At 36.8% G+C, this 113,378-nt stretch overlaps 1 protein-coding gene across 3 annotated transcripts; it reads left to right on the forward strand.

Moving 5' to 3' along the window:
- The first annotated feature begins 5,641 nt into the window (after window positions 1-5,641).
- Window positions 5,642-73,222, forward strand: LOC128864548 (protein timeless). Of its 3 annotated transcripts, none has more exons than XM_054104254.1 (18): window positions 5,645-6,029; window positions 9,471-9,664; window positions 30,968-31,231; window positions 31,338-32,114; window positions 32,247-33,075; window positions 33,151-33,292; window positions 33,356-33,643; window positions 35,094-35,314; window positions 35,405-35,603; window positions 35,670-35,797; window positions 35,861-36,014; window positions 36,095-36,250; window positions 36,317-36,485; window positions 39,576-39,776; window positions 40,256-40,583; window positions 42,883-43,029; window positions 63,574-64,563; window positions 72,772-73,222. In XM_054104254.1, the coding sequence occupies exons 3-18, from the start codon at window positions 31,135-31,137 to the stop codon at window positions 72,863-72,865; spliced, it is 4,920 nt and encodes a 1,639-aa protein (XP_053960229.1). In that variant the 5' UTR covers window positions 5,645-6,029; window positions 9,471-9,664; window positions 30,968-31,134; the 3' UTR covers window positions 72,866-73,222. The 3 variants fall into 3 exon arrangements, with proteins under 3 accessions (XP_053960232.1, XP_053960229.1, XP_053960230.1); XM_054104255.1 differs by having other exon boundaries at window positions 9,474-9,664; XM_054104257.1 differs by lacking the exons at window positions 63,574-64,563; window positions 72,772-73,222 and adding an exon at window positions 45,470-45,692 and having other exon boundaries at window positions 5,642-6,029.
- Window positions 73,223-113,378: the final 40,156 nt, after the last annotated feature.

Raw genomic sequence — 113,378 nt, forward strand, 5'->3', positions numbered from 1 at the left:
TCCATTGACTGTAACATTATGCCCGGCTTCATTTTTAAAGAAATATGGACCAATGATTCCCTCTGCCCATAGAGCACACCAAACAGTGACTTTTTGAGGATGTAACGGCGTCTCAGCAATGGCTTGTGGATTATGTTCACTCCAAATGCAACAATTTTGCTTATTGACATACCCATTCAACCAAAAGTGAGCTTCATCGCTGAACAAAATTTTCTTGTGAAAATCGGGATCGGTGGCCATCTCGTTTTGGGCCCATTCACCGAACGTGCGACGCGCTTGATGGTCGTTCGGCTTCAATTCTTGCACGAGTTGGATTTTGTAAGCCCGCAAACCAAGATCCTTCCGCAAAATCTTCCATAAAGTGGATGGGCACATCTTCAATTGCTGCGCGCGATGGCGGATGGACTCATTCGGGTCTTCTTCGATACTCTGCTCCACAGCAGCAATAGCGTCTTCGGTGCGCACTGTACGACGTCTCTGAGGATGCGTATTATCCACTAGAGTAAACGTGGTGCGAAACCGATCCATGGTTAATCGAATTAGTGACTCTGATGGACGATTATGTCGACCGAATATTGGACGCAGCGCGCGAACCGAACCATTATTTTCGTAATAAATTTGCACGATTTGCAAACGTTGTTCAGGTGTAAGTCTATTCATTATGAAATGGCAAACCAAACTGAGCATAAATCAAGTGACAGCTGTCAAAAAGACCATCTACGAAAAAAGTAGTGCCAACTTGAAAACCTAACCTCTAAAAAAACACCCTTTACTTATTTTTTATTTATTTATTTATTAGAAATATAAGTATGAATAGTTCATTAAATTACGAAAGGCGCTGCTAGCAGCTAAGGCTATCGGCCTACGAAATACATATATTATATTTTTATACATTTAAATATATGAACAGGTACGAGAAGACAAAAGTTTTGTATCTTCTTGGCAGTATACCAATTTTGCTCGTTTGCTAATATGCCTATACGAAAGGGAAATAGGTAGAGACAGCTCTACATAACATTATTTACACGGCAGAGAGTTTATTGGGCAAACAGGAATTTACTTTAGCAGCTTTTCTTGATATTGAAGGAGCCTTAACAATGTTGAAGGGGAGGCAATCACTGCAGCACTCACTGGTCTTGGGGTAGAATTGGGATTGGTTGGCTTCATTGACAAAATGCTAAATAGCAGAATCATTGAAGCGATTCTAGGAGAATCGGTACTCAGGAGCTTGGTGAGTAGAGGTACACCGCAAGGTGGAGTTCTCTCACCGTTTTTATGTGACGTAGTTGTAAATAAACTTCTGTTAATACTGGAATCGGTGGATTGCAAGGTGATAGCTTACGCTTACGATGATGTTGTTATTGCTGTCTCTGGTAAATTTGTATCTACATTAAGAGAACTAATAGAAAATGCTCTATATATATGAGACTTTCTAGGTGGGTCTGAAGTCAACCCAGGCAAAAAACAACTAATCACAGACAGAATCCTTCAGCTAAGTCCAATTATGCTCAAGGGGGAAGCTCTTGTGATTTCGAAAGAAACCAAGTACTTGCGACTAAACATAGAAAGGAAACTGACTTCGAAGTCAAACATCTTAGAAAGAGTTAAGAAAGCGAACCTAGCTTTTTATGCCTGCAAGGAATTAAACCTAAGGTTGCTCATTGGCTTTATACTGCTGTCGTCAGACCCATGCTTCAATACGGAAATGTGGTCTGGTGGTGTGTTATGCAGAAAAAACCTATTGTAATTTATTAAATAAGGTGCATAAATCAGCGGAATTAGCAATATGTGGCGTGGATATCATATTACATCTGCCAACCTCAGATCTCTTCTGCAAATACTCAGCGAATGGAATGACTTGAAGAATATCCATCACGAAACACACTCGTTAAGATCTACACGGACGGATCTAACACCAGTGTAGGATCAGGGTTATATTGCGAAGAACTTTCTATCAGTGCATCCTTTAAGCTACCGGATCACTGTAGTGTCTTTCAAGCGAAAATAAATGCTATTCATGAAGCCTTAAAATGGTTAGAGATAAACAGAATATCATCGACAGAAAATCATCCACAGATATCTGCATTCTATCAGACAGCCAAGCTGTCCTACGGGCCCTGGATTCATTCCAAATAACATAAAGGAGTGTCTTAGATTGTCGCCAATCTCTTAATGAGATGACCAAACAATATCTTATTATCTTATGCTGGGTTCTAGGTCATAGAGATATAACAGGGTACTGTAGGGCTGACCAACTTGCAAGAGGAGCCATCTGTATGCCAAGCATAAGTAATTTTATCGGGGTACCTCTCGCAACTTGTAAGATTCTTGTTATGAACGCACAAATCAGTTCTGTAAATCAAAGATGGATTAGTGCCAAAACCTGTGAAATTGCTTGGCAAACATGGCCAAGGCTAAATCTACGTCTGTCCAAGAATATTATTGAGTAGAAATATATTGAGTAGACTTCAAATTAGGACCTTAGTAGGGGACCTCACACGACATCATCTCATAGGAAATCATGCAAGGAGATTAGGCGATATTTAGGATTATACTTCTTAATGAATATAGATAACCTATACACTTTAGGTATCAACAACCTTATACGCATTGTCAAAAGCTCAGGATGGTTCAATATGGAAAGGGAAATATAGCCCAGCGTCTGCGGCTCACAACGGACGCATTTCGTGGTTTAAGTGGTACCGCAGTCTCTATGTGCGATGCGGCTGCCAAACCTAACCTAACCTTGCCGTTTGCTGTGAAAGTTTAAAAGTGATTAAAAATTTTATTTAAAGACGAATTTGATGATTGATTCTATAACCGACATAATTATTATTCATATAGGATAAAAACCACGCCTACTCTTTATATGTTAAATCTAAATTTCCATTCGACCCTTTGATGTTTTTAATTATGTATTAAGAACTTCAAATCGTTTTTTCATGTGCCCAAAATAATAACCTTTTCTCGTTCTGGACTCTCCGCAATTTGATCTGTAAAAATCTTTCAAGCTCCCTAATTACTGTTGTATATTTCAAGCACAGATCTATGCCGCAACAAAAGCAGCTTAATTAGCTTTGGAATTAACCCCTTTTAATACACGGACAAACATTTTCATTGCTAGCCAAGGAGCTATTAGATGTAAAATGAATGAACTCTGCGAAAATGGGCAGGTCACTATTTACTGTATACCAGAACACAAAGGAATGGAAGAAAATGAGAGAGCCGTTGCGCTTGCCATGGACGTTATTTGCTTGCCGAGGTTGAGCAGGTCAGAAATGTACCCCTTACTCGCCTTTCTGAAATCGGAACTATAAGTAAATGAGGAAATCGCCTTTGAATCGCAGCAATCGATATGGAAAACTCAACCTCGTACAAAACTTGCGGAAAATTATGCTAAGAACTTGGAATGCGAAAGCTACAAATTTTATGTTATCACTCTCTAGAAAGGACTGCAAAATATTGGTTGAAGTACTGACGGGACACTGTCTCACCCCATATCACGCATCCAAAATGGAATTAGTCCAGAACGATGCGTGTAACCAGGAATACTGTGGAAGACCAACTTTGCCACTGCCCTACTCTTTGACTCAGTGGCAGGGACTCAACAAATGTGACTCGCGAAGAGGTTCATGAAGAATTACATAAAGTAATAATTCGACTCCAAATCCATAGCACTGGTAACACAATGGTGCCTAGAGGCCTGAGTGAGACCTTTTTACAGATCAGCCACCACTACCTAACCTAACCTAGACTGGTGTGACCCCATAAATTATAGTCAATAGTCAATTATAGAATTTCCTAAAAGCTGCAATAAATTAAAATGTGAACGGAAATTAAAAATCTTTCCCATAGAAAGCTTTGAACAGCTTTTAATTTCTTCTCACATCTACAACTTCTATCGAATCGAGGGTGACAATGTCGCCAATAGTCCAGTAGTCAGTTCGTGTTAGCGGGGCAAGTCGTACATTAATTGTTGAGAGCCTCAGTGATCTTCATGTTCTTTGAGGTAGAAAAACACAATACTCTACAGGTATTCAGATTAGTTCAGCTCCTGCTGTTAGCAGCAGCTCTGGCTTTTACACAACTTTTAAAAACTAGAAACTGAGCCAGGCTTTTTAGGCTTTAAGGACTACCTCAGACTTTTTCCTAGCGATCTCGTCTGATTTATCACTTCCCGAAACACCAATATGTCCTAGGATGCAGTAAATATGGATATTATGCTGTCGAAGAGATTTTATGCAACTTCGACACTCTTGAACACATTTCGAGTTGGTCGTTACCAATTGAACGCCTTTGCTGCTGTCATGGAAGTCAACATAGAAGTTATGAGCAAAGTGAATTAGCGTGATTTGAGATATAATTCTTCTAGAGATGCTCCTCCCTTTCTCTGTTTAAGATAGAGGCAAGATCCTTGTCCACCAAACGTAACCTGTTAGGTCCGCTTAGCCTTGGGTTACTCTTGGCAGCGAAATAACTCAAATACCTGTGCTATAAATGGATAGAGTGTCCAAGAAAATCTTTAGCACACAGTATCTGTCAATTTAGCCGGCCCGTTAAATGCAGATTGCAGCAATCGATAAGAATTTTCTCATGATCAGCCCTTGTTATATCACCTGCGTACGCAACAACTTCGGCATTGTGTGAAACAAAAATTTGTTCAGCACGAGGTTCCATAGTATAGTGGATAAAATCCCACGCAGAGGAGGCTCCGTGGAAGTTTAGTGATACTACTTTCGTTTAATTTTCGAAGCTATAGTGGACTCAGTGATAGAGTTGATGATGACGATGATTCTAAATAAGTCAAAATATAACACTTATTTACTTCAATCAATCGACTATTGTAGCTTACTGCCATGCGATGCTATGCATTTATTTAGAAAGTGATAGCTGAGAGCACCCTACAACATTCTCATTCACACATACATACGTATGTATGTAGCAAGAGCGCTTGTGTGCCAATCTCTAACTGACCACCCTCACCCATTGACGAAGCCATTACAACTTCGGCTATCGCTTTGCATCGTTAACGGCACAACGACGAATTCCTATTGATATTGTGTATTGAATAAACACCTTTTGTTAAGCGCACTGTGCTAGCAATCAATGTCAATTTCGTCTGCCGTCCGCCCAGCGGCCGAGCTCCACCAGTAATTGAAAACAAACAAAAAATTATCACATTACAACAACACATAAAGCAACAAAGTAATAGCCAGCTTTGTTAGTACGAGTATGTATATGATTTGCTGCTGCCGCTGTAGCCAGTTTACTTAGCTACCCAAACGTGCGCACGTGTTCGGTACACGTGAGCCGAGCAGGCGCAACGCCAGCATCACAGAACGTTTTCCATAACGTGCCGCAAGTCGAAGTGGGATAGAAAATCAACACACTCAGTACTCAGTACGATTGATTGTGCGGACCGCAAAAAGCTTTGCCATACTCATTGTTATGACAATTTTTGCGTAGCTCTTGTGCATCAGGGTGTGTGTGTATGTGTATGAGTCTGTTAGGTAGGAAACAATTCTACTTGCAAAAGTAAAAGCTTTGCAATGCACAACGAAGAACGTTGAGTCTACAATGGTACTGGCTCATGTAATTGCATGTGAGCTCGAGAGATAATGCAAATTTGTGGCGCCGTAATAGCTCTGAACGCTGCGACGTTAATTCACTACTACGCGAACTATCGCCGTGGACGGAAGTACGTGCGCGTACAAAAGTTGAAAATATTGAATATAAATTTATCAAATATTGAAAAAAAAAAACAAGAGAAAAACAGATTCAATTGAAGAGAGCGGTGTATTTTAACTGCGACCTTACTAAGCTTGAATCGGAAGTGAAATTAATACTCCAGTTTCTTAAGATAAAAAAAGAAGTTTGATTAATTTTGAAATTACATGGACATTCGAAAACATTACAAATACACTTCGGATTTAACGTTCTAATTGATTGCGTGTAACGAGTGAGAACATTTCACGACTTCGTGTGCGACAGTGAATTCATAATAGGATCGTTAGCTCGTAAATTGTTGTGTAAGTGCTGAGAGAAGGTGGCGGAGGTGAAGGCGGTGGCAGAGGTAGAGGCAGAGAGTGTGTAGAGAGACTATACGGCAATGTGACCGATGTTATGAAGTGGAAAAGTATATTCTGGTATTCACATACATATACACACATACTCACATACATATACTGTACATATGTATGCATTGTAGAATTGTTTATATGTGAATGACGTCGTAGAAACAATAAATAAACCAGATTTAACAACAAATAGAAAAATAAACATTCCGGATATTAAAAAAAATGTGCAACTAAAAAACAACAAACATTAGAAATAGCTTTGGAAAATGCAAATCTCGCTTTAAGCCCCAATTATAGCAGTCGACTTAGTAAGAAAAATAAAAATAAAAACAATTCGGTAAGGAACTGGAACTACAACTTAAAAGCTTAAGAATAAATGCATAAAAAAGACGAAAGCAAATGCAAGATAATTAAGTGTTCCAAGAACAGTTATATAAATAAATATGCATTAGCATCTGACCGAAACCGATTTTTGCTTTAAAAAGATCATATTTTATTACTTTCGATCAAAATCGGATTTGAGAACTTGCAACATATAAGAATGTGGAATGGAATATATATTTACATACTCCTTAGTATATGCCAGTACATACACACATTTATATATATCGAGTTTAAAGTTCCTCGTCAATTTGGCTGAATGATGTTCCTTGGTTAAGTTAAACCACTCTGTTCACGAATCACAACTAATTTAGTGGGTCTGTTCCCAGTCAAACTTAAATGAGTTAAGCTACATAGGTCTACAAAAATACTTTTTTACTGGTTTGTTGTTCTAAGCTACGCATCGAAAAGCAACAAATTATTCATTCTTAACTTTTGATGGTTTAATACGAGAAAGTCCATACAAATAAAAGAAAATCACTAATTTATTATATTGTATTTTTAGGTTTGTTTTTTAAATAACTTTTATACTAAAAAAGAAAACATGATTTTGAGTGATATAAATATCTATTTTGACCTTTACGCGCTCCATTGCTTGTCTGTTTGTGTACTGCAGCTGTCTACTTCACAAGTGCCATATGCTTATATGATTTACGTACGACGCCATTTGCAAAAGTTATAAGACTTTCGATAGGGTGATTAATTTTGCGCCGTCTTGTTTTATAAACTATTGTTTCTGAAATAAAAACACTTCCATGTCTGATTGTATTTTAAAATAGAGCTTTGATATGTATAATAAGTAAATTTTCTTAAAAATTGTTCTGGCTTCGACAAAATCAAATTTTGACCAAACAAAATATTTTTCCATTTATTGGTAACGTAACCAAGAAAGACCGGTATTATTTTTTCCATTACCCACGATATCATTGCTGAGAACAGATGAAACGTCAGAATGAAGTTCAGCGTTAGAAAGAGGTGGAGGAATAAGACGACGGAGGCCGTTATGGTAATAGAAACTGAATACAACATTTTGTGATTTATACTGACCATTCGACCACTACCTCCTTATGCTTAATTCAGTTTCAATTAACCTGCCTTTAGCGGTAGAGTGAACATTTTAAGGTAACTAAATTCTTCTCACTTCAAAGTGACACCTTTGAGAATCAATCAATCGAGTTTACCAATAGAGCAACGCTGCAATTGGTTCAATTTCTGAATTGAAAAACTTGACTCGTAGATGCTTGGAAAAAGGTTGATCAAACCCGAAGGAGCATCTGCAATCAATAAATATACAATTGAACAGAAGCTCGCATTCTCGTTTCTAATGTCAAAATAAAGTAGTAAATTGCACAAAACGAAATTAACCGTCGGATATCTTTCCTAATGTCAAGCTAATTTCTCTACCATATTTACTTTATTTTAGTCATTTAACACAAGATGGCTCCCCATTTTGTGGAACAACATCAAGACGCACATCATAAATAGGAGGAAAAGCCAAAAACCTAACAGAAGCATACGTGCCAATTATTTCTTTTTTATTTTTAATACTAGATGGCGCAAAATTAATCATCCTATCGGAAGATCTATAATTTTTCTAAATGGCGTCGTATGTCAATCAAATTTGAAACTTGTTAACTAGACAATTGCAATATACGAACAGATAAGCAATTAAATAATGATTTCCATTACTCAAAATCATTTTTTTTTCATTTAGTAAAAAGTTATTAAAAAAAATGGATGATTAATTTTGCGTCATATAAGATAAACTCGATCGACACCTTGTGTGTTTTGGCTACATCACTGTGAATTTTGCTATTATCACTATTTGCGAAATTCACTTCCACACTCTGCCATAGGTTGTATGAATTGTGATCCCTAGTTTTGAAACTTCCAGTTCGATACTAAACTTTCTGGTGGAACTTTTTTGAGCTTTTTTTATTAGCTAGTTGAATGCTGACGATTCATGAGATTCGCCCATTCTCTACTTTGTTGGAAAAGCTTCTCTCCTTCGTTGTTCAACTCCGATAATGGGCCTTTCGGCGGCGCTTTGCAGTGTCGGTAAGCAAAATTTTATGATCGGTTTGCATAAGTAGGTCGCTGCGTCGTGTTGAAAAACGTGCTCTGTGAGCACTAGTTAGTACCAAACATCGCGAATTCCCTGAAACTCCTGAAACATTTGATATTTGCTAAGAAAAATATATAATAATTATCGGTCCTTTTCGAAGGTAGCTTTATTATTGATTCCAAGGTTTCATAATTCTTACAACTAAGTTAACAAATATGAACGTAAAAACTAACAATGAGAGTCAAAATGTAAATTGTTGTTATTGTTATGTAGCAAAAAGAAATAGATCGGTTCAGTTAGTAAGGGAGTAAATTAAGAAACGTGAAGAAGATATGTGAGAATATAAACAGGAGTGGTAAGGAGAGAATAAGTAAGGAAAAGTGTGTTGTTGGTAGTGGGAGCATGGGTATGTGACTATATATAAATTAGGGAATGAAAACTGCTATAGACTTATGCAGTTAAAAATTTAAACAGTTGAACGTTGCACAACCGAACGTTCAAATGGAAAATACGAAGAAATTTAAACAGTTACAAAAGAAAAAACAAATAAAAAAATTAACTTATCCAGAATCAAAAGAAAATAGTAATAATAGCAGTTGTGAAAAGCTTTTGCAACCACTTTGACACTATTAACGATATTTATTTAATACGATTGCTTGCAGCAGACTAATTTATTTATAAGAAAGCAGACTAATATAAAAATGCAAATCGTATTGAGTAAAAATACAAAAAAAAAGGCACTAACGATTGCCAAACACTTACACACTCTGTGCTTCTCTGAGCGCCGCAGAGCTTTTTACCCTCGCCACCTCAACACCACGAACACAAATCAAAGCAGTTTGGTTGCAATTTCTGAATCGATCCATTTCGGAAATAATATCAAACATATGCACATACATAAGTCCGCGTATGCTAATCATAATTTCAATTTACATATTTCTGAATAGAAGTTTTTGACTGAATGAACGTTTGGCTTCACGTTTACGCGTAAAAAGAAGCACTTAATAAAAAAAAAAAATAGAAATTAAAAAACAATAGACATTGATTGTACACAAAAAATAACCTTTGAATAACCAAATCAACAAGTGACGAGAAGAGGAAAATAAGGCTATTTGAGAGCTTATACATATTTACATAAAAGGTAAGTTGTACAGTAATTGGAATTCAGTTTTTGAATGCATTTCTGCTTTAAATTATATAAAATTCATTCACACCTGTCATATATATAGCCGTGAACATAAAAATACGGTACTGCTTAAATAATTATTTTGAATGAAAAAAAAAACCGGATGATTCATTTTGCGCCACCTTGTATGGGGTGTTTTTTTAGAGCATGAGAACTTTCCATCACTTAAAATATTGCTTTTTTACTTAGTAGACAATTAATTCAAAACCAAAATAGGATGATTAATTTTGCGCCACATTCTATCAGGTGTTCTTTCAAGAGCTTTAGAACTTAAAATGATAATACGAATCAAAAATATTGTTTGAATCAATTTTTGTTTATTATTAGGTTGAGGAAAAAGAAATCCATTATTTTCGCGTAAAATTTTTGAGAATTTGAGAATTTGTTTTATAGCTCCTGGGTGATGCTACGACTACTAACATGCTGGTAAACTTCGATTATTTGTGTGATTTTATCGATATTTTCTGTAACGTAAAAAATGCCCGAACGGAACCCACGAAACCAAAATTACATGTAATTAGCCGTCACAGCAGCGGCACCATAAACACCACTCACAATTTCAGCGGTTTGACTTTCATTTTCGCCTTTATAAAACAAAAACTGTAAAATGTACATAATTTTCTCTTTGTTGCAGTTTAAAATAAAACAGCCTGTAACTCACCACTGAATGAAACAAATAAAAAACAACAAAGAACTTTTTTTTTTAATGTGAAACGTCTCCTTGACATCGATATAAACTTTAAATTATTTGATCGATACTTTACAAGATCATATCACTATCGACTATCTATCCTGAAAATAATGGATTTCTTTTTCCCCAGACTTCTATAATCTGGTAGATAATTTCATGGCATTTATTTTTTGAATATATCCGGCATATGTTTTGAAACAAAAACTCAGTCAGCTTGGCTCGTTAGCGCGCGCTATTCGCCACAACGCCAGTTCCTTCCTCGTTTCAAAGGAAACAAGGACAGACGAAGCCGCCAGTGCTCTATGAACGTCGAGGCCAGATTTATTTTTTTTCTTCACAGTAAATTTTTGACAATTCGGAAGCGTTTTTCTTAATGCCAGAAACGTTTCATGATGATTTGCCAAATCGTACTGTACAGAAATGTTAACACAGTTAAAGAAACATGGTTTTGAATGGTCCAAAAGCTTCGCAATTTTTGTAAAGCTCAAAAATTAGAAATTCAGAGTTTTTTGAGTCTCTATTAGTAATGAATGTAACCAAGAAAAGCCGGTGTTATCAATATGAACATTTTTCCATTACCCAAGGTATCATTGCTGAACACAGATGAAACGTCAGAATGAAGTTCAGCGTCAGAAAGAGGTGGAGGAATAAGACGACGGAGGCCGTTATGGTAATAGAAACTGAATACTACATTTTGTGATTCATGTTGACCATTCGACCACTGCCACCTGATTCTTGACTCAGATTCAATTAACATCAGCGGTAGAGTGAACTAAACTAAATTTTTCTTTTCTTTCCAACTTTTGAAAAATTAAAATTGTGTTACCAAAAATTATCACTTAGATTTTCAGTATTATCGGCAATATTCGGATATACATTATTTTGGCTCAAAATTGATTTTATCTATTCGTATTCACTGAATTTAGTTTTGCACGTTGGCATTCCATTTACAATTCCTATCTATGTGTGACAGCTGCTGAAATGTTCTTATCCTCACTTCTGGATGTGCGATATGACTGTATTTTATGTAATTCATCAATAAACTCTTACTTGTTTTTACAAAAAGTGTACTCGAACCTCTAAAGAAAATATACATTTCAACGTAACTGGCTATCATAATATTCCGTCGTAATAAATGTATTAGCCGCACGTAAGTCGAAATAACGTAAATTTCCACGAACAAATTGCATTTGTGAATGTATGTATGTTTATTCATTTGCATGTAATTGTGAAGCTATCCACATTTCCACGTGACTGTTAATGATCTATTCTATAGTTTACGTAAGCGTATTTGTAGTTGAGCTGTTTAGCTAATGAATATACATAGGTAAGAGTGGAACATTAGCCCAACATGGCTACATGATAACTCGTAAAATGGTATACATACATATGGATCCAAAACGCTCCAGGGGGTAGGAGCAGGAATAGTGGGGCCTAGAGCACACAAATATTTAACAGATACCACAATTTTCCATGCGTAGCTTTTCGCCGTAATGGAAACAGTGCAAATCGTATCCAAAGGAGGGTTCGAAAAAAGTAAAAAAATAAAATACTTTCGGCCAGTCAATCAGTCTTTAAAGCCTTAAATAGGTTTCGGCTTTAACAAAATTAACCTAACGCAAAAAACGAAAAAAATGGACCCAAATAAAAACCAAAGAATACTGGAATGGCACAAACGGCCTTAAACACTCCAAAAAGTTCCTGAACTTTAATACCAACAGAGCAAAATCTGCTCCAACCCTAAACAAAAAGAACCTTAGATTACTCTATGGAGCACTTACAAGCCACTTTGCCGGCAATAACATTTCAATAACATAGAACTATCTACCACTAGTTTATGCAGGTTCTGGTCACAGAAAAACATTAGGTTACAGACGTTACAAAATCCTGGGTTCGTACCTACTACAGGGTGCGCCATCTTTTATGTCGGTCTGTAAACGCTGAATAACTTTGTTATTTACCAACCGATCTACTTCAATAAACATGGACCGCTTTACACCGAAACAAAGCGCTGAAATAATGACGCTACACATCGAAAATAGTCGTTCTATTCTTCTAACTCAACGCGCATATCGCAAAAGGTATCGCGGCAAATAGGCACCGTCTGACTATTCGTCGTTTGGTGTTGAGGTTTTTTGAGCACGGGACAGTAGGAGATCGTCAACATGCCGCTCATCAACGACCAAGACATGGAACGTCTTCAAGATGAATTTCTTGAAGCAGTGAGGGAGAGCGTTGTCCAGGCGCTAACAGTGTCGTATCGTCGTCGCGGTCAGCATTTTGGCGTTAGTGAAACCACAATGCGGCGCATTTTAAAGGATGATTTAAATTTTTTTCCGTATAAAGTGACACAAAGAATATTGCCGACAGACCATTCACGTCGCATGAAATACAGCCAAACAGTAGCTCGAATGGCTGACACTGAACCCAATTTTTGGAAGCAAATTTTAATGACTGACGAGGCACATTTTAATCTCTCTGGCAGAGTGAATAAACAAAATTGCCGCGTTTGGGGAACTGAGAATCTACACGAGATCCATGAAACGCCATTGCATGACCGGAAAGTAACTGTTTTGGGCCGGCATTCGCGCCAAACCATCATTGGAGCGTATTTGTATCGAGAAAACGAAACGGTCGGTGGAAACCGATATCGCTGGATGTTCAGAAAGGCTTAGACGGTTACTGGTTTCAACAAGACGGTGCGCCAGGCGATGACAAACACAGAAAAAAGATCGCAGTTTGTGATTGCTAATAAAGGTGGCCACTTGATTGATATTGTATTCAAAAAATAGTTTTAATAAGTTGTAAATAACAAAAAACCAAATAAAAATACTTCACTTATAAAAATCAGTTGTTTGTTTTTTCAAAGTTATTCAATGCTTTCATAGCGACATAAAAGATGGCGCACCCTGTAGAAGATTAAGATTTACAAATGCTCCCTCCCTGCTAAGGAGCTGGGTCGATTCCTCCCAATACTAAATAATTCAAATTAAGCACTTAGGGGTGCACAATAGCCCAATCTGGTCGCAGTGCATAAAGGCCTTAGGCTGACCCGTACAACCATTACCACGGTCGAGAAGTGAAAATGAGCCGGTGTCGGGACTGGGATTAATAACTGAATCGAATATTTTTTTTATAAAATAATTATATGAGAAGGTTTTAATAGTTAGGCGTTTGCTGAAAGGCTGGTAACAAAATAAGGATCGGGATCGTGGATTGGTAACGGGTTCGCACATTTTCCCAAAAAATATTGCGCGTAAAACTTTAAATGGTTTCTAGCAGAAAACTTACGTAAAGATAAGCGTGTACATATTAATGTATATAGATTTTAAATTTACTTATTCTGGTGCACTCGTACGGCACAAATCTATCTCTCTCACCAATGCAAAATCATCAGAATTTCAAATTATTCCAAACTTATCTAAAGCGATTAGAAACATTTACTTCGACATACATACATAAATGTGCAAGCAAGGGTATTTATTGAATTGAAAGCCGAAAGTATGTGTGCATGGGTGCACGCATATATGGATATGTAATATGCCAGAAAATGCATGAATGAAAAATACATATTTGTAGTAGTAACTCACCTAGATATTCTACAAACATCCTTAGTCCAATGTGTGGCAGAAAACGCTTTGATTTGTAAATGACTTGGTTTGCTATATTCAAGGTATTACTTTGTTCCTTAGATTTGAGCTGGAGCGGTAGAGAATTTGCTATTCAAATACAGGCATACATACATATACGCACACGCATATGAGAGATGGCGGCACAGTTATACGAATACCAGCAGAGAGAAGCTTTTCGATAGATGAGAATATGAGAATACATAGTAACGGTTAATTGAAATTTGAGTCGCTCTATCGCTGATTTTATATGTACATATTTGTGCCTATACTCGCCTGCACACATACACATACATATATTTCTATAAAGTTGTAGTATCGCAACGCTACCATTTACCGTATTTCAGAATGACACACGACTGTTCATATGCTGCCGTGTCTTAGAACGAAAATTTAGCCGCCTAAACAAATTTCCCCCAAAACAGAGTGACACAAATTACTGAATAAAAAGACTAAGAAGACTACTAAAAATTTAATAGATGCCAATCGATTTTATTACATTGTCCTAATTTCACATATGTCTAACATTTATTACGACCATATGGCAATTGGATTGTCTGTTATTTTGCGTAACTTTTCTGACTACTGCAGACACCCACTCACATTGCATTGGCGTGCATTTTTCTGACATTGATTGATGGGAGTATGGATTTCGCAGTCAGCGCAGGCATACAAACAAACTGTGATTGACAGGTAGAAATATGCCGATTTTCTGGTATTGTATAAGTCGTCTAGGACATGCATGTGTAGTAGCGGCTGCATTTAATGTGAGTAAAATACGAGGCACGTGCTCAGGATTTGTGTTACTACTTACGAGAGTATATCAAAAACAGATGTAAAATACGTTTGCTGATCCCTGAAAAAGGGGCGTGTTTTGTTTATCATCAGCGGAAGTTATGCCTATGTAGGCGCAATCGAAAGCAGGTGGATATTTTGACAGGCATACATACTTTGGGATTTTTTTGTGAATGCAAATTCTTAATGATTTTGGCATAGAAATATGTGCATGAATATTGGATGTATGTATAGGTTTTGTTTAAATTTTTCTAATTCTTTATTAGTTAAATAAATTTAAAGAGTTTAAAGGGAAAATATATAAGAAAACATTAAAAAAAAAAAAAAAATGGCGCGTGTGTTTGGCCGAGCTTTTATATTTACATTAACGTCGGTATTTATGAAAATAAAAATTTTCCTTTTAACATTTTACCGCATATGGGCCAATGGTATTGACTAATGGGTCACGGTATTGCAGTTTTGTTTGAATTTTATTTCCAATTTATTATGTACCCTTCGCTGGGCACACTAAAATAGAATAGATATAGTTTAGAACAGAAAATATATGATTTTCATATTATTTATTTCTTTATTCTTTATTCAAGCGCTTTGGCATAAACAATATTTTTTGTTTTTCTATTTGTTTTTGAGTAAATATAAAATATAAATTGAAAATCAGGAAAAAAGAAAATTGTTTTTAAATTTCAAATCAACGCATATGAATAAACAATCGTTTTTTTTCCTGATCATCCATGAATTTTTCGTTTCAATTTATATGTTTTATTAAGCATTGGAGCTTTTTTAACCATTATTCATTTATATTTTTCAAAAAAAAAAACGAAAAAAATTTGTTTTCCACGAACACATAATTTCATTCGGATTTCACATTAAATTCTCAAATTTCGTAAGAAATTATTCACTGTTCCAAAATCCACTCCAAAAAAATTTACAAACAATTTTTACATGTTGCACTTACGTTTTTTCCTTATGGCATCTAAATCAGAAAGAAATATTGACACATTGTAACTCACACTGTCAATTTGACAGTTCAGTTCCGCCCCAAGCGTTAAAAAAGTAAGCGACATTATGGCTGGTTCAAAAGAACGCTGTACCCGTTGCCAGTGCTCCGAATTACAACCAAACTTTACGAAACCCATTTTCAATACTTACTTAACAATGTGCGTAAGTTTGGTTTAATTCGGTGCAAAGACACGGCGGGTCCACGTTTTGGCATATATTTCGAGACCCTAGTCATCAATAGGTATGAAAATTACCCCGTATTAAAGCACTTATCAACAGCTTTCATTTGATACCCATATTGTACATACACAACCAAAGGTTACCCGGGTCCACGTTTTGACCTATATCTCGAGACCCCAGTCACGGAGCGGCATGAAAAATACTATGTACTAAAGCATTCACCAACAGCTTTCATTTGATACCCATATTGTACATACACGTCCGAAGGTTACCCGGGTCCACGTTTTGACCTATATCTCGAGACTCTATCTACCAATAAGTATTCAAACTATACAGAAATCATCTTCAATACCTACTTAACAATGTGTGTAAGTTTGGTTTAATTCGGTTCAAAGACACGGCGGGTCCATGTTTTGGCATATATTTCGAGACCCTAGTCATCAATAGGTATGAAAATTACCCCGTATTAAAGCACATATTAACAGCTGTCATTTGATATCCATATTGTACAAACACATTCTAGGTCTCATTTGCTCTCTATCTCGAGACCCTAGTCACGGAGCGGATGGAAATACTCTGAGCTAAAGCATTCACTAACAGCTTCCATTTGATACCCATATTGTACATACACATCCGAAGGTTACCCGGGTCCACGTTTTGACCCTATCTACCAATAGGTATCCAAACTATACGGAAACCATCTTCAATACCTCCTTAACAATGTGTGTAAGTTTGGTTTAATTCGGTGCAAAGACACGGCGGGTCCACGTTTTGGCATATATTTCCAGACCCTAGTCATCAATAGGTATGAAAATTTCCCCGTATTAAAGCACTTATCAACAGCTTTCATTTGATACCCATATTGTATATTACATACACAACCAAAGGTTACCCGGGTCCACGTTTTGACCTATATCTCGAGCCCTATTTCCAAAATAAAATATAATCCATGTTACTCGTGGATGATGTAGCTTTCGAATGGTGAAAGAATTTTTAAAATCGGTCCAGTAGTTTTTGAGCCTATTCATTACAACCAAACAAACAAACAAACAAACAAAGTTTTCCTCTTTATAATATTAGTATAGATGACGTGAAATAGCGCAATATGTTGAGAATTGCATACTTATAGGTGAATGATTTCAAACGCCAACCAAGAGGAAAGTCAAGCAATTTTCAGTTTATTTTGAGTGCACTAAACATTAGTAATATTATATTATAATTTGTTTTTTATTTTATATTTTTTTTATTGTTTTTTTATTTATTTATTTGTTTTTTTTTTTTTTACATAAATACACCTCTCGTTAGCCAATAAGTAATTTTGTTTACAAAGAGATGGAATGAGAGTGATATTGAGGCCAATGCCCTCAAGCTCATTAAGAAGAAATATACACAAATAAAACTTAAAAAAAAAAAATGAAGAAGAGAAATATAATTAGTTGACAATTAACTACATAGATTTTGCAAGATCTGCTGGTGATTGACGGTTAAGCCGACTTTGGATAGATTCATCTTTACTTGGCAGCCTTCTCATCATAAGATTTGTGTGCATCAATAGTCTACGTACATATGTATGTGTCTTCGACTAGCGCTTTGTATTGTCTCGTTAATAGTAACATGAAGAAAACATATTTATCTCCTCAAAGTCTATAACCAATTAACTGCGGCCTGTGTTAGGTGATGGGAATGTTGGCGGCAAAATACAGCTCCAGCCTTTTTTCTAACTTTGTGTCAATAATGCATAAAATAAAGAATGCTCGTCTGAAACTTCCAAAAAAATTTGATAGCAGTTTGTAAAACTTTTTTTTCATAAAAAATTATAAAATGAAATTCCTCGACAATATCTACCTTTTTTGTGCTTCTGGAAAATTGACAGCAGAATTGAAAATAAGCTTTGAGCAGCTCATTACAAAAGAGGTCCAATATACCTATATCTGTATGTGCTTTGGACAGTTAAAAGGGACTTATCACACGAATATTTCACATTTTCAGCAGTTCTTATACATAGAATGATGTGCCCTTTGCAATGAGACAAACTGATAATATCATAATTTTTCATAATTTTTTTAATTCACTTTATACTCAAAGTTGGCCTGGAAAAAAAGTAAATAAAATCAGTGCAAAAGAAAAGTATAAACATTTTTCAGATTCTCATGAAATTGGTCACTAGGGGGTATGCTGGGTTGGTAATTAGGAATCTGGCATCAAATTTCCCAACTAATTAGACAATTAAAAATAATAAGACAAATAAAATATAAAATTAGATTTAACATTTAAAAAATTAAATATTAATACTATTTTGCACTATTTTTTTTTTTTTTAATTTGTCGGCTATATTAAATTCACTATTTTCAATTTTAAGAAAGTGAATACATATCATAATCTGCGACTCTAAAAACCCCAGAGCACCGAGTTGTGTGCGAATCCGATAAATTTTTTCTCAATATTAGGTATTGTGTTTTGAAAATCTATAAGAAAAATAAACGCCTCCAAACATCGCCGATAACCGAAAATCAAGCACCGCAACAACTTCGGTGCCAACTGTTTAGTTAACTTGCTTACGGACATTAGGTCGCTCTTATCTCTACAAGGCACATACGATATATGTAAATACATATTTGTATAAATACACTGTGACATTTTTTTTGAAAAATGAAGTTTTACGTTTCCAAGTACTTACCAGTTGCAATTAAATAAATAAATTAAAGTAATTTAATATAAATAATAATTCTTAATTAATTAATTAAAAATTATAGAAAGCTCAAATTACTGCATATGTACACAGTAGGGTTAGGTGGGGTAAATATGAACATGGGGAAATTCCGAACAAACGCTCTTAGCGCACCTATGGTCAGTGTAGAAAAACTAAAAAGTATTAAAATGTGTTGGTTCGTCTCTCGGATGAAAACTAACAGTTATTTTCCGCCAGTTTAAAAACATCCCAATTATTATCAAAGTTCATATCTTCGGAAAGTAAACATCGTTTTGTTATGTGTTCAATTTTGTGACTGCCTCATCGCAGGAAAACCAAATAAAATGTCACTATTCACTACTCTCTCTCTCTGTCTACATTCTCAACTACTCTCACGTGCAGTTATTAATGACCCAGCAGGATTTCGTTGAATTTATACAGATCTCACTCTCACTGATACACAGAAGAGTGTTCATATTTACGCCATATTTTTTTTGTTATGGGGTGATTATGCACATTTGCTTCAAAGCATTTCCTCACGGACATGCGAGCCACTTGAGTATTCGAATCATTGAACAAGCAATATTGAACAATGTGGAGCTCATCAACTTCTCTTGTCTCATTACCGATCAACTCCAACCACTGGATAAGTGTGTTTTTGGCCAATCAGAACAGAGTGGGGCAAACTCTTGGTTCCCCATGCTAAAACGAAAATGGAATTGGGGCCTTCATCATCATATTAAGTTCGAATAAGAAAAATTTTATGTGTATGTATTAGTAGTAGGTATGCGCATGCATGCAGTATGCTTGTGCATATGTAAGTTTTGTACAGCGGTAAGAGTTTGCAATTATTTTATAACATCTGGTGCCTAAGTATGCACATATTTTTAATTGGACTGCTGCGCATGAAAACGGACAGTCAATGGGGCGGGTGAAGGTCAAAATAAAGATTTCAAAATCATTTGTTTTTTTATATAATAAAAAAGTTATTTAAAAAAAAAGGGGACGATTAAATCTACGCCACATTTTATAATGCTTATACAGGGGACTTTAGGGATTTCAGTGATTTCAATATTTATTTATTGTATTTTTTTATTTAAGCAAAGCAATGTGTTAGTCTATTATTGCGACAAACTCAGTTAATCTCGGTGAGAACTAACTACATCGTCCCGACGGTAACTGTCAATAGGAATTTTGCCACTCTCTTTCCATCTAAGGAAGAATGGAATAAGGGACTCTCTCTAAACAATTTCGACACTACAGTCTATACAGATGGCAGTAAAATGGGCTGCGGTGTTGGAGCTGGTATATATTCTCACATACTTAAAATGGAGAAATCTGTGCGTCTCCCTAATACCAGCAGTGTCTTCCAGGCGGAAGTACTGGCAATTGGGGAAGCCTGTAGGCTACTAATCAGAGATTTCTCTTTTAAGGGCAATATCGCTATTCTTTCGGATAGCCAAGCTGCAATTCAGGCACTGGGTTCGGCTACTACAACTTTTAAAGTGGTGGAACAAAGTAGGAATAGCCTCACCATCTTGAGCGTAAACCATAAAGTTAATTTAATCTGGGTCTCGGGACAGCGGAGCACTGAAGGTAATGAAAAATCAGATAAATTGGCAAGAACAACGTTCTTGCAGAATCGGTATTCACACCATTAGGTACAGTCAAGAATGCAATTTCCCAAAAATACCTTCGAATCGCGGATTGTAGGTGGAAAGCCCAGACGAAATGCAAAATTAGCAGAATGTTATGGCCCACCTACAACCTCAAGCAATCGTCGACATTAATAAGCATGAAACGACGGGACGCCTGGAGACTAACGGCAGTCATAACTGGCTTTTGGTCTATCGGAGAACAGGCAACCAAAATGGGTATCCCTCACAACACATACTTTCATAGTTGTAAACAACCGGAGAAAAAGGAGTCAATCTTCCATTTCCTCTGGAAATGCCCTGCCCTATGTAAGGACAGAATGTTAACCCTGGGCCGACCGCTGTTCGAGAATCTCGAACAACTGTCTGGCTTAGACGTCAACAACCTAATAAGGTTCCTAAACCGCACAGACTGGATATAGTCATGCTGTAAATAACCGTTAAACAAGTTGGTAACGAGGATGTGGCAACAAAATGGTGCGGAACCGCTAGTTGGATTTTGGAAGAATCACCACTTTAACCAACCAACCAACCAACCATAGCAATGTGTTTCAATTTTTTTGCGAAATCTTTAGAAAATAAATATTAACACTTGAGCCTTAAATGCAAACGACACCTAAGTCCCTAACAATCCTTAAAATTAATTTCCTTTAAATTTTAAATTTCATTCTTATTATCTTATTGCGCTGCGAAAATTATTTTCCCATAAGGAATCCACTTTCGTAATAAATTCCTATTCTAATTAAATTTTTTCTTCACCAATTTTATGTAGACGAATATTTGCATCATCATTTTCGTCAACATTGTTTCAAGTAAATGCCACTGAAACCGGATATACATATCTTCTTTTACGAAAAACTGCTACCAAAGCAATATCCGCCTTCATGAAAGTTATTACAGCGCATCACTCATACACTCGTAACTATATTGCGTGCTTAATTGTACCTATTTTTTTTCTATTCCATATTCTATATTTCTATTCATGGGCAAACAAAACTCGTGCAGTTCGTTATCATTTAATGAACCCAAATACTTTCGACTAAATAACAAGATAAGTAAATTCACTCACTTTTATTTACATGTATGAATATTTATAAATTATTTAAACTGGTTCACAAACAATTAACCTTTTCCGGAAACTTCCTTTTTAATTTTTTTTTTTATATTTATATTTAAGACCGTAAGAAACTCCGAAAACCCTCGAGTGGCCAGTTCCATAAGATTTTCATACATTTTTATACTTCTCTTTTGTACTGAGTGTATTTACCTTTTGCCAATCTAATTTGGCCTAACTTTGACGAGTGAAGTGAAGTAAGAAAAAAAATTATGCAGCTGAAAACCAATTGCAAATGGCTCATTTTGTATAAGAATTGCTAAAAATGTGAAATATTCGTGTGATAAGTCCCTTTTAACTGTCCAAAGCACATACAGATATGTACTGAACAATAGATGGCCTCTTTTGTAATGAATTGTTGATAGATTATTTTCCATGCTACTGCCAATTTCCACAAAATACTTACCTTAAAAGCGGTATTATTGAGCAATTTCGCTTTATCAATTTTTATGAAAAAAATTGTTTTCATCAAAAGTCATCGAATTTTTGTGGCAATTTCCTACGAGCAAACTTTATTTTATTTATTCTTCATTCATTCTTATTCTTTAGTGATTCAAAGTTATATAGGAAGGCTGTATGTAGGAGGTGTATTTTGCCACTAACTCTCCCTCAACTTAACACAGGCAAAAGTTGAGGGCAGTCGATGGATTATTCACTAGTCTAATACCCTTTGAGGAGAAAAATATTTATTCGTTATGATTAGTGCGCTCCAAATAAGCTGGGGAATACCAAGGATAGTAGATTTACCAGGTTTGCTCTTTAACTATGGGTAAAAAAGAAAACTATAAGAGGATCTTTGGCTGTCACGTCACGTTACTTGGGTATTCGGCAGCCGAGTTCTGCACGATCATTTCACATGCATTCACACACTCGTCCAATCAGTCGTTGTTCAGACGGCAACGGAATGCCATTGGTTGATTTTTTTCGTATATCCTTAACAGTCTCAGTTTTTGTTTTTTTGAAATACTGAGAGCCGAATAACGGTATGCTAAATGGCACACCTCTAAAAATTGTTTCACCATGGGCGAATACTTGGCTCTCCTCTTGCTCGCTTTTGAAATTATTCGAAGCATTATGTGTATGCCTCGCCTATAAGTATGCAATTCTCAACAAATTGCGCTATTTACATGCGATGCTTATTTGATCTAATAGCAACACTCTCCCCGTTGAGTCGCTGAGCGACAACACTCAATACTGTTGAGACGAGACTTTTGTGTCATACTGAGGCTACGCAAGTAAGAAATCTTGAAGAGCTAGAATGTTGTTATCTGAGAAGAAGTTGTTTTGTAAAAAAACTGTTTCAAAAGAGTACCAGTACTATTAAAATATAAACAACAACTTTATCAAAACGTGCTTAGAGTTCTCATTTAAATAAGGGACTAAGAGAAATCCATTGAGAGTAACCTTTAACATTGACACTTCTAAGCTTCATCTTCTTTTTTTTTTTTGCTGGTTTGTTAGATATTTTAAAAATAAAATTTTTTTAATAAAAAATTAAAAATTGAAAATTATTTCGTAAGTAATTTTGGGGCATTCAGAGTGAAAATCTCAACTTCCAAGTTACAGAAATGCCCCTTTCGCTCAACGCGAGGCAGTTAACTACTTCTAGCAACCATTTTTTCGTTACAATTCCTCGCGCTTTTCCTTCATCTTTCTCTTTGAATCGATTTTGAAAATAGTATGTATAACGCAAACACACACACACTCAATCATATATTTAAGTGACTGTTATATTCGTGTAGCCTGCGTTACATTTTGAAAAATTTCCATCAGAATATATTACCGTCTTTTTTGTATACAGTTGCTGTGCGCAATAATAGAAACAGTCTATTTTATTTTATTTAAACGGAAATATAGACATACACACGAATATGTGCCAATTTGGCACCCATAAAAGTCATGCACTCTCCACACACACACACACACATACATGCATATGCACTTAGTAAGTCTTCTTGCACTTCTCCTTTTCATTGTTGCTTATTCGCTCAAAATCTAAAAATATCAACGCTTGGTTCATCGGCGGCCAATGCCCAGCTAACCCAACTACTCTCCACTCACACAAACGCACACGCGCAGCACACACACCTGCATCCCCAACACATCCGCTGCCTTGGGTGGTACAACACGATGCTAAGCGCGAGTGACCTGCAAAGCTTCACATTTTTACGAATGTGAAAGCCAATGTGAGCAAGCACGTCCAAGTTGATGTTCCTTTTCTGTTTTGTTGAGCGCGTGTAAGTGTGTGCGTGTATAAGGGTTTATGCAATCAATAGTGATTAGATACAAAACTGAGTGGCAGCGTTGCAATGGTCACATGCGGTTGACACATGCATCGTTCATGGTCGAGCTGATTGTGTTGCATGATGCTTTGGGGGCGGGGGAAATTAGCTGTAAAATACGAATACAATGTGGAGTTCTGAGGAATTCTTTTATGAAAGTGCTTATATGTTTGTATGTGTATGTACTGGAAAATAATTGTGAAACTAAATATAAGAAAATGTTAGTGATTTGGTTATCACTGCTGACTACTTACAGATCTAACACTTGGGCTGCAAAGTTCTGAGCCTTACAAAGAAAATAGGCTTATTTTTTTGTTTAAAACTAACTTTATTCATCAACGCAATTTCCATCAGGAATAACGCAATCATTTCAGCGCTGCTCTAACATTTCAATACCATTTTTGTAGAACGATTTATCTTTTGTCTCAAAGTAGGAAAGTCGGCCTCAGTTTGAGCGATAACCTCTTCAGTGAGCAATTTTCGGCAGCCAGTTCGATTCAAGTAGTTTTGCCATTGCTTTGCCATCATCAACATCTTCTTGTTTTTGGTCAACACTGAGCAAACACGGCATCCATTTTGAACAGAGCTTTCTCATAGTGAAATGTTCCCGCAATAAAAATTCACGAACTAATGAATAGAATATCATGAAATTTTAACAGTTGTTTTTTTGAGGTTAGCACTAACTGAGGTGAACACATTAAAACTAGTGCCATCTATGTGTTAGGCCCGGGACTTTTCAGCCCATGTGTTCTGTCAAGATCGAGACGACATGACGCGTTTACTATGCTTTTGCAGACGTTGGATAAAGGTGATGTACTTTTAACTATCATATTCTCAGAGCTGTATACCGTAAGTCCTAACCGGTCTTAGTGTTTGTTTGCAAATAAGTAATTGATTGCGAATTGATAGCTCAATCTTATTTAATGAGAAAATATATGAGCAAATATATAAAATAACTAACTTGTTTTATCTTGACGTGAGTTTTCCAGCGCAGTTTGGCATTAAGTGTTCTGCTTAGATTTTAGGCCTGGTTGACGTATGAGATTATCGACGCATAGATGAAGATTGACTTGGAAGCAGCGTTTCTTATGTGCTGACTTACTTTTGCTTAGATGTATTCTCCATTTATTAGCCTATTTGTAGTAATATTCTCAGTTTCTTGTAGGTTATTCGTTGCGTTTTCGGTAGTGTTAACGGCTGCAAGGATGCAGTGTCATCCGCAAATGTCGAAGTTCTTCCTGATTTGCCGGTGGTAGATCGTGGGAATACAGGAGATATAGCAAAGTACCCAAAATGCGTCCCTGTAGAAGGCCTGCGTCTTTATTTTTTAGATAAGAATATGCATTTTCGTTGTTTTACACGAAAGTACCTATCATTAAATATGACGAGAGTACCTTGCAGTATTCGTTATATATAAAATCAAATAATCAAAGAAACAAGAAAAAGAATGGCCAAACCTTTGCCATTTGGTGGACTGGTTTTATTTTGAACACAGGTGTATGTAAATGTACTTCTATTTGTGCATAAGCAGACATAAGCACTGTAACCAGAGAATATTAAAGAAACGAGAAGGCGCAAATGTTACTACTAAGTATTTTTAGTACAATTGAGTTTTGAAAGCTTTGCTAGAAGGGATTTTAGGACATCGACAATATCGACACCACAGTGAGTTTTGCCCACATAAAAATAGAAAATACCACACATCCCATTCGTATTTATTCGCACTAAGATCCATTCACATTAACATTCATTCGCACTAACATTCATTCGCACTAACATTCATTCACATTAACATTCGCTAGTGACACATTGGCATTTATACTCTTTTTCAACGGCACTTCGACGCATACTGCATAACATACTTCTAGGGGCGTGCCTGTTATTTTTTAGCTGCTATTGTTATCATTATTTGTATTGCTGATTGCGTAATTGCCAAAGTCGAAGTCAGAGCAACGTAAATATTTATTTACGAAAACATCTCCTTATCTAAGATTCTAGTGGGTGCATGTGCACGCAAGTATGCCTGGGCTTTTGTATACATATATACATACATACACTCATGCTTATCATCACGTTTTACTGCAGCCGCTACTTTGCCTACATGCTTTCTTTCTTGCTGCTATTTTTCGGTTGAGTAGATTTCATTTGTTTTTGCAAATACTTTCGTTTGATTGTGTAGGTGAAATCCGTACAGTGTGAAATCTGAACTAGTGAAATGTGTAGGTGCTTCGGAACTAGTACGGTATGCAGTATACTGTTTCTTCTTGTCATCAAGAGAGTCAAGTGTGCTGCTTTCTGTAATGAATATCGCAATCTGCAGTGGTCTGTGAGAATGCATTCAATTTGTACTTGGGAGGGAGGGTTATGAGTTACCACTTTGATTATTAATACATTTTTGAAATAAATATTAGCTATGAAAAACTAAAAAATTTCCTATTTTTAGTAGTCTCTAAGAAATCATGCATTTTTAGATTTACTTAATAAATAAATTATGCTAGTTTCGAATTATAGAAGGAAGTTACAGCTGAGGCTACTAGTCATGGTTCTAAATTACCTGGAAACATATCAGTTAGTTACTAGTGAATTTCCCTGCACCCTGTACTCATGTGCATCTATATAAATTTAAATTTTCTGCAATCGCTTTTGTATTTGCTTCGCTCGAGAAATATTTATTCTTCGTAATCTTTACATAAGATTTATTCAAGTGATTATATGCTTGTATTTGATTGCATGATGCCTCTGCCAAAATAATGATTGCGTATCTTTGCCACAACGCAGTAAGTTATTTATATTTTTGTGGCGCCTACATATTTATATTTTCATGTAACCGTAATGAAAATATACTAGTAGTCATTAAAAATTCAATTAGCACTCATGTATATATGTATAGACCAACGATATGGTTTTCGTAACCATTTTCCAAGACGCCCTTTTTTCGTACTAGGACTTAGAGGTATATAGGTATAACACATAGGCTGAAAAGTCACGGGCCTAACGCATAGATGGCACTGGTTTTATTGCATTCACCTCTTTTTCAGTTACTACTAATCTTAAAAAGTCAGCTGTTAAAATTTAATGATATTCTATTCATTAGCTCGTGAGTTAAGTATTGTGTTAAGAGTAACGCTTCTTGTACCTTCATGAATTTTAGCCACGGCCAAAATGTTCTCGAGTTGAAGTGCTTTGTCCTGGTGAAAAATAGTTTTCTTCTTTTGCTAACTGGGACTTTTTCACGCATTTTTTTTGTTAGCTGGTCTAAAAGGTTACAACAATATTCAGAACTTATAGTTTTACCAGTTTGCAAGCAATCGACTGATTTTTTAAATTTTCTCCTTCTTATAAATTTTAATCCTTCACTAGTTGAGCCCCCAACTCGCCTACGGGTTAATTCTTTAACTTGAGTATTATAACTTTTTGCATAGCTAAAGGGGCATACTACTATAGTTTCTAAAATAATTTGCAGATTATTGTTCTTAGAATAATTCGAATTAAAAATTTCGAATGAAAATCGATAATCCCGAAAAAGGTTAAGTTTTGGTATTCGTGTCAAACAAATTAATTTGAAATGTGTATATATGAGTGTAAATACAGGGTCCGGCATTCGAAGTGTAACTAACTTCAGGACCCCTAACGCAGTTAGATAGCTAAATGATAGTCCAGAGTATTGTTTACAGGCGAAAGCATTTGCCGAGAGTAAACGCAAAAGAGAAAATCAGTAGTGGATTTCAAACCTAATGGTGTGATTGCATTGTATTTGCTGAAAAATCGCAACCAGCGATTGTTTGTGAGTTCGAGCTCCTTAAAGTAAATAAAGTTTTTGTGTATCGCACCATTACTCGTTAAAATGGGGCTGGTAGCACCGCGAAACGTCATGGAGTTGGTCATCAAATGACTGTAACGTCACGTGAAATTGTTCAAAAAGTGAAGAAGCGACTTGAGCGAAATCCTCAACGAAGTGCCAATCAAATGGAAAAAGAAAAGAAATAATCTGACGGCAGCATCCGCCGCATACTAAGTCAAGCTTTACAAGATCCAAACGGCGCATGAGTTGCTTCGCTTGGCCGAAAGCGGTCAATTTACACACATTGTGTTTTTTGAAGAGAAAATTTTTCAAATTGAGCAATTCGTAAACTTCCAAAAAGATAGGGTTTATTTGACCAACCGTTCATACGAGAATTTGAGTCATCGATTGGCCACCAGCAGACAGCAGCCGCCCCAGTTAATGGTGTGGGCCGCTGTAACCGCAGATGGACGCTCTCCAAAATGCTTTCATCACGCCTGGCGTCAAGGTAAATGCGAAATATTATCGGGAAAGTATTCTGGAGGTTGCTTTGAAGCCGAGCGCTGACAAACATTTCGGTGACAGACCATGAGCATTTCAACACGACTCGGCACCGTCTCACAAAGTTCGAGTGAACCAAGAATGGCTAAAAAACAACGTTTCGAACTGCATAACGTCCACACAATGGCTCTGAAATTCAACAGACGCGAATCCGATGGATTATTCTTTTTAGGACATTTTGGAAAGAAAGGTCCGAACTAAAAGATTCACCAGTCTCGAGGCGCTGAAAAAAGCCATTGTCCACGAGTGGGCCAAAATAGCTGCAAGTCACATTCGGGTAGCTTGCGATTCGTTTCTGGACCGTGTCCAGGAAAAAGGTAGACATATCGAGCTTAATTTTGTTTTATTTTCACACATTTCTTTCTTTGAATTAAATAAAAGAAATTTTCCTAACGAAATGTATGGCCTTTTTATATCATTACACCTCGAGTGTCTGACCCTGTAGATATAACACTCCCCTCTTAGTATATTTTTCTTCTTACGCAAAAATAATTAAGTGTTCTGAAGTACTTATATAATTCATTCAATCATTTCTAAATGACGCAAATATTTACAATTACAGTTTATGTATTTATAATATTAATGCAAATTGCGTGTGGCTTTTCTTTGCACTTTATTGACAAAAGTTTTTTAGAATGTTGTTTGAAATTATCATATGTATGGATGCATAAATTAAATTTTGTCATGTAAGTACATACAAATACAAGTTACATAAAAATTTTTACAAAACAAAAAATACTTGCACCGTTTCAAGTGAAAATTCACCTTTCTAATTTAAAAATAAGCACTCATATGCCTCTTCTTCTTCTTCATACCTACATGCACTTACAATATCTATGTGCACATGCACACAAACACTACCATTGAGGTGAGTAAATGCAGGCATCACGAATGCTTTGGAAATGTGCCACTCTTTCTTCTTCTATGCTCAGCGCACGATGTGCTCACACGTGCATTGAGGTGGCGTTGGATGAGCTTTAGTTTAAGTGCAAAAGTGACTGTTAATAACTCCACGAGAGCAACGTTTATTGCTTTGTGGAGCTTCAAATTGCAACACGTTCGTTCATGTCGGAGCACGTTGCACTACCTTACTCATCGCTGGCTGTTAGTACAACATCTTAGTCGTGCTGTGCATGCGAATGGGTAGCGTGAGAGAAGTAATATGAACTGCAAAGTGGTGGGGGTAGTTATCATTAGCGATTTGGCGTTATGGACATATTATTGCTAATGAAAATTGGTAGTACATAGAAAACAAGTTCGTTAAGATGCAGCACACGACAAATGAGAGCACAATTTTTTTATTTTGTACAACGTTTTTTTTTTACAAAAGTGTAGCTTTGGATGGGGGGTTGAAAATGCCTAATGCATCATCAAAGCTGCCGTCGCTGCAATGGTATGTCCGGAGAGTAAAAAAACTCCCCCTCGTTTGGAACCGTCGCCCACCATGGAACCACTTTCGCATTACTTCTGAGTGGCGTTCCATCTTCCTTATTACAAAGCTCTATGCCTATGTGCTTGCGTCCAGGTGCCGCCCTTTTATACGGAGAATTTTTTCCGTTAAATCACTGATGATCTCTCAGTGCTGTTTCTTAGCATCTTGTCGATTACATTTTCAGTGGTTACTTGACCGACTGCAATCTCCAGCGTTCGACGTACTTGCTCCCAACGTGTGTATTGGAAGAATGTGTGTGCAGCGTCATCTTGGGCGGTATCCACGTATGTACATATATACATATGGGGTGTTCGCTTTTCCTTATTTTGAACAGGAAATACCCGTGCCGAAAGCATTTGGGTTGTATACAAATTGACTTTAAAGAAGTTCCTGCTGCCCCATGTGGCGACGTCTTTTATTAGCCTATTCGTCCATCTGCCGCGTGTTTCGTTATTCGCGCGCTGCAGGTTTGCTAACTCTTTCTTCCATTCCCTCTTTCTCTAAAGCCCACAACGTTTTCCTCTCAAAGGCTAGTAAGTCTATCCGTATTGAACTGCTTATCATTTGAACGTCTGGCCCTGATACTGTGCGGTAGGCGGACACAACTCTCATGACTGCCTTTCGTTGTACCGATGTTAAGAACTTGCATTAGCCCATAGTTCAGCTTCGTATAAGGGAACGGATAGCGTGGTAGCCATCATTATTTCCCGTTTCCTCTTGGTTGGACCCCCTATGTTTGCCATCAGTAATCCCATCTTAGCGGCTTTCTCTGTTGCGTGATTTATTTGGCGCCAGAAGGTTAGTCTTCAGTCCAGTCTTATGCCTAGGTACTTTAGAACCTTTTATGTGGCTAGCGTATTTGATGCTAACTTCTAACGGGATGTGCTTCTTGGTTAGACGTACTAGCTTAGTTTTCTCTGTGCCTAATTTGAGTTCACGCGAATCTAGCTACGTTTGTGTCCGTATCATAACTTGGTTAAGTTTTCTACGAGCTTTTTCAAAGTTTCGTGATGTGATGACCGCTACGATATCCTCTGCGTATCCGATTAGAAAGATACGATAGGGCATTTCTGCTTTGAGTACCTCGACATAACTAATGTTCCACAAGTGCGGTACGAGAATTAATTCTTGTGTTGATCCGGTTGTGACGTCCGACGAAAAAAATCCAAATTTCAAATATTATTAAATTCATGAAACTTTTTATTATAATTCTACGGTTTTTAATTCGAATTTGTAGAAATATTTTTGGTATGCAATTTTATAGATTATTAAACTCTGGTTCTTCAAATAGCGCTTAATCCTTAATATATACTTTCCCCAACACTTTACACTGTAAACTCATTTCATGCTCTGCTAACATTTTAAGTTTTCAACTACATCAACTTTTCATATTGTCTTGCCTTTTTCCTCGAACTAACTAAAAATCTTACTTTGAAATATTTCTTTACAGATTTTTCATAAATAAAAGGTCTTTAGTAGACCACCGGTTGATTGTTTCCATACATTTTCAACCCACCTAATTCATCTATTAAATCGGCCAAATGAGTGTCGAAGAGGACGACTCTGTTCTACAAACTTAAACACCCATTCCATTATTAAAGTAATAACAATTTTGTAATGGACTGGCTATTGGCAACACCACAGTTACATAGCGCCTTCTCTTCATTGGGTTCTCTGGAAGGGGATACCTACGTTGTTGGGCCAGATGCGTTATGTGAGTATCACTAAAATGTCATTCACCAAATTTTTATTGTCACTATATCCATTGCAATATTTTTATGACTTCTTTCTTTTCATTATCATCATCACCCGCCTTGCAGCAATTCTAGAGGAAATAAATTATAAACTTACCTATGAAGATCAGACGCTACGCACCTTTCGTCGCGCAATCGGCTTCGGCCAAAATGTCCGTTCCGATTTGATACCGCTGCTGGAGAATACGAAAGATGATGCTGTACTCGACTCGGTTATACGCATCTTGGTTAATTTGACTGTGCCTGTAGAGTGCCTCTTCTCGGTAGATGTCATGTATCGCACCGAAGTCGGTCGACATACCATCTTCGAGTTGAACAAGTTGCTCTATACAAGTAAAGAGGCCTTTACAGATCCGAAGAGCACGAAATCTGTTGTTGAGTACATGAAATACTTGTTGGAGTCCGATCCGAAATTGTCACTGCAGAAATGTGATAAAATTAATAATTGTCTACTGTTGCTGCGCAATGTTCTCCACATCCCAGAGACAAATGTGAACTTTGTAATGCCCTCAGCACATTCCCAGCCAGGTGGGTCACATCCGGTGTCGATGCAAAATGCGATACTTTGGAATCTCTTCATACAAAGTATCGATAAACTGTTGCTGTACCTCATGACTTGTCCACATCGCGCCTTTTGGGGTGTCACCATGGTGCAGCTGATCGCGTTGATGTATAAAGATCAACACGTCAGCACGCTCCAAAAGTTATTAAATATGTGGTTTGAGGCTTCGCTATCGGAGAGTTCGGAGGATAACGAGAGCAATACCTCTCCACCCAAACAAGGTAGTGGCGACTCTAGTCCCATGCTCACATCGGATCCCACTTCTGATTCTTCGGACAATGGTAAGTCCTACTACACAGTTGCGATTGAGAAAGTAACGGAACAGTTCGAATTGCTAATGCCACCAGCAAGATTAAATGCTGATTTACGAACACGAATAGGTGCACTAAAGAGTCCTATTTGTGTTTCAACAGGTAGTAACGGTTGCAAGAACGAGAGTGCCGAGGATCGTCGACAAGCCATGCGCGAGGAGGCGACCGAAGCCACATTGCAGGAAGTTAGCCGCAAAGGACACGAATATCAAAACTCAATGATGTGCGATCCGCATGTGAAGAAGGAAGTTGACGATGTGGAATTGGGTAGCGTTGACAATAGGGGCGGCAATGAACAGCCATGTACCATCAAAATCGAAGCAATGGATGAGATGGGAGGTGATGACGATAACTGCGATGGTAATGGTGATGTTGATGTTCATGTTGGTGGTGATGTTGATAGTGATGGTGTTGCTAATGGCGACGGTGAAGGCAGTTGCTCGGTCGACGCAGTCGGCTCAGCACAACCATGTGATATGAGTGAAGATAGCGACAACCAACAACAACAACAACCAGTTGAACCCAATCAAACCACTACCAGCGAGTCGAACCAAACCGACGCAGATGCGGTTAAATTCAAAGCGCCAGCAGTTGTTACAAAATTCAAACAAGCGTATCCACAACCTAAAATCTGCCAAAAGGTGCCACATTCGGGTCAGCTGAATTTGAGAAAGGGAAAAAGTTGTCCGCAAAAGCGTGAGTGCCCTTCTTCGCAATCGGAGTTATCAGATTGTGGCTATGGCACACAAGTGGAGAACCAAGAGTCCATATCCACCTCGAGCAATGATGACGATGGCCCACAGGGCAAACCGCAACATCAAAAGCCACCCTGTAACAGTAAGCAGCGAAGCAAGCAACGCATTGTGATGGCGATGGTAGACAAGAAAGAGCTACGTCGCAAAAAACTGGTCAAGCGTAGCAAGAGCAGTCTGTAAGTTTGCTATAAAGAAAAAGAGTTTTCTAATTTTAAACTAAGAGTTAATAAATACGTTCTACAACATTTCAGTATCAACATGAAGGGTCTGGTACAACACACGCCAACTGATGAAGACATATCTAATTTGTTGAAGGAGTTCACAGTCGATTTCCTACTCAAGGGGTACGGCTGCCTTGTAGGTGAATTGCACTCACAACTGCTTACCAATATTGTAAGAATTGACATTTTTAATCAACTTAGCACGCGTAATTAAGTATTGACTTTTCTGTCTTAGAAAATTCCCATCGATACGTCGCACTTCTTCTGGTTGGTCACCTATTTCCTTAAATTCGCTGCGCAGCTGGAGCTGGATATGGAGCATATCAGCGCAGTGCTCACTTACGATGTCATCAGCTATTTGACTTATGAAGGCGTCACGCTTTGCGAGCAACTGGAATTGAACTCTCGCCAAGAAGGCAGTGATTTGAAACCTTATTTGCGGCGCATGCATTTGGTTGTAACGGCCATACGAGAGTTTCTGCAGGCAATCGATACCTACAAGAAAGTGACGCATTTGAGTGAAGTGAGTTTTCGTGTGATTCGGATATTGTATGTGTTTGTGTGTACTTTTGTTAAAACTAGCAAAGGCAGCAGTAATTCTTAGGGTTTTATTAGAATCGTACAAAGGTTGATCGGTGACGCTAAGGGTTTCATTCAACACTTTTCAATCAGAAACCAAACAAAAAACGATTTAGAATTGGTTTAAACTGTGGACATCTATAGACTGTTTTTAGACAGCTCAATAGCGATGTCATATGGACTCAAACGTGTTCCCTACTAGACAACCAACTGGCAATCGTAGTCAGTCTACACCAAAGAAAAGAAAAAGGAGAGCATTGCTCATACCTTTTTTTGAAGACTCTGCTATCAAATCTGAAAAGTGGATGTCCCAGAAAACTCCGTTGGTAGTCTAGAACGCAATGATGGATGAATAAGCAGTTTTATTTACTTGTTCCTCTTCTTGATTAACGCAATAACCGCTTAAGAGATTTTGGCCGAGTTTAACAAAGCGCGCCAGTCATTTCTTTCTCGTGCTAACCGGCACCTGTTGGAAACACCTGGTGAAGCCAAATCTTCCCCACCTGATCTTTCAAACGCATAGGAGTCTCTCCTTTTTCTCTGCTACCACCACCTGGTACCGCATCGAATACTTTCAAAGTCGGAGCGTTTGTATGCATTCGGACGACATGACCCAGTCAACGAAGCCGCTGGATCTTTATTCGCTGCGCAATGTCTATATCGACGTCAGATTCTACGTTGGATTTTATGGTTGACATTCTTAACAGTGTTAATGCTGGCTCTCAGTTAAACGAAGTCTTTTACAACCTCGAAATCATAATTGTCAACAGTGACGTGGGTGCCGATACGCGAGTACTTCGACTATTTGTTTGATGACAGGAAGTACTTAGTTTTATTCTCGTTCAGCAGCACCAGACTCATTCGTTTTGCTTCTTTATTTAGTTTGGAAAAGGCAGAACTAACAGCGCGGTTTTTCATCGGCATACGCCAACAATTGTGCGCTCCTATAGAAAGTTGTGGCTGAGCGATTAAGTTCTGCGGCTCGCACGATCTTTTGTAGCATCAGGTAGAAGAAGTCAAACGAGAGCGAGCCACTCTGTCTGAAACCTCGTTTAGAGAGGTCCTTTCTAATTCTGAAGGCTTTGCTGGAATTGAGCAACGCCAGTTTTATTTACTACAGCAACAATAAAGTGGCAAACTGTGTATTAGATTATTTGAGTTATGAGGAAAAGTATGCCAGTTAAGAGACATTTTCATTGCCTACTTGTAATGCAATAGTTTTTCTTTTTATAATTTGGAAAACCATAACGTATACTAGGTGGTCCAAAAGGTTATGAAGAGTTTAAGGGCTCGCTTCTCAAAAGTAGTTCTTTCACTATTTTAAATTTTCATTTTACATTAACTTTCGTTCTATTAAGCTTTAAATACAATATAATTTGTTTTTTTTTTTGCAGGATGATCGCTTGCATTTGCGACGCTTACAAAGTCAAATCAGTTCCACTGAGGATTTGCGTTGCCTATTCGTACTTCTCTTGCGACGATTCAATCCAAATTTGCATACCAAGCAGTACCTGCAGGATTTGGTTGTAACAAATCATTTATTACTGCTGATTTTGGACTTTATTACCCAAACAGAAGGTGACACGAGTATCAAGATGACCGAGCATATAGCGCAGTGAGTGTCAAATGAATAACCAATGCCCATATATGGGCATACAAAAACAAAACTATCTCGAAATTAATGTTAAATTATACTTCATTTCAGATTCGCTACGCTCGAAATTATGAACTACTATGGCATGCTCTTGGAGGACTTTAACAATAACGGTGAATTCGTTAATGATTGCATTTTTACGATGATGCATCATGTTGGCGGCGATCTGGGACAGATCGGCACGCTATTCCAACCGATTATATTGAAAACATTTTCACGCATTTGGGAGACCGATTATGAACTGTGCGATGTAAGTCGAGCGACTTTATTGGGGGAAAAAACATTTCATATTTGAATTTTTACCTTCTCCTCCCAGGATTGGTCCGATTTGATAGAGTACGTCATACATAAATTCATAAACACACCACAAAAAAATTCGTTGTCCTTGCCAAAGGCTTCACTGACAGAACTAACCAAGGAACACAATTTAGAAAATACAGTTTGGTATGTAAAAAGCATAAATTATTGAAAATATAAAACATAATAAATTTTTTTTCACCCTTTAAGTGCTTGGACTCAGGAGGAAATGGACACTTTATATTGGTATTACGTGCAAAGCAAGAAGAGCAATGATGTTGTGGGCAAGATTGTGAAATTATTCAGCAATAACGGCAATAAGCAGAAGTCGCGTATCTCGATTATACAACAATTGCTGCAACAGGTAAATGCACCTCCACTTTTAGTGCATAATTTAATAAAATTCTGCTAATACTAACACTAAATTAACCCCCGCCCTCACAGGACATCATAACCTTAGTTGAATATGATGATCTGATGAAATTCGAAGACGCTGAATACCAACGCGCTTTACTCACCACACCAACTTCGACTTCTACCGAATCGGGTATTGATCTAAAGAATTCTGCAACTTCTGCTAAACCTTCTGATGATATACAGGTACTTTTATGATTCATAATTTCTTTAAATCACTTGCTAATTTTTCTTATTATCCATTATCGATAGATTCTACGCGATCTTATAGTGAAAGAGAATAAGGAAAAGCATTTGGTTTGGCTACAGAAGATTTTGCTTGAATGCTGTTATATAAAGTTGATTCTAAAGAATTGTATACTACGTGAAGATCGACAGAATCTGCAGTATGTTATGGAGCCAGTGGCATATCATTATATAGGTAAGTAATAAAAGGTGGCTAATGAAAGCTCTGCAAGCATACCACTAGGCCCTGAACCCTTTCTAGGTGTCAATTCTGCATCAATTCAACTATGAATTGACGACTTCATGAGGTCTACCCATAGAAAACTTTGATCTGAGTTGGGCACCTGCAGACTAGCCAAGTGCCATGTGAAAGAATCAAACAGGAAACTAGCGACTTTTCTCGTAAAACTTAGTAGGAAGTACCTGAGAGTACTGGTGGGCGTAATCACAGGCCACAATGCCTGGCTACCATGGAAATCATTGCCGACCGAATATGCCAATTCTGCCGTGAGAATGAGGACATTGCAGAGCATTTTCTCTGTAGCTGTCCGGCGTTTTCTAGAATCAGACTTAGGGTATTGGGGTGCGATGTTCTGAGTATGGACAAAGTTCATGCTCTTCCGTGCCTCTTAAGATTCATAAATGAATACAAAAGTGACCTTAAACCTGTTTTTCAGTCTTTTTTTTTATTGGCGCGTACACTCTTTTTGGGTGTTTGGCCGAGCTCCTCCTCCTATTTGTGGTGTGTGCCTTGAGGTTGTTCCACAAATGGAGGGGCCTACAGTTTCAATCCGACTCCGAACGGCAGATATTTTCCTTACGAGGAGCTTTTTCATGGCAGAAATACACTCGGAGATTTGCCATTGCCTGTCGAGGGGCGACCGCTATTAGAAAAATGTTTTTCTGAATTTGGTGTTTCACCGAGATTCGAACCTACGATCTCTCTGTGAATTCCGAATGGTAGTCACGCACCAACCCATTCGGCTACGGCGGCCGCCTTCAGTCTTACCAACCTATAATATCTATCTTGTCTTTCTTGTCTCCTGACAAATCTAGTCTAAATGCAAGGCGGCGGTCATCGTAGCCGAATGGGTTGGTGCGTGCTTACCATTAGGAAGTGCGCAGGTTCGAATCTTCGTGCATGAAACATCAACTGATAGGCAACGTTTTTTCTAAACCTCTGAGTGTATTTCTGACATGAAAAAAGCTCCTAATAAAAAAACAATTTGCCTTTAAGAGTTGGCGTTAAAATGTAGGTCTGTCCTAGAAAATTAATGAGAAAAATATATGTAGTTGTCTAGAAAGGATCATAACAACAACACTCGACTCAATTAAATTCGGAACATACGAATTTGAGGCGGTGAAAATTTTTTCATATTTGGAATTTAAACTAAGTTATGACAACTCAATGGACGTCACAGTCGTCGAAAGAATGCAAGCAACCTGTAGAGCAAATACTACTCACTTTCAAAACTCTTCAAATCAAAGGTGCTTAACAGACCGTGCAAAATTACGATGCATAAATCTGTAGTCCGACCAGTTTTGCGCTGCGGATCAGAGTCGTGGACATTAAGTGATATGGACAAAGCCAAATTTCAAATATTTGAAAGAAAAATTTTGAGAAAAATCTTCGGAGCAGTCAAAGACAATAACGGTGAAAGACGCATAAGAAGGAACCAAGAACTGGACCAAATAATAAAAGGAATTATTGCAGTGCGCTTCATCAAAGAAACAGATGGAGAACTCAACGAAAAATAATTGACGCTAAAACATTTACGACGAAAACAAAAGGTAGACCAGGATCAAAATGGATTGACGAATTGTAGGATTACATGAGTTAACTTGAAGTAAAAAAACTGGAACGGAATCAACCAAAGATCGGTTCAAATGGATGAAACTCACCTCGTGCTGAGGTATCGTGACGTTACTTAAGTGAATAAGATTAATGAGAGATGACAAATTCAAGCATGGCGAAGGGAATCTCAGGAAGCTTACGCGTTGTAATAGGGCGAAATAATCATTTAAGCTTAAAAGACAAAGTCTGAATTTATAAAATATGCGTTCGACCAGTCCTCATCCAAGATGCAACTGCAACACAACAAGCAATGAACAAGGTTGAGATGGCAAAAGTGCGATCTATCACAGGACATACTCCCGATATCTTATGCGAAACGTAGAGATTAGAGGGATATGGAACACGCAAGACATTGTTAGGTGGAGGCGAAGACTAAGAAAGGAATGAAAAAATCACTTATTTCATAATGAGTAAGGCAAAGCTACCCTGCGCCTGAGTAACTGAATAACTTCAGGGCTGGAGCGTTTGATCATCCACTTGATTGAAAGGTGCATTAACACCACGGTGGGCGGAACGAAATATATTCTCTAAAATGGGATCAATAAAATAAATAATAAATAAAATAACACCAGATCCTCTCTTCATTTCGGATGCCTGGTAGAGCTTCGTTAATCCTTAGCAGAAGTATATATTTCATCAAGCTCTTTTTGTTGCAACAACGTCGCTATTAAAGTGGCATGAATCTTGCTTTTCATTTGGTAGAAGCGACTAACTACTTTTAGTCGCCTTTGAATGCTCAGTTGATTTATGAAATTGAAATTTGAAAAAGGTGAGTCGAGAAGCAACCAGAGAATGGTAACTCCTAAAACACTCAGGCTAAACAGCCCATTGTATTCGAAGTTCTGGAAAGTAAAAAGATTGATAATCAAAATGAATTAGTGACAGAGAGAAAGAGATAGGATAGAATAGAGGCAGAGATGGATAGTCCTGTGAGAGTTTTCCAGATTCTTTGGCAAGTTTGCTCATTATCATGGCATTGGAACCCAGGTCTTCAATTATTCCAATGGGGTCATATGTTGGCCCCATGTGTCGTGTCTTGTAACAATACTGACCATCAACCGAATGTCTTTTCTACCAAGTTTTAGAAGAAAGTTCCACAGTTTCCCATTCGGGTTTGTAACAAAACACTTTGTAATTCTGCAGTGTTCTAGACCGGACCATCGCTCTTTATGTAAATTGCATACATAATCGCTGATGATTCCTGAAGAACTGATTCCGATTATTGGCTTTGGCCCCTGTGAGGAAATCGCTGATCCGCAGTTAGCCAATTCATCGGCAATTTCATTTCCTTGAACACCGCGGTGTCCTATGCAATTTTGTCATATGTCATATTATGCTAATCGAAATGAGCCAAGTCCTCAAGATAATATCCGCAAATCAATAATTACGAAATGATAATTTATTAAATTTCTTTCCTTGCTGTAATTTTAGTGAAAAACAAATCAATTCCCGTCGTGCAATGGAACAGTGAACAGGCAACAACAATGCTTTATCAACCATTTGTGTTGCTTTTGCATAAATTAGGATTTCAATTGCCTGCCGATGCCGGTTCGATTTTCGCACGCATTCCCGATTTCTGGACGGCAGAGATGATCTTCAGTTTGGCGCGCAAGCTGGGCCCATTGGACAAGTGTGAGTAATTTTGAACGGTGGGGTATATGTTGAGTGGTTAATGTTATGTTCTGTTTCTTTCTTTTTTACAAAAACGAAAAAAAAAATTATATATAAAAAAACAAAATAATTAAAAAAACAATTGAACCACGTGTAAACCATCAATTCTAAAACATTTATGCACAAAAACAATATCTAACGGATTTATAATAAAACGAAAAACAAAAAAAAAAAACAACAAATAATTCTCGACCCAACTCAAACAAGCAAAAAAATATACAATAAATCAATATAAAATCAACGAAAATAATATATTTATAATAAATTTCCTTACGCTAAATGTAAATATTAATGCATCCGCTTGTTCGTCGTTCATTGTGATTTTGTACTTTCTCACACGAATACTTACAATTACAAATACTCCTCTATTGCGCTTTTACCGCTTTCCTCTCTGTGTGTATTTCTCTCGTTCTGTCTCTCTTGTACTTTCGATCTCACAGTGTTGATCAAGTTCGATATGAGTCAGTTTGAGGATGCGAATGCAATAGAGTTGCCGCGTTGCCATCACGTAACAGCGGCACGCGGCTCACTCTCCTCAATGTCCAGCCTGGAAATGGAAATTGGTGGCGTTGATGAGTACACAGTGTTGGGAAGTAGCTCGGATAATGGAAATTGCAATGGGCGGGCAAGCCGAAATGGACGTTCGAGCAGTGGAAGTGGCAGTATGTTGGCGCCAGTGCCCGAGGTGGATGCCAAATTGGAGAAGGCGAGCGCGAGTAACGATATATTTGCCGTACCGAAGGCGAAACAATGCAATTCCATCATAAGGTAAGAATGGTTTTCTTCGACAATTTACTCTTAAGTTGGTATTCTCGAAGTTTCATATTCTGAAGATGCTTTTGAGTTATGACGTGGCTTGGGTTACTAAGGTGAGGTGTTGTACTAAGGCCTTGTAGCTAAGAATGGATGATGGGATGGATATATTGATATCCAGCTTTGGATAGAGAAATGCGCAGTTCGCCCCTCTTTAACATATAAAGGTTTTTATTTTTACTGGATGACTTAGAAAAAAAATTATTTTTCCATAAATTTATAATTTTACTTGAGTATGATCAAAAAAATTCTGAATAAATAACAATTCAATATCTACAATCATAACGAATTCGTAAAATCGGAATTTATCATATTTGAACGGGGCACTAAAATAGCGCATTTTTATCGATCTGCAAGAAAAACAGAATTTCTTCTTCTTCTTGATTTGCTCGATAACCACTTATGCGATTTTGGCCGAGTTTAACAAAGCGCGCCACTTACTTCTCACCCTGATCTTTCCAACTCAGAGGAGGCCTTCCTCTTTCTCTGGTACCGCCAGCTGGTACCGCGTCGAAAACTTTCAGAGCCGGAGCGTCGACATGACCCAGCCAACAAAAAAACAGAAATTAGTTATTTCAAATTGATTAAATTTGTTTATTTATTTCTTACCTGTGTTTGAGTACCCGTTATTTTTGAAAATTCCTTCATACTCGTACCTAAGTGGAAAACTTTCTATTAACTTTTGACACCTCTTCAAAAGAATACAGTTCCAGGCTTCTTGTACTCGTTGCCATGGTTCATTGGTGTTTTAAACATTTTCTGCCCAACCTTAATCTTAATATCGTTCCACAGATTTTCAATGGAGTTAACCGTCCCTTGAGCATCTGGGCCGGGCTAGACTGGCTTTTTCCACTTTGGGCATGAATTTAATATATCTCTATTATAGCTAATGACTTCAGGTTCGATGTAGCTTCCTAAAATTTAATTTTCTATCGATATATGGATGTAACTTTTTAAAAGAATATTTAGATAAGCAATCGTTAACAAGGTGCCATTTATTCGGAATATTGGGTCAACTCCATTCCAAGAAAATGATCTTTAAACTTTCAAATTGCGAATTTAGAGAAAAAATGTGCTTTGATCATCTGAACCAATGATTGAAATCTAACTGCGGTATTTCTCTGTCCGTAGCTCTAAGGTTCAAACTTAAGAAGGCAGTGAACTATTTTCATATGAAATACCAATTGACAGCTTCTGATTTTTAGAATCCTTCGAAGTATATTAGAATATGGATTTTCCATTTAAAATCCTAGTTAATATTGATTAAAATAAATATAGATTTTGTGCCTTGCATTGCCTTTTATAAGTTCACAGTTTTCGGTGCTCTTTTATGCTACAATAGAAATTACGATAGAAAGTTTACCTAGAATTTGCAAGCTCTAGGGTCATAACTTGTCTTTTATTTACAATTTTGGATTACCTGGATACTGGAATTAGCCTTGAGATCGGTCACAGACACTTAAACACTCGCCCACTCGGTCTCAGCGAAAAGCCTCCCTCTTGCAATGCACGTTGTACGAGTATACCCAACCTACTAGATTACCCGAAGACTCTGAAGCTCAGCCAAATAGGATATTCGGGTTGGTAAAGCGAACAAATTTTACGATAATCGCTGTGTTGACGAACGATCAAAGTGTAGACATTCATATAGCACATGGGTTAAAAAGTTCCGAGCCTAACAAGAGACATTTTTTTTTTTAATTTATTCATCAACGTAATTTCCATCAAGAACAACGCAAATGTTCCAGTGCGGCTCTAACAGTCGCTCAGTTTTAGCGATAACCTCTTCAATTGAGCATTTTTTTAGGTTTGCAAACAGACAGCAGTCGCTGGAAGATAAGTCTGGCCAATACGGTGGAGGTGGCAGCGATTCGAAGTTCAATTCATCTAGTTTTGCCATTGTTGTGGAATCCGCCTACCAGTTGTATGCCACATAAACTGAAGCCTCTATCTCCAAAATGGATAAATGCCAAAAATAATGCAATAATGGTTTCTAAATCACGTTTGCGCCAGCTTAGCAGAAAATTTGGTTCTGTCTTACTGTGACATGTCTGTCTTGCGGCATCACTCGAAGCATCTGCCAGCATCATTCAGCTTGATGATAGCCGATTTTCGCGCTTAGCTGCATGTCTCCCTCCCATTTGTGATTTATTACTAAGAAAATGAATTAGAATAAAAGGGAATAGTTTTAGGTATCGCATTACTCGCTTTTCATTAACTCTCTGGTTTATCTCTTTTGCCGCCACTTTTTTAGATTCACACCCGAGCCTGCACCATTGCCGCCGGTGCCAAATTGGTTGCAATTGGTGATGCGCAGCAAAATGAATACAAACGCCACAGCAGCGCTGGATACGGCACTCAATGCGAACAACACAGCGACAACAACAACTACAAATGAAAGGTATGTGAAAAGTGTAACAAAAAAAACAACAAAAAAAAAACGGAAAATATTATATATAAAAACAAATAAATAAAAAATACATTCAGTAAGGGTAAAAAATAGCACCAAGCATAGAGTCAAACATTGCGACAATACAAATTAGACCAACTAGAATTTTCAACTAATTTTGTAAAAAAATAGGTAATTAAGCAATATTTAATTTTCTTGACTGCATTAAACGAAATTTCGAATTTTACTTTACGCAAAAGTAGTCTATGAAACAAACTCAGCGATCATCTCAGCACTTAAAGAAAATATTGTTCTCGAATTTAATGGCATCCCGACATTACTTTTGCAGCGAGTGGTACGGAGTACTGTGGCCAAATTCCAAAAGTGTATCGGATTAGCGGTTAACATTTAGAAAAAATAATTAAAAAAATAATAATAAAGTTCGCACTTGTCTTCTATTTAGTAGTTATTGAAAAAACCTAAATACTTTTTAATTTAGCTTTCAATTCCTAATTATGCTATGGGGCACTCTGTATTAAGCCCTAATTGAATTTATCGTAGTGCGTTTTTTGTGAACACTACAAATAAAGGTACTAGGTTGTTCAATAAGTTTAGCGGTTCGATAAGAGAGAGCGTTGCTACTAACCAAATTTTCTTTTGTTATGTTGGTACGCTTTTAATATGGACGAGTGTGAAGTTTCATTTCAGACTGTCAATTCGTTCCTTATTCACAAGCCATTTAGTATCAACGTGAATTTTATAGAAGGGAAAAAATCAAGCATCGTGCAGTGATTGCATTTTTATTTTTGGAAGGTTAAAAAGCAAAGGAAATTATTGAACGTATGTCAAAAGTGTATGAGGACTTTTCGCCATTAATTAGTGTAGTAGAAAGATGTATTGCTGAATTCAAAAGTGGTCATATAAGCCTTGAAAGCGATCCACGACAACGACGTCAAAAAACAGCAGCGACACCAGAAATAGTAAAAAAATATTGGGTATCGTATTGAAAAATTGTCGAGTGACTGAAAGAGAGTTAGTAGAACCCCTAGGCATTTCATTGAGTAGTATTCAGTATAAAAAATATTTTGACCGAAGTATTGAGTTTCAGAAAGCCGTGTGCATAATGGGTGCCACTATCGCTAACAATGGAACAAAAACACATTCGAATGCGACTTTCTCGGCAACATTTAGAGCGTTTTGGAAACGATAAAGGGGATTTTGTGCGTCGATTCTTCACTATGGCCTCATCCATGATCTTAAATCGAAACCAGAGGCTAAAGAGTAGTGTGAACCTGTTTTTGCGGCTTCGAAACGAGTTCGTGTCAAGAAATCAGCCAAGAAGGTCTTAGCATCAGTTTTTTGGTATGCAAAAGGAATTTTGTTTGTGGAATACTTGCAAACTGGTAAAACAATAAATTCTGAACATTATTGTAACCTTTTAGATCAGCTGATGAAAAAAAATTCTGAATAAGACCCATTTTGCAAAAAGAGTAAAACTCTGTTTCATCAGCAAAATGCACCGAGTCACCAAAGCAGTTTTACAGTGGCTAAAAGCCATTAATTAAAGTTCGAAGTGTTGGAGCTTCCACCGTATTTACTAGATTTGGCCCCTAGCGACTTCTGTCTGTTCCAGACCTAAAAAATTAGTTCGCAGAAAGCGCTTTTAATCAAATGAGGAGGTCATAACAGCTGAGGCAGCGTATTTTGCAGCTCATCCAAGTTCTCACTTTCGGGATGGAGTTTATAAATTGAAATCTCGTTGGGAACCAAAATTCAGTTTTTCTTATCGAATCGCAAAACTTATTGAACAACCTAGTAGCATTGAATTTTAACTCGAAGCTGTTCGAAATTCATAAAAACTCATTGTATAATTAATTCGTAATATGAAATCGTAGGATTCGTACTTGCTGGCGGAGAAGCGATAAACGAAATCTAGTGCCATAGTAATGAACCAATTTTGTGAAGTAATATTCCGCTTGAGTGATTCAAATCACAATACTTTGTTTACTAATAATTTGAGTGTTAACGTCGTGACAGCTGATTTCGAGTCGTCAAACTGTGACGTCCGCGTCTGCCATCAATGTTTTTCAGTTCTCACGAGTTCAGTGATACCATTTTTGTTTTTGCTTTTTTAGTGAGCGTTCAATATTGTAGATTCTCCACGTTCAACTCAATGCTAAGGCTTAATTTTTCGCCTAATAAAGTCTTGTAAACCGTAGTGAATTCATGACCTTGGTGCTTTTTTTGCCTACACTGTATTATAATATTTTTGTGCGTGTAATCTAACTAATTCGGTTATTTCGCGATGATTTGTGATTTGCGATTAATTTGTGTTAATTTTTTGACATTGAAAATGTTTATAAATACAATTTTAAGTTTATTTCTTTATTCATTTCTTAATTGCAATAATTTATTTATTATTAATTTTATACAATAAACTTTTTTGTTCAAGGATTCACGCATAATTTAAAGCTTTCGTCCAAGCACTTACAAAAACAGAGCAATTTTAGGATGATAAAATTTGGGTGGAATAATATGTACGATTGAAGGGAAGCGTTATGTAAACTTACATATATGTACATACATACAAACGAGTAGAAGTCTTAAAATTATTGATATCCTCAATTACAATACGTTTGACAATAGCCAATCCCAGATGTTAACTATGATGCAAAATGAAGAAAACTTATTTGGTTAGTGAACTTAAGTTCTATGTACATAGTTGTGTGATTACAAAATTGAAACGCAAAACATGCAATACAGAAACAAAAAACGAAAAACCAAAAACGAAACAAACCTGGCTAACCGGCAATCAACTTTCGTTTTATCCATTGGCGTAAGCATGAAAATTTATTAATCAATAAAAAAAGTAGTTAATTTTTACCCCTATACTCAACTATATACATATGTTTGTGACTTTCCAATTCTACTAACAATAACTACAACAATGTTAGCAGAAATACCATACGTACATTCCCTCTATCGCTAATTTTGCGTTTATTTATTATTTATTTACATATTTTATATTACTAGTAAACCCTAATAAAATACTAGTAAACGCTTCTCTTTGCTCAGTCATTTTTCGGATAAAATATTTCTCTTCGTGTTTCGAGTTCAAGTCAAATAGGACCAGCAATACGATATCTTGACCACGGCGTCACCTATCGATAAGCTATGTAATTTTCTTTAACTGGCTTGGAGGCAAACGTATCCTGTGAGCTTGAACTGAATTTTCTGGCTACTTCTTCAGTCTACCGGTCATAAGCAAAAAGGCAAAATTTTTATATGCGAGTATAAAATATATTAAATATACTATGTTGTTGAATAAGTTTTGCGGTTCAATAAGAAAAACACAATTTTATGGTTTGAAATACACTTTATTATTCAGTATAGTCTCCCTGATCATCAATAACCCTTTTCCAACGAGATTCTAATTTATATGTGAGAACATCGAAAATACGCTTCCTCAGCTGTTATGACCTTATCATTTGATTAAGAGCGGTTTCCACGAATGAGTTTTTTTTTGGGTCTGGAAACAGTTGGAAGTCGCTGGTGGCCAAATCTGGTGAATGCAGTGGTTGCTCCAACAATTCGAACTTTAATTCACGAATTTTAGCCATGGTCAAACTCTTCTTGTGATCTGTCCTGAAGAAAAAGAATGTTTTTATTTTGCAAACTTTTTTTTCGCGAGCAAAGTGGAAGTTTTTTCGCAGTTGGTCTAAAAGTTTAGAATAATATTCAGAATTTATTTTTTTTTATCTGGTAAACTACAAAAAAAATCCTTTCGCATCCCAAAGTACTGATACTAATACCTTCTTGACCAATTTCTGGAGACGAACTCGTTTCGGAGCCGAAGAATCAGCTTCACACCATTCTTTAGTAAGCTCCTAAGGAAATCACACGTTGAAACAAAGGCATCCAAAGCACTGACAGCTTTCTGGCAGTGCAAAGGTGTCTTTGGGAAAACGTGGGGTCTCTCTCCTAGCAAGGTCCTATGGATCTACATGGCTATGATAAGACCCACTATCACCTATGCATCAGTGGTCTGGATGAGTAGACTCTCTCTAGTGGGAGTCAGGAGGACCTTATCAAGACTACAACGCACTGTGGCCATCTGTTGCACCGGAGCTTTTCCGACTACTTCAGGCCCGGCACTAGGTGCTCTGATTGGTTTACCACCATGCCCCTTGACTCCATGCCATCAAGAGTCGTACTTGAAAAGAGATACAGTGTAGTGCTACCAGAGGCTCAGTTGTGGGGAGATTCAGAAAATGAGCCCGGCAAACACTGTTTTCGCATTTTTACGGATGGCTCCAGGGCCGAGCATGGCTCTGGTTCTAGGGTCTACGTGAAATCCAGCAGGACAAAACTGCACTTTGCTCTTGGAATGCATGCATCTGTGTTTCAAGCGGAGGTGTATGCAGTTCAAGAAGCGTTGAACTTTGTTGTGGAAAAACGATGGAGAGGTAAATCTATATGTGTCTGCAGCGACAGCCAAGCTGCGCTTATGGCCTTAGACAGCCCTCCAACCACATCAGGGGTACTGAAGTCTTGTAAATCCAGGCTGAACTATGTCGGTAGACATAATAGCCTGATGCTAACATGGGCCCCGGGACACGGGTAACGAGACCTCTGACTCCTTAGCTAAGATGGGCTCTGAGGCCAACTTCTTTGGCCCAGAGCCCGTTTTGCCACTCCCTTCTGCGGCCATCACGGCCACGGTTACCAAATGGGTAACTACCACCCACAAGCGAGCTTGGCAGGCTGAGGGAGGTTGCAGATGGACAAAACTGATATTACCTGTCATGTCCGATCGACTGTCGCAAACCCTTCTGTCATTAAGCAGAGGGGAGTGCAGACGGCTGGTTGGACTGATGACGGGCCACTTTCTGTGGGCAAAGCACATGGAAAGGTTGGGCATCTCAGACAGTGTACTCTGCCCAGCTTGTGAAGAAGAGGATGAGACGGCGGACCACTTCCTGTGTGTCTGCCCCGCCTTCGCTCGAGGCGCTTTGAGGTCTTTGGCACTGATGTGTTAAAAAGCGACCATCCTGGCTCCTTGGCACCACAAGATCTACTCAGATTTCTTCGGAGATCGGGTAGATTTAAAGAAAATTAAAAGGGAATCCAAGTCTAGTACAATGGACTTAATTAATATCTGAGTGCTGCACTTCCTAGTTGTCCCGACAAAAAAAAAAAAAACAAAAAAAAAATCTTGTTTTAATTAAGGATCATTGGTGATATACCCAAGTCTCATCCTTAGTGAATAATCGACGCACAAAATCCACTTTATCTTTTCGAAAACGCTCTAAATGTTGCTGAGAAAGCCGCATTCGAATGTGTTTTTGTTCCATTGTTAGCGAATGCGGTACCCATTGAACACACAGCTTTCTGAAACCCAACACTTTGGTCAAAATATTGTTTACACTGCTCAATGAGATGCCTAGGGGTTCTGCTAAATCTCTTTCAGGCACTCGACGATTTTTCAATACGATATCCTGTATTTTGTCTACTATTTCTGGTGCGTTTTCTGGACGTCCTTGACGGGCATCCTCGTCAAGGCTTATACGCTTCCTTTTAGATTCAGCAACCAACTTTCTACTATACGAATTGATAGCAAAAAGTCCTTATAAACTTTCAACATTCAACCATAATTTTCCTTTGCTTTTAAACCTTTCAAAAATAAAAATTTAATCACTGAATGAATAAATCGAATGAAATTAAACTTCATAAACGTTCGTATGAAGAGTATACCAACCTAACAAAACAAAAAATTGGGTGGTTGCAACGTCCTCTCTTATCGGCCGCGAAACTTATAGATTTTGGTATGGATTTAGTTGGTCGGAGTAATTACATTTCCATTATTCTCTCAAAGCTTCATAACAAGTTTTTGCGCAAGTTGTAGAGATAATCGGCTTCGAATCAGCCGACTTTGCTTTGCGAACTATTTGACCGTTCATATTTGTTTTCCCTTGAGTTTTTGCTTAACTATTGCCCAAACATTTCCCATAGGGCTGGGGTGAGGCTACTGTGAAGGTCAATCCCATATATCAAAACCATTTCGATACTTGGGATCGTTGTAAAATCCAGGGTTAGCTAATTCTTTCAAACATCTTCGCAGCTGACGATAATAACGCTTTTTGGTAATTTTCATTTATCAAAACTTGCATTCAAACTGGCGGTAAACACAAATTAATGGTCAAATCCTTTTTCGGAGAAGCAGCTCCAAACATGAGTGTTAACTGGATGCCTAACAGTTCGTTGAATTTGTCATTTATCAGCAGTACACCGAGACCGACGGATGCTTCTATGCGCCCAAAGAGAAGATTCCTCCATGAATATTACGCTTGTTCAATTTAGTTTTGAATTTGCCTTAGTCCATGCAAGTTCTTTTCTCAATGTGCTCCGGAATTTGAGATCTCCTGCATGTAAACGTACTCGAATCGTGTTTTTGACAACGTTTAATTTCGATGTATCGTTGCACCCATTTATTTCTAATCGTCTTAGACTTCTTCAAATATTTTCCTGCAAATGCATGTGACATTTTTGGACCTTTAGGGTGTGTACATAAGAATACCGCTTCAAATCGTCTTTCACTCGCGGAGCTCAGTTTGCAAACACAAATTTTGCTTTCTCAATTACTCACTAAAAAAAAATAACATTAAAAAATTGCGGCTGTCGTAGTCGAATGGGTTGTTGTGTGACAATCATTCGGAAGTGGGCAGGTTCGAAACCCACTGTGCGCACGGAACCCTAATTGATAGAAAGAGTTTTTTTTCTAATTGACTCCTCTTCTAAGAGACTCCTCATAAAAAACCAGCGACCATTTGGAGGCGGCGTAGAAGTAAAAATGGTAATCGCGAAAACTGTCGCTAATATAAATTGAATGTGTGGGAGTAGAACTTAAAACTTATATCCGTCAACCCGTTGCTAAAATAATTGTGTTTGGAGTTTTGAAAATTACAAAATTAAGCATAGCATTGTCACGCACGCATACAAAGGCAATGCTTTCAGATAAAGTACGGGTATAAACACTGAGGCTGCAGTCCGGACCAGTTTCGCTTGCTGAAATCACATATGTATCTTATTTCTCGGCGCAGCGAACCAATTGATTCTCATAGGAATCAAAGTGAAAGTGGTTCTAGTGAGAAATATTGTATATTCAGTAACTCAGGTATTATGTTTTCCAAAGCGCTTCAATAAACTTTACAATTGCAACTTTTTCTTTGAGTGGGCTGCAAAGTACGCCGGGTATGAGCAAGTCACTACGAGGCACCTACAACTCAGCGATATTAGCATTGAATAGCAGCCATCCGAAATGCAATAACGAGTAATAAAATTATATAAATGCGCTGCAGAAATACTTGAGTGGAAAACGATTCTTAGCCCACATATTTTATGATTTTATGCATTTACTACACAAAGGCAAATGCTCACATACACACACATACACATGCATACACACATTGTAGCGCTCCTTTTATGGCCGATTGAACGCCGCGGCTACACAACATTTAATTAACATAAAAGAAAAGCAATTTAAACAACAACAAAATATTGCTGGCAAATGGCACACCATTCGAAGAGCAAAAAAAAAAAAAAAAATAACAAAATTATAAATACAAAATGTGCAATAAAAATTGTTGTTGCCTCCAGCCGAAAGAGGTACTGCACAAGTGGCCAATAACCGGCAATCAACAATTGGCAATCAGTAGTCAACAAACGTTAACAATTTTACGAGTTTAAAGATAACAACGCGAAATGCGAAAATTAATTAATTACAAAAATCTAATAACACACATACATACATACATATATACATATGTATATATGTATCTACATAACCAACTCCGAGTGTGAATTTGGCTACGAGTATTGTTGAAAATTACAGTAGCAATTTGAAATTACGTAATTAATGCGAAGCGATTGCCGCAATATGGACGAGAATATAAATTAAGTTTCACCCGAGCATGCATATGGACATGCATAGATTGGCCTGAAAGAGATATCCAAAAAATATTTATGCACATTGAAATGAAAAACAAAAAAAAATTTAAAAAATTAAAATGCTTTCAAATTTGTAATGTAGTAAATCGTCAAGCGATTGGTGTCGGGAAAAGGGTGTCGTCGATCAGTTCATTTAATGCTCCGCTGCGTATCCGCATTAGCAGACCAATACGAGTAATAAGAAGTAGTTGTTGCCTTTTAAAGCAAAAAACCAAAAACCAAAAAACAAATTAATTTAATTTATCTGATGAACTCAAATGGGTACAAATCGCATGCGATTAGCGAGAAATGATGGCAGCTTATGTGATAACCAACCCATAAGTGTGTATGTGTTTGTAATTAATTTGCAAATTTATAAATTTAGAAATGTTTATGTATGGGAATAAATGAGAAAAATAGAAACGCGCAAATTGCCAAATTTGCGGTGAATATTTTGACAATTAATTATGTAATATCATAGTTTGTTGATCGCCTTTAGTGGAGATTCATAATGACACAAAAATGCATGGATACATATAGGGTGTTTTTTAGGAGCTTGAGAAGTGAAAATGACAATACAAAACGGAAATATTTTTGAAATGCATTTTTTTTATTATTATCTGGTAGATATTTTAATGGCATTTATTTTTCTGAACCCGGCGTATGTCTACCGCGGCTACGAGTTAGGTGGTCCATTCGCTTAGTCCAATTTTTGACTACTTTTTAGAAATAAATCTGAATAATATCTTAATGAGCCCAATCAGCAAAAGAGTGACGTAAACGCTGGGCATTTGGCTCTATTTTAGAGGCACGTAAGCCAAGATCTTAACGTAAAATTTCCACGTAGTCGAAGGAGAAAGGCCAACCAGTTGAGAATGACGACGAATTGTTCCCTTGACTGTTGGTTCTACGTTACCGGACCCACCCGGATTTGTATCCGGCCAAGGTCCGCCACTCCAGCAGCACTCCTCGTACAAGTATGGGGCATACTTTTGCTAGTACAACAACAATAACAACGAATCGACATTTCGCCGTCTTCTTCATCACTTCTCCTTATGAACTTCGCGAGCTGATTTATTTTTTTCAAAGTAGCTTTCCACAATTTGGAAGCGTAATTCTGGCATTAAACGATTCATTATGACTTTCCAAACCTTACTGCACAGATTTGTCAACACAGTTTGCCATTCTCAGCCCTCAACCCATAGATATCGATATCTGTAGCGCTCATGCAGCAAAGAAAAATACCCGATACATGCACGCACGGAAAATTATTAATCTCGAACTTGTTATGAAATTTAAATACCTGGGGATAGAAATATCCAGTGACCGCGACATTATTAAGGAATTCAGAGATAGATGTATGCAGGGCGCAAGTATTGCAGGTTGCATTAGGTATGTTGTATGGTGGAACAAATATATGACCACTGAAAGCAAGACGCGTATATACAAGACTGTAATAAGACCAATCCTGACCTATGGAGCCGAAGCACGAGCTGAAAACGCAAAAACAAAACAGCTACTGCGTATAGCTGAAATGCAAGTTCTACGATCCATCGTAGGAAAAACACGTCTTGACAGCATTAGAAACGAGGTCATTCGTGACGAAACTGGCGTTAATGACGTAGTGAAGTTTATAAGAAAAAGAAGACGAGCTTAGAACGATCACGTTTCTAGAGCTAGTGACGACAGAATTATCCTAATAGCGAGGGACTATACACCACATGGAAAGCGCGGACCTGGAAGACCACCAAAGAGATGGCGCGCAAGCTGGATTTCGACATCAGTGGAAGGACAATAACATTTCGTCATTTTGAATTTTAATAATACTTTGTAATTTATAACTATGTAATTGTGTGAAGAAAAACAGGTGAAAACCTATAATAAAAGAATAAGAAGAAGAACTTGTAACCCTTTCGCCGATGTGAACCTTAGAAAGAGGAAAAGGAAGCACAAGTTTTAGCTCTCTTGGGACATCACCTTTTCGTTCGATCGAAAGTATTTTTTTTAATCCAAAGTAAGCCAGTGATTGTATTGCAGCTACATACTTACTGATAATATATCTCAAAAACCTCAATCGGTATAATAAATTCATGTAGAGTGTTTATGTCAATCTTCTCTTACGAATCGCGTTAAACTTATTACCGTTGTTCCAACAGAGAGAGAGGGAGAGAGATACAGTTTTATTCCGCTTCCCAACTTTTATTGGTTTCTATGAGAAGTTTTAGGCGCATTCGAGTGAAAGCAATAACAAAGTTATCGAGTGAGATTCACCGCTAGCGAGTATGGTTGTAAAGGGTATTCCAATAACAGGTCTTAACAGGCGCTATGAAAGATGATTAACGATTTTTCTATGGTCCGAATTGGATGGTATTAATCTGGACAACGTTTATTTTCAACAAAACAACGCTACGTGCCGCAAAAGCAACAAAACCATTGATATTTCACGGGAAAAGTTTCCGGACCGTGTTATCTCTCGAAGAGGTGATCACAATTGACAACCGAGATCTTCTGATTTAACATCTTGTGACTTTTTTCTTTAGGACCACGTGAAAGAGAAGGTCTACGCCAACAGCCCAGTGTCGATTCAAGACCTCAAAGATGGAATTCGTGCGGCTTTCGAGGACATAGGGCAGCCATTTTGCAATTCGGTTGGAAAATTTCATGAAAAGGATATTGTCCCGTGGTCGTGGTGGTCATTTGCCGGATATTATTTTCCACTATTAACGGCATACCTTCCTCTTTATAATGAAATAAACAACCGATCATTTACATTAAAAAATAACATTTTTCTTTGAACATCAAAAAAACCCTGTGTTTGGAAAACCCTCCATAAAACTGGCGTAACTCACTGGTATATTCAATGCTGCCAAATAAATATCTCTTCTGATATTAGCCCGCGTTAATACAGGGCAATTTTTGTTCCTCCCTATGCTGGAGCCATTGATATATGAAATTAACTTAAATTAAGACCTATATTATTAAAGGATAATGTAAATAGCAGGCGGCCGCCGTAGCAGCTGAATGGGTTGATGCGTGATTATCATTCGGTAGTGCACGGGCTCGAATCTTCGAGCATCAAATGGCAAAATGAGAGCACACGTTTTTTTCTATAGCCGTCGCCCCTCGGCAAGCAATGGCAAACCTCCGAGTGTATTTCTGCCATGAAAAATCTTCGCATAAAAATTCATCTGGAACCAGCATTTGTGTGAAAACATGAAGACACCCACCACAACTAGGCGGAAGAGCTGAACCAAATACGCAGTAATGGGTGTAAGCGCTAGTTATATGTATTATAGTTCCGGGGGGTAAAAATCTATTAAATTTGTATTTTTGCCTGGCTTGCATTTTCGCCTTTATCAAAAGAAGAACAAAATAAGAAAATTTACCGAATTTTCTCTTTGTTGACTTCCACGTTAACACCCTGAAACGAACAACTGAATGGATTAAACAAAAAATAGCAAAACACTTTTTAGGGTGGAATGACACTTTGGCAACGAGCATAAATTTTAAATTCTTTGATCGATACCTTACAGCTATCTACCGAGAAAATAATAATACATATATATATATATATAATGTAAACAATTGCCAGGAAATTTTATCATCATCAACATCAGTTCCTGTTTCTTCCACTGGAGCATAGGGCCTCAGTAAAACACCTCCATTTGCTTCTATTTTTTGCAAGAAGCTTGATTTCGTTCCAAGTTTTCCCTGACGTTTCAACTTCCTTCTGGACAATTCTCCCCCAAGATATGTTCGGAAATTTTATAATATAAATATAATAATATAATTACTGATAAATGGTTCCATTTTCCTATTGGGAATCCATGTAACCGCATGGTTAGAAGAAGTAGGTGCTGGTATCCATACATACATTCATTCATAAAACACACACCGAAAAAGTCGCATATCCGTGTATCTGCTATAAAGCCTTGCTTACCTTTGTTATACAACTTTGAAGTGCTTGAAGACGAAAATATTTTACACACCTCTAAATTTTGCATCGCAAAGTTTTGATCATTTTCGGCAGCGATTAGCATAAAATTTGCAAAATATGTTAATTCAATATGATAAAACTAACCGTACCGGTTTTGGCGTAGGAGTGTGTTTGTAAGTGACCCTCTTTTGGCTTGAAGCGGCATATAATAAATTTAAAAGAAATTACAATAAAAAGGTTGATGCAAAAAATAAAACCTAAATTAAAGAAAGCAAAAAAAATCCATTGCAAATATTTGCACATATATATAATATGTACATATGCATGTGTGTATATGCGACATTTCTTTCCATTTCTTGGTAAATATTTTCCCTCTTTTTGCTATTCCACGCCATTTAATTTTGTGTGCTATTTTAATTATTTTTTACGGCATTGCGAAAAGTCTTTCCCAACCTTTAAGTCGATTAGGTGTAAAAGACTTAAACAAAAAACTGCTAAAATATTCTAAACCAAGTGTAAATGAAATATAATCAACAACCTATTCACGCCATATTTGGCATTTGGCAAGCACAGGGTAGTGATTAATGTGCGGGTGGTTTGAAAAAGTCTCAAATGCTAGCTCGCATATAATTGGAAGTTAGAAAAAAACTTGAGCCACTTGAAATTAAAATTTTCTAAAAAGTATACTCTGATTTCCAGTAAAAATTTTGCCGACCTATGAATTTTATTTTTGTAAAATTTTTTTGTAAAATGTTTTTAGTACAATTTTTTTGTAAACTTTTTTTTTTACTCCAAATTTATTTAAATGGGTATTTTTTTTTAACAATAAGCTATTTTAATGATATCTTAATCTAAAAAGAAAGCAACTCGTTAAAGCTTTGAAAAAGTCACAAATAATAGCTCCCACATAATTGGAGGTTGGAGTTGGAGGGTGCAGGACAAGGTATTGAAGCAAACTCAAGGTCATTTGGAGGAAGGAAGGCTCGTGCTTTGAGATGATGCATTTTTTTTCCTTGTTCACTCCTGTCGGGAGCATAGGTCCTCGACAAGTCTTAGTCTTGCGTAGATTTCATTAATCTGGTTTTGATTTCTGACAGGATAGGTGATTAGCCTGCCGCTTATTTAGGGTGTGGTTTTTTTATCTTTTCTTAGAAGAAAAGATATCGTGATGATCCATAACCTGAAATATAGCAAAACTTGCATTTTTTGCACTTTTAGGTTAAAATATCTCAAAAACTTGCGGCTCTAGGGCAATTGAGAGTACAATTTTTGGAAAAGTACTCACCCGGTTTCTGGTAAAAATTTTGTCGGCCTACTTAATCGAAAATTTGTTTGAAAAATTTTTTGTGAAATTTGTTTGATTAATATTTTGTACTATTTTTTTAACACATTTTTTTTGCAACCATTTTTTTTACTCCAAAATTATTAAAACCTGTTTGTTTTTTAGCAATAAGCAACAATTTTAATAATATCTAAATCTAAAAAACAAGTGGGATTTTGAGAAGTTAGAGAAGATGATGTAAAGTTTGCTAAAATTTTTGTCGGCCTATGTAATCGACATTTTTTTTTGTAAATTTTTTGGTAACATTTTTTTAGTAAATTTTTTTTGTAAAAACTTTTTTTACTCCAAAATTATTAAAATCTGTTTTAAAAGTTTTTTTTAAATTTTGTATAAAATTTGTTTAGTAAAATTTTTTTTTAAAATTTTTTTAGTAAAAGTGTTTTGAAAAAACTTTTTTTACTCTAAAATTATTAAAATCTGTTTTTTTAACAATAAGCAATTTTAATAATATCTTAATCTAAGAAAAAGAGAGGGATCTTTAAAAGCTCGCGAAGCTGAAGTCGACACACAACTACACATGAGCCGACGTGTAGTGAGCATTTTTTTTGTTTTTTTAGGTTTGTATCATTATATTCTTTTTTGTGGTTTACTTTAAGGTTTTTTGTAGAGGTCTACCTCTGCTGAGTCGTGGTATAGAGGTGTTGTGCTGAAGAACATAGGTGGCAAGATTACTGACGTGGATTGATACTCTGTTAGCATATTTTTCACTGTATCTTTTTTTTTAATATTTTGCCGTAGGTATTCTGAGATAACTGCATATTACTTCAATTTTTATACGCCTTTGGACTTCCGCAATCATTCTCAGTGTTTTTGATTGAAATTTTCCAATAATGTCCGTATTCGTCTTAGCCGCTGAACCCCAAAGTTCAATGACACAAGTCCATATGGGCATAGTACGAGCTTGCTTTCCAACGACGATACTGATCTAGGGTCTATTAACCAGTATGGGGAAGTGAGCCGAGTTGTGCCACGTGGAATGTTTGTCTAAATGTGTGCCCAGGTATTTAACGGCATCAGCTTGTGGAAATTCCTCGACAGGACTTGCGTAGATTTAGTAAGATTTACTTGAATTTGCCATTTATTAAGCCACGTCTCCATAGTACGGATATATTCTTGTAAAAATTTTAGGGCTAGCAAAACGCTATGATTTGATGACATAAGAACAGTGTCGTCTACATATGTTATTATTATTATTAGTTGCTATTCGTCGTCTTTGGGCACATAGTGCCGAAACAAATGCTTTCCAATGTTGTCTACTCCTCGCTTTCGTCTTAATTTGGGTCCATGAGAGAGGTTTGGCAAATTCTACAAATTCTTCATTAATGTTACGTCGCCGAGGTCCTTTAGGGCGCGATCTTTGTGGGTTCCAGTCCAGTGCCATTCTGCTAATGTCAGTCGCTGTCTTGCGAAAGGTATGGCCAGTTTTATTTACGCTCTCGTATTTCAATGCCAATTGGTTTTTTTCTGCTTCGATTGAGGAGTTGTTCATTTAAAATCCAATTGTCGGGCCACCAGATTCGGAGATTTGTTCTTAGACATCGGCTCACAAATGTCGGCAGCTTCCGCGTTGCAGATACAGACACCAACCACATTTTACAGCCATATAGTAGGACGGATTTAATGTTCCCTCGACAGTCGGTTCTACGTAACCGGAACGACCCGGATTTGTACCCGCCAAGGACTGTCATTTCAGCAGCATTCGTATATGCATGGGGAAGGTTTATGCTGCTACAACAACAACAACGGTTTGAACATTCGATTTAAAAATTCTTTTTGAGGCTTGTAAAAGCTGCTTCGGCTCTGGTTCCCGCATCGATATGGTATTTTGCTCCACCGTTCAGGGTAAATTGGCTTCCTAGAAACTGTTTACACTATCAATGGGTTCCCATTATTATTATAGGTAAATTTAACCTTTTTTGTAGCAAGGTATTGGTTTCCATGGACTTAGTTTTCCCGACATTGATTCGCAGTCCATCGTTTTTGGCTTGGGAGCTTAGGTTATGAAGTTTGCTCTGCATGTGTCATTCCATGATAAGAGTGCGATGTCTCCGTCTTAGTTAAGGTCGTATAAATGCTCTATACTGATAGGAGTCCAGAGGATTCGTCTGTACATGTAGCTGCTTGAAAATCAGCAGTAAAAAATGTGTATAAAACTGGCTAAGTACAGTAACATTTGTATGTATACCTCATTTTCCACAGATGGCATAAAAGTGAAGAACAAAACTTCTTTACATTAAAATATAAAATTCACTTTTTCACGGTGTATCAACTTTTTGATCCACCTTTCGCGAGGCTTGTTAACCAATTACAGTCTCAGAGGCTCAGTCCTAAAGTGCAATAAAGTTCAAATCGACTGCAACATATACAAGTATAGACACATACATACATATGTATATGTATGTGTATGCACTCCCGCCTGCAAGCAAACGCTCGAAATGTGAAGTTGCAAACAAGAAGAGTTAAGTGTAAATACCCGCTCGTATGCCGCTTGAAGCGTGAGCAATTCATCAAATTTATTGCTTTCGAAAACTGCCAATTGACGGTTAAACAGTAAAATCGAAGCGAAACAATACGAGCAATTTCTGATTTTTTCCTATTTTTTTATTGCTTGTAATCAACACCTCGAAAGCACAATGGAACGTATGTGTGTATGTATGTGTAAATTTATATGCGCTTGTGTACTCGAATATGTATGAAGGTAGCAGTTAAGTGGAAACCTTTAAGTCAATAACTGTAGCAACTACCGCTTAACGGTCTGAGGCAGCAATAAATGCCAACACCTCCATTTACGTGCACACATACATATGCACATACGTGTATGTATATACACACAAACATGCGCTAAAATTTTCTTGCCACTGATGGCAAATTGTCTTACTGGCATAGTATTTTTGGTGTAAATACATAATTTTCGTGCATTAAAAAGGCATAAATGTACAAATAATTTGTAGGACTGAAGGGGCGTCTGCAAATGGTACAAACATGCAGTAAACATACAAACAAATTTTTATATGTATACGACATACCCTTTATAATTTTGGGTTCAAAGTGCTCAAGCCAACCCACTGCTTGTGGGGATACGTAAGTACTCGCATTCATAATAGTGCAAGTGTGTATGTGGCGACCATTGTCACTGCCACTGTTGCTACTAAGTATTTCTGCCTTTTTTCGTGTACTACTTTTTTTGTTGTTTTTTTGCCTTATTCTCAATTCTTCGCCGTCGAGAACTTTTTGACTCCAAGTGTTGTTTACTTAATAATTAAATTGATGTATGTGACTGATTGATGTTTGTGCAGCAATAGCAATAACAGCAACAAAGCGTTGCCAGCACGCTGTCGCATGCATGGCAGTTGAGAATACTGCAGCTCGTGTGTCGCACAACCATTGTTAGTGCCAATCAAGCGCTAAAATGACGCCCAACCCAATTTTTCGCAGTCAACAGGTTATGAGGTTTTTAAAAAAGGAAAAAAATTCACGATTTTGAAAACAATAAAATCATTAAAATTGCACTTTTAGTGCCTGAGATGTGTGGAAATTTTAATGGCAATAGCTTTGAATTTATTTAATATTTGTTGGCCTTAGTTCTCTAGTATTAGCTTTGATTTTCGAAACCTTTGTTATTTGCGAAATACTTAATTGCAAAGTTTAAGGTGAATCCGCTGATTGAGTAGAGCAGCGTAAGTTGAAAGTAGTATATTCGCACAAATGCACATAAAATACACTTGCAATTTAACTATTTATATAAAGCTTTGGACCGCAGCTTTATTAATGATTTCCAAGAATTATGTAATTCTTACAACTAAGTTAACAAATATGAGCGTAAAAGTTAACAGTGAGAGTCAACATGTAAATTGTTGTTATTGTTATGTAATAAAGAGAAATAGATCGGTTTAGATTATGTCATTAAATAAAAGATCAGTTAGTAAGGGTGTAAATTAAGAAACGTGAAGAAGAGATGTGTGAATACATATAAGTAGGGCAGGTGAGGAGAGAATTAGTAAGGAAATGTGTGATGTTGGTAGTTGGAGCATGGATAGGGACTACACGGTTAAATGTATACTTAAATGCTTCTTTTTGCTGCTAACATAGTTGTATGTGAATGTAGTTTATGTTAAGTGATATTCTATAAAAGAAAAATAGTAAAAAGTTAGCGTAGTAAAATCAGTTATATAATGTTTTTAAAGAGGAACATAATTGTTTTTGTTTTTTGTTTTTTTTTATTTTTTTAATTTCTACTCCAACAATATCATCAGAAATTTTAAATTTTTAAGTTCAACTTGGCATATTTTATAGAAAATAATCCTAATATTTTCACTTGCATTCCCAGAAAACGTGGCAAACACAAATATAGTCTGTCTCAACGGCTTAAAAATATTGGAATGAAAAGCTTCCGTATATGTTTGCATGACGTTACATTCAGTGGCTTTTTTTCTTTCCTTTTATTCTTCACCTTTCGTACGCTTTGCGCATTAAATTTTTCCATTACTGAAATTCTCAATTTTCTACAGCCCAGAGGTGTATTTAAATAATTCTCACATTAGCTGGATTCCTGGCATCTGAATGCATTTGTCCAAGTCCTCCATTGTCCAAGTAGGTGCTACCTTTACCCTCCACTTTGGGATCGATGGCAGAAAAGACTACGGTGTGTGAACCCTGTTTGGGAGTTTTGAATAGAAGTTTATTCATGAAAGTATGAAAGCGCATAAGTAGTGTCGCTATGCTCAAAGAGTTCGGCGTCGACAATATCTGAATGTGCGTCCAAGAGGTTGGTTTGCTGATGACGTGTAGCAAGAATGTGAACAAATTCGACTGGCTGTACGCAGTGCCCGGGTAGTAGTGTTTGATTCCGTTGATGTCTCTGGAATTTATGTATCTGAACATATTCACACACGACGATATGTTGACGACACGCGAATTTTTGCCCTTTTCACCAGCCGACTTCAGTTTGGGCATAAGCAAATGAGTGAGCAGAAAGGGACCCAAGTATAAAAAGGCTTTACACAATCAGAAGAATTTCTTACGTTTTTCTTTGAATACGTATCTGGACTTTAAAATTGTTCTCCACATTAGGACTCAGAAAAAATAATGTTTTACTCGCCATTCTAGACTGATTTAATAAATGGTACTAAAGAAGCGATAGGAAAAGCGGTTCATTTTCATCATCAATTCCTAGAGTTCTGAGCTGCTCCATAGGGCCACATGCATTTTATTATCTGATAAAAAAAATTTCTTAATGTGATTTTAAGGTACAAACTGCTACAAAAATTAGTTCTGAAAAGAGCTGCTGGAAATTTTGTAGTAATTAATCAATTTTAAATTTAAATGTTTACATGTAATAAATAAAAATATTCATAACTTTTTAGAAAGCACCGTAAATCAATTTTTAAAACTACGTACTACTTCATATATATTATATTCATATATATATAATTAGCCCTTACACCCTTTATTGGATGTTTGGTCGAGCTCCTCCTTCTATTTGTGGTGTGCGTCTTAATGTTTTACCACAACTACTACTGATACCATATATATAAAAATAACAATTTGGAGCCTCTAAAAAAATTAACAGAATAAATTACAAATTTCTCATATAATTACATACTTAAATCTATACATGATGTACCATTTGAAAGGCCAAATTCATACTCTGCGTTTAAATAAGAAATAGCCCTATTCTTGTAACTACCTCTCGTAGGCCTGTTTAATTATTATGGTATACTCAGGAATATAACAGATGCTGTAGCAGTTCCCAGTTCTGTTACTCCAAGTAGTTTTTCATTGGTAAAGCAGCAGGTCACTTCAAATGCTTTAGTTGTTGTCGGTTGAGAGCGCCAGTAATGGCTTTAACAGTTGAATAATATTCGTACTCCCAAATATCGTATAGTACAGATCCATAACTTTGTCACAATGAATAGTTATCTGATTTTATTTATTTTTTTCTTTTTGTTTGCTTTCCTGCAAATGGTATTTTTTCCATGCTTTAAAATTAATTTAACACGCAATATTTTTTTATGAATAATTTACCACATAGAACATAATTCACGCCAATCATTTTGTTTGAGTTCTTACGGCTCTGAATGGGTTCAACATTTATGAGTGTGGTTCTCTCTGTTAAGCGTAATCTGTAGTTAACACTTGATGGAAATACTGTAATACTCGTATAGAATGTTCATATAATATATAGGAGAGCACAAACTGTATCGAAGGCAATTTCTTAAGGGGAGAAACCGGTTTAGGAGGCCAAAATTTTGGTGTTTTTCGAGAATTTTTTGAACAAAGAAGGAATAATCAGAAATTGTTTAAGTTTAGAGGATATTTTATTTATATTTTTAGGTACACTTTTAAATTTTCTTGAAGCTATTGCCACGGGAGATAGTGGCGTTAGAGCGTGCTGTTCATGGACGATCGCCATCTGAGTGTCTTGCTGGTGGGAATTCCTGAAGTTGCAATTTTTCTCTGAAATCAACAGGAATTTGTTTTTTATTAAAAACATATTTCCTAAGAATATGAACCTAATTGTGGTAATCCCAGAATTAGGTTCATATAGATTAGAATTGAATAAAGAAAAAATCCCGAAACATTTTAGAACGATTGGTCGATAACTTTTTAAGCTAGAACTCCCACCATTTGAAAATAAGTAGTTTCGAGAAAAACGTCGTTCTGACTAACGCGCGCTACGGTGCGGAACCGACGGGCAGTCACTTAAGTGCTCATAAAATCGGGAATAATGCGAATTTCGCTTTAAAATTTTTACCACATATTCTTGAGTATTTATTTATGCAATAAAAAAATCGATTTTTTGATCGATCTAAACCGGTTTCCCCCCTTAAAGAAATAGTAGTTATTTACGACTTTATAAAATTTTGCGTAATGAATCGTTATGGGCTTGATTTTAACGTTTTACTTGGTTTATTGTTTTGCGAGTACTTAAAGTTCTGGTTTTTTGCATTTATCATTATAGGTACTCATGTGCATAAATATGTAAATATGCATATTAAATAAGGCCAGATTGCCACTTCTGCAATATTTCAACTTCCCTTTCACATGCACACATACACATACTAGTGGGTGATGTAAGTTGTCAAAACCATTTCAATTAGCAATTCAAAATTAACTTTCATGCATTCCAAATGGCTTGAATGTAGAATTGAGAATGGAGTTACTTACTTCATGTACATAGTATGTATGTATGTATGTAGCTATACATGTAAATTTGAGCTACTTTTTATTGTTTTGTTATTGGTATTATTATTGTAATAATCTTGCATGGTGTTTTTGCTTGCTCTTCTAGTTGTAGCATAACGACTGCAGCAGCCCTGTCAGCGGTGGTGACAACTGCCACTGCAACATCTACAATAACATCGACATCAGCTGTTTCCACAATACAACAAGACAGCGTTGCAGCCAAGGCGCCAGAGCCAACGTCAACAATACTAATCCCCACAGACCAGTGTCCACCAACCATCAACAACATAATTGGATTGAATAAGGAGTCGAATAATAACACGAACGCCAGCATTGAGTGCAGCAAAAACAATAGCAACAAAAGTGGCAACAGCAGCAGCGGTGTCAGCGATTTGAATAGTTGCAGTAGTGGCAGCAACATGAATAGCACCAGCAATAACAGCAGCATCAACGATGACAGCAACAAAACGAATGGGGATAGTTGTGGTGCTAGTATTGGTGGAGGTGGTGGCGTTTGCAACTACACCAGCAGTGATAGTAGTAGCATCAGCAGTAATGCAATCGTCAATAGTGTCACGAACAGCAGCACCGGCAACAATATTTGCAACAACAATAAATATGAAAATAACAGCGTAGCAACAATACAAAGTGGCATGCGAATACCCGCAGCAGTCACCGCTGCAGGAACAACCTCAGCTGTGACAACAACAACAATGGCGGCGGTTGCAAATGCTGCTATGGCAGCGAACGACCATTTTCTCATCTATCCAAAGCAGCAACAACAGCTACTGCAGAAACAACATCAACAACAACAGCAACACTTACAAGCACAACATCAATATAATCAACAACAGCTGCTACAACAACAACAACAACAACAACAACAACAACACTTTGAGGGCGTATTGAAGACGTTCGAACGTAGCGAACAGCCAAGTATCGACATGAATTTTGCGAGCTTTAGCGGTGGCGGTGCTGTTGGCGCTGGTGGTGTCTTAGCTGCCGCCAGCGTTGCTGTGGGTGGAGGCGTGCTCAACAATTTGGAGAGCGAATATAGCGCTATGGTCGCATCAGTGTACGAGCATGAAACTGCCAAGTGAGTGTCACTTTTTGTCCTTAAATGCTGTGGTTCTTTAATGAATTTTGTGTTATATAAAGGGTGATCAATTTAGAGGTATCGGATTTGAAATTGAAATAAGACTACCAAACTCAAATTGATTGGGCAATCTTTATTATTTTTGCATATAGTACTTCTTAGTTTTTAAAGACAATCCCTTTCAAATGTTGGCCGAAACTGCACTGTAATTCGGCCATCCGTAAACACCAATTTTGAATGACTCGCTGAAGTACTTCGGTCGGTATTCCGTGCATAACTTTAGTAATGTTCGCTTCCAATGACTCTATTGGAAAAAGTGACTCCAATCTGATCACCCGTTTTTCTATTTACACATATATTTTGAATCTATGCATAACCCATTTTTGAAGAATCTATCCGTATGCCTACTCTACTTTGCGCCCCTCGGAGACAAATCTCCGATTATCTGCCTTGCAAAAGATTTTCGTAAAACCATCTGCCGTAAAACTGTATGCCACTCCATTTATAGAACAAAAACTAGACACCCGCCACAAATTAAAGTAAAAAGCTTTGATCTAAGTAACTTTTGTGGATGTATGGACCGTACTTTTACAATAATCCTTAAGTGAATCTCTAATTTTATAGCCAGAGAAACTATTTTACGCCCCTCTTCAACTCTCAATGGAGCTTTCCTTGTCTTTCAAAGACTATGCGGCTAACTAAATAAAACTATTTGCTATTTTTAAAGCAAGTATTTTCTATGTGATTCTGAATTCCACATATTTATGGAACTATACGCTTATTTGGTATTTTTAGTATTTTGTTTTTTGTACCACTAGAAGTTTTGATACTCCAAATATTTTCGTGTTCTTTGCCTAAATTTGCCGCCAACGTCAATCAAAATGTTGTAATAAAACCGAAACCATTTCTCAATTCTACAACAACAACTACATATGTACATATGCACAACAACAACAACAATAAACGCAATGCGTGCCAATTGCTAATTACAAGCTGGTTGGTGTTTGCCTCTTTAGGCTTCGCATGCGCTCAAAATGCAGCAAAACGAATTCGTTCATAATTCCGCACAATTTCACAAATTATTCACAGTTACACAAATCCAAGCAAGCACGCAAGCACTTTGCTCGAATTGCGATTAAAATGGATGGTGTATTTCATGAGGAGATTACCTTAAATGTGAATCCATAAATAGAAGCAAAATTTATGTTTCGAGTATTTTAGGCGCTTCGCCTTTTGCCCAGTGAAGCACAGAAAAATCAGTTGAAATATGAAGGTATGCATTCCAAACATGCACATCAATGTTTATTCCACACAAATCGATTAAGAAGTTGTACAGTTGTGGATAAAATAATAGTAGGGCACGCTGATGAAGCACAGAACAGCAAATACAGGGTGTGATTGAAAAGTAATGAGCCTTATTTTTTTAAGCAGTTTTATTAAACCTTTTGGCTTTTACAACTAATACTCTTCAAAATAGGACTCTTGAGCGTCAATACACCGATGGTAGTGGTCCTTCCACTGCAGGAAACATTTTTTAAACTCATCCGCCGGAATCGCGTTCAATTCGGCCGTCACAGTTTTTTGGATCGCCTCGATGGAGTCGAAACGCCTCCCCTTCAGCTTTCTTTTCAGGGGCGGGAACAAGAAGAAGTCCGGAGGGGACAGGTCTGGGCTGTAGGGAGGGTGGGGAACCACCGGAACCCCCATCTTGGCCAATGCAGAGGCGCAGAGGAAGGCGGTGTGCGCCGGCGCATTGTCGTGATGAAGGGTTCAATTGTTGACGAGGTCGGGCCGAACCCGGGCGACGCGGTTTTTCAGCCGAGGGAGCACTTCTTTGTAAAATGCCGCATTTACAGTGCTTCTTCCTCCTTGTGGACGATGCCTCAAGAGTCGAAAAAGATGACGATCGCTTCTTTTCGCCACCTCAAAATCCTAACACACTTTTAAAACAGCTTTCACGCGCGGAGCGATGTTGACTGCACCGCTGTTACCAGCGAACTGGGACCGGTTTCAAGGGGAAGGGGAAGGTCCGACGATCATTTTCCCCCACCAGCCGATTCGGTTGATCGCTTGGCAGACGCTCCGCGCGGGAAGGCTCATTACTTTTCAATCAAACCCTGTACACTGGCGAGTTTAATTAGATACGTGGTGATTTCTTCTCACTATTTAAGTTAGCCTTAGGTTATGATGGCAGTTGATCTGTTCGACCAACTCAATTAGATCTTACAGGTAGTGATACCACTGTGCGACACCTGTACCTGATTTATTCATCTTCATGAAACCATTTCGTGGCTCTTATGAAGCGCAGCTCTTGAGAACCTAATCAGTTTCTTTGTCTTTTGCTTGTTTATTTGCGGTCATAGTAGCCTAGCTGTTACACATGTGTCTTCATCCATCCACGCACTATTCACCTCTTGGTTAATGTTATTTTTAATTATTAATTTGCTCGTAATGGTACTTCTATCACTGAGCAGTTGATTAACAGTACCTCTCCTGGCTAGCTCATCGGCTTTACAATTTCCCTCAATATCTCTGTGACCCGCAACTCAAATAAGGCTAACCTTGAATACGACACTAATATCATTTAGAGCTGCCCGGCATTCCAGGGTAACCTTTGATCTTAGTATAGTCGCATTCATTGATACCTATCCACTTCCTTTATAGCTAGTACTTCTGCCTGATAGACGCTGCAGTTGTTTGGTAGTCGAACGAATAGTTCAAGTCCTAGATCCTTCGAAAATACTCCATAGCCAATCTTATCGTCTAGCTTGGAAACATCTGTATACATTTAACTCCCCCCTTCTCCATAGCTTTGGTTTCTGACACACTCTTCTTGACGGTATGCTCATCTTGAAGAGTCTGTTGAAGGTGAGTCTGGGAATAGAATAGTATATTTCTTGTTTGTGACTACTCAGAGTGTGCAAAATAGAAGCGTGGCCAAACCACTGGTCTTTCTAATATATAATGCCATACTTGTAAGTATAAGCTCCGAGGCGGCGGCCTCGAGCTTTCTTACGATATTTAGTGCCGACAAATTGGTTGGCACTTCCAGCGCTTTGTTTGAGGTAGTCCTTTAAGCACCAGAGATGCATAAAAAAGCTTTTCTTTGGGCCTTACTCATGATTTTAGTGTAACACGCCCTTTGAGCAGATGGCCACCATCTAAGTATTCCATATGTGTATTAAAATTGGCCTAACTACAGAAGTATAGAGCCAATGTGTAACACGAGGTGTTAACCTCCATTTTAATACCGACCGCTTTTTTGCAAGTATATAATGCAACGTTGGCCATCTTTAGTCTTTTCTTAATATTAGGTTTCCCCGTGAGTTTCCTATCTAATATGAGACATTCACTCTCAAAGGAACCTCCACAACCTTAAAAACCAGCAGGGAGATTATAGGAAGCCTATGTTCCTTAATAAAGAGAATTATTTCAGTTTTTGCGGGGCTTATACCGAGTCACCTACTCTCAGCCCAGCTTTACAGGAATTTTTTCTTTTCAAACTGGGGGTGTTCACGAATTTTTTCCTTCAGCTGGTCTAAAAGGTTACAATAATGTTCAGGATTTATTGTTTTTTCTCCTTTTACATCGCAAAAAACTGATGCTACCACCTTCTTGGCCGATTTCTGGACACGAACTCGTTTCGGAGCCGAAGAACAAGATTCAAACCACTCTTTAGTCTTTTGTTTTTATTTAGGATCATGGTGATAGACCCAAGTCGTATTCATAGTGATGAATCGATGCATGAAATCCACTTATCCTCCCGAAAACGCTCTAAATATTTCGAGAGCGAGAATGGAGAGTAAAGATTCAAGGCCATGCAACGTTTTGGGCATTTTTGTTCCGCGAGAGAGAAAAAAGATATTTATAACGTAATGGAAAAGGAGAGAGAGAGCTATACCTTGTATATTTTATAGTAATTTACTATCATAAATCCACCCATTTTCGATTGATTATTTGTTGTTGACTGTCTGATATTTGACAGTTTATATTTTGTATTATTTTATTAAGGGCATCAATCACAACGCTCTGTTTAAATATCGGCTTATTTAAGGTTTTTCGCAATGTTAATCCTTTTTTTCCTCGATAATTGGTAAATTAAGAATTTTTTAACTAATTTACCTTTAAATACTACGGAAAAGAAACAAATTTGTCTCTGAAGCAAATTTTATTTCAACGTCGCTGCAGATTTCATTTGAAGAATGTTTAGGAATTAACGTAGTTAGGACCTCCGCACACGAGTCGTATCGTCAGTGGCTTGCCCGCACACAATGCAACTATCTATCGTAGAAGTACGAGTTGTCAATATTTCGAGTAATGAAGGTGGATTTATTTGTAAATTTTGTCTATTTGTATTCTTTGCAAATGTTGTGAATTTATTTAGATATATATTCTTTGTCTCTCTCTCTCTCGTTCTCTCTTGGGGCTCTCCCTCTTTCTTTATCTGCCTTCAAAGTTTCACTTCTGTTATGTGTAAGTTTACCGAAGTCACTTAAATGAAACACTTTTTATACAGTTCCATAATTAATTCCTCCTATTACTAGGAGTTGCCGAGTTATGATGTTACAAGTTGCCAGTCTGCCGAGAAGTGATCTTAAAAACAAATTCAATAAATCAGCTAACCAAATCAACGAAACAATATTCTTTTTAATTTTCTATACTGCACTACCTACTCTAGCTTAATGCTACCCTATCTTCCGTCGTCGCTACGCTTTTATCATTGCTGCAGCCAACGCCTCCGCTTCTGCCGCAGGTGTTTGTTGCAATTCAATATTGCACAACAGACTTATGTTCAGCATCTTCTATGAGAAAGGAATGTTTGGACATCTGCGCTTTTTGTTGATGCAACACAAAAACAGGTGCGGTTTCTATCACTTTAAATTTAGTTGGAAAAACAAGTGTTAGCTTCCTCTGGAATTTGCAAGCTTTCGTGGATGAACACGTTGACGGTGTTAACTTGTACTACGCTATACGCATTTTTTTACATTTGCGAGTGCGGTACCCATTATGCACACAGTTTCTTCCCAATATTTTAATCAAAATATTGCTTACACTGCTCAATGAGATGCCTAGGGCTTCTACTACATCTCTTTCAGTCATTAGACGATTTTTCTATTCGATATTCTGTATTTTTTACTAAGACTTCTGGTGTCGTAGCTGTTTTTGGACGTCCTTGACGTGGATCGTCTCCAAGGCTTGTACGACCACTTTTAAATTCAGCAACCTATTTTTGATGGCGAAAAGTCCGTATATAATGTTCATAAATTTCCTTTCCTTTTAAACCTTCAAAAAATCAAAATTTCATCACTGCACGGTACCTAATTTTACTTGTATTGTAGGAAATACTGATATGTCGAAACTAAATGGCTTCTAATCAAAGAATGAATGCACAGCAATTCCGACAAAATTTACGTCAGTTTTGATAAACAATTTCGTGTCAAAAACTAGAACAGTGTTATAGGCACTACTATTTTGTTCACCGCCACTGTGAGTACGCATGCACTTGTGTGTGTTTATAGCCATATTTGTGTATTGCCGCGTGCAATTGTTTTACCTTTTTTATGGCTTGAATTACTTGGGGTAACAAAAAATTGTAGAAAGGCTAACTGCACTACATTAACTTCTCGGCTTAGCCTTTTTTCTGTAGCTTTGTTTGCTTTGTTCGCGATCCTATTACCATTTTCGTCTAATTGTCGACAAGCTGGCATTTGTGTATTGCTTTTCAATTAGTAGCTACTTGTAAGACAACTTCTTTTTGTGTACTTAAGTGCTTATAAGTACATAAGTATATTTTTTGCACTTCTAAGTGATTGGCTATGCGAGTATTGAATCCGCGCCAGGAATTGGTATTTGAATTTTCGAATGTAATAAAAATTCTTTTCACGGTTGAGTGAATGGCGCCAAGACTGTGCGGCATGTGAAGGTTGCATTATTATGCATTAGCCTGTACTTAGTACTGCGTGCGCGGTATGTATGGAATCGCAAATTTTTAATTATTAAAGTTTTTAAACTCGATTGAAAATTTATTGATTACGAGTAAAAACACCTTTCAGCAGTGATTCGCGCATGCAGTTTTATGTGTGAACTAAATTTCGATTCTCTAAGTTTCTGTAAGCTGAGCAAAGTGCAAATACACGAGTGAGATGCGTTAAGCAAAGGGAAAGAGAAAAGCAGAGAGCGTGGATAGTGATTGTGAAAGAGAGTTAGGCAGGGTTTTAAAGGGACTTCTAACAAAAAAATCAGTTTTTTATTTTATAGTCTCACAATGTACTCAATTAGGAACGGAAAAATGGTACACGTTAGCCCTCCTTGCATTTGGAATTTAATTCGGCTATAAATAAAATGCGAATGAAAATTTTTTTATCATTGAAAACAGCAGACGTTGCCATTATGGTAAGCGTGGAACACAATTTCATTTAAATGACTTCCATGACAGGTTTAGCAGCAGCCGATTTTCTGTCAATTCAGTTCAAGTTTTTAGTGCATTTTCACTAGCGTCTGAATGGCAACTTCGATTTCTTGTTCAACTCTTTCATCATCTCTGGATGGTTGGCGATAGATCGATAACAGCGCCCCATAAAAATAGCTTAATACAATCAAATCGCAGCTTCCAAGCGACCAATTGACATTATCTTTTCGGCTGATTATTCGATTTTCGAAGACACTGCGCAAATCAAACGTCAACTATGTCACACTCTTTAATTGGGAGAAGCAACAAACCTACGCTGTGTAAAATACAGACGTGTGTTCACAAGTAAGATAGATCACCAGTTTGCCCCATTTACAGAATACAGAGGTGTGGCCAGCATCAGATCGTTAATCTGCTGTCAGGGATTTAGAAGGAATCAGCTGATTTGCTGTGAAATGAGTGAGCAGAATTTTGCTGTCGAGTCCACGGTTACGTGGCGGTTGAAGCTACTCTCACAATTTTGCTTCGGATGGCTAAACCTGGTAATCTATCATCCTTGCAACAAATCAGTTGGCATGGCGCAGTAGTGTTCGATCTTGACTATAACGCTCTTGCTTATTTTAGAAAAAATGCTTCAATGATGACACCCGATCAAAACAAAGTCCAAATAGCCGTTGTTGAAATGGTTGAAGTGCCCGTCTGGCACTCCTTAAGTAGCACTAAAGCGCCTATTCTTGCAATACATAGCCAATTTATTTTTCTTCAGCCCTCTTTAGATTTTCACTTCATTCTAATTCATCATTTTTGTTGTTTTGTATCGCGTATTCTGCGGAACCCTACGTTCATTTTACTAAGTAGTAGTACTTCATCATTTTAACTTTCAGCGGTGAAGTGGTTCAAAGAGGCGAGAATGCTGGCTATTTGTTTGATGTAGAGAAGTATTTTGCTTTGACCTGGCTCATGGCCAAACCCTGGCTTCGCTTTTTAATTAAATTTAGAAAAAAACTAACGATGCGGTGGCTGAGGGCCCCCATCAATACTAGACGTAATACTTGAGAAAAAAAAAAAATAGATTACACATATAAAGAGACTTTCAAAATATAGATTCTTGCAGTTTTCGCTATTTTTATTCAAAATAAGGCTTTTAAGAATTATATGGGAAAAATTACATAATTTAAATGCTCACCGTGGGCACGTCTACAGGTAAAATTCACCAACATTGTTGAGAACGTCGAGATATCGGATATCGATGTTGAAGGTCGTTTAGCAACTCTTGCGCTACAGCAACCAGTCTGCCAGTCCTTTTTCTATTCTTCAAAGAACCAGTTTGATGAAACCAGTTTCACGAACCTTTGTCAACTCATTCGGTCGATTATTTCCACCAAAAAATTACGAATTTTGCGTTATGTTGTTCTTAAAGACCCACCATTTTTATAAGTTTCAGTAATTTTAAGCCGATTTGCTGCCGTTTCAAATTGCAGATCTGCCTGGTGAACAAATGCCAAAGATGGCATAATATGATAATACCATCTGGTGGTACCGTCTAGGAATTATTCACTCCTGACTTCTAGGCGTCACTATTGAAAGCCCCTTTAGTTTGTATATCGACAAATTTTTGAAAAAAAAAATCTAAAATTTCAATTATAACACATTTTAATTTATTTAAAATTTAAATGTTTATTTGATATTAATTTACAAAATAAATTTTTATTTAATAATATATTAAAAAAAAACTTTGCTCAGAAATAATTTTATTGAAATTTCAACTAAACTTTTTCTGTTTTCTTTTTACATTACAGCAGCGACTGCGCTTCGGTCGCCTCGGATTTGACGCGCATGTACGTGAGTGACGAAGAGGATAAAAATGAATTCCCTGTCACGCATTTCAATTGAAGATGACGACGCAACACTTCCACTTACAGATGCACGCACTCAAAATATACATGAATATACACATATATGAATAATTATAGAGAATACAAAAAAAAAAAAAAATATGGAAAGTTTACATATCTATTTATGTAAATTATAAGAATGTAAAAATTAGGAAATTTCTCCTACAAATGGCCTTTACACAGTATAGAATGTGATTTTGAAAAGGGAACAATTTTATATTAATGAGTTTTGAGAAAATGAGAAATATTTACAAGACACTGATATTTCGACAGATCTACGTGCATGTGGCTGATATACCATATAAATAAATTCACGCGATGTGTCGTTGGCAAAAAGCCAATATGAAAATGTTAATGAATTGTGGTCGAAAAGGTAAAAAGTAAAATTTATTAAAAGCAACTTTAATTTTAGTAAAAATAGTAAAAAAGTCATCTGTACTTCCAAAGTAATTACACTTTTTGTGTTGGATCTGTAGGCCACTAGATCTGCTGGTGTGTGTTGATTGTTTCAAGTGTTGAAAGCCAGGAAAGTATTTAGCACTTGTTTTAATTTTTTTAATATTTTGTTGAGTTGTAAGGTCAGTTAGTTCTTGTATACTTTCAGGATAAAAATTTATTTATTTTTTCTTGCTAAAAAGAACTCAAATGTTCGGTATTTGCAGAAGTAAGCGCTCTGTTGTAGATGAAAGTCAATGAGTTATTTAATTAAAATATTAAAGCACATGTGTCTCTGTGATGTGGTTCGAGTAGTAGATACTTCTGTGATCAAATATATTTTATTGATAAACTTTCCAATCCCTATACATTCTTACACATCTATTTCGTTCCCTTAAAGTTGTTACTTCTCAGTTATTCAACTATATTTCCTTAAATGGTTTTCAGCTTACGCAGCGTTCCTGCGTAGTTTATATTAGAGAGTTACCATTCCATTTGATTATGGCAGTATCTTAAAATATACTAAATAATTCAGCGTTTCAAGTTACCCATGAAGCTATGCACTCTTTGTTATCTTCTTCTGAATGGCTGCGCTGCCAAGCGGCGATATTAGTCCTCGATTGGCGAAAGTGCTTATGATCAAAAACAAAAAAAAAGTTCTTAAGGAAAATTATCTTTTAAGCATACAAGACAAGTTTTGAGGCAAGTTTTGACCTCTATGGTTAAGCGTTGTCATATTGCAAAAATACTATGCCACATCTCTTATCATTTCACGCCCAACTCAAAAACTTCCTTTGTAGAAGATGGAAATTCACAGTGAAGGTTTCGTTAGGCTTAAGAAGGTCACTCACATCACTTAGCTGATTCCAACTCCGTGCTTACTACACACTTTTTTACGTTGCCAAATTACTTTACAGCTGCGCACCTATGTGAGAACCTTTTATCAGATTCCATCGTCTTGCGAGCAACTCCCAATTCTTTGTTTTCGTACTTTTCCAGTATTCAAGATAAGATATTGAAACAGTCAAGGATGATAGATTATCAGGTTAGGCCAATCTACTATGGGCAAGCAACTTGGGCTGTCACGTCACAAGGCTCTCGGTAGGCATTTGACCGCTTATTTCACCCAAGGATGATAGATTTCAAGGTTTGTTTCATAGCTATGGTAAAACAAATTTTTAGGGAGAACTTTGGCTGCCGAGTCACTTGGAATATGTTTAACAAAATTTAGCTTGTGTTAGTGATATTCAAAAAAAGTCAACACAGCCAATGTTCATGCCAAGGAATACGTGTATCACTAACATAAGCTAAATTTTGTTAAACACATCCCAAGTGACATCAGCCCATCAACCGTTCCTGTCTAATTCGCTCAGAGCCGAATAACAGTCTGCTGCCTAAAAATCTTTTCGCCTGGAGGTTAGGCCAAACTACTGTGGTGAAAAACAAAATTGTGTAAGCAACTTCGGTTGCTACGTCACAGGCTCTTCGGCAAGCGATTTTTGCCCGCTCGTTTCGAAGGTATTCACACACTCGTCCCATCAGCCGTTGTTCAGACGGCAACGAAGTAACATTAGCGTATAGTGTGTTAATTTTTTCGTATATCACTAACAAAATCACAGTTTTTTCGTAAACAAAACGGTGTGAATAATCCGGTGACGTTAGCCTAGCAGCTGATTTTTTCCAATTCGCTGAAAGCCGTTTAACGGCCTGATCTTAGCCACACCTTCTGAATTCCTTTCACCATGGAAAAAGTGCTTATATTTCAACAGTTAGCGCATGCCACGATTCCAGGTCTTGTGGTGCATTTACACCATCAAATTGTTTGTTTATATATTATCGCAAGCGCAAATGCTATCTGGCGCGAAGCAAAAAGAATGAGAGTTATTACGTCCTCTATATTTATCTTTCGGTTTAAGGTACTTTTATATTACAGTTATGCTTAAAATTTAAAATTATACAGTAAAATATGAAATAAAGTACGAGGTCAAAGCAGAAATGAGTTTTGAAAATATATTATAATTAAAATTATTTGGTAATTTTATTGATATTAAAAATGAAATGTCAATTTGAAACTCAAAACTATTTGTTTTAACATTAACTCAACAGTTAATTATATTATTAGTAAACTAAATTAAACGAATTCAACAGAAATTCGGTTGCGTGCGGTGTTTGAGGACGTATCCAGACGTCGTATTCAGGACGTATGGTAATTGAGAGTTGAATTACAATAATTAGTTTTTATTTTAAACCAATTTTAATGAAATTTCACGAATTTTTTACACAATATTAGCTTAAGTGCAACCAAATTATTCTATTAAATTATTCAATAAACTTTCCATTAGCTGCAAAAACTTGCTTTATGTTTTATTTTGTTTATTTAGAATATATTTTGATCAGATAACTCGCTGTTCTCGTGCAGGACTTATGCAGGACTTATGCCGGATATCTGTATGGACAACTCGCCGGATGTAGACCATCAGAAACATTAAGAGTCCCTCGCAAGTGCCCTCATTGATTCTGAAGGCTCCTCATTAATGATCGCTTGTACTTTTTGAATAAATTCTGCTGATCGGACAGTGTCAGAACGTTCCTCGTATTTTTGTTTGCGTTTTGCAACAGATTCTGCATCGCCGCCTGATGCTTCCAAGTCACGGCGAACCTTATAAAGGGATGAACGGGCGCACTTAAGAAAATTAGAGGTTTCTAAATCTGTGTGCTTTGCAAATATAGCAACAATAACTGCGTGTTTCATACTTTCTTGAGTTAAGTTTTAGTACTTCATGACTTGTCTGGAAAGGAGCAAAGAGAAAAATAGGCATGCCCTCAAATTCACCTCGATACGCACCGTAGTATTTTAACTCTATTTCTACTACTTATACATATGCAGGCATAATCTTCAATCAAATTAAAATATCATGTTTGAAAGCTTTGTCTGTGGAATTAAATATCATCCAATATTATTGCAGCCACTATAACCCAGTGTGCTGACCACCTATGCGGCCATTGAGTATCAAATAGTTTTTTTTTCTTAACAGCGACCGCCACGCGGCAGGAGAAGGCAAATGCATTGCTGATGCGGATGCATTGCTGCATTAGAAAAATACTTCTTCTTATTCTTCTTGCTTGGCGCCAAACCGCTTAAGCGATTGAAAATACGCTCGCAAAATAATGGCATAAAACATTAAGGCCTCCGATTTGTAGAAAACTAAGAGGGCTCATACCAATATTTTGACAAGAAGTCTGGCTTAATCATTCTTGAAGAATTTATATACCTGTCGCTTGTTATTATTATTATTAAAATTGTCCATGTTGCATAACAACCTTAATTTATATATTAATAAATATGCTTACTATTGTTAACAAGTGATTTTGAAAATGTGCAAATTTTTGTTGTTCTTATTTTGTATTCCTTCAAACGTAAATGTACGCAAATCCATAAAGCAATTCAAAGGTGAATTTCGGTGCTTTGACCTAAGCACAAAACCATAAATAATCGGCATAATTATTTAAAGTATTTGTTACATTCATCGGGCGTACTTCTGCTTGACAAATTCTGCCTCTAAAACACACTCGCGCTTCTTTGTAAGCTTCCATGGGTTATGATGAAGTTATGCTTAATAAAGGTTTAATTTTCTGGTTATAACTTTATTATTATTGAGAAACAAAAAGCCGCAGGTAATGGAAATATTTACGAAAAAAACTGTTTAAAAAAATGTTTACTAACATGTTACACACTGAAGTGTGATTGAGGAATGGCTGGCCTGCTATGGTTTTAATTAAAAAAAAAATAAAAAAAAAAATAAAAATAAGGGCGTCCCTAATACTGTATACATATTCAATTCACATATTTTAACCAGTGTGAAATAAATAAATTTCTTTATTGTTCTTATCTACTTACTTACGTACTAGTTGCTTTTGCAGTAGTAGTAATTCAGTCATTATATTCATTATTATTTACAGTTCTATACATTCACACATACACGTTGTACATTTATTACGCATACAAATTATATACAAATGATATTATGTTAATTTTATTACTAAAGTACAGTTATAAATATACGTATGCATGATATTCATTCACATATGTATACGAATTAATTATATGTATTTACATACAAAAAATAAACTATTTTATTTAGAAAACTATCACCGAGTTTTGCTGGCTGGTATGGAATACGATTTTTTTTTTTTTTTTTAAGTAGGTTAAAAACAAAATGTCAGAAACATCATCAAAGGTGCCGTCGCACCAGTGGTATGTGGGGCATGCTCCCACTAATACTATAACAACCCTCCTTATCGGCTGAGTTCCACCCTGGGACCGTGGTAACATTTCGTCAAAGTGGAGTCGCGTTTATGGTTTATGCGTCCAGGTTCCTCTTACATGGGCGTATGGAGGTTATACACTATCGATAGTATCCATTGCTTCCACTTCATAAGTGGTTCCGTAGCAAATGGAACATCGGAAAAGGTGTCGTAAGTATTACCGACATGTCGTAGTCTGATACCGTCTTGAGCACTGAGCTCAGGCGCCTGTTATTTGTCGTCAGTTGGTAGGCAGTCTACCTTCAGTCAATAGCTGATGCTGAATTCTTCGCTGCGTGTTGCGTTGCCACTCTGCGCGTTGAAGATATAACCATATCATTGTGCAAAATTTGTTGCTGCATTCCAGCAAGTATTTGATGCGATCATCTAGGTGATTAGATTTTCCGGGCACAGCTGACCACCCAGAAGTGCTTTAAGCGTTAGACGCTCCTCTCTGACACGATCGCAGTGGAAGAACGGATGGAGGTACTCCAAGAAACAACCGTGGCCACTCAGTATTTGAGTGAGATAGTAGTCAACGTCTCCGTGTTTCCTGGTCACCCATTGGCTAATATTTGAAATAAGCCTAAGAGTCCAACGCCGGTTAGTTGACGAATTGCATCTGCTTTGCCATTCTTCTGTCGAATGCAGTCTCTCTTCAGCTTTTTCTTCTAATGACGGCTTAGATCGTCGCCTGCCATAGAGACGGGTTAGTTCCTTTGCCTGAATGTCGGCTGGTTACGGTTGATTTTTTAAGAGCTATAGGAAAGTTTTTTAAAAAAACACACGTAAAATTAAGAAAAATGCATTAAATTTTTATTTCAATCGATAGTACAGTCCATATAATTTAATGTTTGAAGATTATTTCATGCAAATGTTGATCGCGACTGCGCTTCAAATGGTCCATCCGCTGGTCCAATTTTGGCACACTCTTTTCAATGTTTCGGCCGGTATCTCACATATAAATGCTTTAATGTTGTCTTCCAATGTGTTAATTGAAGCAGGCTTGTCTGAATAGACATGAGCTTTAACATAGCCCCACAAAAAATAATCTAAAGGCGTTATATCGCATGATATGGGTGGCCAATTGACAGTCCATTGTTACGCGTGCTGTGTGGCATGTGGCACCGTCTTGCTGAAACCACATGTCATGCAAGTCAAGCTCTTGCATTTTGGGCAAAAAAAAGTTGGATATCATTTCACGGTAGCGCTCACCATTCACAGTTACGTTACGATTCGCAGCATTTTTGAAGAAGTACGGTCCAATGATACCTCCAGCCCATAAACCGCACCAAGCTGTGACCTTTTCTGGATACATTGGTAGCTCTTGCAATTCTTCTGGCTGATCTACACGCTGACGTACACATTGATCCAAAAATGAGCAAAAATGAGCCAAAATGAGAATGGAAGAAGCGCGCGATAAACTTTCTTAACAGAACACGCATTTTTATAGTAAAATTCAATGATTTGCAAGCGTTGTTCGCTTGTTAGACGATTCATGGTTAAATTATAGACCAAACTGAAGATGTTTGACAGTGAAACAAAACACGAAACGTGCGTCAGCTGTTCAAACCAACTGTTTAAAAAGATAATAGCTAAAAAATCACTCTTTAGTTTGGACAGATCCTTGGGGAACCCCGCCAGTGATTTGGTGTGTTTTTTGGCCACAGTCTGTATCGTATTGCAGAATTCTGTTGGTGAAGTAACTACGAATTATGCGCAGTAGGAATATGAATCAAGAAATTTACATGTGAATGTATGTATGTGGACTTACAGCTGAAAAAAGTATAGTAAACAGCACAGAAACAGCTTTATTACAGCTGAAGTATCGCTTCGTCTATAGAACGAATGCTAATCAAGTGGACGAGGAGCGCAGATTTGGTCAAAACATCCATTAAGAAATATTCAGTCAGGGGCACAACCCCGGTGTGCGGTGTGGGGTAATCTCTTCAGGAACTTAAAGAAATGGGAGGTAAGATATTTTCATACGCCGATGATTTTATAATAGGTCAAACACCTTCCAACACTGTGTAATCTTCAACAAAGATCTCTAAATAGACTATTACGTTGGATTAAATTAGATGTGTGGGGTGTTGGACATGTCCAACCACTCAGTCAGGCAGACCATACTATACCCGGATAGACTAGAGTAGAAGGAATAGAGAGACAGGATAGATACAGTTGAACGTATAAGTTGATTAACAAACTAGATGAATGGATAAGCAGAAAGCACGGCGAAACGGATTACTATCTAACTCAAATCCCCGGCCGATATGGTGGCTTTCTTGCGTACCTCCACCGCTTTAATCTAGCAGATAATTCGACCTGCCCAGAGTGCCACAGCGAAGATGAGAGTGGGCAGAACACATGAATTTTCACTGCGCCAGATTTTATGAAGAGCGCTTCGAGCTCGCAAAAGTCCTCAGCGACGTTCCCTCACCAGATAACCTTGTAACGCAAATGCTGAACTCGAAAGGGAAATGGGAAGCAGTAAAACAGCTTGCTGCAGGGATATTAATAAATCTGCGAAACTTAGAATGGGAGCGCAAAAAGGAAGCAAAGCGAATGCGACTGATGTAGAATACCTAAGAGATGCCTAGATGCGTCACTCTCATTTCGAAACAGATCTCTTGTGGGGATGGCTGTATTCACGAACAGACGACAAGCACGAAAGCGTGAGGTAAAACCTCAAGACGAACCCAAACAGACGACAAGTCGATATCGAGTAACGATATTGCAATTTTCCGATGCCCCATTGGTGACAAATCAATGATTCCACCCGTAGCGTATAACCCCAATACGTAATTAAGAGAAAAACCTGAATGCAGGTACCTGGTGTGTATAAAAAGCACGGCTCCACCTTGATGAAATTGCTTTTAGCAGCCCTAGGGTGGAATCACCCGAGATAGGAGTAATGTTATAGGGTTAGTGGGAGCATGTCCCACATACCACTGGTGTGCGGCCACCTTAGATTATGTTTCTGATATATTCGATTTTAACCTTCTCTACAAAAAAAAGGACAGATGAATCTTAGGAAGCCCCGAAGAGGAAGAGTGATAACTTTATCCATACTCAGTACATCGCAACCCAATAGCCTAAGTATGATTTTGGAAAACGCCGGACAGCTACAGAGAAAATGCTCTGCCATGTCCTCATTCTCACGACAAGATAGGCATATTGAGTCATCAAGGTGGCCAGGTAATGTGCCCTGTTATTACACCCACCAGTACTCTCAGGTCCTTCCTACTAAGTTTTAGGAGAGTGGTAGCTAGTTTCCTCTTTGGTGCTTTCACAAAGCACTTAGCTACTCTGCAGGAGTCCAACTTAGACCGACGTCTTCTATGGGTAGATCTCATGAAATCGTTAATCCATAGTTGAATCGGTGCTAAATCGACACCTAAAAAGAGTTCAGGGCCTAGTCGTCTGCTTGCAGAGCCTTCATTAGCCACTTTGTCATTACCACAATGTCCAGAGCCCAAATAAGGCAAACTTGGTTGTGTTTTGCAACACTGTCCAGTTTTGTCTTACATTCACCGACTAATTACAAAGAGCAGCGAAAGTTAGCACTTGGTGTAAAAGTCAAGGACTAGAAGTAAATTCGGAAAAGACGAATTTGTTTAGTAGGAGATATAAACATCTTAACAAAACCAAAAGCTTAACCTCTTAAGCAAATATCGCTAGGGGGAAAACCACTTTAGAGTAACAGAAAGGGCTAAATATCTAAGCCTTGTATTGAATAGGAAGCTAAATTTCGGGCTCACAGTCGCAAATAGAGCAGGAAAAGCTATGATGACGCTGTACTCTAGCAGAAGGCTCTTTGGGAAAAAATGAGTGATGGAACCTAGAATAATACATTGGCTCGACACCGCTGTAGATGGGCCATTTCTCTATTACGATATCGTAGTGTGTAGAATGTCCTTGGGAAAGGTATGAACATTAAAAAAGCTGACAAGGTTGAAAGACTCGCATCTGTTCTCATAACAGGTGCAATGTCAACCACACCATCGATAGCATTATATGCGACGTTGATCCTCTAGCCGGTAGATATGCAGACAAAATGTATCGCGCCCAGTACGACAATCAAGGTGAACACTTTAAGTAAGCGACCAAACACGAATTACGGCACACAGTAAAATCCTAACTGGCGTTTCGGAGCTTCCCAGACTGGTAGACTATGCACTTCCGTATACAATAGCCATTACAACGTTCAACGCCCTCAAGAGAAGAGTGGCAGCAGGACGATGTAAGACAGAGCCAGTTCATCCATGTATTTACAGATGGCTCAAAGCTCAAGGGCTGCTCTATCAAGCCGTAGATTTACCATTTTAGGTAAAACATTTTTAATACTTCTAAAACTTTTGAAAAGTAAACACTGGTCTCAGGAGAGATAAGGACAAGTTCCCTCGTAGCATCACAGCGGGCTATGAGCATGAATGTGTCCCACAGTGAACCACCGCTTCAACCTTACCTAACCTACTTCGCTTTTGATTGAAAGTTCAGCTGGCGCATATGATGGCTATGTCGCGTTCTTATATTGATACGGTGATCAGCTTAGAACGAGTAGATTGCCAGTCATACAAAGAAGAATAAAGGATGTAGGGAGTATTTACTTTCATTTAAGTAAAATCTATTGAAAATTTGGCTCTCGTAGTCTCTATGGGAAGATTAATGTTCTTTGTGGAAGGGACTACCTATTTTAGCCGCCGTTGGCTGCTCTGAAAGGAGCATGATTATAAGACGTAAGTAACGTGGGCGTGGAATACATTATCCAATAAACCGGATGAGAATTAATAAATGTCTATTGAGCAAATGAAATTATTACCATTGTCACCATACAGTAAGACCATCGTACTTCTCCAGTGATGGGCTTCAATTTGCGTCAAGAGTGTCACCGTAGAGTGGACACCGAAAGCTGAATCGAGGTAATGAAGGTGATCAATATGCTTCAAAACTTACTTTAACCCTTTCGGTACGGAAAGCCGCTAACGGAAATACAAATTATTTTATATGTTTAATAGTTGCAATGGGTGAAATAAAAGCATTTTGTCCCATCAAAATTGTATTCGGTTAAAAAGGGGCGGTGGGAGGGGCTGGGACATATATGTCCCCTCAGTATTTTTATGGACGCATTTGTCCCGTTTAGTATTTTATGATCCAATATCGTTTTATATAAAACTTTGTTTTATTATGAATTCAACATATATTTAGTTTCAGTAAAGTGAAAAGAAGAAAACAATGAGCAAGTAATACAGTATAAAAAATTGGTTTTTACTTATGGTAAGGAGCAAACAAGAATACTGATAGGACACATACAAAAAAACCTCCCACTTGCAAAATTCGCGTCCACTTTTGCGTTTGTTTTTTGGCTAATGAACACGTGTTTACCATTTAACTTCAAATAACGGAAGGAAATACCGTTAAGAATGGCATTAACTCTGAAATGGGATAAATAAAGTCCATTAAATTCACTTAATTTCCAGGCTAGGTATCTCCAAACATGTGCCGGGACATATAAGTCCCGTTCGGACCGAAAGGGTTAAACTGTTTTCATACCAAATCGTTCAGACATCGAAGAGTGGAGGCTGACCGGAGCCAAGAATAAAGCTGATCAATGCGAGAACTTCAGGTTGGAACTAATTTCCGTCGGCTAATCGCGCGGAAATGGCAGATGTTATTGAGTCACTTTTCATAATAGCTGATTGCTTTAAGTTTTTCCTTCCTCTGGGATTAAAAAACGAAATGCTAGCACAACTGAATTTTACGCGAAAGCCTATAGAAATCAGTTGAAAGTGAAATTATTAGCTGCTTTCAAACTTTTTCTTCATTAAATACATTCAATACAGAGTTTGTGCAAAATATTTTTCTCTCAGTGAACCCATTTCTTTAAATTATACTTGCATAAGCACAAATAAAATGACTAAATTAAAGGACGCGCGAGATTCAGCGCCGATTCTCACATCAGTCAGCGACGTTAGAAGTCGGCTTTTCGCTCGTGTCTGATTTTAGCGTCCACTCTGCGGGTGTCTTTATAAAAAACAGGGAGATGGTTCAATAGAATATATTTATATGGACCTAAAATACTGCATACCAACTGAACTTTCCAGGAAACTGTGGGCAAGCGAGTTCTTAGATACTTACACAGGTTACAGATAGGTCATCTGGTGAAGTTTATATTTTTATAGTCGAAATCACATAGAGAATAATCTGATTGTGCAACGTGCAGAGTGTAAGACAAAGTAGAAAAATTATAGCGGAAATATATTAGAAGAAGGAATGACTCCTAACATATGGTGAAAATGAGAAAAGTCGATACATTCTTTAGTATTTAAAGCCCCATTCAATTCCTATTCATAATTTAAATATTTAAGTTTCGCGAAAGGAAGTATTTTAGCACTGAGTTCAGTGGCGCTTGAGTTAGGAAATGTCTAAACTTTTTTGTATTGACGTTCGATGTTCAATAAGTAAAACTGTTAAGTACTCAAACCAGTCCTACTTCAAATTATGGGTCAGATAAAAGTTCCTTCAAGTGCGTGCATTCAATTTTGAAAGTTCCATTCTTCAATGCACTAACCCAGCGCTCGCTGAGTTGACGCAAGGCCCATTTATCCCGGAGCAGATCATAGCTTCTCAAGGGAGTCTCAATCATCTCATTTCGCAGTGAAGCCATCTCTAGGGACCCCTCTCCAGCCAGCGTATTAGCCGAGTTTCCTCCGGTGCCCTTTGTGACCGGGGACTCAAATGAGCCTAATATCGAACTATTCGGATGCAGTAGAGAGAGAAATCAGGAGTTCTCCGAATAAATTAGAAGGACCCAATGACTTTAATTGCCGCCTGGCAGCCGGAGTAGATATTTACTTGCCTTTAAGTAATTAGAGAAGTAAGCAATCAATCCGATGCTTCTTTAATTGCGGCTACTTCCGCTTGGGAAAAATTACAGTGATCCGGAAGCCAAATTATATGTATATAAGTAATGGTGCGCCTCGATAGTCTAGCGTAAGTGCACTAGCCTGCCATCCCAGAGGTTGTGGGTTCGAATCCCACATAAAGCACTGTCCTCGCACTTGACCAAATTTACCTACTTTCCCTCTTTCTAAAAATAAAAAAAATCCTCCAATTCCATTCCTCAAACCCAAAAACTTATCCTCCCCATCCTTACTCCCACACAGTAGTCTGCGCAATATTTGCATTATGGCTATTAAAACAAGCAAAAAGCAAAGGAAAACACACAGTTACACATTGCGGCAGTGGCGCCAGCAAGAGGAAGCGGGCGACCGCGGTAATAGCGCAGGCACACGAAATTTAGCGAAGTCCTCAACCATCTGTCAGAAATCTTTTGCCAGAAAACGGTGAAACCGAGATGGCTCTTCAAGCAGTAAGAAGGCGTTATTCCTAAGCAGCAACAGGCGGGCATTCCAACTACTTAGGATTGGTAGCGGCAGGCTAAGCAACTACCCTGCAGAAATCAAAAACAGATTAACGAAGCCAACGCAAGGCTGAGTCTTGTCGAGGCCCTATCCCCCTGAAAGGAATAAACAAGGAAAAAAAGGATGCTGTTTGCTTGCCCTATAATGGTTTTAATTCACTGATGCATTCTTGTGTTGTTAATCCACGCCGAAAATTGTGAAAAATAATCGCACGAAATGTCCATGATTTAATTCCTGTTTTTTGACGAGATGAATTTTTAAAGTCACTGCAAACAACACTAATGTGGATCACATATTAAAATTTACTGAGGGCGTTTAGGTTAAAATATGTCAGACTTTCCAATGGAATGCCAACAGTTGTGTGTTGTGCCCAGGGTCGCACATATAAATAGCAACCCTCGTATTCAATCAAAAGTTATAATATACAAAGTACGCCGAATAAACTGTTGAAACCGTTTTCAAATAAAAAAGCGCGTTCTCAAAATTTGAATACCGATTGGGGCACCCTGTTTATGAATTCACTTGCACCAACATTTTTCCAATATTTTCAAATCAGTTGCATGATTACCCATTAACTCCCACAAAAGCACGCAACTGTGATTGACCAGCACACACATATACATACACATACAAATCCACACACACATATTTTATACCTATAAATCTCCAAAACCATATTTGCATGTTGTTCAAATTAAATGTACAATAATTTGGTGCAGACTCGCAAAAGTGTTGTATGGATATGTTGCACAGAACTGCATGAAAGCCAAAAATCCGAAATCGCCACCGTCAGTTGCCAACTAAATACGACACACAAACATACATCCGTATGTACCCATTCATAAGTATGGAAAAATATAAGTATCTGTATGTGTACTTATATGGGATTGCACACGAACGAATAATGCGCCAACAACAGGTGTCAATCGAACATATGTTGGCAGCACACACACACGAGCCTACACCAATAACAATAATAGCAAATAAGTTTATTAACTAAGCCTAAACGCCTGGCAGTGGAAAATTAAAATAACAAAAGGTATCACCCACATTTATGCTAACAAATTTATGGAGAGTGGAGACAAAAACAAACAATTACTGCATCAATAAACGAATCAATGAATGAGAATGCAAGCAGCCAATTAACCGCAACGCTTGAATTGCAGCAACAAAAAAGCGCAGCCATGCGACGGACAGCATGCAAAAACGGAAGGAACAGCAGGCAAGCAAATCGCCAAAAATGTAGCAGTCAAATAATGTCCAAACAACGTAGTCGAACGTCAAGAGCAAGCGTGTAATTAGCCACAGCAGCCAACCGCATGCTCGCCAATTTCGATCCGAGGCAAAGCAGCGCGTGAACAACAAATGCATGCCACAGTAGGCAACCAACCAACCAGCCAATGCTTGCTGCCAACAATTTTACTACGGTTGCTTCTTGTCACTGTGAATTTGCGCGGCTGCTGCTGCTCAATGAGCTACCGCAGCCAGAGTTCGATAGCGCACCAATTGCTGTTGAACCTTCTCGCTCTGCGAATCGTTTACCCCTACATTCTACTATTCCTCCCCCTTTCCCCTACAACACCTCACTGCTAACAGTAGTGAGCTTGCAGCCTTGTTTTGAACTTTTACGCCCGTCTCGTCGGGGTCACACATGCGGGCCGTGTGGGTCGCGAATACTTTGTTACTAACACAACTTTCGATGTTTCAGTTGTTTTTGGTCTCCCGCGTGTCGCGCACAGGCACGCCGACCATGTGCACGATATTACCGCTATGGTCATGCTGCAATTACCAAGGCACCGCATTGCTCTAAACATCCACCACTCGCGTCCAACTACGGAGTCCAAGCCAAAGTACTCGTACAAGTCAAATAAAAATTCTCAGCACAACGAACAACGAACAGCCAACAGGTAAACAATCGCTTGCAATTATTGTTTGTGCCCATGCGCCTTTGCATTTATTGTTGTTATTGTTGTGTGGTTCGCAAATTGTAATTGAAATTGTATTGCAATTGTTAGTGTTATTGTATTAGATTATTGTTGCTGCTGTGAGTTGTTAATTTTTCTAAGTGCCGCTGCTGGAAATGATCGATTTTGGCGCTTTGTCGTTTTTTTTGGTTCAGCTTAGTTCATTTTGCCATAGTTTAGTTTAGTTGGAAGAGGTGGGCAGAACACCAATGCCGCCCAGCTTTTGACTTTACTAATTGACAGTGGGGTGGATATTATTTTTCTACTTCTTTTGTAGTTATGGTGCGAGTCAACGCATTGCTTTCGGTTAGTCACTTTGCTCTCCTGTTTGCGTTCACTTTTATTTTCAACCTAATTTTTAGTTTTATAATATTTAATTTTCTTATGAGCTCTCATTTGCATCTTAGCTACCACAAAGTGCTGGGTAAAAGGTATATAAAAATAAAGATTAAAATATATATAAATATAAATTATACTTTTGTATCGAAGAAAGAACTTAAAAGTAGCACCTCGAATTTTTAATAGTTTGAAAGAAAAGCTTAGTTGCAAGTAGAGAACGTGAGCAGAATATACAGTTTGTCTCATAATTCTTTTCACGATGTAATATTTTACTACTAACTCTTTTTCATTTCAATTATTTGGTAGCGGCAGGCTAATCACCTACCCTGTCAGAAATCAAAACGGAGATTAACGAAATCAATGCAAGACTGAGTCTTGTTGAGGCCCTATGCTCCCGAGAGGAGTGAACAAGAAAAAAAAAATCGTTTTCATCAGGACAATGCAACGTGTTGCAAGAGCATTTTGACAATGACTAAAATTGACAATGGCTAGAATTGTTGGAGAATACACTGTATTCACCCAATTTGGCCACTAGCGACTTCGATATATCTTATTTCCAAAGGTCATTACATTGTGGAAGCGTATTTTGCAACCCTTCGGTTCTCACTTTAGGGACAGAACTCATAAATTGGAATCTCATTGGGACAAGTGTATTGATGTTCAGGGAGGCTGCACTGAATAATGAAGTGTTTTTCCAACCATAAAATTGTAGTTTTTTTTATCAAACCGCAAAACTTATTAAAGAACCTAGTATGGTAGCAATATTTTATTAATATATTCTATTATGGCACATTACTTTGAACCCCTTTTATTCAGCAGAACACTTTGCTAACGCCCTCTATTTATGAGAAAAATTCAAAAACAGAAACGAAAACAAAAATGCGTCATATTTTGCGTCGCCTCAAAATTATTTCACAACGCGAAAAAACATAAACAAGCACCAGAAACTTAACAGTATAACAGACTACATTTTTACTGTATATTTTTGGTTGCTGCTCCAGGTAGGTGATGAGTCAGGTAGTTACAAGTGACTCATATAGGTCATTACATCGCATCAATCAACAAAAAAAAAGTTTTTGTAATGATGCCGGGTAATCGTGCAAGAGAAAATAGTATGAAATCAGTTAATTATGACTACCATAAAGGTAAGTCATCAAAATAAGTCGCTGAAATGTGTTCTATTAATGCAAGGGTAGTGTACAATATTATAAATCGCCCTAGTAAACAAAAATCGGTAATAGTTAAACCACTCCAGTGGCAGACCAAAAAAGCTCACAAAAACGATGGAAGGGTCAATAGTGAAACAATACGACGATAAACTACGTTACTGCCTTAAAATGTTAGCCGTTGGTATTCGAAAAAACTTTCCCTTCACTTTCGTGTTTCATGCACCGAGATTCGAACCTACGTACACCGAATGGTAGTCACGCGCCAACCCATTGGGCCACGGCAGCCATCATATGCAGGTATTGGTACTCCCGAACTCCCGCCCAAAGCCCAGGTATCTACCCTATTGAAAATTTATGGCCGCATTTGAAAAGAAAGTTACAATGAGGAGTCCTGCAACAAAAACAACCTGATACAGCGCATCTAAGAGGAATGGGAATAGAATAGAATAGAATAGAATAGAATAGAATAGAATAGAATAGAATAGAATAGAATAGAATAGAATAGAATAGAATAGAATAGAATAGAATAGAATAGAATAGAATAGAATAGAATAGAATAGAATAGAATAGAATAGAATAGAATAGAATAGAATAGAATAGAATAGAATAGAATAGAATAGAATAGAATAGAATAGAATAGAATAGAATAGAATAGAATAGAATAGAATAGAATAGAATAGAATAGAATAGAATAGAATAGAATAGAATAGAATAGAATAGAATAGAATAGAATAGAATAGAATAGAATAGAATAGAATAGAATAGAATAGAATAGAATAGAATAGAAATTACATTTTTCTAATCCATTCTCAGTAAGCTTTGTGTGCAATGACCATTCATTAGATTTTAGGTCCAACGCATGACATGAACCCCGAAATAATAGAAAGTCTTTTGCGACTAAACTTCTATAAGTTCAATGACCAACCTCCGAGTGTTTTTCTGCCATCAAATTTCTTCATAAAAAACCATCTGCCATGCTGAGACAGAAAAACTGTAAGTTCCTCCGATTATAGTACAACATTAAAATGCTACAAATTCGAACAGAAGAACCTACAAATGATTTGTTATCCAATCAGGAATTCAAGCAGAACATTTTTTAGGGCGGGGGAGGGTTGTTTTAAAAAATGCATTTTCTTTCCTTTTAATCAGTTCCACCAAATATGCGTTTAGTATGGCCAATATTGAAATTAAAATTTGTCTTAAATGAATTCAAGTAATTATTTATAAAAAAATCCGAAATATAGTATTTCTTTTATGTTTCGTCTTTAAAGGGTGACATTTTAGTGTCCAGACAAAAGTTTGGTTGATTTAACTCACGCAAATTGAAAATACTCTTTTGCTTCTAAATATATAAATTAATTGAACCCCCAAAACCCCTACCTGCGTTCCAATTCATATACTTATACATACATACATAAAGAGTAGCATATATGATAATACAATTTCTACTGATAACGAAAGTTGGAATAGGTGGTACCAAAATGTGGCTGACGAGCTTTGAAAACTTTATTGCATCATATTTAAGCAGACACATACAAATACTTATACGAATATACAAGGTGGCCCAAATGTAATCACCCCATAAGAAAGTCTACCACCGCTATTAAGGAAGAACTTGCAGCGATAAATACAATACATATCCACCAGAAATGTCGTCACTTATTCAGACAGCCAGGCAGCAATAAAAGCGATTGAGTCTAAACGCAATCGTCGAAAACAATAATATAAGGTTATGAACTCCTAAACGATTTATTCCAGTATTTCAGTGTAAACCTCATTTAGACGCCAAGGAATAGAATATAGCAGGAAACAGTATAGCAGATGGACTTGCCACAAAAAGTACAACCCAAATATTCAGTCGGATAAAGCGTTGATACCCATACCCATATCCACTTGTAAATTATTGATAGACAGAGAAACTATTAAAATAGTAAAACAAAATTGCAAATCCTAAAAACATGTGAATTAAGCAAATTGGCATGACCGAAACTCAGCAGTGGTCGTTTAAAGTGCCTGCTAAAACTCAACAGAGAGGATACAAGAACTTTGATAGGTGTATTAACCGGTCATTGTCTAATAGGTAACCAAACCAGAAGGCTGGGAATTCTATATTACGATTATGGTAGAAATTACTATAAGACAGAAGAGGAGGAAACTATAAGACATTTCCTTTGTGAGTGTGAAGGATTCGCTAGAAAAAGACTTTACCCGATTGGTTGTGCATTTTTAACAGATGAAGCAAATATAGCGCATATTCTTTCTTAAGTCTTTCTTGTATAAGAAACTAACAATAAGTTAACAATGTGGTAATGTATTATGTTTCCTTGCCAGTGCTAAGAAATGAATTATTTGTTCAATGAGATATATATGTACATATATGATGAAATCAGATGTGAATGAATGGAGGGAGCCATGAAGGGCGAGTTTCCAATCTCCGATTCTTCGTAGCTGGGAGCCGGAAAGGCCTAGTTTCTCTTAAAGCTTCCGTTGTGCCTTATGCCGATTGTGGAAGAATTTTCCTTCTATTCGGTTGTGATAGATGTGGATGGAATGAGCTGAAAAGGACGAGCTTCCAGTCTACCATTTTTCGTAGCTTTTTGTTTTTGGTTTTTTTAGATGTTATGGAATTGGGTGGAGGAAGTCTGAAAGGTGTTGGTTCCAGTCTCCCTTAATTCTACCTTTATCTCTCATGACGATGAGGCCCGAAGTTCAGCTCGTTTACAAATGCCGCAGCATGGTTTAAAATGGATCTAATAGTTTAAAGAAGAAGTTCCAGTGTTATCACGGTTTCACAACGGATCTACTACAGATCTAAGTGTGTCATATTGGCAGCCACCGCAGATTTATAATTTTTGCAAATGGCTCCATACTTGAACCATATTTTACGCTTGTAAACTAAACAGCTGCAGTATATAAAAGACACCCAACGGAGCACGTTAAGTCCCACATAAATAATTCCATCAATCAAAATTATTAGTTTCCTTTAAGAAAAAATTTATTCAAAAGCAATTGGTTAATTAATTTTGCGCCACCTTGTACAAAAATATATGCAGTCCAATGAACTTGGCTTCATTATGAATTTACCATTGTTGTCAGTTCGCCCGAAATTCGTCTTTAATGAATTCGCCAAAAAATGAGTTTATAGTGAAGAAGAATTTATTCTATTCAACGTAATTCAATGCTTTTCAGAATCCATTGTGCTCCCATTATTCGCGTAAAAAATAAACAAAAGCAAATCGTGTGTTTTACTTGTTTTCTTAATTGCGAATACAATATAATTATTTTGCAATGACTTGTAAGTGACCCACTGATTTATTGAAGCTTGTAAGCCATACTCGTATTTAACCTTTCACTGGAATGAGACCCCCTTACGCCATGGGGCAAAAACCACGGCCAAAGGCTAATAAGAATCTCCATACAGACAATTTAATCTCTTTCCCATAACCGAAAAACCGAGTCTGGCTGCAAGTACAAGTATGAATATGTTCAGCAAGCTTGTAAAGCTACCAAATACAAGCGAATGCTTGTGGCACGTTGCGACCCGCTCGTCTATCAGCGCTTGTCATCAGCTGTGTTTTCGCTCAGCTGCTACGAACGAGCTGTAAAAAGCACCATGCATTTAGCGGTTGATATTTGCGGCAAATGGAAATCAAATGAAAATACAATTCAATACGGCATTGATGGTTCTATTAAGCGCCTGCACATACCACATATACATATACACATAAGATACATATGTATGCATATATGCAACTACGCTATGTAGTGAATTCTATTTATGCTTTTTTGATTGGTGTTGCTGATTTTTGCTGTTCGTATGTATGTAGTTATGTAAAATGCAAATAGGTAACCAATGCAAATATGTAATATATGTATATGTAGGTATAAATAAATTAAATTGTGGGCAAGCCTGGACATTGCCACAACAAAAAGAGTTACACCAATTGATATTAACAGGCAATTATTTAGGAAAAGCTAAACAAATTAATAACAATAATAAATTTAAAATGGCGAAGAGCTCTCGGCAAGCCTCAGGCGCACCTTGAAATGCGTCGAAAATTGAATTAAAGCTGGCGAATCAACGATAACCATAGTAAACCACAAACAAAAAAACAAAACAAAACAAAAAAAAATAACAATAAAAGAAGAACGGAAAATATGGGAAGCTCAATTATTTTATTGCATTCAAGAGATAAAAGCCTAAATTGGACATAATTAAATAAGCAAATATTCTGAAGAAAGAGAAAAATTCAAGGCGCACGTACAGATACACAAACTATAAAAAAAATATAATGATAATGACAATAACAATGGCGATGGTAAGGGCAACGCTATTGTATGTATAGGTTGTAGTGTAATAGTCATGGGGATGTTAGTTGTGTAGTAATGCAGTAATGTAATGGTAGCAGTAGCGGCAGCATTACCATTACAGTTACAAATATTTGTAAAGACCGTAGCGGTAATGCAATGGTAATCATAATGCTAATTGTAATAGTAATGGGAATGGTAATGGTGTGGTAATGTAGTTGTAGTGTTAATGGTAACTTTAATGAGAATAGCAAAGGTAATGATTAGCTCTTTAATGGTAATAATTATAATGGTACAAAGTAATGGCAGTCGTAATGATAAAGGTACTAATAATAACGGCCAAAGTAATAGTTAAGTAATGGCAATGGTAATGGGAAGGTTTAACGTTATATCGAAGTAATTGATAATGCCAATGATAACTGTAATGGTAACGGTGGTAATTGTAATTGCATTGGAAAAGTAATTTAAAGAGTAGTGTCTCTAGTAATTGTAATGATAATGCTAACTTAATGGTAAGGGGAAATTTAGTAACGAAATTGTAGTGGTTATGGTCACTGTATTGGTAATAGCAATGGTAATGATTAACTCGTTGATGGTAATAATAATCATGGTAAGCGTAACGGCAGTTATAATGATATAAGTAGTAGTGGAAATATTGGTTATGACAATGATTACTGTAATGGTAATGGTTAGCATTATAGTAATGTAATTGTAATTCTATGAAATAAAATAATGTAAATGGTGATTATAGTGGTAATTGTAATTATAATGTTAATAAGATGGGTAATGATGTACAAATGTAGTAATGTAATTGTAATAGCAATGGTAATGGTATTCATAATAGCAGTGGTAATGATTAACACATTGATGGTAATAATTATAATGACAGGCGTAATCGCAATAGCAGTGGAAATGATAAAGATAATAATGAAAATGGCAAAGGTAATGGTAATGGTTATGGTAAAGTGTGGTGAAATAGTGAATTTATTGGTAATGACAATAATGGTATTGAAAATTATAATTGTTATGAAAAAGTAATTTAAAGGGTAATGAGGGAGATAATAAAGGTCATGAAATTATTGGTAGTGATAATAATAACTGTAATGGTAATGGTTAGGATGATGGTTAAGACAATTGTAATTGTATTGAAAAAGTAAACAAAAGTAATCTAAAAAAGTAATGTAAAAAAGTCATCTAAAGGGTAATACCATAGGTACTGCCAATGACAATTGTAATGATAAATTTAACGAACTGGCAAAAGTAATGGTAATGGTAATCTTAAAAATTAAACTAAAAGTATTGTAGTGGTGTATATGGTGAGTTACTGCTAATCTTAGTGGCAGTGATTGTAGTTATAAGTAGTAATAGTATTTGCAATGGGAATGGAGTGACGTAATGGTAGGAGTAATGGAAGTTTTACGAGTATGCCAAATACTTGGTTAATCTTCTCAATATATAAGTATCCATATATAAATATTATGGAAACCGGCATGCAAAACTATCATTTTTTTACTTTAGAACTGTTCCTTAAGTATATGCATAAAATTTTGTTTGTGTACTCAGAAAATCGACTGCCACATTATCTGTCCAAAATTTTTATAAAGAAAGAATTTTTCTGGATTAGAGATTCAAAGAACTTATTTAGCAAAAACGATGTCATCTTGTGAATATAAAATATCCAAGCAGATAACTGGATAGAAGATGCAAAATTGCTTTAAACAAAGTATTCTATTCGTTCCTATATAAGGAATTAGATTAGTCAACAAGTTTGGTTTATTTAAGGGGTCTCTTATCATTCGGCTTCAAAAAATCGATTTTTTTAATGCAATCGATAGATATATTATAGGAGAATATGCCCTCAAAATTTTATAGCGGAATTCAAAGTGATTTCGGAGTTACAGGCCTGTGTACCGTCCCTCGTGTGAGTATACTGTCTACCTTCTGAAAACTTTGAAACGTTCAAAACCATGTTTTTGAAAATGCCGTGTGAGATTTAAAAAAAACGACGAAAGTTATCATTTCAAACCGATAATCTATATAAAGATAATTAAAATGCGCAACTAGTTAACTAACAAAACAAACATCATTTTTTAATGTTATTTAACACCTTTTTTGAAAAAAAGCACTTTTTTTCAATAATTAATTGTGTGTTCATTTTTTCATATTTTTATACAACAGTAGTCTATTATATGCGGGAAAGCCTTTTAAATAAGACAATATTTTTCTTTTGTGTTTCAGGTGAAAACTACGACCGCAATCTTACACGTCGTTTTACTAGCGCGCAACGAGAAGCTGTGCGGGATCCCTCATATGTCCACCATTTTGTTTTTTTATTGATGTTAAAAAATTGTTTATTATTCTTCAATCATGCCTTCAAATACATGCAAAAGATTATTCCTGTGTGTCGCTTTTTCGCCTCGAAAAAAATTGAGAAAAACCCCCTTTTTTTGAAGCCACAGATAAGAGGCCCCCGTTAAATAAATATGACTTAAAATCAAGCACGTGGATAATGAGGTCTAGAGGTGGCATGGTAATTTTTAATAACAACATATTTGAAACAGAAAATAAAACTTGCTCAAAAAGTAATTTAGGCGAGCTTGATAACATAGAACGTTTCCTGGCGCGCTGCCCAAATTAAGAGAATATATTGTAGAAAAGTCTTTTTCGGAAAATTTAACTTAAAGGATTCACAACTGATTGAGATTCTCAATAGGGAAAAGGAGCATTGGGATAAACTTTCGCGTTTTATTAAATATGGCTCTAGACACAGAGATTACTTAACTGTTTTAAGACCGGATAAATGTTTTGCACGGAAAATAAATCGACAGACGGCTCATGCCATTGTCGTTAAACTATTTTAAGTATATATTTTTTAATACAAGAATAAGTAATTATAAACAGTTTTCTATATTTTATTTTTATTTGCAATAAATACTACTGCTGAAGTATGTATATATGTAATATATATATATGCCTATAGTCAGCTTCAAAAGAAAGAGTACACCACATGTTGGCAAGTTTTGACTATATATTTATAAATTTTTTAATTTCATTTTTTTTATAACACTTGGTTTATACAACATCAAAAACCATATAACCTAAATACTCAATCTTTGTACAAAATTCTAAATCAAAAATTATCATGCAATTTTTAACCTTTTTACTCAGCATTTTTAGAAAATATTTAGTTATGCAGTTTTATAAATCATTGAATTTTGGTATAATACGAGTAAAGTGCAGGTTTCAAGAGGGTCAAAAATTACGTTGATTTTTGAAATTTTTTTCTGCTGGCGCTGTTGAGTGTTTTCCTCCATATAAAAAAAAAAATATCGAGCATTCGTTGTAATAAAATGCAATGGACTACGAAACTGCATAGTCGAAATTTTTTCTGATTCTGATTAAAAAGATTGAAATTTTTATGAAAACCTGCCGAATTTCTACAATAAATCATAGTTTTACTATATAAAAATAATTGAAATTAAAAGCTAAATAAATAAATAGTTAAAACTTGTCAATATGTGGTGTATACTTTCTTTTGATGCTGAAATTATTTATACACAATTCGAACGGATATAATTTGGTCGTTATTTGACCGAGCTCCAACTCCAATTACATGACAATGAATAGATGTTGAAATGGACACAAAGTGGGGCTTGATATGACTTTGGTATATTTATCCATTTATACAAAAATTCAATACAATTCGTACAATGATTTATTCATTCATTCATACGAACCAACACCTTTTCCAATACTCTTACAACTATGCCGCATTTATATACGTGTGCTCTAACAAACTTCACAGTTAGAAATCTTTACAACAGAACTTAAATAGAAGTAAGGCATACCAAATCACGCACGCTCGTCTTCTCTCCTTATGGCCTTTACTTCAATGAAATCCTACTTGATTATATGTATATATAAGTATATGTACGATGTATTACCCTCGCCTCGCATTCAATCGTCCATTAAGTAGATATTCCAAAAACCGTTCCACCACGCGTTGGATTGTACATACATATTTGTACTAAGCAAACAAATCTGAACTCTGCATTGGTGAGTTTTGGGCAGTTTAGAGAGATTTTTTATTTAAATTTGTTTTTCAAAAATGTTTGGAGAAAATTTAATAAATGCCATTGAAAAGCATAGATGTATATAGCATTGTTGAATCGTCTCTTGCCAGCTTGCGCAAAGCTGAAGGTGTCCATGTTTTTGTCGATCTACTTGTAAATATAATATAATTCGTGCACCCACAACTTTCGTCGCCGAGGAACTTTCTCTGTTCCCTTTTCCCTCTTACGAATCCTCTGATTGTTATGACAACGTTCAACGCGCCCATTTGGCCATACAAGTTTTCAAAGCCAATCAAACCAAGAACAGCAAGCAAAGCCAGCCTGCATTGGGCCAGCACATAATTTAACTCTTAACGGCTGAGAGCTTTTTTGTAATACTCGCCCATAAGACGGCAGAAAATTAGGTGAAATTCTAAAACGTCCATAACGATGAAAACTTAAACTAAACATTTAAATTGATTTATTTAGATATGAATTCAATATATTTACTTGTTATATAATTTTATATGATCAACAAACCAGGGATGTACAAAGTTGCAATATGTGTTAAAGAAAACTGCAGTGTTCCCGTATTGTTTTCTGACACTAGATTTTTTCAGCCTTTAAACATAGCTTCATCTGAGATTGATTCACCAGGCATCATTTCTCTGCTTTAGTTCCACCGGGTTGTCTATATGTAAGTATAAACAAACCATATCATAATTGTTACAAATAAGCGTTACTCTCAATTAATGAATACAACTTCCAGCAGAGTTACAATGCTTTAACTTCATATATTGTAAGTAGGTATACACTCTTATTTATATACATTGCCTTTTTCCTTCCTTTACTTTATTCCAGTTTATCCGGGCAGCCTAACTGCCAAACGTGACTATTCGCTCCCGCTGCGCTTTGACCTGCCACAAATGTTGCTGGTTGTTTTTGTTTTTGCTGTTGCTGTTGCTGTTTTGAAGCGCAATATTTCACACTTTGTCCATTACTTCTAACATTTTATTGAACAGCTTGTGGTGCAATACATTTTTTGAGACATTTTGCTTTTTTTCCTTTCTTTTTTTTGTTTTAGAAAAATTAGAATTTTTATGGTAACGTTAAAAATATTAGAAAAAATGAAAAATTTACAATAACAAATATTTTAAATATATTTCTTAGCTAGAATAATAATTTTTATTGAGAAATATCTGAATTTTTTAGTAATTTTTTATACTTTTTGATATGATTTTCTATGAAATTTAATAATTTTTACGCAACCATGTTGGATAAAAGAGAGTTTTGAAATCAGGTGATCTCAGATGTGGGAATTTTTTGACAACCGGCTGAGAGTGTTTCTACTTATGGTTCTGTGCAATGGTTAGGGTGTAGCATTTTCATTGAGTTTACTCGGGAAATGTTTTATTTTTCGAGAAGATTTTGCTGATATTTAGAGCTATGTAATTTACCATGAGGAAGAACTAGTTATGTTAATTTAAATAAAATTAGTCACATAAAAATTAGTGCAGATGATGGATAAGGCCTGCTTTTACTGAATCTGCTGTCACTATCAGATCACAAAAATTGGCATTTCTACAATTGCGTCGTTCCTTCTCTAGCAAAAATAATAAGTCTGTTGACCAAATAGATCGAATTGGATTAAAAAACTTCGCAATGGTTAAAAATAAACATTGCAACAGGATCTAGTATCTTCTCCCAGTAAATATCGTTAAGGGGTTACATGGGTTTCGTCGGGTAAAAAAGGCATATTTTCAATATTTTTTTCTATGTAAAAAATTATTTATTTAATTCAAACTTTTTCTGTCTTATAGATACATATTTAAAAAATAATTTCTGAAATTTTCAAAACAAAAAAAATTAAAACTCCTCCATTGTGACGTCATTTCCGGTGACCCCTCGAAAAAAAGATGCGTCCGCGTTGTCTGAATAACTCCTGACAGGATCATAAAAAATGAAAAAAAAACAAAAATAAGTGTTTAAAAAAGTAAAAATTGGAATTTTGGCAGACATTTTTCCAAAAAAATTGTATCTCGAACACCTGTGTAAAATTTCATCAAGATCGGTTGAGTAGTTTTCGAGAACATTTGACAACCGTCTTTGAAAACACGGTTCCGAGAAAAACGCGTTTAAAGTTTTGAGTAACAATAAAAGTGGTTTGGAGCGCACACATTTCAAAGGCTGTATCTGCAAAACTATTACTCGAATCGACTTGAAAGTTTTGGATAATATTTTTGAGATGTTGTAGAAATTAATAACCCAAAAAATCGATTTTCTGAACCCACAAAACCCATGTAACCCCTTAAGGAAATCTTTTTTTATTTTATTTTTTTATTTTTTATTTTTTATTTATGGAGTTTCTTCAAGCATCATGGAGCCTTAAATAATTGCCTTTTTTATAGACAGCCAGGCTGTGACCAAAGCGAACGAGGGCGCTTATAAATAATCCAAGAAATCAAGTTTTGAAGGAATTAAAGATCGATTTATTATCTTCAAAAGCTCAGCATTAACACACATGGAGATATATGCAGAATCTAAGCCTAAAATTACTCTAAAGAACACGCTAATCAGAACGACTAATATATATGTATCAGAATTCAGGCTAATCTGGATATTTACATCACATTTTCTTTGTTCAGCACTTAATGAACTTACTGCATAATGAAGATTTTTTGTCAAATTTTGTTCAAAAATGGCTACATGATCCCATTTATGAGCAATTTTAATAATTTTTCTTTTTAAATGCCCGTAAATGATTTTGGAAGAGATTATCTAGGGGCGGATTTACATTTTTTTTATTATATTAAAACACACCCTTGAATAGGGGTATTTTTATGAAAAATTTAAAAAAAATAAAAGAAAAACAATTTTGGCATTTTAAACGTAGTTCTAATCATCGTAGTCTCAATCAATTCAAAGAAGGAGACTGTGAAGAGATTTCTCTGTAAATGTTCGGGTTTGGCAGCTAGACGATTAAGATCTCTAGGTGCTCCTTTCTTTGACAGCCTGGGGCAGTGCGCCAACCTAAATCCCATCAATCTTCTCCATTATATCAGCAGCTCTAGCTGGCTGTAGATCTGCCTGTTGGAGGTCTCATATTGGTATCTAAGCGGCGCTATAGTGCTACTTGAGGAGTGCCACACTGGCACTTCAACCATTTCACCTACCTACCTACCTACTTACCTAATCAACGGTAATAAATCATGGCAAGTTCATAAATTTCCAACACCTTTAAGAGGTGAAATCATCACCTAACTAAAAACTTAAAATTGATTTTTTTTCTAGGACAAACCTAGAATATTCACCGAAAAAATTAAAGATAATTGATATATACGGTTTTGGAGTGGCTAACTCAGAATTCATTGTTCGTTTATCCGGGCTCGGAATCCGGCAAAACGAGCGTTTGTAGGAGATGTAAAGGCAAGACATGGGGTCAAAATACCTTGAGCATTTTCTGTGCAATTACTTTGAGCTTCGAAGAAAGCACCTCCGCTTTCTGGAGAACCCATACTTCTCTGCAGGTCTCAGTATAAAAATGGTTAAAACTAAACTCGTCTTAAGAATAGGCTGCTTAACTTAATCCAGTCAAATAATATTTGTTTTCGGAAAAAGAAATCCAAAATCCGTAAAATATTTGCGCAAATGGTTTAAATTGTTATAGGATTGATTTTTAGCTTCTGGGCGATGCTACGACTGCTAATTGGATTACTTCTGCGATTTTATCGACATTTTCTTAACATCAAAAATGCAAAGCGACCTAGTATGATAAATGCAAAAAAACCATAAATATGTAAAAAAATAATTAAAAATAGTTGTCAAATGTAATCATGTAAAGTGAAACCTGTATTGTATTATTGTATATTATTTAATTGCTATTATTTCGTTTATTTTAATTTTATCGCTTTTGACACTGGCCATTAAGCGATGTATATAAATCCTGACCAAATTGTTAAACAACATACTTAATGTCAAAGGACAGATGTATAAAATAAATGGGAAATATAAAAAAAAACAAAAAAAAAAAATGCCTTAACGGAATCGACGAAACCAAAATTGCACGTAAATAGCTGTTACACCATCGGCACCATAAACACCATTCACAATTTCAGCAGTTTGGCTTGCATTTTTACCTTTATCAAAGAAAAACTGTAAACATTAAAATGTACCGAATTTTCTATCTGTTTACTTACATTGTTATTGATGTCCATTGCTGCAAATCATAACTAAATGGATAAAATAAAAAACAGCTAAAGAATTTATTTAGTGTGAAAGGCCACCTTTACAACGAGCATACACTTTAAATGGTTTCATCGATACTTTATGAGTTATCGATCACTACAACCATCAGCCGTGAAAATATCCATTATTTCTTCTCCCCAAACGGCAGATGGTTTTTATGTGGAGTTCTTTCATGGCAGAGGAGGTTTTTTGATGTTTAGTGTTTCATGCCCGGGGGTTTGAATTCAAACACTAGCGAAAGGTTGTCACGCACTAACTCATTCGGCTAAAGCAACTAGTCGAAAAATTCAAGATGTAAAAACGCGGATTTCATCATTTGTTTTATCTGGATATTGATTTTATTTTAAATGACAAAGAAGCTTGGATGATGACACACTGGTAAGTCTTTAAGGCTTTATAAAGGATCTCTGAATATTCTAGAGTTAGTGTGCCATTTCCTTACTTTTAATAACCACTGAATTCCACTTTGCGCAATACATACAATAATTTTTTTATAGATTTTTCATTTTCATGTTTTGTGCCTCCCGAAAGTTGATTTGGGTTAATCACGGTTGGGCCCCACACAAGCGCTCTCTGCTTCAGTAGTCGCTCTACCGGTCTTAGTTCTAATTATTTTTTTATTTCGCTTTTACCCACAGATGTGCAATTCAGCAATACTAATTATAAAATATTTCTTGACTTATATAAACTTGTGAATTTATATCGGCTAAAGTGTCGCTTGTCATTTTTATGATTTTCGCTGCTGCCACTAAAGTGATATATTTTGCAAGCAACATCAAATTTGGTATTTGCATTAGCACATCAGTTTGTCGCATTCAAATTTAGATACTAAAAAGCGTAATTAACAACCCAGTAGGGAAAACTTGTACTTCCAAAAAGAACCGCTTATGCACCTAGAACAAATGGAAACTGTAGCTGTGGACGCACTTCTTCTCTATAATTTTCCAGGAGTATAGTTTGAGCAGGTCATCTAACAAAGCGCCTCAAGATGACTGAGTTCAAAATACAGATATTTCAAGTTGATGATAAAAATGAAGTAAGGTTGAGGAAGTTCGAAAATTGTTTGACTCCGTCGTCAAGGATTCTTTTGGTTCAAGTAATATAACTTTATGCATCCTTATTATAAATTCACGCTTGATTTTGATGCCAAAATATCCAAAAAATATTCTGCGTAGAGTTTCTTCCTGGTTCTGGACTCGTAAGTACCAGCAGCTTCAAAATCAGTTGACTGAACATCAAAAAAAACGAACAGAGAAAAATACCGAATACGGCCACTTTTGTCCAAGGTTAGGTTAGGTTAAATGGCTGCCGTAGCTTAGGGCACACTTGGACAAATATTGAAAATCCGCCCGTTGTGATGCCATACATGCGAGAGGAGAAATGAGAAGGGAAGGAACCTTGGGATAAGAGACGATGATGACCATGCATTTTACGACGACGCCGACGGTGGCTGATTTGCGTTCGTAGTTAGCCGCAACAAGCTACTGATGAACTCCATCAAATTTGTGAAATTTATACTCGCTATATCCGTAGGCGTAGCGAAACAAATGAGAGCCCAGATGTCTAAAACCTTTGCCAGACGAGAGCAGGGTAGTTGAGAAGAAGGTGTTGAGATGATTCCACCTCATCCTCAAGACAGCTTCTGCAGAACAGACTTGAGGCAATCCCAAGTCTCACCACATGAACACCTAACGGACAATGTCCGGTAAGGATATCCACCAAATTCGAGAGCTGGAGCCTTGTTAGACTTAGGAGTTCCCTCGAGCGTCCCCGATCTACCCGTGGCCAGAAGGATCTCGCGACCTTGCACGTTTGCGCACTAGCCCAGCGCTCGGTGAGTTGACTTGAGGCCCATCTTTCCAGGAGCAGACCAAAGGTTCTTAAGAGAACCCCAATTCTCTCATTTCGTGACGAAACCATCTCCAAAGATTCCTTTCCAGCCAGCTCATCAGCCCAGCAGTTTCACTCTATGCCGCTGTGACCGGGAACCCAAATGAACCTGATGTCGAAGTATTTGGATGCCATCGAGAGAGAAGCCAGGCATTCCTCGACCAATCTCGAACGCACAAACAACGCTCAAAGCCCTAATTGCCGCTTGGCTATCGGAATAAATATTTACTTCTCTAACGCTAATTACCGAGGTAAGCAACCAGTCTACTGCTTCCTTAATTGCGGATACCTCCGCTTGGAAAACACTACAGTGTTCCGGAAGCCAAGTCATAAACCGAACTTCACTTCCTGATATCTATGAGAATGTAATTGAGGCACTATTGTTTCTATGAACAATACCAGGAGCCTCCAATGGAGAAGGTTGAGGCATCTCGGTCATTTGCAGGCAGACGAAAGGCACATCCGCTTAATCTAACCAGCTCTATCTTAACTTTAATAAGGGAACTGGGTCTAGATGATGTACCTGTACTGTGATGAGTAAACGCACAAAAGGCCATGTGGTAGAAGAGCAAACCTCAAATCTATCTAATCTAATCAAATGTTTTATTTTATTTTTTATACTGAGATCGAGTTTTAAAGGGAATATTTCAGAGCTATAATAGAATGAAAGTTCAAAAACGCAGTTATCGAAACTAAAAAAGATGTTAACCAAAAACAAAAACAAAAATAAAAATAAAAATTAAAAATAAAAAAAAAATATTTAATGGAAAACAAATATAAATAACTTCGATCATTTTAAATGTATTTTCACTCAGCCCAAAGCCTCCGATGAAAGAGCTGCTTTAGTTTGGAAGAAATAAAAATAAAAATCTAATAAATAAAATATTTTCACATACAAGAAATACAAGAATATAGGGCTCCGCAAATTTGAATCACTACCTAAAATTTTCCTAGTAGGATAGCCAAATATGTAGGCAAATGCATATCGTATGTATGTACGTGTGTTCTAAGCATAAATTGTATTGTATTGCCAAAAGTTGACGTGGGTATTGAGGCGTGAAGGTCTCAATTAAAAAACTAAAATCACATTTAGCATTTAAGTAGAGAATAGAAAATAAAATTAATTGCTCGCTAATTTGTTTGTCATTTGATATTAACTACTTAAATTCGAAGGTGAGAAAAATGAATAAAACTAGTGGTTATTAACAAACAAATAAAAAAAAACATGTTAGCTGGTGGCAACAATTATCATTTACTGAACAACTAAACAAAACAATAAAAATACAAAGAAGAAGAAGAAGAAGGAATACTAAAAATAATTTTAATTCGGTCAAATAAAAAGAGAGTTTTTAGTTAGAGCCTTTCTGTTAATATATGAATATCATGTCATTTTGTTTGTGGTAAATTATAGATCATTGAAAAAAATGGTGATTAAACATAGCAAATACAGATAAAATTTTATGATACAATAAAATTCTTTTACATTTAAAATGCCTAAAGAACTATTGACCGAGTGTGCTTTAACAAAACGAATGGTATAAGGCTTTTGCTGAGGGCCAAGAACTCGTGGAAGTCGTTACCCCGATCTGGTTGCCCATTAACGTCTTCAACGCAAGAAAACGTCGACAAAGTCAAGGAAATGGCGCTGGAAAACCATCATTTAAGTTTGAGGGAGGTAGCTCGTGACCTTAGTGTGTCTCACGAATCAATTCGCTACATTTTACATCATCAATTAGGCATGGGACTCATGGCCGCACGACTCGTTTCAAGAGAGTTGAATTTCTTTCAAAAAATTCATCGGTGACTGAAGACATGCTTGAGCGAGTGAATTCGGACCCAGCGTTTATCCAGCGCATCATAACAGGTGATGAGACGTGGGTATATGAGTTTGACATGCAAACCACTCAACAGGTGGCTGAATGGTGATATCCACATGGGACGAAATCCAAAAAAACCACGTTAAAGTCGGTCAAGAGTGAAAGTCAAGCTGTTCGTTTTCTTTGATTATCATGGTGTAGTGTACTCGAAATTCATTCCAAATGGTTCTATGGTAAATAAAGAATATTATTTGGAAGTTATGCGACGTTTGCGAGAGAATGTGCGTAGGAAACGGCCCAATTTGTGCAAAAAAACTCATGGATTTTGCACCATGATAACGCACCGTCTCACAAGGCTCACACTGTGAACGCTTTTTTGACCAAAAACTCGACAAATATCATCGAACAACCACCGTATTCACCACATTTAGCCCCATGCGACTTTTGCCTCTTCAAACGCTTTTAAAAGCTGCTTTGATGACTGGACTAATCGTTGGCATATGTGTATTGCTTCGAATGGAGCCTATTTTGAAGGCGACAAAATAAATGTTGAGGATTAAACAATTATTTTGCGTTTTATTGAACCATACCCGGTACTTTTTTTACAAAATGTATAACTTAAAGCTGATAGACGCATGGGAAAGAGAATCTATACCCTCTGATTGGCTGGTATGCATAATCTTTCCAGTGTACAAAAAAGGAGACAAGAGAGTATGTGAAAATTATCGTGGTATTTCACTGCTTAACTCTGCTTATAAAATTTTTACTAATGTCCTCTATCATCGTATCAATGAATATGCAGAGAGAATGTGAATAGCGTCAGGAGAGATCGAATTTTTATACTTATAGCGCTAATCATCTTTACGCTTACGGATACAAAAGCAAAAGTAAGCATCCAAGGGAAGCTCACAGAGTCATTCGCAATTGAATCTGGTGTCAAACAAGGTGATCCTCTGATATATTCAATTTGATGCTGCATTTTGTTATAAAAGAAGTCAAGAAAGGTGGTACATTACTAATTAAAACAACGCAAATATGTGCCTATGCAGACGATATCGCCATTCTTTCGAGGAACACGAACACGACTTAAATGAAACCATTTTAAAAATTGACAAAATTGCCAACGATATTGGCCTCTTCATTAACGAGTCTAAAACGAAATACATGCTGAAATCAAGACGGCACATAAATGCACAGAATCTCCATGTAGGTGCATATACTTTTGAAGCGGTGCAACAATTGAAATATTGGGTAGTCGAAAAAGTCTTTTCGTATTTTGTCAAGAGATGTCGTTGGAGTCATCTATCTCCAGTGCTACCAATCACATTGTGTCATATCATATGGTGTTAGAAAGGTGACATTTTAAGTTTCATTTAACCAAAAAAAAAATTAAATTCGGAGAAATTAAATAAAAGTTATAGCTGTTCAAAAATTAGTGAAAATAATGAAGAAATTCGCTATATTTTGAAATTTTTGTATAAAAAAGGGAAGAATGCCACGCAAGCCACCAATGAAATTTGTGCAGTTTATGGAGACGATGCTGTATCAGTTCGTGTAGCACAACAATGGTTCGCTCGCTTCCGTTCTGGAAATTTCGATGTGAAAATGCACCTCGCTCCGGTCGACCTATCGTTGAAAAAGTCGATGAAATTATGGAAAAGATTGACCAGGACCGTCACATAAACTGCCATGACATCGCCAAGGCACTAAACATTCATCATCAAACGGTTTTGAATCATTTAAAAAAGGCTGGTTACAAAAAGAAGCTCGATGTTTGGGTACCACATGAAAAATTTAATGGACCGAATTAACATCTGCGTTTCTTTGCTGAAACGAAATGAAGTCGAACCATTTCTGAAGCGAATGGTAACAGGAGACGAAAAGTGGATCAAATACGACCATAATGTCCGAAAAAGATCGTGGTGCAAGGGTAGTGAAGCTCAACAAATGGTCGCAAAGCCAGGATTGACGCCTCGAAAGGTTATGCTGTGTGTTTGGTGGGATTGGAAAGGAATCATCCATTATGAGCTGCTCCAGCCTGCTCGCAAGATTGATTCTACACTTTACTGTCAACAACTAATGAGATTGAAGCAAGCAATCGAAAAAAACGGCCAGAACTGATCAGCAGAAAGGGTCATCTTTGATGACTCGGCAAAAACGTGGAGAGCTTGGGTGGGAAGTTTTGATGCACCCACATACAGCCCTGTCCTTGCACCATCGGACTACCATTTGTTTGGGTCAATGCAGAACTCCCTTAATGGAGTAAAGTTGAGTTCAATAGAAGCCTGTGAAAATTACTTGTCGCGATTTTTCGCGGAGAAACCACAAAAGTTTTACACTGATGGAATAATGTCTCTAGAAGAAAAATGGCAAAAGGTGGTCGACCAAAATGGTACATATTTGGTTCAATAAAGGTCATTATAAATATAAAAAAAATGAGTTGAAGTTTGATTAGAAATACGAAAAGACTTTTTCGACTACCCAATATCTAGGTGTTATGTTCACTTGTAGCGGTAACTCAACACCCGCAATTAAAGATCGCGTCAACGCCGCCAATAGAGCGTACTATTTACACCTTAGTTTGTTCAGGTCTCGTCTTTTATCTAGATCTACGAAGCTGACTTCGAAAGGAAAATTTTAGGGAAAGTGTTCCGACCCATTAAAAATGAAGATGGCAGCTACAGAATTAGGTACAATTCGGAATTGAACGAACTTATCCAAGACGAGACAGCTGTGCGTTTTGTAAAGGCGCAGCGTATGCGGTGCGGCTAGGTCCCGTGCTCCGTATGCCTGCTCAATCCGCTGTAAGGAAAGCCATGACTGGAAAGATAACACAGTCCTGCGAGGGTGAGTTTCTAGAATGGCTGTACTTGTTTCTTGTAGTTTTTTATGCGCTGAAAACGAGTCTGACCTTCAAAATGCTCCATCACGTCAGGATTTTTGGTAAATGAAGCCTAAAAGGTCAAAAAATGGCCATTTTAGCCATTTTTGATAATTTTTTTTGGGATAGAAAATTTTTTTTTTCAATTTTCGACGAAAAAGTTGCATAGTACAACTCTTTAGCTTTAAAACCCATTTTTTTAAATTATTGTACGATTTTTAAAAAAAAAGTTATGACATTTTGAAATTAACAGTTTCAGTTACGCCAATAGACGTTATACCCAACGTATACGTAACTGAAACTGTTAATTTCAAAATGTTATAACTTTTTTTTAAAAAATCGTACAATAATTTAAAAAAATGGGTTTTAAAGCTAAAGAGTTGTACTATGCGAACTTTTCGTCGAAAATTGAAAAAAAAAAATTTTCTATCCCAAAAAAAATTATCAAAAATGGCTAAAATGGCCATTTTTTGACCTTTTAGGCTTCATTTACCAAAAATCCTGACGTGATGGAGCATTTTGAAGGTCAGATTCGTTTTCAGCGCATAAAAAACTACAAGAAACAAGTACAGCCATTCTAGAAACTGAAAAAAGTTAAATTTCGCAGGCCTGTGTAATTGGTGCGAAGGCGAAGGGAAGACCGAGAAACCGATGGATAGACGCAGTAGGAAGCGATCTCACAGCAATGGGAATTCGCAACTATGAAGGAAAAGCAAGCCATAGAACACTTTGGAGGAATTTTGTGAAGGAAACTTTGACGCACCCCGCGTTGTAATGCTGTGAACGATGATGATAACTTAAAGCCATTAACAGCAAATGTAAAAATACTTTCTTGACAGCTGTGTTTGAAGTGTATATTATTTTTGATTTTTAATTGTGAGGTATTTTTAAACGGAGTAACTTTATTTCCTACTAATGGCTTATGAATTGCTTAGATTAGTCAAATAACACCAAAGATTAAAAGACCACCATAAAAAATGCGTGTTTCTCAAACAAAATATTTGAATTTCACTAGATTTTTAGATGTAGAAACTCTTCCTTGACAAACTCTATGTGATTACGTCTGCTAACAAAACCGCTTGATTTCTGCATATTTCGACCTCGTTTGGTGTTTCATATTTTTTTGTTTTCTTTAATTTTTCAAAAGGTCGTTTCTGCAGCCTGTTAAATTTGGCTTGTTTTCTTCTTCTTTGCCATTGCTTACAATTCATTATGCGCATATTCTTATTTTTACTGCAACTTGTAATTGGGCAGTTTGCTAATAAATTTCCATACCACTCAGAATTTTCAAAAAAATTATTGCTTACGTGTGGCTTGCCTAATTCAATTGTTCATGTCGTTAATTTTAATTAATCATAAATCATTATTTAATGTAGTGAACTTAAAAGCGCAATGCAAACATTTATTTATACACTTAAATACAAAGTAGTTTGCTAAACAAAACAAAAAAAAGCTCTGCAAACATAAAATTGTGCAACAACTTAATTCACTTTACCTCCAACACAAATCTGCTCCTGCATATTTACTATTTACCTCCAACAAAGCCGGACTTAATATCAAAATTTATGCGTTAGAAAGATTGTATCATAAAATATGTGTACTCAAATCCGTTGAGACATAAAATATTACAAAAAAAAAAAAAAAAGAAATGGAAATAAAATTATGGCGACTAAATCAAACTGTGAAGTATTAATAAATATGTGGCGCAGATTTGTGCTGCCTAAAGAGCGAAACTGAGCGAGTATTATTTACGAGGATATACATTTTTCATTTTTTCTTTCTTAGTTTTTGTTTAAAATTTTTCATTTTTGAAACTCTAAGTGAAAAATTGTTTTCAACACCTTCGGGGCTTCGTTTGATTTGTAACAATTTGAACTTGTGACCTGCCAGTGCTGATGCCTCAAAGGCTTCTGAAAAATATTATTTACATGTTCGTTAGTCGTGTAGCGCACGAACTGCTTTCTGGGTTCGCAAAGTAAAACATATTGGGTGGTGAGTGCAATCATTCACTCTGATCAGCGCAATCAAAACGTTTTGGCAAGAGTGATGGTTGAAAAAGGGTATAGAGATGAAGTGAAAGAGGGCATAGAGATAAGGGAAAGTAAAATTTTATTTTATTTTTTTAAAATCCACAAATATCCATTTCTAGAGATAGGCGCGGCATATCAGCTACACGTTCTGGGTTCTAAGCCAATTATGGAACTGAGACCACAAATTGCTTGAACACAATTTTTCCATTAGCGATCTCCACTCGATAGACAATGGCAGACATAAGAAGACTTTTTAACTCGTTTCACTTTTTTAACTTTTTGTAAAACGTAGACCCTCTTCGGAGTTGGAAAATGGAAGGCAAATGTGGCCTTAAGCAGTCTGCCAGTTTTTGTGTGAGAAATTTATGAATAAAAAATTTTTCTGAATCAAGTTGGTATGTCAGGATACATTTTTTATTATATTCGAAATATAATACATAACACTTGCCAATCTGGGTATCAAAATATTATCCAATATGGATACATCATTGACAATAAATTTTAGAGTTTTAGCAGCAAATAAGTCATAATTTTCTAATTTCAAATTACTGAAGTCTAAATTATTATCTCGTGACCAAAAGTTAAGTATAAACAAAACCTTGATCCGCATCGTGTTTCCCTTTGGTTGCGAACTATGGACCGTATGGGCAAGGTAACCGATTCCAAGTGCATATACTGCGAAGCACCGAGCGATGACTCTGAACACACGGTTTTTAGTTGTGACAGATGGCTCGCGTAAAGAATTGCTCAGAGGTAGCAGATTGGCGACATCGCACCGAGCAACATAATCAACAAAATGCTCGAACGTGGGGACAGCTGAAACGCGGCAATGAAATACATCGAGAACGTACTAGGAAAAAAAAAGATTGACCTCAACACTGTGCAACAAAGGGAAGCCGCACAGATAGAGACACAAGAAAACGAGCCTATAGCATAAAAGTTGGCTACAAATATGGTGGACCCAGACATGGGTGAATAGAATTGGTCCTTTATGATGCCGTTCTGGGCCCTCCCGAAGTAATAGAGAAAGCAGTTCCGTGACGCAGTAGACGACGGTCGCTGTACGTACGAAGGCATTTTGAACTCTACCTCATCCACCAAAAAAAAAAAAAAAAACTACCGACATTACCATAATCAGCTATTGGTATTTGAAAGAAAAATATTGCCTAAAATATATGGGCCTGTAAGACTGCAAGACGCTACCTATCGAATTGGATATAATTATGAGCAGGAAGCAATGGTACACCAAGGACTGTGATGTAAGACGAAGAAGAAGAAGACTACAATATACCACTTAAATGGAATGAAACCAAATCGGAAAAAATGTTCCACTAGATAGCGCAAATAGGTCGAAATATTTCTAAAATTTTGTATAATCGTTCAATTTGATTAATTTTCGTTATGTATTATTTACCTTATTTCGTCATAAGTTCGAAAATATTTGGTATAAATTATGGTATACAAAAAATATACAAACAGTCAAGCAATAAAGCGCGTAAAGGTCAAAGGTCCAATAAATTCATTACCCACGAAAACTCTTTTAATTTAGTAAATCAGCCAATTTATGTATGCCGAATACTGCTGGTGGTTTTCAGTCTTCAAACTCGAGTCAAGTCAACTCCTCTAAGGATCTGATCTGGGTTGCAGGACATAGGAGCGTAGAGAGAAATGAAATTGCTGATGAGCTTACCAGGAAGGGGTCGACTGAATTGGTCTTAGAAGTTAGCGGCATCACATTGATTGTTGTTAAAAGGCACAATAGATGGAGCTCCATTTCTTCGTGTGCTATTTCGAGAACCTTTTGGCTCCAGTACAATAGACGCAGAACGCAAAAAGCTCTGGAGACTTCGCTCCATTCAAATTCCAAATTTGTAGTTATATTAACCGGTCATTGGACGTGCCGATAGTCCACATAGTGCACACAGCCAAGAACCCTTATTGAGCAGACGCGAATTCCTCGTAGGTGGATCAAATAAAAAAAATGTGGGTCAGCAGTTACTTAGATACAGATATACTTACTAAATGGAAAAAAGAGTAGTGTACGGATAAATTGTGATCTTTTTTAAAAAATGTGTCAACTAAATTCGAGCGCAATGATGACTTCTTGGCTTGATGATCATAGTACTGACACGGAGAATATTACCGAAAAACCTCATGAAAATTTCTCTTACGAAATGGCTTTAATACATTTACAAACTTAAAGTGCTTTTGCTGCGATGACTTTTTAATGTTCTCGAATTGTGAGAAAAGATGGAAGCCTTGATTTATGTTGTTTATTGAATGAAATATAATATTTATTTTTGTTTCCGGTTTTAAAAAAATAATAATAATTGGCGCCTACACTTCTGTTAGGTGTTCGACCGAGCTTCACCTCCTATTTGTAGTGTGCGTCTTGAAGGTGTTCACAAATGAAGGACCTACAGTTTTAAGGGGTTACATGGGTTTCGTGGGTTCAAAACATCGACTTTTTTTTACTTACTTACGCAAGTCGATCCGAAAAATAGTTTCGTAGATACAGCCTTTGGAAGGTGTGCACTCCAAGCCACTTTTATTGTTGCTCAAAACTTTAATCGCGTTTTTCTCGGAACCGTGTTTTCAAAGTCGGTTGCCAAATGTTCTCGAAAACTACTCAGCCGATCTAGATGAACTTTTACACAGGTGTTCGAGATACAATTTACTCATGCTTGAACGAAGGATTATTTTTTTCCATTACAACTATTTAAAAAAAAAACAGAATGTCAAGCAAATTTGACCGAAATTTTCATTTTTTTGGAAAAATGTCTGCCAAAATTCAAATTTTTACTTTTTTTCTTTCCTTCCTTGAAGCACGAGTTTATGGTTTTAACTAAAACACTTATTTTTGTTTTTTCGTTTTCGCTGATCCTGTCAGGAGTTATGCTGACAACGCGGACGCACCTTTTTTTCGAGAGGTCACCGGAAATGACGTCCCAATGTAAACAATTATTTATTTAACTCAAATTTTTTTCTGTCTTTTAGATACATATTTAAAGAATAATTTCTGAAACTTTCAAAAAAAAAAAAAAATTAAAACTTCACCATTGTGACGTGATTTCCCGTGACCTCTCGAAAAAAAGGTGCGTCCGCGTTGTCAGCATAACTCCTGACAGATCAGCGAAAACGAAAAAACAAAAATAAGTGTTTTAGTTAAGATCATAAACTCGTGCTTCAACGAAGGAAAGAAAAAAAGTGAAAATTTCGGTCAAATATGCCCCTTGAGTAGAATTTGAAAGACAGATGGTGTTTTATGAGGATCTCTTTTATGACAGAAATACACTCGGAGGTTTGCTATTGCTTGCCGAGGGGCGACCGCTATTAGAAAAAACGTTTTCTTTATTTTATGTTTATATATTTATTTATCATATATTTATCAAATATATTTATTTTTATTTACGTTATTATTTTGAAAAAATACGTACACATTTTTGTCAAAATTTTTATTCAAATAAGAAATAATATTCAAATAATTAAAAAATTAAAAAGTTCTAAAATAAGCTACCCTCCCCTTGAGCAGAAATTTTTTGCGGCGAAAAAAAATTAACTAACTGTAACTTGTAAAATTGTCATGTTTTCATGTAGGTTTTTTAACTTTGCTTTTCAACTTTCATCTAATTAAAAAATGATCATTTCCACG

The sequence above is a fragment of the Anastrepha ludens genome, chromosome 5, assembly GCF_028408465.1.
Source record: "Anastrepha ludens isolate Willacy chromosome 5, idAnaLude1.1, whole genome shotgun sequence".
NCBI lineage: Eukaryota > Metazoa > Arthropoda > Insecta > Diptera > Tephritidae > Anastrepha > Anastrepha ludens.

What these genes read in the sequence shown, in the direction of transcription:
- LOC128864548 (XM_054104254.1), top strand. Translation starts at nt 31,135, where the DNA reads ATGGACTGGCTATTGGCAACACCACAGTTACATAGCGCCTTCTCTTCA. An exon ending in AAGTGACGCATTTGAGTGAA is followed by an intron (nt 33,644 to 35,093) that starts GTGAGTTTTCGT and finishes TTTTTTTTGCAG; the next exon opens with GATGATCGCTTGCATTTGCG. An exon ending in AATTTAGAAAATACAGTTTG is followed by an intron (nt 35,798 to 35,860) that starts GTATGTAAAAAG and finishes TCACCCTTTAAG; the next exon opens with TGCTTGGACTCAGGAGGAAA.